Genomic DNA, 144,179 nt, shown 5'->3' with positions numbered 1-144,179 from the left:
TAAAGCAATAATCCAAGCAAGAGGAAGTAAAGGCCTAGATCTGATTGGTAGCCAAAGAAAACAAACTGTAAGAGAAAGATTTGAGAAATGTTACAAAAGAAATAAGAGAAATTGATTTCTGATTGACTTGTTAAGTGGAAATACTAAGAGAAAGGAAAGGAAGCAGGCAGAAATAATTAAAGTGCAATTTATTATATTTAAAAAAATAAAGACACATGCCAAATTGTAAAGACCATCGAGGCCAGGAAGAAACTGCATCAACTAATGACAAAAATAACAAGCTAATATCATAATGACAGGATCAAATTCACACATAACAATATTAACCTTAAATGTTAATGGGCTAAATGCTCCAAGTAAAAGACACAGACTGGCAAATTGGATAAAGAGTCAAGACCCATCAGTGTGCTGTATTCAGGAAACCCATCTCAAGTGCAGAGACACACATATGCTCAAAATAAAGGGATGGAGGAAGATCTACCAAGCAAAGGGGAAAAAAAAAAAAAGACAGGGGGTTGCAATCCTGGTCTCTGATAAAACAGACTTTATACCAACAAAGATCAAAAGAGACAAAAAAGGCCATTACATAATGGTAAAGGGATCAATTCAACAAGAAGAGCTAACTATCCTAAACATATATGCACCCAATACAGGAGCACCCAGATTCATAAAGCAAGTCCTTAGAGACCTACAAAGAGACTTATATTCCCACACACTAATAACGGGAGACTTTAACACCCCACTGTCAATGTTAGACAGATCAACAAGACAGAAAGTTAACAAGGATATCCAGGAACTGAACTCAGCTCTGCACCAAGCAGACCTAATAGACATCTACAGAACTCTCCACCCGAAATCAACAGAATATACATTCTTTTCAGCACCACACCACACCTATTCCAAAATTGACCACATAGTTGGAAGTAAAGCACTCCTCAGCAAATGTAAAAGAACAGAAATTATAATAAACTGTCTCTCAGACCACAGTGCAATCAAACTAGAACTCAGGATTAAGAAACTCACTCAAAACCGCTCAACTACATGGAAACTGAACAACCTAGTCCTGAATGACTACTGGGTACATAACGAAATGAAGGCAGAAATAAAGATGTTCTTCAAAACCAATGAGAACAAAGATACAATATACCAGAATCTCTGGGACACATTCAAAGCAGTGTGTAGAGGGAAATTTATAGCACTAAACGCCCACAAGAGAAAGCAGGAAAGACCTAAAATTGACACCTTAACATCACAATTAAAAGAACTAGAAAAGCAAGAGCAAAGACATTCAAAAGCTAGCAGAAGGCAAGAAATAACAAAGATCAGAGCAGAACTGAAGGAAATAGAGACACAAAAAACCCTTCAAAAAATCAATGAATCCAGGAGCTGGTTTTTTGAAAAGATCAACAAAACTGATAGACCACTAGCAAGACCAATAAAGAAGAAAAGAGAGAAGAATCAAATAGATGCAATAAAAAATTATAAAGGGGATATCACCACCGATCCCACAGAAATACAAACTACCATCACAGAATACTATAAACACCTCTATGCAAATCAACTACAAAATCTAGAAGAAACGGATAAATTCCTCAACACATACACCCTCCCAAGACTAAACCAGGAAGAAGTTGAATCTCTGAATAAACCAATAGCAGGCTCTGAAATTGAGGCAATAATTAAGAGCTTACCAACCGAAAAAAGTCCAGGACCAGATGGATTCATAGCCAAATTCTACCAGAGGTACAAGGAAGAGCTGGTACCATTCCTTCTGAAACTATTCCAATCAACAGAAAAAGACGGAATCCTCCCTAACTCATTTTATGAGGCCAGCATCATCCTGATACCAAAGCCTGGCAGAGACACAACCAAAAAAGAGAATTTTAGACCAATATTCCTGATGAACATCGATGCAAAAATCCTCAATAAAATACTGGCAAACCGAATCCAGCAGCACATCAAAAAGCTTATCCACCATGATCAAGTGGGCTTCATCCCTGGGATGCAAGGCTGGTTCAACATACGCAAATCAATAAATGTAATCCAGAATATAAACAGAACCAAAGACAAAAACCACATGATTATCTCAATAGATGCAGAAAAGGCCTTTGACAAAATTCAACAACTCTTCATGCTAAAAACTCTCAATAAACTAAATATTGATGGGACCTATCTCAAAATAATAAGAGCTATCTATGACAAACCCACAGCCAATATCATACTGAATGGGCAAAAACTGGAGCGTTCCCTTCGAAAACTGGCACAAGACAGGGATGCCCTTTCTCACCACTCCTATTCAACATAGTGTTGGAAGTTCTGACCAGGGCAATCGAGCAGGAGAAGAAAATAAAGGGTATTCAATTAGGAAAAGAGGAAGTCAAATTGTCCCTGTTTGCAGATGACGTGATTGTATATCTAGAACACCCCATCGTCTCAGCCCAAAATCTCCTTAAGCTGATAAGTAACTCCAGCAAAGTCTCAGGATACAAAATCAATGTGCAAAAATCACAAGCACTCTTATACACCAATAACAGACAGAGAGCCAAATCATGAGTGAACTCCCATTCACAATTGCTTCAAAGAGAACAAAATACCTAGGAATCCAACTTACAAGGGATGTGAAGGACCTCTTCAAGGAGAACTACTAACCACTGCTCAATGAAATAAAAGAGAACACAAACAAATGGAAGAACATTCCATGCTCATGGGTAGGAAGAATCAATATCATGAAAATGGCCATACAGCCCAAGGTAATTTATAGATTCAATGTCATCCCCATCAAGCTACCAATGACTTTCTTTACAGAATTGGAAAAAACTACTTTAAAGTTCATATGGAACCAAAAAAGAGCCCGCATTGCCAAGTCAATCCTAAGCCAAAAGAACAAAGCTGGAGGCATCACGCTACCTGACTTCAAACTATACTACAAGGCTACAGTAACCAAAACAGTATGGCACTGGTACCAAAACAGAGATATAGACCCATGGAGCAGAACAGAGCCCTCAGAAATAATGCCACATATCTACAACCATCTGATCTTTGACAAACCTGACAAAAACAAGAAATAGGGAAAGGATTCCTTATTTAATAAATGGTGCTGGGAAAACTGGCTAGCTGTATGTAGAAAGCTGAAACTGGATCCCTTCCTTATACCTTATACAAAAATTAATTCAAGATGGATTAAAGACTTAAATGTTAGACCTAAAACCATAAAAACCCTAGAAGAAAACATAGGCAATACCATTCAGGACATAGGCATGGGCAAGGACTTCATGTCTAAAACACCAAAAGCAATGGCAACAAAAGCCAAAATTGACAAATGGGATCTAATTAAACTAAAGAGCTTCTGCACAGCAAAAGAAACTACCATCAGAATGAACAGGCAACCTACAGAATGGGAGAAAATTTTTGCAATCTACTCGTCTGACAAAGGGCTAATATCCAGAATCTACAATGAACTCAAACAAATTTACAAGAAAAAAACAAACAACCCCATCAAAAAGTGGGCGAAGGATATGAACAGACACTTCTCGAAAGAAGACGTTTATGCAGCCAAAAGACACATGAAAAAATGCTCATCATCACTGGCCATCAGAGCAATGCAAATCAAAACCACAATGAGATACCATCTCACTCCAGTTAGAATGGTGATCATTAAAAAGTCAGGAAACAACAGGTGCTGGAGAGGATGTAGAGAAATAGGAACACTTTTAAACTGTCGGTGGGACTGTAAACTAGTTCAACCATTGTGGAAGTCAGTGTGGCGATTCCTCAGGGATCTAGAACTAGAAATACCATTTGACCCAGCAATCCCATTACTGTATATACCCAAAGGATTATAAATCATGTGTCTATAAAGACACATGCACATGTATGTTTACTGCGGCACTATTCACAATAGCAAAGACTTGGAACCAAGCCAAATGTCCAACAATGATAGACTGGATTAAGAAAATGTGGCAGATATACACCATGGAATACTATGCAGCCATAAAAAATGATGAGTTCATGTCCTTTGTAGGGACATGGATGAAGCTGGAAACCATCATTCTCAGCAAACTATCGCAAGGACAAAAAATGATGCTGGAAACCATCATTCTCAGCAAACTATCGCAAGGACAAAAAACAAAACACTGCATGTTCTCACTCATAGGTGGGAACTGAACAATGAGAACACATGGACACTGGAAGGGGAACATCACACACCAGGGCCTGTTGTGGGGTGGGGGGCGGGGGGGAGGGATAGCATTAGGAGATATACCTAACGTTAAATGATGAGTTAATGGGTGCAGCACACCAACATGGCACATGTATACATATGTAACTAACCTGAACGTTGTGCACATGTACCCTAAAGCTTAAAGTATAATAAAAATAAATAAATAAAAAAATAAAGACAGAAGTGGGATTAGAAAAAAATGATTAACAAATTTAGTTTAACTACCTACATCAAAGATCATCGTAAATATTATTCCTTTCCATCATGAAAATGGATTAACTCAATTTTTCTCTAAAATTACTATTCTATAAAATACTATAATTGTTTTTTTAATATATTATAGTCTTTCTCCTATGTTTACCTAATATCCTAAAAGCTATTGACCTTTTAAGTACAAAATAAATTCCCAAATTATAACATATAACTTGGAAATTGTCATTGTCATATAACACATTTCCCTAGAAAAAATAGAAATTGGATCAGCTAAAGAAAAATGAAGTCGTTTTTGCTTTAGACTACTTAGTGTCCCCACAAATTATTAGTAATTAAAAATGAGACTGGCATATTTCACAGTTTGCCTAACAAACTGATCTTTTATGAGCACGCACGTAGCAAATCAGGAAAATGATCATCACATTTCAGGAAGAAGTATGTACCTAGTCAGCAAAAACCAAGATGTCATATGTAATGCTCTCTCTATTCCAAGGGCATGAAAAAGGTCGTTTGTTCAATTTCCTAGCACAAAGCTAACATATATGAAATAAAGTACAGTTTCATTGAGAATCAAGTCCAAGAATTTTAATTTTTTGCAAAAGCATTTCAAAGTTGCATCCAAATGCCTACCTGAACTTGCCAAGCTGAGTGGAAAATAATAATTGCTGATATATATTTCACCAATGTACGAAAACACTTTGTCTTAGTTCCTGTCTCAAGTCATGAGGGAAATGTAATGAAGACCTTATTACATTGGACAATATCAGGCTTATAAGATATTTGAAACATTTATTGATCTCATGAGACATGCCAGAATAATGGGAGTGGGCAGTGTGATGTATTAATATTAATCCCACATCAAGACTTTGTGATCCAGATATTTTTCTACATTGTAAAATAATATACAATTCTCCTCTTCATCCCATCACCATAACAACCATATGTAAATGCTTCGTCTAATATCTAGTATCAACAGATAAGACAACCACCAGGCTTAAACGGTTTTACTTAGAATTTACGTGGAAGGTGAAAAATTCAAGATCTGACTCTAATCATGACATCTAATCTACACAGTTTTAAAATTAAAGGTTAGACGTTGTCCATTTTCTGTAACAACATAATTTTGGATATTTCTTGCTTACATTTCTCCGTATACTAACCTCTAACTCTTATTTGTGTTTCCCTGATCAATATATATCACAACTACTCCCAACACACCTAAATATTTCAATATACTAAGAATGTTAAAAGGACATTTTTGACTGAAAAGGGGTTCCTATTCAAGTCTATATTTTATTGCAACACAGACTATTTGATAAGTTAATATCACACACAGAGGTGGAATCATTGTCTTTACATGATTTCTGTTTAAGGACATGAGTATGTTACTCTAATCAAATAAAAATATATTCCAACAAAATTGTCCACAAACTTGAGAGAAAATTCACTTGTGGAGTTCACTTTTGAGGTAGTCTTCTTCTTGCTGTTTAAAAATCTATTGAAATTAACAAATACTTATTTCAACAATTACTTCAACTCCAACTGGAATGTACATTTCTTGTGCTCAAGAAACATACCTCAAAGCATTTTTATATTCTCCATATTATCAAGCAGTGTTAAATATACAATGGAATTAGAGTAAATATTGATTAATTAAAAAGGGGAAATTGTTACTTCATTTTTGGATCTGTAAAAGAAGTGGCCTGGTATCGCTCAAAATCAGGAAAAACACTTCATGACCTCTAAATAAGGACATTTAGATGTTAGAATTTGAAGATAATTTCCATGTCTTCCTGAAAAACGAACCATCTTCTCTTTACTTTGTAATTTAGAAATTCACAGCAATAGTTTGATTTCAAATACCAACCTAAATGACAGCCCCATCATTCAAACTTTGAGTACAGATGGCTGACATTCCAGTCAGGCTGGGAGAGAGAGCTCTGCATTTGTTAAATTTGTAAAGGTCTTTATTAAATAGTTCCTTTATTAAAGGATCTACTGCTCTCTAAAAAAGCCCTAAATGCTGTCAAAATATTTTATGTTCCAATTATTGTTTTAATTATGAAAATATATGCATCCTACTGAATTTTAAAAATAATTACTCTTACATTCACATGCCCCACATTTCTACAAATTTATTTTAAAAAGTAGTATCTTTGAAAGCCAAACCAACATTAGGGATGTCATATCCATAAACAACCCTCATAACAAGTTCATTGCCACAATTTCCAAAACTTTTAGAACCTGTAAATTAACTTAGAATCTATTGAATAAATAATTAGGAAGCAATAAAAGAGAATGGACATGGAGTTAGACACAACTAGATTCTATTCACGGCTCTTCTGTTTACTAGTTCTAAACTTAGGCAAGTTACTCTGGACTCTGTTTTCCTCATGGGTGAAATGTGTGGTAATTGACTCTACTTCATAAGGTGGTTGTGAGAATCAGTGTAATAATACATATTCAGTGACTATTACAGGACCTGGCACATATCTACTCAATAATTGCTAACATCTACAACTTCAGGGAAGAAAGGTGAGAGAAGAGCATGAGAAAGAAAGGAAGAAGTGGGAGAAGAGATTTTCAGGAGCATAGTTTTCTTTCCTAAAGACATGGCACAGGTGTTCTGGTCACAGGCAGCTCATTGAGGGGTTCAAAACATGGTCAGTATGTGATTTGATTGATTGAGTAAGTGAATAAAAGAAGAGAAACAAAAGAACCAAAAGACAAAGAAAAGGGAGAGAAAAGAGAAAAAAAGAAAGAAGATAAAAAAGAGTTATACTCTTTAACTTAGGCACATGTGAAACAAAGAAACACAAACTACAAACCAGTAGAGCATTGTCACCCACGTCAATAAATGTTAGCAAATATAGATTGGGTTAAATATAATTTGAAAGACTACACTGAATAAATGTGATTCTAACAATGCCTGAGAACAATTTCCAAATTAAAGCAACCAGTCTACCTTTATAAAGTCACATATGAGGGAAGGTAGCTGCACATTTGAATATCAGAACTTATCATCCCTTACCATGGATGCACAATTACTTCAATCTTTGGTATTCCATGCCTAAATCCCAGATCTGGGAAAACCATGAAATAGAATGGTTTTGCCCTGCTTTGATTTGAGCTATTTTCCCCTGATTAAAAATTGTCATTTTTGAGCCTGTATATTGTTTATGTCAATCATTTAAAAATGGATTTAGCCAGACACGGTGGCTCCCACCTGTAATCTCAGCACTTTGGGAGGTGGAGGTGAGAGGATAGCTTGAGTTCAGGAGTTCAAGACCACCTTGGGCAACACAGAGAGACCCCACCTATGCAAAAAGTTTTAAAATTAGCCAGGCATGGTGGCATGCACCTGCAGTCCAAGCTACTCGGGAGGCTGAGGTGGGGGGATTGCTTGAACCTGGGAGGTAGAGGCTGCAGTGAGCCATGACTGTGCCACTGTACTCCAGCCTGGGAGACAGAGCAAGATCCTGTCTCAAAAAAAAAAAAGAAAAAAAAAAAGATTTAAAGCAAAGCAAACATCATCCATAAGTGAACTATAAGAGGGACACTCGAATCAAGAGTGGTCTGGCAAGAATCAAAGAAAGAAAAAACATTTGCAATTTCTCAGAAACCTAGGTTACGATGACCATACGTTCCCAATTACCACACTGCCCTTAAGCAATGAAGTTTATATACAAGTTGATTATGTTTTTGTTCACTGGAATCTAAGTTGCTTTTTATCTCAGAATACTGAAATACTTATGACTTAGGCAACAGCTGCAACTCTTAGATGATTTTCAAATGAGCTAAATACAGAGATTTGGGGAAAATGAATTATGAACATGCAAACACATAACAGACGATTCAGCTCACCAGGTTTGAGATGATGCTAGATTTTTCTAACATGTCTTCCTTTAATTGTATTTCATTTATTTAATGAATTATGCCTAATTTTCTAAGCTTCTTGCCATTATATTGGTTCATATTATATAATTTCATAATTAACATGAGAAAATATTATGCTTTATCACTACATTAATTAGAACCAGGCGTTTAAGGTAACATAAAAGCCTTATGTTACCTTACCCTCTTTGTTAGGAATGAACCTGTTATTTTTTGGTAAAGAATTTTCTTCTAGACCCACATTTAAGGACAGTCATATCGAAATGACAATTCATGTAGAGATACTTGGAAAGGGAACTTCAGAGTATGTTCTGTACAGTAAATATACTTACAGACTCTCCTACAGACACAGCACAATAACAAATATAACATATGGATGATCCAAACTATTCATTATTAATCTATTCTCCTAAATCATTACCAATCTGATGTCTTTTGGAGTCTTTAGATTTGAGATGTTGCTTTCATCCTCAATCTGTTAGTTGAACAAAAATTTTCTGAGACCTGACTTATGAGTCATGCACTGTTCTAGATCCTAGTATTGACAGGAGAAATAAGACCTCATTATTAAATATAAATAAATAAAGCTTATTATTCCTTATGTCATTAGTCAGGAACTTATAATCTAGTCAAAGAAGATAGACAAGTGAAAAAAGAAATAAATATTATGTTTGCAATAATAGACATCTGTGGCCAGGCACAGTGGCTCACGCCTGTAAACCCGAGGTTATGCCTATAATTGCAAGGTTTATGTGGTATTCTTAAACACTTTTCTAATCAGCAAATTTCATCATTTTTTCTTCCCTATATACAAGGAGGGAACAAATCCTATCAGGACTGTACACAGAGCTGGTCCAAACATCACTTTCGCAAAAAGTAGAAAGAGATCATTTGGAGATAAGGGGAAGAAAGAGGCTAGGACGTTCAGCAGAAATAAGCTCATCATCTAAGTACTGGTGTGTTCCACTGAGACCTCCATAAGAAAGCACAGACTTTGGCTATCAGACCTCTCCTGTTGCCCAGTCTTGATATTCTCTTCTCCAGTTGACCTATCCTTCTTGAAAAATTAACATAGAAAACACGAATTTTTATCTGCCTTTATGCTTGCCCCTAAAAAGAGGCCTGTAGCATTTGAGATGCTGCGTGGAATTCAAAGATGTCAGTTGGATCATTCTTTGTCAGTTTTTAAAGCCTTAGTTTCAACAAATCTATGTTATATTACACCACATCACTAATTTACATAGATTCTTATTTCTTTGTCATAAAATGATTGCAAATTTTACACGCTGGGTGTGGTGGCTCACACCTGTAATCCCAGCATTTTGGGAAGCCAAGCTAGAAGGATTGCTTGAGCTCAGGAGTTCAAGACAAGCATGAGCAACATACTGAGACCCCATCTCTACAAAAAAGAATAAAAATTTTAAATTACCTGGGCATGTTGGTGCACGCCTTTAGTTACAGAGCTACTTGGGAGGCTGATGTGGGAGGATTGCTTGAGCCCAGGAGGTAGAGACTGCAGTGAGCTATGATTGCACCACTGCACTCCAACCTAGGTGATAGTGTGAGACCTGATTTCAGTAAACAAAGAAATAGGCCAGGCATGGTGGCTCAAGCCTAAAATCCCAGCACTTTGGAAGGCCAATGTAGGCAGATCAGTTGAGGTCAGGAGTTCGAGACAAGCCTGGTCAACATGGTGAAACCCCATCTCTACTAAAATACAAAAATTAGCCGGGTGTGGTGGCACATGCCTATAATCCCAGCTACTCGAACGGCTGAGGAAGAAGAATCACTTGAACCCAGAAGGCAGAGGTTGCAGTGAGCCAAGATCACGCCACTGCACTCCAGCCTGGGTGACAGAGTGAAACTCCATCTCAAAAAATAAGAATAAATAAAATAAAATAAAATAAAATAAATGTGTTAGGATAAAATATGTGAATCATATTAAGACCAAAATACTGAAAAATTAGGGCAATGTCTACTTTATAAATCCCTTACTATTATCGTGGTCAAATGGTAAACTATAAATTTAGTCTGTGGTCTTTTTAAAAGAGTGATTTTATAAGTGTTTTCATGTTCTAGAACACACTTTCTGGAGTTCTTACAAACCAATCCACACCTCTTGACTCTCAATTGCAGGAACTCTTAGAGGAGACACTTCTGAAGTTTAGACATTTTCCAAATGGCTATCTATTATTCACTTATAAGAAATATCAGTTTTGAGGATAATGAAAGAGGTTCCAGAGAAAGCATATGGACATCAGGAAATTATGTTGCATTTTGATCTTAAACAAGTCATCTGCAAGTGTCCCTTGAGAGATGAGATTGGCCTAGGACTTCATTTTCAAAGAGAATTGATGGAGCATTAAAGCCAAAAATGTTTGGGACCAACTATACAGTCCAATCAGCTTATCTTTGAATGAACTATGACAGACACCAAATGTAATGCCAAAAAACATCAAAGCAATTGCCTGTGGATTCTGCCAATAGAGGAAAATTCTGCCAGTAAAAAAGAGCATTCCTGGCCTAGTAGCTGGAGTCTCAAACTGCTTTTTAAACATACGCAAAAAAAATAGAAATACAAAGAAACAGTGATCAAGAATAGTTTGGAGAGTATAACATGGGAATATTCAATACAAATGTCTTTGTTAGTCATTCTGTAAATCTTTCTTTGCCAAGGTGGATCACTAGATATTTCTCATCCAACAGAAATGCTTCAATACTATATTAGGTAGCACATCCTATTTAATTATTCAACTTTTTCCAATGTGCTTTCCTTAAAAGTCAAGGGAAGACAGTGACAAGAGAAAGGGAATATATGCTAGATGCTTCAGAGACATTAATTTCTTTATTGCCTGTGTTTCTTCTCAAGAAGAAAACTCACGGATCTCTTAAAAAAAAAAAAGCTTGGAACTAAAACAATTGAAAAGATTAAAGCCACTCAGAACCTCAGAGAGTCACAGGAAGGACCTCAGAAACTCCCTGATTGCTTTTCCCATTCCAGGAAGTTTCCACCAGCCTCTTCTTGTGCACTTGTGGAAATGGGAACTCCCCTGGTTATAAGCATGCTCATATCGTCACTGCGGAGCCTCAGTGTTCTATGTGCCCCTTCTAACTCTGCCGTCTGATGTAACGAAGACCAAGCCTACTGTTTCTTTCATGTATGCCCCTTCCTTCAATTATTAGGTAGCATCAATGGCCTCCCAATTTTCCTGTTTTTCTAAGACAAACCTCCAATTTATGCAATGATATCTTGGATACCTTTTGACTCTTTATCATCCTGTTCAACTTCCTCTCTGTGTTTGATCAGTTACTAAGGATCACGTATAGGACAGGTTCAGATGACTGAATATGATAAATATAGTAAAAAAGTTCAGTTTCAGTCTGCTATAATTAACTGTGTCTGTTGTTAGGTTAACTATGTCTTGAGGTGGCTTGTTAAACTGACTAGCATGACCTGTGCCCTATACTCACTAAAATATATAAATCTATGCAATCTTCAGAGTGTTTCTTGGTCCTCTCCAGACTAATTTATAGCTTCTTCCCATCCCAATAACATCCTAAACTTGCTCCAAGCTCAGCCTATCTCATCTCAAGATCACCTGCAGCACACCCCAAGCTCACTCCAACTTATTCTCACCTCCTTCTAAGGCCAACTCAACCTCATTTCAACCTCACTCTTACTGCATCAGAAAACCTTCTTCTCTAGGTATCTTTTGATCCCTTTTAGTAAACTCTACAACATCCTTAAAGTTAAGCAAACAATAAGTCTTTTTATATAAATATGTGTATAAATTTGATCTTTTGTAAGCCAACTGAAATAGGTCCAAGGCAGACTCTTAAAGACAGTGTCTACAAGTAAACTCAATACTCCAGGTGTAGTACAATCAGCACAGAGAACAGAGGTAACTTTACTATGTTTGATCAAGACAATACTTTTATGAGTGTAACCTAGATTTGCATTAGCATTTTGAGTAATGATGACACAACGATGTTGAACTTGTAAACTACTTAAGTGATAAAGTCTTTTTCACAATAGCATGTTAAAACGCATTCAACCAGTAAGGGTGTGATAAAGCATATTAAATGATGGCAATGTCAATACTTTAGAGTAGTGTTATAGACCAGGGCTAAAATTTACATGAGAATAGAAGAGGCAATTTGATCACATTTATACTTTGAGAGTTAACCAATTCAGTCTATTGTTTTTTTCAATATATCCCTCACTTAGCCAATGATCATTACTTCATTTCTGAGTTTAAGATTTTGATTCCTACTAAATCACTTGAGAAGAATAGTACATTAAACCGTCAAGTATGGCTAGGAGAGGAAATTTTGACAGAGAATAAGAGAGAAGCATAAAGAAGAGAACTAAACACCTACAGTAAAATGAGCAGAAAGGCTACTGAACCAGGAGGACGAGATCACTAAAGAAAGCTTCACTAGATCCAAAGTGTTCATTAAAGTTAATTCTGTTGATGACAGCACTAAAATCTCCATCCAACCCTCCTTGCACTTCCCAAGAAGGCACATAGATGATGACTTCCACATTCTTGAAAGACAACATGCCTCTCCAATGGTAAAAACTTCAGAGTCATGACAGAAGAGGAAACATGCCCATCTCTCATTATTGTGAGTGGAGGTTTCCTGGATATTACTGGGGTACAACAAAAGGAACTATTTGAATAATGAACTATGTTCATTAATTTTCAAGGATCTTAATTTCTTCAAATTAGTTTTCCTATTTACTAGCTTCTGATGTGGAAAAGAGTTAAGAATGCAGGAGAAAAAGTAGAGAGAGTTCAAAGATTTATTTTCAGGATCCAAGAGTTCAGAATCAACCCAAGATTAAAGTTGGAAGTATTTAGTGCTACCAAATACTTACGTGCATATGGATTTATATGCCAGATTTATCAGGCAACAGAAGCCTAAGGTAGCAGCTTGGATTGATTTTATGGTGAGGAGACTACAAAAACAATCACTCAACAGCTCAGTCCAACTCTCCTTGAATTGCCTTAGTTTCATTGTCACATTGGAAAGTCCTAATCGCTATCATGTAGCTCATTCCATTAGTACTTTCCTTTAGATTAATACCTGGTTGCAAGAATTAGATTTTACCAACAACAGTAATAAACACAGAGGGGCACTGCCTCACCATAGTCAGGGAAATGCAGAAAAATAAATGCCCATCTTGTACACATGCTTTGCTTTTCATTAAGATATAAATATATCTATATGTACAACATCCAACGGGGTCATTCTATCTTCAGTGGTAGACAACAAAATATGGAAAGGTCAATCTTCTCTATTTCCTTTTTCTGTAAGCACTGCTAAGACTGCTGTGAAGGCTTACTTCCTAATTACTTCCAGATACTCGAATTAAGTTGTGTGTCTATGTCAATCATGATGTGATATGACATGATAAGAGAGGATGACCCTGTGATGTGACATAATGCCCTGACCATCACTCATAGATGCACTTAATGATGCACAAATGTATACCATAATCCAGCTAGCAAAAGAGCAGAGTCAAATGTCAGTTAGCTTTTCAATCTCTGTGCTAAATTAATAAAAGGAGTAGTGTAGTGTAATAATAAGTCACTCAAAGCTTAACACATATAAAATCACTACCTCTAAGAAGCAACCATGCATATTAGCAGGAAAGGAAACTGGCTGGACCTGAAGCTTTGCAGAATGGCTAGTGAGAATGACAATAACATGACACTGCCATTCTATGTCTCCCTGCTGTTCTTACAGCACTTGTCAGTAAAACTATGTTTACATATACGGAGAATATTTGTAGAGTCCTTGGGTACTACACCTGGGGATTTCCTAGGCTTTAGGTTTCTAGGGAATTTAGGGTGCCTTATGCTATGGTTTGAATGTGTCTCCTCCAAAAATTCATATGTTGGAACTTTAATGCAATTCAGTGGAATAGTGTTGGCAGGTGGAGCCTGACAGAAGGTGTTTAGGTCATGAGGCCTATGCCCTCATGAATGGATTAATGTTATTATAAAAACATTTGCAAGACAGGGTTTGTTGTCTTTTGCTCTTCTGCCATGTGAGGACACAACAGTTGTCCCCTCTTGCCTTTCTACCTTCTGCTATGTGAGGATGCAGCAAGAAGGCCCTCACCAGACAGCAGATGTTGGCATTTTGATCTTGGACCTCCCACCCTCCAGAACTGTGAAAAATAAATTTCTATTCTTTATAAATTACCCAGTCTATGGTATTCTTTATAGCAGCACAAACAGACTAAGGCAACGGAAATAATATATTTCAAGAGTTTTCATTTCAGATCCCCTTTCAGATTGATTTCAGTTAATGGCCATGTCTTGATTATCATCGCTTGCCCTCATGGTACACATTGATGGAGGAGAGCCCTAAATATGTTGGATGGTGTACCTTTCTGCCTTAGTGACACAAATTTCCTCCTCACGGCCAAGAAATTTTCATGGGAATCAGAATAATAAGCTGGGTGTTAAAGAGTTCCATATTTTGAGAGCTACTGAGCTGATTCAATTTTCCCAGTGTGATTTACCTCCAAGAACTGTAGAAATGACCAATCAAAACAATCACAGATAGAAGTGATGACTGCTTTTTCCTTTTTCTGCCAAGTCTGCTTGGAAACGCTGAGAAGACTGATCCACACACACCAATTTAAAAAATAGCACATTGTTTCCTCCACTTAAATTTAGCTTTTGCATCACATCCTTACAGCTGTTTATTCTCCTTGCACTTTGAGTTTCTAGACTGTTCTATTTGTCATTGATTTTGATGCTTCTTACTGTCCAATAGTTTGAAAGGACATTTTCTTTCCTTGAGTCATATTCTCATGGGATTAGGTCAGTTGGTCAGGTCAGTTGGTGTTTTTTCAAGCTGTAGTTTGTACCTTGAAGATTTTAGGTACATGGTGGCTCACATCTGTAATCTCAGCACTTTGGAGGTCTAGGCAGGTGGATCAGCTGAGGTCAGGAGTTCCAGACCAGCCTGGCCAACATGGCAAAACCCCATCTCTACTAAAAATACAAAAGAATTAGCCAGGCATGGAGGCATGTGCCTGTAATCCCAGCTACTTGGGAGGCTGAGGCAAGGGAACAGCTTGAACCGGGGAGACGGAAGTTGTAGTGAGCTGAGATAGCACCACTGCACTCCAGCCTGGGCAACAGAGTGAGACTTCATCTCGAAAAAAAAAAAAGATTTTAGATACAAACAACTGGGCTATTGATGGCGGCTTCCTATCATTTCAGGCAAGCCAATGAAAACTTCACCTGGGTCTTTATTAAACAGAAATACTTTCAGTGGTCTATTCAGATTATCATTAACTTTATACAGTTCAGAAGTCAATCTGTGATATCAAAAAGGGTAGGATTGTGCATCTGAGGATCATAAATTTCATATCATTTTTCTCTGGTTGAAAAATCCTGCTCTAACGTGCTTGCAGGGTATCTCAGGAGTGTGACATTAACAGTGACTACCAGAGACAAGTTTAATTATACCACAGTGTAGTAGAGAGATCCTGCTATATGAATTGATATCAAAGAAACTTATTTTTTACTTTCAAGGCCAAATAAATTCTTACAGTAAGAAGAGAAGAATAAATAGACCCAACTGATTTCTTATTAACTATGTGTGACTATTTCTTTTGAAAAAGTACTTTAGTGTGTTTCATTGATGAAGACTATCACCAAAAAGCATACACAATATAGTCTTTTTTGTGTGATGCCCAATATAATAGGAAATTCACTGTAGAGAAATAATTATTTTTTCAAATACTTTGAAATAAGAATAAAAATTTCTTCTCTCTTGCATCACAAATTGTAACATAGACCATTTCTCCATAGGAATCAAACACAGTCCAATCAGCACCGTTGGTAAATGGTTCCAAAACAGGAAAGCAAATGAAAGGTGACAACAAATTTAAAATCAGAGGTGTCCTGTTGAATCATGAAAGTGTTTATTTTAGCTTAAGAATTACTGACATCCCAAACTACGGCAGTGCCAAACCACTGCAGTTTACCTTGATCATGCTCTTCAAATTCTATTTCTATTTTAAAAGTTATGTATGTACAGCAAGCCCATGGAAAACTTAGCAATGTACATGGTTTAAAAGGAAAATGACAAATTTCTTCTCAGTGGTTACATTGCAAATAAATTATGTTGAATGATTCAGTGTATTTTTAAAATTTCAGTTGGAGGGTCAGCCTGTGCCAAACCTGATGAAGTACACCTTCTATTAATTACCACAGAACTTTGGAAGAAATGAAGGTGAAATTCAGTTCTGAAAAAAAAAAAAGAAAAAAAAAACACCTGTTTATATTTCACTAGCTAACCAGGGTAGGATGACTCCACAGGACCTTGGGAATCTCCAGATGCCTGCGGAACACTTTTTCTAAGAAGATGTTAACTGTGATGACATAATACCCATAATTGAGACCAAGGGAGTGGGTGAAAGCAGTTAATATTTTACTTTATTGAGCATTTACATGTCCCAGACACTATGCTAGGCACTTAAAACATAATTACTCACTTTTCTCTATCAATGATATGAAGTAGTTAGCATAATGTGTATATTATAAATATAAAAATTAACATTCTTGGAATAAAAGTAGTTTATATAATAAGTAGCAGAGCTGGCAGGAATTTGTTTGCAAAGCCATTTCTTTAGATTAAAACATTTTTCCTCCAAGGAATCGAAATGTTCAACATTACTCAAGTGGGTATCATGAGACCTGAGTCTAATCCATGCTTTACTCATAGCTTACAGACTTTGGGTAACTGCGCCTCAGCCCTCATTCCCCTCTGTGTAAAACAGAAAATATAATAATACCTATTTCATAAAGGTGATGATCAAAATATTAAATATATATAAAAACCTGTGACAACCAGAAACAGCTATTATTTTTTATGGACCCTCAATGTGTTACTTGCAAACTGAGACAACCAAGAGTGTTTCTACTCTAATTCTATGATATTCTACCTTGTGATTTAGCAATTTCTATATGTCTGTCCTCATAGCTCATAGCTCCCACGACTAATCCAGGAGTGACCCAAAGAAGAGCCTGACTTTTTAACAAGTCATTAATGTCAGGTCAAGTTCAGCAAAGAGAAAGGCTATAGTCTCAGGTAATGAGAAGTATGATGAACAAAGCAGCAAGGTAAAGAGAAAGAGAATAACTGGGCCGGTATTCAAAAGTGTGAATAAGCAAGCAAGGGTTATTAGAGAAGGTAAAATTCGAGCAGAGAACTAAATGAAATGAGCGATCAAGTCATTTGAAAATCTAGAGGGAAAGCATTTGGAGCAGAGGAAATAGCAAACACAGAAGTCTTAGTGTGTGAATAAGATTGGTGTGCTCAAGAAGAGCAGTAGGGCTGAAGTGGAAGGGGCAGGGATGGAGGAGATGGGAGGCCACAAGGCTGCCACCAGTTCACACAGGGCCTTGCAGACCAAGTTTCATTCTTAGGAGTCTGGAACCTTATTTTACCTGTCACCTTCAGCCAAAAGAAAATTTCATGCACATAAGTGACATAAATGTTTTACATTTTTAAAAGCCCACTGGCTGCTGTGTACAGAAAAGCCTGAAGAGGAAGAAGGAACAGAGGTAAGAACTACAGTGAGGACATGTTACAAAAGTCCAGAGAAGAATGGTGGTTTGAACTAGAATGTCAGTGTTCAAGGGTTGGTTAGGGGATAGAGCATGAGTGTCACGTTGACACGACTTGGCTAAAGCGCTGGCAACAGAGTGACAGTGAATGAGAAAAATCAGTGATTCCAGGTTTGCTACATATTGGAATGGGGCATGGAGGAAGACCTTTGGCAGAAGCTAATGCTGTCCACTTGTCTAGGCTCCCCACAACAGTGCCCATTTTCTCCTGATGTCAACTCAGATCTGCCCAGTTCTTCACTAACCTATCTGCTGGGCTTTCTCAAAATTCCCAATTCTCCAGGTAGGTCACATTTGACCTCTGTCCCCTGTAACTCCATGATCAGAACTCAGGCTTATAGTCAAGAGATAGTAAAGAAAAAAATAGCCCGGAAGCCCCAAAATGGTCATCACAGCTCGGCATGTAGGGAGTACTCCCAAAGTTGACCAAAGGGAACAATCAATCAAAACACATTAACTATCTACTATGTGTCTTACCCTGGTTTTGATACCATAGAAAATTTAACATAAGTTTTAAAACTTAACCACCTAGAAATTAAAATGTAGTTGAAAAACACAACAGTATGTATAGCACAATTACAAACAAAATCTCATAATGATACGACTATGGCTGTATCTTAAAAATACAAGAATTCAGTATAGAAAAAGGTATATGAGTTTCTGTCTGACAGTACCCAACACAGCGACTGGCATACGGTACCTTCCATGACTTAAAAACAATTTATCAATGAATTACTTAATTTATTAATAGCACCGAAGTACTTGGGATTGGCATTATATAAAAGAGGAACTTGAGAAAAAAAACCATCACATTCCACAAGTTATTTGTGCAAAAAAATATACAAAATAGGCCAACTATTGGAACAGTGATGAGGCCCAGAAAAGACCAACATGCTATTTAAGAAATAATACATAAGAAAACATTCTTGCCCTTTCTTTTTATATGCTGTCTCATCAATACACAAAGTTTTATGTTTTCTATGCTATCTTGAGATAAATTTTCCATGAAAGGAGAACAAGGCCTCTCTGAATTTCTATAAGCCACATCACTGTCCTCTCTCCGCATACTGAGCCTTGCTGCCACCCAGCCAAGAGAAGCATGTGTTTGCCCACTGATACTCTTGGGCAGAGAGAGGTCAGTCCTCCCTGAATCTCCCTGTGAGCCTGTAAAGCTGGTTGGCAATTCTAGCTGGTTGGCAATTTTGAATATTCGAAAGCATCTGAGATAATAGGCAACCTATTTCCTGGAGAAGTATTTACTCTCTGCTTTGACCCTTGGTATCTCTTCTATTGCCTAAAACAGAAAAGCCACAGCAATTTACCAGATTGTCAATTTCCTCTCTAAGCTGATTTTATCTTTGCCCTTAACTTAAAACCAAATAACAGAGGAAATGGACCACAAATGGATTGGTTTAAAGGTGAACCCCAGATACAAAATGGCTTAGCCGACAGGAAGAATTCACCCACATCATCTCTGCCGCATTACACATTACAATTTTGAAGCAGATCCATTGTCACTTATGCAAATAGTAGTTTCTTTTTGACAGTTTCCACCAAAAGGCAGGGTATTCTCCACATTTCTTTGCCTTTCTCCTATTATACATTAGGAAGGCTGCCAATATTCATTTGATTAAGAAAAAAGACTGGCTTTCTTGCCTGTCTGCTTTCATTCCTTCAAAAGGAGTGCCTTACCTACAATTTTTCGGAATAAGGAGAGACCCAAAATAGTGTGTCATTGCCAGAGACTCATTAGCCAGCCTCACTTTCTACCCCACTCACAAGGATAGAATCAAAATTTAATCCCCGCAGTACATCTGAGCAGTTTGGAGAAATTCACTGGTTTATCATAAGGAATGCAAACAGCTGAAAAAATACTTTTCACACATCAGATGGACAACTTCAAATTTCTCTGGATGACCACCAAAGGAAAACTTATCTTTCAGATGGTTGAAGAAGACCTTATTCTGCCTTCTTTATTTGCTAGGACAGACACTTTAGTCAGACATCTTCTCTCTAATCAACCCCTCCCCAAAACTATCATTAGGAAATACATCAGAGAGCTCCCCTTCAATCATGAGAAAATCCGGCTGCAATCTCCTCAGGCATTTTAAGGTATGGGTCTTCAGTGAGATATTTTTCTTCCTTCTTTATGGTTGAAAGTTAGAAAACCTGTTGCCTACATACACAGAGGCCTCTCCAAGCAGTCAGATCATATTCCAGTTTGGTGAGAAAGCCTTTGATTAAGCCAGCTTTCTCTTCACCTGCTGTGACAGGCCCAGGAAGAAGATATCTGCCTTGCTAGAATGATTAACTGGCTGTGAGAGGGAGCTCTAGTATTAGCGCAGAGCTGGCTTCTCTGTACTAGGTTCTCAGATCAGAGCAAGAAAAGATATGGGAAACTGACCCCAAAGAGAAAAAAGTCAGAAAGTTCATACGTTTTTGCAGTGATCTTTCTAGCACTCAGAAACACACATTCACTTACACAATACTCCCACACTCCCCACCTACATACAGGTTTGATATTAAATGCAATACAAAGGTTGCAAGTTCTCCAAAATGAGATATGCTTTTAAAAACTGGTTGCAAAAAAACTGCACCTATTTTTTCCATGATACAAAAATCACCCTAAGACATGTAAGTTGGCAGATGGTACGCTTACTGTTAAAGGAAAATTACACAGGACAAGATAAGCAAACAGAAGTTTATTTTATTCTGATATTATCACTAGCAATATGAGAGAAAGCACAGACCACTTCTGAGTGCTCAACTCCACTGAAACAAATGGTAGAGTAGTTTTTAAGGACGGGGTGAACTAGAAGAAAAGTACTGGAAAATATTCACGGGGAGGCCAATCAGTGGAATGTGTTCAGTACATTGAATTATTCCTGAGTTTGCAAATGTTTTTCTCTGTGACTAGGTTATCTGCGTTTGCTAATTGTTACCTATAGAAGTTAGGGTCCTACCCTCCCACAAAGACTGGGAAAAAGGAACACCATCCCCAGTTATTTCTAACAGATCATTCCCAGGTTCTTGACAAAGACCTTTCCTGGATTGTAAACTTGCAAGAGGCTAGGAGAAGATTTACATATCAATGGGACACAGAAAGTATTTATAATTGCATGTTTTCTAAAATATGGAATTTCTGCTCTAGGAAATAGAAGTCAAAGACCTACAGTGAGGAGAAAACCTTTCTGAAGTTTAGTCAAGCAGAAGGGAATTTTAAAGCAGTAGTGCTCATTACCCATTCCCAGCTGTTCCTCAAGGAGCCCTCTCTCTGCCATTGTGTCCACTTTTTCCAACAAGATAGAAAACATTTAGAGGTTCCAGTTTAGGTCACACTCCCTTACTATTTTCCCACTGTCCCACAAGTTGTGTCAGCTTACCTTAACACCCTTTACCTCTCTACATTCTGAAACCTTTTATCTTTCTTTTGTGAATATCATCTTCAGTTTAGTATTACGATATTTAGCACAATTTATAAACATTTTTTCTAGCCTACTAAAAAAACAAAAAACAAAACCTGTGGATGCCAGACTACATCTGGCCACATGGATAAGACCTGGAAATCTCTGTAGCATCAGAAATAAAATTATCTAATTTTTACAGGGCATATTTTAAGAATCATTGTTTGTAACTTTAAATATAATTAGTGGCCGGGCGTGGTGGCTCATGCCTGTAATCCCAGCACTTTGAAAGACCGAGGGGGGCGAATCACAAGGTCAGGAGATCGAGACCATCCTGGCCAACATGGTGAAACCCCATCTCTACTAAAAATACAAAAATTAGCTGGGCATGGTGGTGAATGCCTGTAATCCCAGCTACCCAGGAGGCTGAGGCAGGAGAATCGCTTGAACCAGGGAGTCGGTGGTTGCAGTGAGCAGAGATCATGCCACTGCACTCCAGCCTGGTGACAGAGTGAGACTCCGTCTCACACACACACAAAAAATATATACATATATATATACACACACACACACACATATATACATAAATATATAAATATAAATATATGTATAAATATATGTATAATTAGTTAGCCAAGGTAGTAGTTAGTTTGCCAAATGCAAAAACAAAATCATTGACACCAGCAATTAAGTTTTAGATTTGAATTTGGTTTTACTGGGAAAACAGATATTTCAGGTTTCAGGTTCAATCAATCAATCTATAGATAGATTGCTATAGGTCTATATCTATATATATACATAGAGGGATAGGGAGAGAGAGAATTGCTGCATGTGTCAGGCACAATGGTAGATTCTTTCACACAGAATCACATATATTTCATGATTTCTTTTGTTCCCTTTTCCCTTCCTCACCTTCTCTGGTCCCTTTCAGAGTATTCAAGTCTTTCTCCACTCCAGGTTTTGATGGTTTATATATATTTAGGGGTAAATTTAAGTTAAATGCATGCTTTTATTAGAGGCACTTTCATAAAATCCTTTTGTCTGAGCACTAGAAAACAATACCCACTATTCAACCAAGAATAGTTTAAAATAAATCAATAATGGTCCTCCCAGAGCACACCCCGTGAGTACCTTCTCCTCACTCCCCTATACTCCCAACTTTAGCTTAACTTTCTTAGCTTAGCTTCAGGGACATTTCTAGAGGTTAGTTTCTTTTGATTCCTTAAGGTTACATTGATATCATAACCCAGCCCTAGACAGTTGACTTCCTGAGAGCTCGGGGTCTTGAGGGGGACTGAAATCCATTCATGGGCCGACAGCTCTTTCTGTTCCACACCATGTTGGCCATCTGAGTGCTAATCTTCATTGAATCCCAGCCCTTTGTTGCAAAACCTCTGTGTTGCTGAGGGCAGCCTGGTGAAGGTGTGGCCACCTAGGACAAAACTGAAGCAAACTTCTCTCGGGGAGTGGAGGAGTTATGATCATTCAAGGGCCAGTGGAAAGTTTGGGCCATCCTGATATTCATTTGAAAGAGTTTCAAGGGGCTACAAATCAGGAGACATTTTAAGAGAACTTCAAAACTCTGTTAAGTCATTTTTTGACACTGTTTGACTAAAAATAACTAGTGAAAACTTAAGTGTTAGACTTTGGGAATTTATCGTTGACTCAAAAATAGTTAAATGTCTCAAAATTGACAAGACTGTCAAGGGAACAGACACAGAAAAATACATTGTGAGGAAGCCATTTCTCCATAGGCCCTGTTTGAATGAAAATAGCTTTCACTAAATCATTTATCAGTACTGTTCTTTCCTCTTAAAGAGCTAGCAGGAGGCTCAGGAAAAAAAAAAAAAATCTGTTAATTGGGTATCACTAGGTTTTAGATTTTGAATTCAGTTTAGTGTTTTTTTTTTTTTTGAGACACAGTCTCACTCTGTCACCCAGACTGCAGTGCAGTGTTGTGATCTCGGCCCACTGCAACCTCTGCCTCCCAGGTTCACATGGTTCTCCTGACTCAGCCTCCTGAGTAGCTGGGATTACAGGCACCTGCCACTATACCCAGCTAATTTTTTGTATTTTTAGTAGAGACAGGGTTTCACCATGTTGGCCAGGCTGGCCTTGAACTCCTCATGATTCGCCTGCCTCAGCTTCCCAAAGTGCTGAGATTACAGGCGTGAGCCACTGCGCCCGGCCTCAGTTCAGTGTTTTTTGAACGCCTACCATGCGAGAGCATTGTGCTAAGGAATACATGAGGAACAAAACACAATCCTTCCTGCATAAGCTCTAACACAATGAATAAAAACAGGATTCTAATATACATAGTGAAAAACAGAAAGGATTAAAAGGCATGAACGTGGCAATCAGGTGGCATGGGGCTCAGAAAATTAAGAGACCTTGGGAGTAAGAAAAGCCTTATGAAGAAACAGGACATTTAAATTAGACTTTAAGGAAAATCCTGGATTTTTGATTAAGGAATCAGAATTCATAGAGAGCACACCTGGAATTTCCTCAGGGAGTCAGAAGTGTCCCTAAAGCCATGTCAAGCGTCCACCTTGAACACTTAGTCCAAACACAGTTAACCTAAGGAGACATACAGACTAACTGGGGAGGCATTCATGAATTAGCCATCTGTCACAAATTGTTATGGTCAACAGAATTGTTGTTAAAACAGCAATGACAGAAACAGAATTTGGGTATTGAAGGAACACTCACCAAGATCTTTTTGGGCCATACATCATTTTTGCAGCTATTCTTCAAAAATTTCCAAAAGGAAAATTCACTGTTTAAAAATTGCATAGAGTACAGTACTTGGAATGCACTGGAAGGTCTGTTCAATGGAGCCATAAAAAACTAATGGACCATGATCTAGATGGCGAGGTCATGGGTCACAGACCACAGCCTGTGGGTCAAATCTGTCTAAGACTTCTTTTGGTAGAGTAAGCTAAAAATGGTTTAGACATTGTTCAAATGTTGTTAAAAATTAAAATTAAAACTAAAACAAACAAAAACAAACCAGAGAATGCATGATTAACATTATTTGTGGCCATCAAAGGCTAAAATATTTACTGTCTGACCCTGGTCCTTGACAGAAAACATATGCTGACCCTGGTCTGGACGATGAATACCTGAGGTTTGATACTGGAGAGATCTCCAGTGATTTTGTGTTCACATATTAGTATTAAGACATTTAAAACAAGTAGTGCTAAATGCCCTCAAATGCATTTCTGTGTGGTCATAACTGAACAAACACATCCAAATGGGACAGATGGAAACAAGGAGGCAGAGAAAGAAAAGGATAAGAATGTGCAATAAAAGCCAGATCTCCAAACCTAAATTATTTTCTTCTAACATCTAGATGAGGCATACTGATGATAGGTAGTTCGTTTAACAAGCATTTATTATGACCATATATGTTTGTGTATTTGGAGAGAGACTCAGTATTGTCTTAAGGGACATAATACAGAGAACAGCAGCCCCTTTGAAACCTGTAATCTATATGAACAAACCCCAGAAAACTACAAGCACAGGACAACAACAGAGAACTGGTTTGAAAGGGAAAAGGGAACAAAAAGTCAGAGAGTGGTTACTGCCAGAGGGACCACACAGTGCCAGCTCACTGAAGGGCAACGAACTTGAGCTATGTTAAGCAAAATCATGTTACATATTAGGAGAAGAAAAAGATTTCCAAAATGAGGAAACAAGGACAAGAGGCAGATATTAAGTGGGGAAAAGCCAAAAACCAATTTTGGAAGTAGCAAGAGGTAAACTGAAATTGTAGGAAGTCAAGCGGCCCTATACAGAGCAGGTCAAAAGGAAACTTTTGGGGAAGCTTTTTAAACAGTTTGAAAAGTTTTTTTTTTGTTTAATTCAAACTTGATTTCTAGTTCTTAATACTGCTAATAACAGTAGTAGTAATGTGAGGTGAAGTATAGTACTAAGGATGTCTATGAACTCATATAATCTCATAGTATTCCTGTGAGGTACAAAATATGAAGTGTTAACAACATCTCTTTACAGACGAGACCCTGATGATCAGATAGGGGAAGTAAATTCAAGGGACAAATGCAGATCTCCTTACCTCTAAAGTGAGTGCTCTTAGCTACTCTGCTATAATATCTCCTGTTCAAAGGGGATCTGGAAGTATATGACAAAAATAGAGTAGAAACAGCAAGTCTTACAAGGAAAAAAATATTGCCAACAGAAGTTTTTGGGCCTTTTATTCAAGCTCACAGTGCATGCCTGGAAAGGGAGTTGGTGATAAGCATCCATTTTGAGGGTCAGTCTAGATGCCTACGAGGAAATTGAATTGTAATCCTTACCAAGTAATAGAAGCAAAAAGTTAATAAACCTCTTATCACAAAATTAGACACTTGTAAAGGCCACAGACATTTTGTTTCCCCGAATAAAAAAAGGCAGAAAGCGATGCGTGTGTGGAATTCTGTATTTCAGCGTGTCAGTCATCATTCTCATCCCTGCCATATTTGTATCCTTTGCCTTTATTTCTGACACATAAAAGGAATATTTGATGAAACATATAAAATGCAACTATCAGTCAAGCCTTTAGACAAATATTTTAGTACCAGAATGTTTAGAGCATGTGTTTTGATGTTTCTAAATTACCATATGCTTTTATTGTAAACAGGGACTGCTTCATTTGTAGAATAGCAATGATACATTATGTTGACTGTTTCTGACATTGTACTGAGTGTGAAACTTAAAGAGAAAACGTAACCCCTGTAATATTCCCAACCTTGACTACCCTGTTTCAAAGACATAACCTGTTTGCATTTTACCACCTTCTGTTACTGTACAGTCTTTCTCAAATACATTTCAATTACCATTGGTAAAAATCAAAAAAGTAAATAATTTGTCCCCATCTATGAATACTGAGTAAAAAAGTAAAAAAAAAAATCTTCCCCATTTTGCTAAATGGCACAGAAAAATATTGCTGGGATCATAAATGCATAACATTCCTAGTTTTTCTCTGAGAGTGCAAACCATTTTACTTTAAAAGCTTGAAAACAATCCTTCACGCGACTGAATCTTGGCTGGGGTTGTGTGGGATGATGCAGCAAAGGCTGTAATGAACGACTCCGACATCCCAGAACTGTGTATGCCTGACAGAGCAATGTATACAAACCCGCTCTTGGCTTTTATTGGGCTGCACCAAGTGTACAATTCTCCAGTGAGCCCAGGAGTTAGAAACTGTCAATTACAAAGAAATGGCTGGCGGATTGAATGAATATTTGTGTGTAATTATAACAGCATCCACAAGCAGCAAAGACTCCAGAATAGTGCACACAAATGTTAGTTTCCTTTCCCTGAATAAAACACCCATCTTCACACTGTGTGATATCAATGCCTAACAGAGGTGATGAGGCAGGGTGCAGGCAATTTATTTTGCCAGCCACATGTGACCCAAGATGTTACTCATCACTGAGCAACAACCGCTTTTGCCAAAAGCATTATTTTCAAAAATTTAAGAGAATCCCAGCTTTCTTTTGGCCATCCTAGGGCCCCTTTCTCCTCTAGCTTTACAGTCCAAAAGAAATATAGTCAGGGCATGCTTTTAAACAGTTGTGAGCTGTCAAGCCATGAGCTTTCCTAGTGTCACTTTTCCTCATGGACAAAAATGGAGAAGCTGATAGATATCCTGGCTCAGATATTTATAATGTTGTTACACTGATATTTTCTTTCAGTAAAACCTTCAGAGTGTAAGCTCCCAAACTTGATCACTTTGTGACTGCATTGCAGGTGGCACCAGCAATTCAACTGTTTTGCATCAACTCCTTCCGTTGTTGAAAGAAGAGAGCAAAAAGAGTATTATCACCTTTCTTGCACAGTGATGAGGTTCTTTGCTGAGCTACAATCCTTCTAAAACAGCATCTTTTCACCTTTTTATGAAGTCAGGCACTCCTTTGAAAATCTGAAAAAGAGCTATATGCTCTTGCGAGAAAAAAAAAGTTTAAGAAATGTAATAATATGCATGTGTGCACACACACATAGCCCTACCTAAATAAGCCAACTTCATTGGCATGTGACTTATGCAGTTGCAGGGTCTCTTGCTCTGACAGTTGCCATACTTGTTTTAATACTCTGCTGTTGCTATCTTGAAATTCTTAATAATTTTAACTTTGAACTTGTGTTTTGTAAGAGAAATCAGTGGAATAGTGGAGCATGAGCAGAGGAAAAATGTGAAATATGCATGTCCCTAGTCCTTGCCACTCCATTCACATACAGTATTCACAATGTTTCAGGATCACAGAATTCCAGTGGACCCACAATGTATGAGAGTTCAGCAAGTCTGAAACCAAGGACAAGGTAAACTTTCTTTTTCAGAAAAGTCTGTAAGTTTGTAAACTAAAGTTTTACCCTGGTAAGATGAGATTCTGATTTGGAAACTAAACCCAAAGGCAAGCTCTCTATTGTGTTCATCTCTTCTGACCCTGGACATGGAGTAGGAGAGGCAGGGTTCCTGTTGGACAGCGAGGGACAAGATAGTCTAGTGGGGGCACTGGGCAGAGTCTGGCCCTTGACCCAAGCCAGCTTTTCACTCCCATAATCCCTGCGTACCCAGCTGGAGACAGTAGTGACAACAGCAGAGGTGACAGGGCAGCTGTTACATCAATTCATCAATTACACAGTAAGCAGGGCACCAACAGCCCTAACAGCGCATGCTTTCAATTCAAACTAGAACTTTCTTCAAACTCAGGAAAAAAATAGTGTTCTAAGAAACACAGCCAAAGATCTCTATCGTATCCTCTCGTTACTGTTACTTCCCCATATTAGCTGACCACCTACATCGAAAATGATGGCATAAAACAAAAAGCAAAGATAGGGAATTCCACAGGTTTTTGGCCTTGAAATCCCCTTTACATATCAGAAAGCCACAGGTAGTGAGTGTTCATAGGACCAAGAAGTGATATGACCAAGTGTGTTCATAGGACCAAGAAGTGATAGGACCAAGAAGTGTACCAAGAAGTGATATGAAACCAGCTGAGTTAGTTTTATGCAGTGCTTCCATTGTTCTGGTGAGAACAAAATACATATGCACAAAAGAAACAGAAATTGTGTAAATTTGGTGATTCCACCTACAGGCTAAATGCATTTATATTTGCATTTTAAATGGCATCACAGAATATAAATATGAATAGCAAAATCCATACTATTAATTTTAAATGTTTTCATTTTATACTTAGAAATTTAAAATGGCAGTCAAAAGATAAACCATGGAAGAAAGGAAAAAACTTTGTATTTTAGCACCTTAAAGATACTACACATTATAAGACAGCACCCTTTCCCTGTTTGAACAAAAGACCCCATATTTTCACTTTGCCCCAAAATCTAGAAATCATGTAGCCAGCCCTGTTCCTACAAATATTTTGCATACAATTTCATGAGAATCCCAGATCCTTATAAGGTGACAAGTTAAAAGGATATGCGCGTGTGTGTGCGTGCGCTCGTGTGTGTGTGCGTGTAATTTTTTTATAATTAAATCTGAATACTTTAGATATGATCAAATGTTTATATTTCACATATATTTTATAAATAATAATATATTTTTCATATATATTTTCTAAATAAAAGAGACTCGTGGGTCAGCCAGGTATTCTTAATAGGGGAATACCTAGCTATAGAGCAATTATTGATAATGTCAAAATTCAAAAGATTCTGCTACTGAGTTCTCTCCTTTCACTAATTCTCTTATTGTATCAACACCTGAAAGATCTCTTAAAGCAACCTGTGACAAGACAGCTTTACTCATTTTTTGAAAGAATAATTTTATAAGATAATCAGTAACAAAGAGAAAATGAATTTAAAGACTTATATGCTAATAAACTGAGACTGTTCTTTAATTACCCAGAGATGTCAAAACAATAATTGTCTATGCTCCAGTGTTCTACATTGTTTTTTAATGAATACACATCAAGAAAACATTATATGTATCTAGCTGATTCCATAAAGTAAATTCCATTTATGTGTCTAAATACTTGCTGGCGCTTATCTAAAATTAATCTCTAATAGAATTTAGAGCCTTTAAATTATTTTTGTTCTCAGAAACCTATAAAATACTCATCAATCATGTTCCGAGAAATTGACCAAAGAAGAGGGAAGGGAACTAAGGCTGCAATTTCGAGAAGTAACACACACACCAGGCAGAATCACACCATTTTTTCTTGCCCGATGTTAATTTTTGGATAGCGTAAATCCAACCAGGGAAGGTAGAAAAATTATTTGGCTCTTGATGCCTATAAGATCCTACATATTTAAACTCACTTTTATGCCATGTAACAATGGCATTCTTTTGATATATGGATGGCCTAAATTTTATGCCCAAGCCAACCTGACTAAGTGAAAAATGAACTAAGATCAAAAGACCTGGGTTTCAGTATAATTTCTGACACTAAGTTCATGGCCCATTTTAGGTTAGCCAGCCCACCTTCATTGCTTCCTCTCTAAAGGGAGAAGAATGACATGTGTCCTAGCCAGCTTTTATATTGCTGGTAAGAATTAACAGAATGTATGAAGACCTCTGAAGGTACAGCCATAAGTCATACAACAATTTGTAACAGCTTTTTAAAATATTATTTCACAGACTTATTTTTCAACTGATATTTGGCTTCTTTCAGTCAACTTCAAAATATTTCCCCAGGCACATGTTTCAAGTGTTGAACTAAGCACTAATATCCCTAACACATAGGTTAATTGGTATATGCTTGGGCACACTGTTGACAAATAATTTGCTATTTCCAATAAACAGATATGAATGGGATTGGGCATAAACATGATATTATGTATTTGAATAGGTGAAAGCTTACCGTGTTTAAAATCCACTTCTCTGGAATTGAATAAAGGCTGTTAAGACTATTTCACTAAATATGTTTTGTCTTCAGAGAGGTTTATGATAGGTTTGGCATTCAGATACCTTCTCAAACACTAGGATTAAAGAGAGCAGTAAAGAAAAGCCATCAGATTTCAGGAAAAAAAGGCATTCAGACAGAACTGCTAGGCTCTGTAGGGGTCTCATGTTTTCAACTGTACATCCTGAGTCAAGATAAAAAGTAGCTTCATTCCAAATAGATATACGCAATCCAATGTTGCACAAAAAGACGCCAGGACTACAGTGAGCTGTGTCTTTTTTTGAACCTATATTTTGTGTTTCAAGACTAATGTCACATTACCAATCCAACACTGATATTAGTACATCAGAAGTAGAAGTTTGCTATGTGAAGAAATTGTGAATTTTGTTGACTTTACAACCACTTAAGGGTTTTACCATAATTCAATGGCCTGCCCCTAAATTTCTCTATCATTTGAGCATTTGAGAAATAGGTTTCCTAACTTTGCCATAGACCTACTGAATCAAAGTCTTCAGAAGCAAGGTCCAGGAATCTACATATTGAAAGCTCCCATGAATTTCTAAAATCCTGCCAGTTTGAGAACCACTAAGTTCACAGTTCTGAATGTAAAGCATGAAGATGGTAAAGTCGATGTACACCCATGGCCTTCCTGCTGTTGGTGGGTAGTTGCTTATTTTCACTGGTTGCTTGTTTTTGTTGAAAACTAACACCTCTTGGTGAACTAGAGGGTTAGATGTTACCGATGGATGTTTTGATTCATTTTGATTCAACGAGCTTTAATACAGTACATTGGTTCTCAGATTTTAATATGCATTAGAATCATCTGGGGTTTTATTAAAATGCAGATTCCTGGGCCCCATCTGTTACTATAACTCAGTAAGTCATATGTAGGAAGATGAAATTAACATTTTTAATAGCACCATAGATGCTTTGAAGTGCCTGTTGAAGTAATGCTGCTGTAGTAAGTGCAGTGTGTTCTAAGCTCCTACCTTGCATTTGTGCTTTATGAAGAACCCTAATATTCACGCTCTTATTTAATCTTTACATGTTGGGAGGTAAGATAGGTATCAGTACCCCTACATGGCAGATGAAGTTCAAAAATGTGGCAAATATTAAACACCAGATCGAGTAATCAAAACTAATACCATATCCACTGCTCCTCCCAGAAATGAAAATAAAGAAAAAAATACTGAAAAATTATAATGTGCTGACCAAATCTTAAATCAGACATTTACCTGTCTAATGATCTTCAGAAATTACTTTCAAGGAAAATCTAGAGTAAAGTTGAATAGGTTGAGTGTCTGAAACAAAATCCAAATCTAAATTCTCTCTCTCAATTCAACAAATAATTTTAGGGAATCTATTTTATACTAGATACCATCTAAGTATTAATAAAATTCCAAAATGGAATTTATCAAAAAAAATTGTTAACCAATTATTAAAAGTATGAGGAGTATTGAAAAATATTGGGAGAGGTGTTATGGGCTGAATATTTATGTCTCCCAAAAAGTCAAAAGTTGAAACCTGTATTAGTCCATTTTCATGTTTCTGATAAAGACATACACAAGACTGGGCAATTTACAAAAAAAAAAAAAAAAAAAAAGATTTATTGGACTTATAGTTCCACATGGCTGGGGAGGCCTCACAATCATGGTGGAAGGCAAGGAGGAGAAAGTCACGTCTTACATGGATGGCGGCAGAGAAAAAGAGAGCTTGTGCAGGGAAACTCCTGTTTTTAAAAACCATCAGATCTCGTGAAACCCATTCACTATCATGAGAACAGCATGGGAAAGACCTGCCCCCATGATTCACTCATCTCCCACTGGGTCCATTCCCACAACACGTGGGAATTATGGGAGCTACAAAATGAGATTTGGGTAGGGACACAGAGTCAGCCAAACCATATAAAAACCTAATTTTCATGATGGCACTATTTGGAAGTGGCACCTCTAAGAAAATAAGTAAAGTTAAATTAGGTCATAAGGATGAGGGTCTCATCCAGTAGGATTAGTGACCTTAGAAGAGATGCCAGAGTTCTCTCCCTCCTATGCATGCAATAAGAAAAAGCCACATGAGGACATACAAAGATAGTGACTATCTACAAGCCAGAAGTGAGGCCTGTTCAGAAAATGAATTTGCCAGCACCTTGATCATGGACTTCTACTGTCCAGAACAATGAAAAAATTAATTTCTGTTGTTTAAACCATCCAGTTTGTGGTGTTTTCTTATACAGAGGATATGAATAATATAGGAGGGAAGGCCTAGACACTAGGGGCTATGGTTGAATTTAGAAGTGTGTGGTATTGGGCCTAAAAGTACAACCCAATATTACATGCTGCCTTGACATCTGGAATAACCAGAAAGACCTCAAACAGCCTAACTGCAAGTTCCTTTCCCCACTCTATTCCCACAGATAAGATCCTGCAGCAAAACAGCCTGACTTATCAAGAAACTAGGTATAAATCCTACTTATTCCACAGGAGTGGCCTTCAGTTCCCTTCCAGCCCATGGAATTATTCAAACAAGCCAATCACACCCTCCCATGGGAACTAGGGGTCACTCCAACCTCTTGATACTACAAATCCTGCTTCCTGTAGCCCACACTTATTCACTTTGTTCCCAAGCACAACCCCATGTGGCCCTGCAAGGCCTGTGACATTCTCCTCCCTCAAGTTGTGAGTATGTGGAATTAATAAACTGTTGGCATGTCACCTCTCCAGTATCGGGTACTGCACGATCAGCTATCTCCATAGTTACAGAATAGGAATTCCTCCCTCACCAATAGGGTGAAGAGGAAAAGATTAAAACACATTGATAGGGCTGGATCTACCTCCAATATCAAAAGATTCAAATTAATAGAATAATCTTTTATCATTGTTTAATTACAATATTTTTTGAAAATGCCATTGAAAATCATATTCTCCAGCCAGATTTTTAGAGCAGGGGTCCTGAACCAGTAGAGGTGGACCTCTTTTCACATATTAAAGGAGGTCTTCCAAATAAGTTACGTTAAAAGTGGGCAATGTCACGCTTTACTTTCATTTCCAAGTGATTTTAGCTAACCCATTTGCCATATATTTCTCTGTCAATTTTTAATCCATTTCACTCTAAAAAAAAATCTCATAATCTGTAAACAAGGATAGATAAATACCAGAAAATCTCTGTAAGGAAGAAAACTGTGTAGCAAATAATTTAAAACAAAGACATCATTTAAAATGCATAGAGACCCCTACTACATCATGCTTCGAAGGACAGTGCTTTTGTATTTTTAATTTCCTTAAAGCAAAGCACATCTTTGCAGCATTTCTCTTATTTCCCCACCTATGTAGCACATGAACTGCTCAAAACTGACACATTCAAGTGCCACCAGCAAGGCGTGAATGAGAAAGGCTTTGTAATTCAGCCTCTGTGATCTTTTATATAAATATTGCTTTGAGTTGGACAGTAGAAAAGCCCAGGGTAGCAATATAATGCCAACTTGACAGACACTTTACAACCACTGCCAATATCATACTATATCAGAATCTTGCCTAAGCATGAAAGAAGAATGTTCCAGAAATCACTTAAGGTGATAAACTCGTCCCCAAAGAGATTTAGAATTGATTCCTCAGCTAAGTATTTCTCCACCTTTTTCATTATGCCTCCTGAAAATAAGAATGCAGATAAGGGACCATTCTACACAGAAATGCTCCTCAGCAGAAAGTTGTGGTTTGGGCTCTAGGCTCTTGATATCTCACTGGCTTGAGATTTCTGCTGCACCCCTTACTAGCTGCAAGACCTTCAGCAAGTTTATCTTTGTCTCTGTACCTCAGCTTCTCCATGTTTAAATAGAAACAATTTCAGTACCTCGGTATGGAAAAGGAATGAATCAGTGAATATATGCTAGGCCCATAGAACTGTACTTGGTTTACAGTAAATGTTCAATAAATGTTAGCCACTTTTATTACAATCTTTTTAGATTTTACTCCCCTCCAAACTGTGAGACATTTTTGCTTACAATAAAATCATCCATTTATTGCTGAACAGGATCTTCAAGATGATTTAATTCACTTCTTCTTTCCTTCTATTTTATGGTTGAGCAAACTGAAACTCAGATAGTATCACCTGCCCAAAGTCTTGGTAGAGTCAAAAACAGAACTCAGGACTCTGGAATCCCAGAATTTTAAGAGCAGAAATGTCCTTTCAAAAAGAACTCTCAGAGGTCTCATTTAACTGTGACCCAGGTATCAGCCTTATGCAACCTGTCTTAAAGGAAAACTCAAGCTCAAATTTATTTTCTACTTCAATTTTCCTTTAAGTCAGATGGATTCTTTTTTTTCCCCACTAATCCTTTAATGAGAAAAACCTGAGTTGTACATACCACAAAGAGCTTCAAGTTTCTATACCAACTCCAATGACCAATTTACCATAACCTGAAGCATCATTTTTAATGTGGAAAGTTTCAAAAACTTAACTCACAAAAACATCCCTATAGAGGTGTCATGAACATATGATGGAGAAAAGACAATCTCTTCAATAAATGGTGCTGAAAAAACTGAGTATCCATATGCAGAAGAATAAAACTAGATCCCTATCTCTCAACATATAGAAAAATCAAATCAAAATGGATTAAAAACTCAAATCTAAGACCTCAAACTATGAAACAACTAAAAAAATACTGAGAAATTTCTCCAGAACATTGGTCTAGGCAAAGATTTCTTGCGCAATATTTGAAAGCACAGGCAACCAAAGCAAAAATGGACAAATTGGATCACATCAAGTTAAAAACATTATGCATAGTAAAGGAAACATAGTGAAAAGACAACCCACAGAATGGAAGAAGATATTTGCAAACTATTCATCTGGACAAAGGATGAATAACCAGAATATTTAGGAAGCTCAAACAATTCTATAGGAAAAAAATCTAATAATCCAGTTAAAAAAAAATGGGCAAAAGATCTGAATAGACATTTCTCAAAAAAAAAGACATACAAATGGCAAACAGGTATATGAAAAGGTGCTCAATATCATTGATCATCAGGGAAACGCAAATCAAAACTACAATGAGATATAATCTCACCCCAGTTAAAATGGCCTCCATCCAAAAGACAGGCAATAATGAATGCTAGTGAGGATGCGGAGAGAGAGGAACTCTCATACACCACTGGTAGTGATGTAAATTTTATAGCTGCTGCAGAGAATAGTATGGAGGTTCTACAAAATATCTGATAGAATTACCATATGATCCAACAATTCCACTACTAGGTATTTATGCAATGGAAATGAAATCAGCACGTTGAAGAGATATCTGCATCCCCATGTTTATTACAGCACTATTCACAATAGCTAATATTTGAAAACAAGTGTCCATCAGTAGACAAACAGATAAAGAAAATGTGTTACATATAGATGATAGAGTGCTATTCAGCCATACAAAAGAATGAGATCCTGTCATTTACAACAACATGGATACAACTATAAGATATGTTAAGTGAAGTAAGCCAGGCAAAGTAAGACAAACTTCACATATTCTCACGCATTTGTGGGATCTAAAAATAAAAACAATTGAACTCATGGAGATAGACAGCAGAAGGATGGTTACCAGAGGCTGGGAAGGATAATGGGCAGTGAGCAGAACAGGGATGGTTAATGGGTACTAAAATATAGTTAGGTAGAATCAGTAAGATCTAGTATTTGGTAGCACAATAGGGTGCTACAGTCAACAATAATTTATTGTACATTTCAAAATAACTAAAAGAGTGTAATTGGAATGTTTGTAACACAAAGAAATGATAACTGTTTTAGAGAGCATAGAGACCCTATTTACCCTGATATGATTATTTCACATTGCATGCCTGTATCAAAATATCTTATTACCCCATAAATATATATACTATGTACCCATAAAAATTAAAAATAAAAAACAAAACTTAAAAAAAAATTTAATAAATGAAATACCAGAACAAATATTAGTATTCTTGATAGGTGTGGCCTCACTACAGAGCATTAGGGCATTTTCAGATTGGTGCTGTCAGGGCCTCTCTTGCTTATATTATCTAGCCCTGTAGAGAAAGGTATCTAAGAAATTGATCTCTGTCTGGGAAAACTGAAATTTTGCTCTTGGGTAGTAAGGACAAAAAGTTCCCAATCTAAAGCTTTGTATAAGGAAAATCACTGCCAATATTAAATCTAGTTTAGATCTAGTTGAGACAATTTATAGGTCATTTTTCCTTCCTACATCTGTAATGTAAAATTGGAATTTTCATATACATTTACACTTGGATTTTCAAAAGCTATTTCAGATTTGAATCAGAATATAGTAGTAACATTTGTTCTCAGGTGCTACTTTTGCAGGAGGAATGTAGCGGGCGGGGAAGAAAGGGATGCCCTGACATATAAAGGTACGGAAATGGAAATTGTCCATATTCTTATAAGTGCTCGTCACAATGTTTAAATGATGAACATTCGAGCCAAAGTATTAAGTTCTGATACAAAGGAGGCAGCAGCAATGTAATTCTAATTTCTTTTAACCAAAATGTAATTTCATGCTTACCCTATTTAGTTTTAAATACTTGACAGTAGAATGGGCTATGACATTTATCCCATAAATATTTATTTACCAAGTCCTAAGTTCAATTTAGTTTGACTCTGTCTGTAACAGGAAGGTGAAAAAATATGGTCTCTGTTCTTATATTTTAGGTGGCTCATACTACTTACCATAAAAAGTACAAAGTGTTATAAGACTAAGAGAAAAGACCACTTTCATAAAATGATAAGGTCTGTGAAAAAGGTAATCATATTTCCCTAATATTGGAAGGTAAGTCATTTTGCAACTTCCTATTCTAACCAAGTAAATACTTTAAAAGGCAGCATTAAAAGATACTGCCCATATGCCCTAATTTAAATGACATCATGGAATACTTACAGCAAAGTTTCTAAAGGTTCACAGCAATTTTTTCAAGTCATCTAAGTCCATAACAAATGAGTATGGAATCTCTATAGATTTTTCTCCACACAATGAATTTTGATAATATGGTAAAGGTCAGAAACTCAAATAAGGTGATCATGAGTCTCATTAATTCCAAACAATATGAAATATGCTATTTAATATCCTTTTTCTCTTCTGTGTGCCCTTTCCTTAATTTTTAAAGCAAACAATTAATCCTCTGCTTTGCACCAGCATGTTTTGATTAATAAGGATTTTATAACTTATGAAACAATCCAATAGCTCAATGTATTATATAATGGAATAGTCAGCATAGAGATTCCGGAAGATTTCATTTGAAACTTTTCACATAATGAAAAGTCATTCTTTACTTTCCCTAAAGATCTAGCTTATAGATTATTCTGTGCATATTTCCCAAGTAAATAAATATATTAATTTCTGAGAATAAATCATATAAATTTTAAAAGAAAGCCCCTGGAAGCAGACCTATTCTTATTTTGTAAAATGCTGAGGTCATCTTAACATGGGAAAACAAAAAGGTGTCCTTAACAACTGAAAAAAATAGCAGTATTAAGATGAGATTTCGAAAATACAGGTGTTAGGGAGAAAATAATTTCTAGTATTGCAAGGTCTTCATTTATTCAATACAATGTCATTTGAAAAGACTTCACACCTATATAATCTTTCAAGAAGGAAATTACATTGAATATACGACGAAAACCTTAATTAAAGCAACATTTTCTGTGTCTCTTTCTTCTCCAGCTCCATAAGAGGATTACATCTTTAGCTAAGGGCCTTTTGCTTTCAGTTCTATTATCTTGCTTTTTATAACAGATTTTGAGCTAACGCTACACCAAGTAACAGTCTTAGTCTCCCAAACCTTGAAAAAATACACATAAAAGCCCCCAACTACTATCTTTTATTTTTTCTTCTTCTTATTAAATGTGCGTCTTCGTGTTGATTCATCTTCAAGAAGATATGAGAACTCAACAGCTAGTGGTAAAGTGGATAAACGGGAAAGAAATCAAAGCAGTGGCTAAACAGTAGGAAAGGACTATAAAGAAAGTATAGAAGATGTGCTAGATGGAGGATCACAGCCAATACAGAGAAGGGGCAAAGTCACATGCAATCAGGAAAACAGTTATTATAACTCCTTCCATCATCAGTCTCAGCAGAGAAAAAGAATGAGGGTAAGAAGTCTTATTACAAGTATCTCTAATAACTCCCAGTCATCAGTACAGGGTTCTAGCCAAGTTGGCCTCACTACCACCTGTCCCCACTTGTGCTGTGTTCACCTCTGTTTTTCTTTGTCTTCTCTCTTTCTAGAGGGCCTTCCTCCTCACTCTTCACTGGCTAGCCACATCTTACCCTTCAAGTAATCAAGTGTCAATTCTACCTCCTCAAGAAAACATGCTTCATCACAGCTGCTGGAAGTGATCTTTCCTCCGATGAGCCCCTGAAGCTCTTAAATCTAGCCCCCAAATCTGTCACATGCTTACCTCCCAAAGAAAAGCTCTTTCTTCCTGCATGCACCATCTTGTTCCTCCTTTTCTTTGTAATTCCTATCACTTACCAAGATTCCCTTATCGGGGGAGATGGAATTTGAGATGGGCCCCAAGTGTTGGCTGGATTTTATACATATGATTGAAGACGTGGAAGAAAATTCCAAGTCAAACATAAAAAGTTCAACCAAGAACTGTGACCTAAGACTGGGCAGGCCTTGCATGGGGTAAAATGAGTATCTAAGATGTTGTTCATGCAGAGCATGAGTCCTCACTCTTGTTCGGGTTGATGGAATATAATAAACTGGTGCGTACAATATCACATAAACTATCCATAACGCAAACAATTCTAAAAGAAAATGTGATTAAATAAAATTGCATACAACATTAAAACCACAAACATATTTCTTCAAAAAATACAAATCTGTCCAATTAGACTGTTTTTTTTTCCTCAACATTTTCTGTTTGCCACTTGCTCACTGATCATGTAACGGGCTGAAGCAAATTCCAAAGGTTTGTGGATAGGAGATACAATATGGAAAGAAAAAAAATAATCAGAGAAAAGTTGATTCACTAACCATATTGCTTTCTGAGAACTTCAGGAAAACTCCTCTTTTTTAATCTATTCTAGAAGCTTGGTTGAGCGTCACTGATTTAGGGCAATAGGAGAAAATGAAGTTATACAGGTAGAGAGAGGTCAGCTCACTTGTACTAGTTTGGGTTCAGCCACAAATACTCAAGAGAGCATTTATTGCTTCCCCTCTGTGTGAAGTCTCAGAAGAATTTAATGTGCCTAAACACCCCATTCAGATATGCTGCTTTAAAATATATATTTCCTCCACTTTTCCCTAAACTATTTTCTTATTGCCTAGTTGATTGGTGTAACTGTGTAAACATTTGGCATTCGAGCTGAATGAGAATGAGATGAAATGGCAGCTCTCCCAGCCCTCTTATTTCACAACATAGAAGTAAAACTGGCATTGCAGAGAATGTCATAATTCATGTGTGTCAGTCCTGAGGTGTGTAAAAGTGGTTGGGAGCAGGAATGCCACAGCCTATTCAAAACCACAGATAAGAACGGATATTCTATCCTGTTGCCCAGAGTGACATCTACTGGATCAGCAAGTTCAAGACATAAATGCAAAACATTTCTCCCTTCCTTAAACAAAAGCAGAGAGGTGGACGTGCAAAGATATGTAAAAGATGGAAAGGCCAGTGGATCCTAGAAGTCTATTTGGGCCCAGAGTCTACCCAGTAACTGGAATGCTGATGTACCAGCTTCTCAGGAGAAAAGTCTTTGGCCACTGGAAGAGAAAAAGTTTCAGAACAGGTAAAAAGGAGAGAAACTGGGATAATGTCATACTTCTTTTTTTTTTCCTTTTGAAGGCAGAACACTGTCTCCCAATCTAAACAGTAAAGTTACCAACTTCCTAATCTTACCAAAAAGAGAGCCAATTTTCCTGTTGAGAGAGAGGTAGCAATGTTCAATCTGCCAAAACTAAATGAACCAATTAAAGTGTACAACTACATACCACCTACATAGCAAGAGGTCCGCGCTGTCTACTAAGAGAACTGTGGCCTTGCTTCAACATTGAGTCTACTTTAAAAACAACAAATGAGGAGAGTATCCAGAGAGTTGCATATTTCCTTTTACAGTAATATTAAATGGCTATAATCAAGTAACAATAATCATATACATGTCACATGTTTTAAATAGGCTGAGGAGGATAGAGGTACAAACTGTGATTTCTGCCTCTTAACAGCTTATGACCTTCTTGGGGATTCACATCCTCACACAAAAGTAACCAACACCGGGTAATGAGTGTTCAATATCATGTGAGAGATCACAGTTACTTTTCCTTCCATCTGTTCTTCATTCTGTAGGGTCTTTTCTTTCTTAATCTTCTCCATCCCCCCAAAAAACTTTCAAATATGAATGCTTATTGAAAAATAATATTTTTACCCTTTCCTTATAAATACTACCTTCTTCCTTTTACACTCCACTTTCTTTAAAGACTAACATACCTTACTGTCTTCTCCTCGTCTAGCACAAGCCCCTCAACCCACTACAATACGACTCTGGCTCCACCATCTCACTGAAACACAAACTCTTGCTAAAGTAGAAAATGACTTCCTAGTTGTCAAATCCAAAGGATACAGTTCACCGAAGTTTAATTTAATGTCTCCTTGCTTATGATTTTCTCTGTCTTGGCTTCTAAGTCACTAGTTCTGATTTCACTACCTCATTGCTAAATTCTCCTTCTAAGCTCAAGTAGTCCATCCACAAGCATTTCTGTGAAAGACTGTGTTAGACACTGGGGACATGGAACTGAACAGGTTGCTTTTCCTACCACTGATTTCTCTTCCTCCCGATCATCTCTTAAACACTTGTGGTCCATGGGTTTTTCTGTCCTCAGAACTCTTATGCAATAGTCTCTCTAAAAGGAGCTTATCCAATTTCACTGGCTGCAGCCTCTACATAGATTTTTCTTAGACCTGTGTATCCAGGTCTCCTTTCTGCTGCCCTCCAGTCCTTGGTTTCCAACTACCAACTAAACATCTCTATCTGAAAATCCCAAAGGCATATAAATGCCAACATTAAAAGCTGGATTCATTATCTTCTTTGCTAAAAACTTCTCTTATGCTCACACTAGAACCTTTTCCTCAACTCACCCTCTTTTTTCTGTCACATCCAACTGAATAGTGTGTTCCATTAATTCTATTAAAAATTGTTTTGGCAAGGCATGGTGGCTCATGCCTGTAATCCTACTGCTTTGGGAGACTGAGGTGGGAGGATCTTTTGAGCCCAGGAGTTCAAAGCTTCAAAGAGCTACGACTGCATGACTGCACTCCAGCCTGCATGACAGAGCAAGACCTAGTCTCTAAAAAAAAAAAAAAAAAAAAAAAAAAAAAATATATATATATATATATATATATATAGTTTTGCCCCTCCATTAAAAAGTGGGCAAAGGACATTAAACACACATTCCTCAAAAGAAGACACACAAGCAGATGACAAATATAAAAGAATGCTCAACATCACTAATCATCAGAGAAATGCAAATTAAAACCACTATGAGATATCATTTTACACCAGTCAGAATCGCTAGAAAAGTCAAAAAACAACAGATGTTGGTGAGGGTGCAGAGAAAAGGGAATGCTTATACATTGTTGGTGGGAATGTAAATTGGAACAACCTCTGTGGAAAAGAGTATGGAGATTTCTCAAAGGATTAAAAATAGAGCTACCCTTTGACTCAACAATCCCACTATTGGGTATCTACCCAAAGGAAAAGAAATCTTTATATAAAAAAGACACCTGCAGTTGTAGGTTTATAGCAGCACTATTCACAATAACAAAGTAACCTAACTATCCATCAACCATTGATTGGATAAAGAAAATGCAGTGTATATACACCATAGAATATTATGCAGTCATAAAAAAGAATGAAATCATGTCCTTTGCAACAACATGGAGGCCAATATCCTAAGCGAAATAACTCAGAAGCAGAAAATCAAATACTGTGTGTTCCCACTTATAAGTGGAAGCTAAAGAATGGATACATATGGACACAAAGACAGGAATAATAAACACTGGGGACTCCAAAAGGGGGAAGAGGTAGGAAAGGAGTGAGGGTTAAAAATTGACCTTTTGGGTACAACGTTCACTATTTTGCTGACAGGTACATTAGAATCCCTACCATTACAAAATATATCCATGTCACAAGCCAGCACATGTACCTCCAAACCTAAAACAAAATAAAATTTTAAGAAATGTTTTGATGTTAAATTTCTACTATTAAAAATTTTAAATTAAACAGCCTTCATCAGTTCTCTTCCTCTCCAGTCTCTTCTTGTAATCTTCTTCAAAACTTCCACCAAAGATTTTTTTTCTGAAATGCAAATCTGATCATGGAACTCTTTTTACCAAAATTACCTCAATGATTTCCTATAGCACAGAATGAATATTAAATTCCTTGGTAAATTGTTCTATATGCTCCATGAGCCCCCTGTCCTCTACAATCTACCCATCCAGAATCATCTTTCATTTCTCCCTCAGACACTCCACAAACTGCAGATATGCTGAAGTGTTTAGTGTGGATGCCTCTGAATAAGGCACTCCTGCACAGCTCTTTTCAGAGAAGAAGGTCACTAAGGCTATTTGAACAACTCCAAAATTAAGTCCAGGAGCCTAGGCTTGAATAAAGTGCTAGAGAGTAAGAAACTGAAGGTGCAAAAGGCCACTCAGTTTATTTCTCCGAGAAGTTTTCCACAGTAAGAAAACTCTTGAGAAGTCAGGGTCACAGCCAGCCAGTTCTATGCATTAAACCAGAATAATGAAAGTGAGAAAATGTACCATAGAAAAAAACAGCCAATATTCCTTGTGATTGCCACGTTGAGCTGCTCTTTGAAGCCAGGCAGAGAATCAAATCTGATTCTTAAAAGGCTCATGGGAGTCTCAAAATATACATCAAATCACATTCAATAATCAACAAAAAGAAAGCCTTTCTTAGTTGCTGCTGTATTTTCAAATCTCTATTTAAATTAATAAACATACTTCTGGAGGAGGTTAACCATATGAGGCAATTTCTCTCTTTTGCTAATAGCCAAGATGAAAAAAAAATTATAAATTGCAGGCAAAACAAAAAGTTGCACCAAAAAACTCACAATCCACACTTCAAGTAAACCAGTATCTAATATATGGCATGATTTTGAATAATTGGTGGCATGCATAGAAGAAAAACTATTTGAATTTGATTCCTACAGCATTCTCCCTTTAGCAGCACAAGTTTAGTGATACACATTTATTCACAGTACTGGGCTCTCCAAGAAATAATATTACTGAGCACTTACTAAGTGCCATGCATTGCTCTGAAGACATTACAAGTACTCACATATTTAATGCTCATAACAACACTATCAGGTAGGCATTATTTTATGGGCATTTTACATATAGAGAAATTGAGGCACAGAGAAGTTAAGTCATTTATCCAAAATTACAAAAGCCCAGCCAGAAAGTAGTGTAGTACAACTATCTGATCTTTGACAAACCTGACAAAAACAAACAATGGGGAATGGACTCCCTATGCAATAAATGGTGCTAGGATAACTGGCTAGCCATATGCAGAAAATTGAAACTGGACTCCTGCCTTACACAATATACAAAAATTAACTCAAGATGGGTTAAAGACTTAAATGTAAAACCCAAAACTATAAAATCCCTGGAAGACAACCTAGACAATACCATTCAGGACGTGGGCACAGGAAAAGATTTCACGACAAAGATGCCAAAAGCAATTGCAACAAAAACAAAAATTGACAAATGGCCTCAAATTAAACTAAAAAGCTTCTGCACAGCAAAAGAAACTATCAACAGAGTAAATAGACAACTTACAGAATAGGAGAAAAATTTGGCAAACTATGCATCTGACAAAGGTCTAATATCCAGCATCCATAAGGAACTTAATTTACAAGAAAAAAACAAGCCCATTAAAAAGTGGCAAAGGACATGAACAGACACTTCTCAAGACATACATGCAGCCAATAATCCTATGAAAAATAGCTCAATATCATCCATCATTAGAGAAATGCAAATCAAAACCACAATGAGATAACATCTCACGCCAGTCAGAATGGCGATTATTAAAAAGTCAAAAAATAACAGACGCTGGCAAGGTTGTGGAGAAAAAGGAATGCTTATACACTGTAGGTGGGAGTGTAAATTAGTTCAACCATTGTGGAAGACAGTATGGTGATTCCTCAAATACCTAAAGAAAGAAATACCACTTGACCAAGAAATCTCATTACTGGGTACATACCCAAAGGAACATAAACTGTTCTATTATAAAGACACATGCATATGTATGTTCATTGCAGCAGTATTCACAATAGCAAAGACATGGAATCAACCTAAATGCCCATCAGTGGTAGACTTGATAAAGAAAATGTAGTACACACATAACATGGGATACTATGCAGCAATAAAATAGAATGAAATCATGTCCTTATGAGGGACATGGATGGAGCTTGAGGCCATTATCCTTAACAAACTAACACAGGAACAGAAAACCAAATACCACATGTTCTCACTTATAAGTGGAAGCTAAATGATGAAAACAAACGCACACATAGATGGAAACAACACACACTGGGGCTTATTGGAGGGTGGGGAGTGGAAGGAGGGAGAGGATAAGGAAAAATAACTAATGGGTGCTAGGGTTAATACCTAGGTGATGAAATAATGTGTACAACAAACCTCCATGATACACATTTACCTATGTAACAAACCTGCACATGTACACCTGAACTTAAAAGTTTTTTAAAAACATAAAAAAAGATCCTCAAGTACATTAATTAGAGTACCTAAAACTAAAATTGTTGAAAGCAGTTATCCATGGAGAGTAGAACTCTGAATGAGAAAGGTAACGTAAAGGATGATTTTAGTTTTTCCGTATGCTCTTTCCTTATGTTATTTTCTTTGTTGTTTGCATTTTTCCCTTAAGGTTGAAAGCAATTTGAATGACTCTGAAATGATAAACTATTAAATAATAAAGCAAGTTATAAAATGATACACATACTCATATATGTATACATGTGTGTGCAGACATATATATATGTATGTGATCCCATACACATGCACACACAAGACACAGAGAAAAAAATAGATATAGCTAGATATATTGAAAGAGAGATGTTAATATTCACAATGATTATTGCTGGAGAGTGACATTAATTATTCTTCGTTAGACTTTTATTTTCATTTTTCTTACAATAAGTATGTACACTATTTTATAATTAGAAATATATATATATTTTTAAACAGCATGGTTGTGTTTATTCATTGCTCGGAGGATGGAAATGGAAAGGATTATTTACCTTTTTAAAAGGAATTTTTTTCTGCTGAAAAAATAGTTGTTTTTTAAACGTTTTATTTAACCTTCTAGATGCTCTAATTCTTCAGAAATCTAGACCTTTCTTTGACAAGCTCATCAGTGCCAAGACCTCTTAAAGAAAATTTTACTTGTCTGACAATTCCATTGCTACATAATATTCAAGTATCATTCAGCCCTATACAACTCAGATCTTATGGAAAAAGCTACTTTTAACATTTGACCCTCTTATTAAAATATAAAGCCTATCTGGCTTAAATGCAGATTTTCAATACTACAACAAAAAGTCTTTTCCAAGGTGGGCATGCTTACAGTCACAGGGCCTATCTGGCCTATGTGACAACTATCTATCATGAACCTTGACAATAAAATAAACATAGACGTTTAAGAAAATCCACATCAGCTGACACAATGTAAAGTTTCCAGGGAAATAGAATGGATTTTACAGTAGCTAAAGAGCTCAATAAATCATTCAGCACAATCCTTCACCTTCAGGTGGATAAAACGCCATTATTACCATATTATAGATAAATCAACTGAGACCCAGGGGGGGTTAGTGCCTTCCCCCAGGTCATAGAGATAATGTGTGAGAAAAGAGGAATTAAAACTCAAGCCACCTGCTTTCCCCTGAAAAAGCTTCTCCTGACGCAATACACGGTGTCATCGGATAATGGTGAGAGAGACATGCCCATGTCACTAACTCAGAAATGATCTTCTTCTTTTTTCCAGGAGAGTGTTAACAACAAGATCTATGCACAGTTCATCTCTCACCTGGATTTCCTGCAGCTTCTTCCTGAGACTTCAGATAGTCCCAGTGCTAGTCGCTGCTTCTCCAGATGTTTTTTATTTCCCCTGAGTGGCTTTCTACATTCTCATTCACACCTCCTTTCTATTTATAGACCAGTGGCAGTGTCTTCACCCCTGCTTCTAAACCTTTCACCAGAAAAGCCTGCACTCTCGTTACCTTCTCAGAATATCTACTTGTTCACATAGGTGTATCATGTTACCCTCCAAATACATTTTCTCCTGTGTCCTCAGCTGTAAAACCTTAGCATTCTCTTTTTTGTGAATCTCAAGATATTATATAACTCCTTACACTGAACTCCAAAGCAGACAGCTAGTCACCCTTTCCTTACTCTCTCAACACTTTTCTTTTTCCTTCAACCTTTGGTCCTGTGTAAATACTTGCATCTAATAGTGTAATATTTGAAGGCAGCATGAACTGTGAGACCTATGTGCAAAAACCCTAGTTGCCTTTCCTCATTCATTTAATAAATGTCTATTAAGTGACCACTATATGTCAAACCCTGGTATACATGTTCAGTATTTGATAATGAATAAGGTCAGAGACACCATCCCTAACCTTAAGCATCTCAGAGTCTTGGGTGAAGAGAATGGGAATGCTAAGCTGTAAGGCACATGTACAATTAGTCATACTACCATGCTCTATTACACTGCAGTACTATACTCAATATATGTGAGAAGTGCTAAGGCAAAAGAGAGGAAAGCAATATTAATTCCACATGACATTTGAGCCAGGTTTAGAAGGGTTACTACAAAATCATCCGGAGGCAGGGCAAGAACCTTCTAAAGAGAAGGAACGTAAGTTTGGGATGAAAGAAGCCCAGTGAGAGGGAGTATTATTATTAATATTTAGTTCAATTTGCCAAGGTAGCATATGACATCATGTACTAGATGGCAGTAAAGAAATGCTGCTGTCTACAATGGAGACACACCCCCAAGTTAAACCTGAGTAAACTTGGCTCCCTCTGTGAACTGTCACCCTTGAATAAACGAATACTGCCTGGCTCCTGTGGCATCTTTTCTGGGCACAAAATTTTATTTTAAAGGACATTGGGAAGCTAATCATGAAGCAGCAGAAACAAAAGCTGTCTACATTCCCCTGCTGCAAAAAAAAAAAGGGGGGGGGGCTCCGTTAGAGGAGATGTTGAGTCTAAGAAAACAAATAAAAGTTGTTCTGAAAGGAGAGGCAATTAAATTTTTGCCAAACATGACAGAAAGCTGAGAACTGAAGCAGACAGAGTAATGTCTATCTTTGGCACACCAGACAGGCAGGAAAAGAGTGTGTGTCTTTGATGGCAGACTTTATTTTAAAGGTGCTAACTGACATTTTGAAAGGACATGAAAACATGGAAACGAGAGAGCTCTTCAGGGCCCTGCTGTCTGGGCTGCAGAAGCTCCCAAATGCCCCTAGGGTTTTCATTCTCCCAGACTAAGGCTAGCACAAGATAAGGTGCAGAAAAGAAAAGAAGAAAAATAAAACAAGTCTCTATCTTAAAGCAGCTACATGAATTCATATGATGCATTTAAGTCGAAAGTATAAAGAGAAAGACAGTTCCTGGCTCCTGAAAGAATCTTGCAGAGGGATGCTCATTTGTTACAGAAGGGCAGAGTTATGTCCATCATCTGACCAGTCAACAAAGTGCATATATGTTTTTATAAAGAAGCCTGTGACAATAGCAGAACAGGAACAAAAGCTTATTTCTAAGGCAACTGGTTACTCGAGTATTGGAGAAAGCCCCCTTGTGGCTTTCCCAAAGGCACTCTTACAACAGTACACTCAGTAGTCAGGAACTGAGTGTACTGAGGCATCTCAATCTACAGCTCATTTCCCTTACCTCTCTCATTGCTTCCCTATCAGTCCTGCTGACTGAAGGCACAACCTATGTTTATTATCTCTTGATCCCACTAAATCATTTTATCCCACCAAAGAAGCTTAGATTTATTTGAATATTTCATACGTCTTCATTGTGCTTTGTACTTCTCATAACCCAAATTTCTCCTTCTATCCCAGGATCAGTAGATATTTTCCTAGATCTTTAAAGTGAGGGGAATAAGAGTCTCCTCCACATTTAGGATTCATATCATTAAGAAAGGAGAATAAAGGATAGAAACTGGAAAGATTGGATAGTCAATAAGAGTGTGATTCAGAGGAATGATCTATTTCCAGTTCTACACTGACCAACACTCACTTAAGCTCAATGTAAGTAAATACAGAAGAGGAAGAAGAGATGAAACATACAGGAAAATATCACGGGTACCCACTTCACCCTTTTTGGCTTCTCACATTAGAATTCTTTACAAAATCTCAACAACCTAGCCTTTCCAACTCACCTCAATAGCAACTCACTGTGTTCTGCAGCCAATGCTATCATTCAGGAACATTTACCAAGTCCCCAGTCTAGGTGAGATCTTATGTTAGAGGATACAGAAATGAAGATACTGTGCTGGCTTAGCAAAAACAAACATAGGAAGTACAAGGATGGGGTAGCAGAAGGGGTTTTGGCAGGGAGTTCAGTTAGGTAAGACATCCAACAGAGCCAATTGATTCAAATTGGTAAGTTCTGAGGTCTCAGAGGTCAGTCAGGGAATCAGAAATAAATGTCTTTGCAAACATGTGTGCAAATCCCAGGACAAAGGTTATTACTTCTCTAAGCCATTTTAGACTTCTTGCTGTCTGTAAAGACCCAGGACCTGGGGAAATAAATATAACCAGAAAGTGGTTCAAGGCTTCCAGGTAAAGCCTGCTGCTGTGAGAATCAAGGAAAAAACTACTAAATTACTCCAGAAACTTAGAAGCATGTGTTGTTATTTAAATAGCTAAAACAGAAGTATACTTGGCTATACACCAAAAGAGCTCATGTTTGCCCTGACAACATTTCAAAAGGACAATAAAGGTTAAGAAAAGAGAAGGAAAAAGGGAAAATTGAAAATTTTTAATTATTAAATGATTAATGTATACACAAAAGCTCAAGGAAAAACAAGTTTTGCAAAGATTACCAAAAAAGCTGCCTCAATTGTTTTCAGAAATGCAATTTAACCATGAGAAAAATCTCTAATTTTCTGAGATGATTAAAGACAAGGCCTGTTTCTTAATTGCCTGGTTGCTAAACACATTAGGAAATGGATAGAGTTTCAAGATTGAGATGCTGGCCAAATATTATCTTTTGTATTTCCATTTTGTTTAAAAAAAAATAGAGTAATTCAGGAAAATAAGGAGCTGTTTGTTAGGAAGTAGAGTGGGAAAGAAATTACAGCAGAGAAAAAAGTGAATTTTTTTTAATGACAGATAAGGAATAATAGTTAAAAACCTAAATACCTGAAGATGGTTCTCCAAAACTAAACTGAAATAAAATTAAAACACATTTTGAATTTATTATTGAGGGATTGCTGCAAGAAGCAGATAGGAAATACTCTTTCCATTATTTTGCAAAACACAGAGAGTAGTTTTCTAGGCAATTTTGGCACTTTACAAAATGCCCAGAAGCCACAGATCTCTGCAGAAGAGGTCACACGCTCCTAGGTTCAAGATAGAAAGCAGAAAGATTCAAGTCAATAGAAACATCAAATTAGTTTGCTGGTTATTGAGTGGAGAGGGCACTTTTATGCCCTGGTCTCCGAACTACTGCCTCAGCTACTCAGAGCAAGTCTGACATTAATCTAGAGGAAACATCAATTCAGAAAAAAAAAAAAGAAAGAAAAAGACAAAATTCATAATGATCCATACTGGCCATCTGTGAGTCTTAATTTTCTGAAGCTTAAAAACAAATAACTGAAAGAAGTGCCAGATATTTTGCAACATAAGCTGAACTTTCATATATTAGAATAATTGTTTAGCTTTTTAGATGTTTGTGAATTTTTCTTTCCTTAGCTACTGATGGGCCAAAAAGCATTCATGTTATAAATGTGTATGAAGTGATTCCTATTTATAAAATGAGATGGCACACAGAGAAGGGAGTCAACCAAATGACTTCTTTGGGTCCTTCCAGTTCTGAATTATGATTTAAAGGCATTCATAACTCTTACTTAAAATGATCTAGCTTGAGAAAATAATACAAATATTAAACATTCAGCATTTATGAAACACACATATTAAGTCCTTAAATGACTGTTAAATGAAAGAATGCTTTCTTGCAGTAACTATATACAAAAGGATTATATATGAAGGAATTATATATATTTACTATACATATATGAATTTCCTATATATAGGAATATAAAGGAAATTTTATATATATTTATATATTTCCTATATTTTTCTAACAATAGGAAATATACACAGGCACAAATACATATAAATAATTAGATTGTATTTGTGTGTATTTTTAAAATTCTATCATTTCTCTGTATTTATTAGCTAACATTCATATGTAGAGAAAACTTTCCCTCATGAATTGGGCTATTTGGTTTGCCAGAACTATTTTTCCTACTAACAAGCAGACTATATGTATAATTCTTTCTCTTCGACTGCCAATTTTTAGGGTAACTTGACTTAATAGTCATTTTCAATGGTGGCAAACAATTTTAAAATTTTTATTTTACTTGAAGTTCTGTGGTGCACGTGTACAACATGCAAGTTTGCTATATAGGTATGTGTGTGCCATGTTGGTTTGCTGTACCTATCAACCTGTCACCTAGGTTTTAAGCCCCGCATGCATTACCTATTTGTCCTGATGCACTCCTTCCCCTTGCACCCCCCAAGAGGCCCCAGTGTCTGTTGTTCCCCTCCCTGTGTCCATGTATTCTCATTGTTCAACTCACACTTATGAGTGAGAACATATGGTGTATGGTTTTCTGTTCCTGTGTTAGTTCGCTGAGGATGATGGCATCCAGTTTCGTCCATGTCCCTGCAAAGGACATGATCTCATTCCTTTTCATGGCTGCATAGTATTCCATGGCATATCTGTACCACATTTTCTTTACCCAGTCTATCATTGATGGGAATTTGGATTGGTTCCATGTCTTTGCTATTGTAAATAGTGCTACAATAAACATACGTGTGCATGTATCTTTATAGTAGAATGATTTATATTCCTTTGGGTATATACCCAGTAACAGGATTGCTGGATCAAATGGTATTTCTGGTTCTAGACCCCTGGGGAATCGCCACACTGTCTTCCACAATGGTTGAACTAATTTACATTCCCACCAATAGTGTTAATGTGTTCCTATTTCTCCACAGTCTCACCAGCATCTATTGTTTCTTGACTTTTTGATAATCACCATTCTGACTGGTGTGAGAAGGTATCTCATTGTGGTTTTGATTTGCATTCCTCTAATGATCAGTGATGTTGAGATTTTTTTCATGTTTGTTGACTACATAAATGTCTTCTTTTGAGAAGTGTCCACTTTATCATTTTTTATTGTGTCTATTTGATTCTTCTCTCTTTTCTTCTTAGCTAGTGGTCTATTTTGTTAATTTTTTCAAACAAACAGATCCTGGATTCACTGATTTTTTGAAGAGGTTTTGTGTCTCTATCTCCTTCAGCTCTGCTCTGATCTTAGTTATTTCTTGTATTCTGCTAGCTTTCAGATTTGTTTGCTCTTGCTTCTCTCGTTCTTTTAATTGTGATGTTAGGGTGTCAATTTTAGATCTTTCTAGCTTTCTGATGTGGGCATCAGTGCTATATACTTCCCTCTTAACACTGCTTTAGCTGCATCCCAGAGATTCTGGTACATTGTGTCTTTGTTCTCATTGGTTTGAAAGAACTTCTTGATTTCTGCCTTAACTTCATTATTTACCCAGAAGTCCTTTAGGAGCAGATTGTTCAATTTTCCACGTAGTTGTGTGGTTTTGACTGAGCTTCTTAATCCTGAGTTCTAATTTGATTGCACTGTGGTCTGAGAGACTGTTTGTTATGATTTCCATTCTTTTGCATTTGATGAAGAGTGTTTTACTTCCAATTATGTGGTCAATTTTAGAATAAGTGCCATGTGGCACTGAGAAGAATGTATATTTTGTGTTTTGGGGTGGGGAGTTTTGTAGGTATCTATTAGGTGTACTTGATCCAGAGCTGAGTTCAAGTTCTGAATATCCTTGTTAATTTTCTCTCTCATTGATCTGTCTAATATTGACAATGGGGTGTTAAAGTCTCCCATTACTACTGTGTGGGAGTCCCACTACTATTGTGTGGGAGTCTAAGTCTCTTTGTAGGTCTTTAAGAACTTGTTTTATGAATCTGAGTGCTCCTGTATTGGGTGCATATCTATTTAGGATAGTTAGTTCTTGTTGAATTGATCCCTTTACCATTGTGTAATGCTCTTCTTTGTCTTTTTTTATCTTTGTTGGTTTAAAGTCTGTTTTATCAGAGACTGGGATTGCAACCCCTGCTTTTTTTTGCTTTCCATTTTCTTGGTAAATTTTCTTCCATCCCTTTATTTTGAGCCTATATCTTTGCACGTGAGATGGGTCTCTTGAATACAGCACACCAGTGGGTCTTGACTCTATCCTATTTGCCAGTCTGTGTCTTTTAATTGGGGCATTTAGCCTATTTACATTTAAGGTTAATATTGTTATGTGTGAATTTGATCCTCTCATCATGATGCTAGCTGGTTATTTTGCATGTTAGTTGATGCAGTTTCTTCACAGTGTCACTGGTCTTTATATTCCAGTGTGTTTTTTGCAGTGGCTGGTACCAGTTTTTCCTTTCCATATTTAGTGCTTCTTGCAGTAGCTCTTGCAAGGCAGGCCTGGTGGTGATGACATCCCTCAGCATTTGCTCTTCTGGAAAGGATTTTATTTCTCCTTCACTTATGAAGCTTAGTTTGGCTGGATATGAAATACTGGGTTGAAAATTCTTTTCTTTAAGAATGTTGAATATTGGCCCCCAGTCTCTTCTGGCTTGTAGGGTTTCTGCTGAGTGATCTGCTGTTAGTCTGATGGGCTACCCTTTGTAGGTGATGTGGCCTTACTCTCTGGCTGCCCTTAACATTTTTTCCTTCATACTGACCTTGGAGAATCTGATGATCATGTGTCTTGGGGTTGACCTTCTTGTGGAGTATCTTACTGGTGTTCTCTGTGTTTCCTGAATTTGAATGTTGGCCTGTCTTTCTAGGTTGGGGTAGTTCTCCTGGATAATATCCTTAAGTGTGTTTTCCAGCTTGGTTTCATTCTCCCCATCTCTTTCAGGTACTCTAATCAATCATAAGTTCAATATTTTTACACAGTCCCATATTTCTCAGAGGTTTTGTCCATTCTTTTTCATTCCCTTTAATCTTATCTGCATACCTTATTTTAGCAAGATGGTCTTCAATCTCTGATATTCTTTCTTCCACTTGATCTATTTGGCTATTGATACTTGTGCATGCTTCATGAAGTTCTTGTGCTGTGTTTTTCAGCTCCATAAGGTCATTTATGTTCCTCTCTAAACTGGTTATTCTAGTTAGCAGCTCTTGTAACCTTTTATCAAGGTTCTTAGCTTCTTTGCATTGGGTCAGAACATGCTTCTTTACCTCGGTGGAGTTTGTTATTACCCACCTTCTGAAGCCTATTTCTGTCAATTCATCCATCTCACCCTCCATCCAATTCTGCACCCTTGCTGGAAAAGTGTTGCAATGATTTGGAGAAGAAGAGGCATTCTGGCCTTTTGGAGTTTCAGTGGATTTTGTTGATTCTTTCTCATCTTCATGAGTTTGTCTACTTTCAATCTGACCCTTCAGTGAGGTTTTTGTGGGGACTTTTTTTGATGCTGATTTTGTTGCTGTTTGTTCGTTTGTTTTTTGAATAGTCAGGTCTGTCTTCTGTAGGGCTGCTGTGGTTTGCTGGGGGTTCACTTCAGACCCTATTCATCTGGTTCACCCCCATGCCTGGAGATGCCACTTGAGGAGGCTGGAGAACAGCAAAGATGGGTGCCTGTTCCTTCTTCTGGGATCTCTGACCTCGAGGGGCACTGACCTGATGCCAGTAGGAATGCTCCGTATAAGGTGTCTGACAACCCCTGTTGGGGAGGTCTCACCCAGTTGGGTGACACAGGAAGCAGGACCAGTTTAATGAAGCTCTTTGGCTGTCCCTTGGTGAAGGGGGTGTGCTGCACTGGGGGGAAAACCCACTTGTCTGGGCTGCATGAATTCTTCAGAGCTAGCAAGAGGAAAGACTAAGTCTGCAGTCAGTGGAGTCTACAGGCACCCCTCCCCTTAGGGGCCCAGGCCCAGGGAGATCAGAGTTCTATCCCTAAGCCCCTGGCTGGAGTTGTTGGAATTCCTACAGGGAAGCCCCACCCAGTGAGAAGGAATTGGTCAGGGTTCAGCTTGAAGAGGTACCCTGGCTGCAGTCTGCCACAGCCAGTGTTGGACTGTGTGGAATACCTCTTGGGACTAAGCCATTTAGTCTCCCTGGCTTCAGCAGGGGAAAGCATGGCCTAGAGGTATAGAGATGGATGCTGCCCTCCTCCCCACCTGGTAGCTTAGTGTGTTAGGCAGCTAGCAACCCTAGTGTTTGCTGCCGCCACTCCCCTAAGGAGCTCAGATGGCTTAGACAGTAGGCAGCTGCAGCTGTGGTGATTGGCTGCCCCTCCTCCCAGGAACTTGGCAGGGTTAGGCAGATTCTAGCCAAGTGGCTGTTGAGAACCTGCATAGCTCCACAATTGGGACCCTAGGCCCTGGTGATGTGGGCCCACTAGTGGGATCTTTCGATTCATGGGTTACACAGTTCCATGGAAAAAAGCACCATTTCCCAGGCTGGGTAGCACACTCACTGACCACCTCCCTTGGTTGTGGGGTGAGGGCTCCACTGCCCCATGTGGCTCTCAGGTGGGCCCCTGCCCTATACTGCTCTTCCTTCCTTTCTGTGGGTCACGCCAGCTGCCTACTCAGTCCTGATGACAGAACCCAGATACTTGATTGCCAGTGCAGGATTCACATGCTGTTTTGGTTCTTTTCAATGGGAGCCTCCAATCACCACTGCTTCTAGATGGCCATCTTGAACCTGCCCCCAAATAATTTATTTTTTAAACTTTCTCTATTTTTATATTACTGTGGACTCTTGGATATTTATATACTACATAGGTTACAATCAATTTTAGTCATTATTCTTTTGGATGCTCAAAATGTCCCAAGTCTGACCAATGAGAACGTCTTAAAGCTTGCCCGACTGTTCAACTCGACCCCATTAGTCTATGAGTGTTTCCTTACTTTCTAGCACAACAAGGCAACCTAAGTTCACCTGGTATTTTCATTGCCCCAAACCTGCAATCAGCCATTTCCCCAAGTACTCTTGATTCCTTTTGGTGAAGAATGGTACTCAGAAGGCAAAATGTGGGCATTGGAAGGGTGATTCCTAAGAAAGTGCTATATCTTCTGTGTCTTTCCTTTGAAAAATAATAAGACATATAGAATCATGAATATTTAGATTTCCAAAGCAAATTTAACATTTCAGGATTTTCATTTATTTAATATTTGCATTCTTTTCCCCATACACTGATAATCTGTTTATTAGATTTTTCTACAGTATACAAAAAACACAAATTAGCAATGCCAATATTATTACTACTAACATTACTGCATGATGTTTAAGAGTTCTTTCTAGCTCTTTGGACCCTTCAACTATATGCTACTACATATATAGAGAATACTGTTTAAAAGTCACTTGAAATCATTCTTTTCTCTGCATAGCTATATTATCAATACATTCTTATTCGTTTGTAGTCTAGGGTTTGTTTTATTTACTTTTACTTTTGAACATGTAAAACATGTTTCAAAAGTCAAAACTATAATAAAAACATAATTAGAGAAGTTACAATTCCAACCCTATTACTTCAACTCCATTCCTACTATTCTTTATAAGTAATCATGTCTATTAATTTCTAGTTTATTTTTCTAGTTCTTGTTATATAAAATGCAAATAATTATGCATATTTTATTTCTTATACATATTCATGTAGTCTTTCACTCAGTGGTCTGTTTTCTTTATTCTTTTTTGTTTTGTTTTTGTGTTCTTTTGGTATCAAAGAGGTTGAAGTTTTGTTCTGTTCATTGCTTTTTCATTAATACTTTTGGTAACAACCTTTAGTTTTCCCTTTTCTTTTAGACAATGCATATTGTGTCACCATTGTAAGCTGCAACAAAATCTATTTTAAATGGATTATAATAATATCCAATGACACCATTTACCTCCATTCTTTCCCACTTCCCCCACCATGATTTAGTTTTGTTATTTTTACCTTGGTATAGCATAAAACAACAAACTCTCCTTTTCCCTTGTCCGCAAATTTGTTTTACATCTGCAATTTAGGATTAAATGTATAAAATATGCACTACCAATACCTCTGTCTAAGTATCCACTATCTTTATTTTTTATAAAGCTCATATTCTAGTAGTTTCCTTAAGAAGGGCTTCTAGGTACAAGATTCCCTAAGTTTTTGCATGTTCCATGGTTATTTGATAGACTTGGACTTGAGTGACAATTTGAATAGAATGACATTCTTCACTCCCATTCTGTTCCTGAGTATCTTAAAAAATGGCACTCCTTTATTTTCTTATGTTGAATGTTTCTGTTAAGAAAACTAATGTCAACCCATCTGCTTTTTTTTTTTTTTTTTTTGTAAATAACTTAGTCTCTCTTTGCTATGTTTTAGAGATTATAATCCTGGGTCAATTTTTATAGGTGAAAAATGAACCTTATAATGTATAGTTTCAGGCCTTCATTTCAATAGATTTTTTTGAGAATAGTTCTAAGCTTTACTTAATTTTGTCTCATTTTTTGCTTTTCTTCTGGGACACCAAAATATGTATTTGTATCTTCTGTGTTTATCTTCTATAATTTTCTCTTCATTTATTTTTACTCTCATCATTTGTTTTCTTCTCTTGGCTTTTCCCATTTCTATCCTCCATGGCCCCTGCAGCAACTTATGCTTATGTATAGTTTCCTCTGGCCACTGCTATGGACTAAATTATGTATCTCTCTCTCCCCTAAAATTTATACGTTGAAGCCCCCAATGTAGACTGCATTTGAAGATTGGGTCTTTAAGAAGTAACAAACACTAAATGAAGTCACAAGGGTGGGGTCCTGATCCCACAGGACTAGTGACCTTATAAGAAGAGAAAATTAAGGAGAGAGTTTCTTCAAATGCATGCACTGAGCAAAGGCCATATGAGTACACAATGTCTGCAAGCCAGGAAAAGAGCCCTCATCAGAAACCAGACCCTGCTAGCCCCTGACCCTGGATTTTCCAGCCTCTAGAATGGTGATAAAACATATTTTTGTTGTTTAAACCATAGTCTCTGGTACACTGTTATGCCACCTGGGAAGCCTGAGCAGCTAAAACAACCAAATACATAAATGTATATTTATTTGTACCATGACAATGTACCAGATACATAAATTTGTAATTTATTTCAAATTTCTCAGATGATTTTAACATGTTCTTCATTTCCTTCCTGCATTCTGTTAATTACCTAGTTTTATATTGCTTTTCTTTTTGTATCCTTTGTCTTAAATTTCTAATTCATGATACTCTTTTGTAATTGTGATTTCTCTTTACACTGTTTTAAATTCATTTTGAAGTATCATTTTACAGTTTTATGGCTGTAATTTTTACATTAAATGTTTTAATATGCCAGATAGCTTTTATTCTTATTCATCTGTTATTTCTTTGGGTATTTTTGTATGGATACTGGGTCCCTAATTTTTTCCCCAGACTTCAATCAACATTTTAATTACCAAGTCTATATTTAGCAAGACAATGTGGGAGAGATAAAGAGGAAGAAGGGGGTAGGTGGTAAACAGGTCTCAGAGAAGCTGATCCAGTTTCTGCACTTGCTGCAGAGGCTTGCAGTCCTTGCCAGGAGGAGTTCCTGGCCTTGTGCCTTTCAGAAGTCCCAAAAGGCATCAAGGAGGTGCGTAAGCAGCTACACCTCAGTGACAGTTGCAGACCCCATCTAAGAGACATGTCATTAGTACTGTCCTTTTGTCTTCCTCCTCTCTGCAGCTGGGGGAGTAAGGATGGGTTCCTATCTTTATTTTTCATATTTATTTGTGTTGGATTTTCCTGGTCCAACAAGAAGAGATCCTACAGCGAGGGAAGATAATAAGTGGATAGGTCTCCCACTTTTTCAAATCAATATATCTCTTTTCATTGCCACAATAAAGAGCAGTTTTAAAAAATAACTTCCCCTCCTCCTCCTTCTTCTTCTTCCTCTTCTTCTTTTTCATACTACATTATTTCAGCAATACTCATCTCTTCCGCCTCTGCCTTCTTTCCTTAACCACTAAGGCTACAAGGAGACACTCCTCCTTCCAATGTATCTTCCTCTTTCCCAGAAGTGGCATCTTCTCTATTTTGCCAATTCTTGTCTTGATCACTTTTCAAGCTTCTTTTTACTGACTCCTCATTAGCCAGTGCCCCGACCCACAAGACCTTACACATATTCTTGATATTTCCACTCAAGGTACAGCCCTCTTGTTCTGGGGTTAACATTGTATGATCTCTGTGTTCCACCACCTATTATACTCTCCGTATTTAACTCTTTTTCACACAACCTCCCCCTGACTCTGCTTGGGTGTGGGCTCCAAAGATGACTCTGCTTGTTTATAGTGTTTATTTCCCTTGCTCACTGTAAATTAAAGCAATTTCTCCTAGTTATAATACAACCAAAGGCCAAGGTGTTCTGATTGAATATTTCTGTTGATATATGATTCTTAGGAATGTGGAGGTAGCTTAGTAGATAGGGATCTATCATTATTACACAGAAACCCAGAAGTATAACATAAATTAAAATTAAACTTTGAATAACTTTCAGATGGCCTTTAATTACAGAATGAAAACATACCTGCCTAAATCTTCTGTTGAATGATATGAAAAATGAGAGCTGCGTTTTTGAATTATGTCATTTCTGGATACCTGAATTGGGTGTGCCCTTGATTTGTGACCTCGCTATTCTTCCTGATTGGTACCAGAACCACATATTGACACCTATCTTTGAAAAATGAAAGCCGCCTTTTTGAATTACGTCATTTCTGGATACCAGAATTGGGTGTTCCTTTGATTTCTGACCTCACCGTTCTTCCTGATTGGTACCAGAACCACATACTGACATCTATCACAAGCTGTTACTCTTTTCCTCTTTTGAACGTGAAGCACAGTATTTTAATTGCACCACATCTTAATTAATTTTTTAGGGTTGCCAATTGTCTCCGCACAAACTATTTCCATGGCCTCTCTATTTCCTTGTGAGAAGTTCTGACTGGTGTAGACAGGAAAATAGCTACCACATACCCCCTTCTGTAGTTCTGACATGATATAGAGGCACTTTAGTTATTCTTCACAGTAAAATTATTTATGTTGAGAGTACCTTTTCTCCTGCATCTCCATAATTCTACATTTTTGGCCATGGATAACAGACAAGCCTCAGACCAAATTCTGTATTAGAAATGATTATTAGGTGTCTATTGTATGAAAGGCAGAACACAAACAAGAGGTACAATGAAGATTACATTGTTATTCTCTTCTAGGAGATTCAAGTCATTCTCTTACAGATAGAGGGAAAGAGAGACAGAGAGAGATTACATATGTATACATATATCTATAAGGTACATTGGGAGTTTGGGAAAGAGAAAAATATCTTATGATAGTGAAGATTCTGGAAAAACCTTGTAAAAATAGTGGTCTTTCAGTCTTTCAGTAGAAAGCCTTTAGATGTAAGAAGAGCAGAGGGAGCTCATCTAATAAAACAGAGAGTACACTTAAAGAAAGGGCTTGGAAAGGGGAAAGTTTGTGTTTGGTATGGCAAATTGCAGTAGTTTCATTTGGTTGAAACAGAACCAATAAAATAAAATAATAAATAATATTATTAAGGTAAAATTAACATTTTCAAATAACAGAAAAAACATTTGACTCTTGTTATAGAAACAATGTGAGCTTATTCCAAGTTTTCAGCAGATGAGTGTATCAGAGTTTCCCAAAGATTAATCAAATAGCAGATTGCAAAACTGACTTGAACAGGGAGAAACTGGAGTCACTGAAACAAGTTAGAGGCAATTCTAATTGCTCAGACAAGAATAAAATATACCACTGTATATAAACACAGAACATAACAACCAATCTTTATGCAAGTATATCTCTTTTTGATAGGAGAAATATTTGATGGGAAAGCTTTGTGTTCCATGTTCACAGTATGTAAAAAAGAAAAAGAAAGAAAGCTTTATGGAATATATGTTATTTAGGCATTTATAAGAAAGAAAATTTATTTCTGACTCAGTCATAAAACCCGAGACTTTTGATTTGCCCAAATCCATTCACCTGCTCAGTCATCTATAGAATAAATAATACATTCTGCATCATGCCAAAGCATTCTGACACACTGAATTCTCATTTAGAAATCTTAATTTAGCATCTCCAGTAGGGAAAGTACAACTAAAAACTATTCTAAAATTCTCTCTTTCTCCCTTCGTCCCTCACTTAATTCAGCTAATTGTATCTTTTTCCCCACCAAAACCAATTTCAAGAGGTTAAAATTGCCATATAATTATATTTCATCTTATGCAAGTTTGGTCACTGACAAATCTAAGCTAATCCAGGATTTTTTTTAATAAAAACTCCAAATAGGGTCACTTAGGTTGAATAGAGTGATTTTATCCTTTCATCAAATCAAATATGAGGAATTCACTTTTGCTAAAATTACCTCTGTGGGTCTTTGCCTATAGTGTGATGAAGGTCACTGAGTTGATTAAATAGTTTGTGGCAATAATGGGGTCTTCTGCAGATGCAATCTGAAATGATAAAAAAATTGAGAGCAAAAAGGGGCTTAAATGGTTCAATGGAGATAATATACCTGAAAAAATCTAGCCCCTTTGTTGAATAATCATTGTTCCAAGCAGAAGGGAGTCTGTGAGAATAGAAAGACTAGGTTTTTTTCTCCCTTTGAAACTATGAGAGAATATGAGAAAGAAGATTAAAAATGAGAGACGAAAGAGGAAAGTAAGACAGAGAGCAAGTCTAACTGTGGAAACCTAAGTCACTCGAAGAATTAGGAAGTTTCATCCATGGGGTGTATGGGACAGACATGCATTTTTCTGGAACACAGAGGAAAGGACAAGATGATTGATATTCATTTATCACCCTACCAGGCCTTACCTTGCTGGGTCTTGTATGTAGGTCTTGCCCACTAATTAATCTGTGAGTTAACTGAAGGCAGGAGTGCTTCATTAATTTTCTTTGTATCTCCAGCTACATGCATAGGGCCATGCTTTGGAGATGCTTAATATAACATATATGACGACTAAGAGTGGTCTTAGAAGTTTCCTTTTCATCCTATGACAATTGAGTTCCTTGAGGGCAAAGACTACCTCTTGTTCACCATTATATCCCCCAAAACCTAAAGCATAATAGACTGATAAGAAGTATTTGTCACATCCTATAGGTAGGTATATTTGGATAATTAAATGCAAACAAATGAATGAAAAGAAATTTACAATATCCATGGTCAACTCATCCGTACCTATTCATTCAGTGTTTGCTAGGTAGGCAGCACTGTGCTAGCTGAATATGTTGAAGAATACTACTGCTAGGATTCTCTATTTGATTTTATATCATTTAACTAAAGAAGTCATAATTAGTGTATTTAAAATGATTAAGTATTTTAAAAAAATTCACCTAGGGGTAGTGAAGTAAAAAAGTATCTCAAATAGTTCTGCTATTTGAGTTAGTCTCTAAAATAATGATTCCTGTAAGGGGAATTAAACGTTTAAGTTTTTGATTTTTTTTTTTTAGTCACTAAGTAAAGTCCTGGGATAGCAATGGAAGATGAGACAGCTCTAGAAACAATCAAAAGTGGAAAGGAAATAGTAAAGAATCACACACTACTCAAACAGGCACACAAACTTGCATGCACATGAACACAAACACACATATACACAAAACGCAGCTCTTTTCTCAGACAAGGTAATGTCCTTCCATGAATCACAGCATATAATCTCTTCTAATTTCTATGATTCTGATATTGCAAGCATCCTGATAATTTTTTACTGTGACTGGCAGAAAACAGTCTCTAAAGATCCCCTTTATGATTACAAATTGTAAAAATGATCTCTATAATGCCATGTGCATGCAAGAGAGGTGAAGCAACTTTTTGCATTAACAAAAGCTTACTTTATACACAATTAACCTGCTCACCAAATCAAAATGCTACTAATCCCGACCCCAGTGCCTATGGCACCATGAAATTATTTGTACAAAAGACTAAAAATTCAAATTTACTAACCAGAAATTTTAGGTGGGATATTTTGCATTAAATAGAAGAGCTTCCATAGCGCCTTATGCTTAAAACAGGTCCTTGATGACATACATGTGTACAACTTCATTAACCCACAAATGTCTTTTGTGGAGCAGAACATACTAGGTATGAATGATGCACAAAGTATTAAATAATCACTGCAGCTGAATCCAAAACAGTAGCTCAGAGAGAACCAGCTGTTCTGTCTCTTTAAAGAAAAAAAAAAAACGAAGCAAAACAAAAAATTTTTAAACAAATTTTTTGAAAAGAAATGAGAGACTCAGAGCTTCTATTATGGGGATTTTGTGATACCGTCATGTTTTAAGAAATCAGTGCCATTCCAAAGTTTATTACTTTTAAAAAACAGTAATGACAGAGAAGGAAAATGAGCAGAGAATAGGACTTTTTTTATTTCCCAGCCACATCTTATTAAATGAGTTTAAAATAGGTCTCTAATGACTACCACTGCAATGGTGGTACCTAAAGGAAGTAAGGTATTATGAAAAAACACTCTATTGGGAAAAGATATATGTGGGTTTCGTGTTAGGTCATCATAATATTATTTTGGTCAGTTCAACTTAGCAAACATTTTGGGGGCTATCACTTTTCTCTACTATACAGTGGGAGTTGAACCAGATTGTTTCTATGGTCATTCCAACGTCGACATCAATTGCTAGGGTACCAGTTACCTAAGTCAAACACACTGAAGTCCCTGGACAAGAAGCACTCACTTGCTTCACTGGCTCAAGACTTCCTAAGAAGGCCTCACCATGCTTGAGTTGCCACCCCTAACTAGGCCAACAACAGAGTAAAGAAAGCAGCAGTTCCAATTTACATGTACATAGGGAATGTTGCTCCTTCACTAGCCTTCACTTTAAACAGCAAGTTATTAACCTTCTTCATACACCAGGTTTTTACTTAAGAATATTCTCCTTGATGGGTAACTTTCCTAGCCAAGCTAAAATTACAGTCTCTAGGATGAAAGTTGTATCCCCTTTTCTCCTTTCTTCTTAGCACTTATCACCCTGTATTTAATCTGATTTATTGTCGAGAAGAATATGAGTTCATCGAGGAGCAGAACTGAGGTCAAGAATTTATGCCTCTATTTTTTCACTGCTGTATCCTCAGTATCTAAAACAAAGCTTAAGCCAGGTGCGGTACCTTATGCCCGTAATTACAGCACTTTGGGAGGCCGAAGTGAGTGGATCACCTGAGGTCAGGGGTTGGAGACCAGCCTGGGGTGAAATCCCATCTCTACTAAAAATATGAATATTAGCCAGGAGTGGTGGCAGGCACCTGTAATCCCAACTACTTGGGAGGCTGAGGCCCAAGAATGACTGAAACCTGGGAGGTGGAGGTTGCAGCGAGGCAAGATTGGGTCACTGCATTGGTGACAGAGAAAGACTGCATTTAAAAAACTAAATTAAAATAAAATAAAGCTTGGCACATAGTAGATGTTCAATAAATATTTTTAGAATTAATGATTCTATATTTTGCTGCTAGAACAATTGAGAACTAAATTCTCAGTTAATACCACTAAGATTTCACTCCAAAGTCTTCTTTCCAATTGTATATCTTCAGTGTTTTACCTGCTATATGGATTATAAAAGAACTTCTAAAAATCTGACTTTAAATCAGGATACTTCTAGTTTGCAACGTTACATATATCTTCAAGCAAATTACAAATCAGCACATACAACACCCAATGGCTCCTTTACAATCTACCTAAAAATTTAAATCAAAATTTAAAACTCAGACACGTAAAAAGTGTGTTAAAATATTTCATAGTTATCACTGCTCAATATACTTATACAACTGAGACTAAACAAGTTTGTTATAGATATTCCCTCTTATATTGATCCATCAAAGCATCAACTATAGTTGAAGAGCCCTAAAATCTGCTTTGGATGACAATCAATTAGAAATGTTTCAAAATCATGATGATGTTACAACATTGTGGTTTACCTTGAAAGATAAAAGAAATTAGATACAGAAGGAAACTGAGGGAGTCAAATGTTTCAAAGATGGTTTCAAAATCTCCTCAGGTAAGGAGTGCTGGGCAAGGCCACTTAAGGGATGATAGGGAGGGTAAAGGCTGGATATGTGTGGGAAGGGTTTTGAACAAAGACAGCAGAAAATGCATTAGACAGTTAAGGAGATGAGTGACAGTCACTCTAGAGCCATGCCAAGAGCTTTGCAATGGGCCAACTCAGAATTATTTTATTACTCACACACATACAACCTTCAGAGGTCTTTCCGCCCAACCACTTTATCTATTTCACAAACAAACAACAAACATTAAGGAAAAGAAATTAGTTACATCTGGACATCAAGAGTAAGAGTCAGAGTTCTGAGAATTCATTTACGATCTTCACAACTTGGTAGAACATTGAAAATACATACCTGTTTCACTTTAACAGAAAATTCAGACAAATGCGGACTTTCACACCTTATTTCTGAATATAGAAAGGAAATCTACTAAATGATAAATGAGAATATGGGGGAAAAAATACCCAACTCCCCAAAAAGATCTCTGATGTATTATCGCTGATGCGGGGCTTTAAGGATCAGATATATTATCTTTTAAAAGTCCATCTAGAAAAGTTTCTTTGCTTGCAAAATTAATGTTTGGATGATAAAAAGTAAATCAACCAACTAAATTTAGTCCTTTTGACAGAAAAGAAATGAAAGCACAGACCCTCATCTTTGGCATTTGTGAAAATGAAGAGATTGCAATCTTAAATTTATAATGTAGAATCTGTAAAGGTTCTACCTATTCTCAGGCTTTGTGGATTGACTATATACAGCAATTATTTTCAAGAACAGCAGCAGGAAGTAAAAAGAGGAGATGGGAAGCAAGGTTCTGCATTTTAAGCAGCTTTTCTAAACAGGAGAAAATCTTACACAAACTGTGAGCATAAAGAGACTCAATGAAGGAAATAGACAACATGATGGAAAACCAGGGAGAATTTTAAATGTCACTGCAAATGACAGCAGCCACAAGGGGCCCAAGAGCACCAGTGGGGTAAACAGGAGCTCCCCCCACCCGTCCACCCTTCTCTACTCACATTCATTAATGGTGATCTTCCCTGAAGCTGTAGGCAGATGCTGCTGCCTGGTTGCTTCCCCAGGGAGCAATCCCAGATGAAAACTCTAGTCCTTCCAGTAAAACTGACTTAATAATCTTAATTCCAGAGAAAATGCTTTTTGACATTCATGCGCCAAAATGCCCAAGTAAAAGAGGCTGATGGTATGATGAACACACAAGCTTTCATAAGCAATAGTCAGAATGGAGAGATAGGATTCTGGATGGGTGGGGGTGTTCATAATGACTAAAAAGTCATTATGTAGGAGGGACAATATTCTTGGGTGTTTGGGTGTTATCTACACTGATCTTGGCGCTTTAAGTAAGTAAATCTGGACAACCTCTGTCACACCACAGGGACCTCTCCAAAGCCTGAACGATCTCCTGCATTCCTGTTCTACCCTCCCATCTCCATATAACCTTTAAATGGCCGGATTCCCAGATGCTCCTTTGCTCTATCCCTGGCCCTCTGATCCCTCAGCTATATGCCTCACATATTGCCCAGCACTGCCTCATTGTCATGATCCAATTGTACTCAATTTTCTAGTTTATTGACTCAGCTGATCCCATTCAAATACCATTTTTTATACCCTCTCGGTTTCGATGTCCCTTAAGCTCCAGATAAAGAATAGTCTCACTGGATCAACTTGGACCAGGATGTTTCAGCTTTCCAGTGAGGGCAAGGGGAACAGACAGGAGCACCCATCTGCTAAGGAGTGAATGCTTTATATTTATCTAAATATTGTTGCAGTCATTTACAGAATCCCTGGAACATGCCCCTGATTCCTTGAGGAATTTAACATTTTCTTCACTGTAATTCTAACACCACTCCTTTCATAATTTTTGGTGACTTCAGTATTGACTAGATATCTATGCAATAATACTCTGGTTCCACCATCCTTGAATTTCTCTGCCCCAGTGGCCTTGTCCTTGACCTAAACTGTAGCACCTACTCTCATGATCAAATCTTGGCATTACCTTCAGATTCAAAGGAAGTAAATGCATGTATTAACTTGTAATTAAAAGTAAATGTTAAAAAAATAATACTAGCAATCATGATAAGGTTGGTAAGTCCTGGTTAGTGTGTAAGGTTTGACTGGGGCCTAGATGATGGAAAGGACTCAATTAATAACTGACGAGTGAATAAATAAATGGATCTTTCATGAAAGGCTAAGACATCTTAATGAGTTCCTCCCCAGTGATAACCATTAGGGAGCAAAGCTGTTCCCTCTTACATTTCTACTTCTACAGTATCTTCAGATGTCTTGATTAAGGTCATTTTTTTCATTTTTCTTTTAGCTGTTTTTGTAGCATGGCAGATTCAAAAAACAATTTTTTTGGACCCCCAGTTCTTCTAAATATCATTCATAATGCATTTCTCTCTTTTGGCTCAACATTCACACCGTCCATTTTTCCCTGTTTTGTTGCACATCTGAAGCCCACATTCACATTATAGCATTGTCTTAGTCTGTTCAGATTGCTGTAATAGAATACTATAGATTGGGTGGGTTGTAAACAACAGAAACTTATTTCTTACAAATCTGGGGGCTGGACAATCCAATATCAAAGTGCCAGCAGAGTCAGCGTCTGATGAGGGCCCACTTCCTGGTTTATAGTCTGCTGTCTTTTCTGGGTCCTCACATGGTGGAAAGGAGAAAGGAGCTCTCTGAGACCTCTTCTATAACAGCACAAATGCTATTCATGAGGACTCTAATGAACTAATCACCTCTCAGAGGCCCCACCTCCAAATACCATCACAGTGCGGATTAGGTTTCAACATATGAATTTTGGGAAGACACAAACATTCAATCTGTAGCAGGCTATTTGTGCTTCAGTCAGATTCACATAATAACACATCCATAGACAATATCAAAAATCATCCCAATCATGCTATTCAACAATGAAAATCCAACATATCCAAGTAGATAAGGAGGCAGTGAGGGGATAGTGTGATGCAGAGGTTGCTTATTAGAGCATTTCCATCTATGTCTACAAGTATAATGACTTCAAGTCTATTTAAATATACATAAACTGCAAAATCTAGATCAATCTTCTGATAACCAGATCTTGTATGACAAACTGACAGTATTTCAGATTGCTAGGGTGCTGGATGGATTGAAAAGGGACCACTGATAATGTTAATTAGGACTGTAGAGAAGCCTAACTAGTATAGAATAAAATGCACAGAAGCCTAACTAGTATAGAATAAAATGCACATAATCTACCTGATATGGTTAGGCTCTGTGTCCCCACCCAAATCTCACCTTGAATTGTAATCCCCATAATCCCTACATATCAAGGGCAGGACCAGGTGGAGGTAATTGAATCATGGGGACAATTTACCCCATGCTGTTCTCCTAATAATCAGTGAGTCTCATGAGATCTGATGGTTTTTTAAGTGTCTGGCATTTTCCCTGCTTGCACCCAATCTCTGACACCCTGTGAAGAGTTGCCTTCCAGCATGATTATAAGTTTCCTGAGGCCTCTCCAGCCACGCAGAACTGTAAGTCAATTAAACTTCTTTCCTTTATAAATTGCCCAGTCTCGGGTATTTCTTTATAGCAGCTTGAGAACGGACTAAACACAACCTAAACTGTGTGGATCTTTTTCCAAAACATCCCACACCATCTATTATTCAATTATGGTAAATGAGTAAACATTAAATCTTAGGCATTGTTCTATAGTAACTTGTCTCTGTTACCAGGCAAGCACTTCAAGCTATTTTGTTACTCTATGACAATAAAACAAATAATATGGTAATTGATACTATTTTTTATCTATCTTACTTCTCCTGAGAAGTATAATAGAAATAATATTCTTCGTACTAAAGGTATTTATTCAAACACTGCTGGTATGAAGTTAACGCCATTTTTCTTGATAAAATCCTTGATTTGGAAGGTGAAAAGTGACACAAATATTTAGTGTGATTATTTATACACAATTCCAATCATCCTAAAACATATTTCTGTGAAAACCAGCAGCAAGAAGAGTCACATTGGTAGCTTCAAGATGGCAATATTCAATACTCATTGTTTTACTGCATCTAATGTTAGACATGAATCATTGGAAAGCCTGATTAAAACTATAAATAGAAAGCAGCTACTTAGTATTTTAATCAAAATAACCTCTTAAATGTTACCTTATAGCCTCTGAAATAAAAAGGCAACTAATAAGAAAAAAAGAAATCTTGTGAGGATGACTTATTAAAACCAAAACAAACCACTTAGCCTCAATTCTGCCCAAAAACTGTTAACCCCTTAAACAGTGCTTCTGCTAATGTGTTTCCATTACAATTGTAAATTCAAGAATACTGAAGTGTCGTGTCACCCTCTCTCTCCATCAGACTGTGAGAACATTTACAAGTTTTTGTCAATTTGTTGTTGCACCAAACATCATATAGTCAATACATTTTTCTCCTAAATGTATATGCTCAAAAATATTCATGATATAGTCCCAAGCACTCCATTAGCCTATGGGGCTAGATAACGGGGGTGGTGATGTGCTATTTACAGACCACAGGTCGCTATGACAGAAAACCTCCTTAAAGTAACCAGAGATATAGCTTCATTTCCTTTAATGTTAAAAATACAAGGATGCAGAATAATTCTTCACCATGCCTTTTTTGATTTGATAAGTAGCAACAGAATTAGAGGAATGATATTGACCCAAGGCCAAATGTAAGAAACTTAAAGGATTCAAGTGAACCAGTTACCTAGGGATAGATGGACATCAACACCTTTCATCATAAGCCCAAATCCAATCATACTGTTCCCTTCATCCACAATGTAGTACTGATGGTTTATATTTCAAAATATCTGCTTTCTGATCTTTATAATATTTAGGACAAACCACAAACCACTCTGCATCCTCTAACAGGAAGTTCACACTCTCTTGTTCTACATTTGGTTTGTGTGATTCCCACCTTCTGAAATGTCCTGTACCTACACCCTTACAATAAAATCTTAACTTCCTTAAAGTTTGGTTTAATTCTTCCTTCTTTTGTGACCGAGAAACCATAAAATGTAGAACAATAAGGTAATTCTAGAACCATCCGTGACCCAACTCCTATTTTAACAGATAAGGACTCAGGAGTTTCAGAAAGATTACATGATTTAAGCCTGAGTGGCAGGAGTAGTCTGGATCCCAGGTTCACATCTTCGTAACTCCCAGTCCTTAGCACCCTAAGATTTCTCCAGCTTTTTTTCTCTGATATCCTTCAGTCTTGAACGTCCACTGCACTTACTTGGGCATCACTAGGTACTGCCAGTGGCCTCTCATCCTGTGGTCATGTGTATGTGCCCAGTATCTCCACCTGGATCCTAAGGTTTTCCCCAGAGCATCCAGCACATCTAGCAGCCCTCATTAAACACTTTTCCTACCTTCCCACAATAGTTAAAACAATCAACGTCCTGACTCTTGCATCAATTTGATAAAAGCCATGAATTCAACTGAAATTATATCAGCAACCTGCAGATGAAACTTATTTTATTTTCTCTTGGTCTTAAAGCTCTAAAATATAGAAAATTTTTTAAAAAGTTGTATAGAAGGTCCCTGTGAATGATCCATCTTTTGTGCCAAAAATTTAAAAATTTTTTATTATCATTCTTTCTTCAAGTTGTCCAGCCCCATTATAAGTGACCACAACTCCCCAAAACAGGCAACCTTAAAATATTCATGCTATTCACACACTTCAAAGGCAGCAAACAGTAAGCATTCCCAAGACATGTCTTCAGTGGACACTGCATTCTAGGTGGCCTAAGTATATTTTGAAATGTACTGGGAGATTATTTGAGAACACCTAACTATAGATAGACCTATATACAGGTAAGCATGTACAAAAAAATATGAATATAAATGTAAATATAAACTATACATGTATACTAATTTATGTACCCAAACTGCCTGTCTTTGTTCCAGAGTAGGTGTCAGTACATTTATCTGTAAAAGAAGAGACAGTAAATGTTTTAGGTTTTCTGGGCCACATGGTCTCTGTCACAACTACATAAAAGTATCCATAGCCCATATGTAAATGAATACATATGGCTGTGGTCCAATAAAACTTTATTTAAAAAAAGCAGATTTGGCCCCAGCTATAATTTGTTCACCCTTGTTCTTGACTAGCATTTTTTAAAATGCAGATTGTTCCATATTGTCTGCTACAAAATAAGTTTTGTGAAGTACAAAAAGCATTTTCGAAAGCAAAATAGAATAAAACCAGAAAATTATACTATATAGCACATTGCTGCAGTATTATTTTATTAAACTTTCTAGCTTTTCTACATGCATAGGTTTGTCTACTGGGTCCTGATGTAAAACAAATTTATTCCTATGAGTCATGGTAGTCAAAAAAGTTTGAAAGTCACTATTCTAGTCACAGTATAGTACCTGTTCGTGGAAAATAAACCCTTGGCTCAGCCAATAATTTAAAGCAAGAAATTTAACACTTGCAAAAATGATCCCCTTTACACTGTTTTGTGCATGGAACAAAGATCCTATGTAGCTTCCAGGACAGTAAACACCCAAAGCTAGGGAACCCAATCAAAGGGAACAAAAAAATTTGGAGTCAGGTTGTTAAACTGAGTGATGTGAAGAACAAAGTGACATGCCATGTGGCACAGAAAATATGGGCTGTTCATTAAGCATTTATCATGATTTCCTAGGAAGTTCCCAGACTTCTAGTGTGCTGATGTTGCAGAATCTGGCAACTCTGACCCTTCAGTTTCTCTGGCTCAGACAGCAGGACGAAGACTTCTGGGTGCTCAGGTGTATTTTCCTCTACCTCCTAAATGCATGTCTCTGCCATTGTCAGCTGTCTATCTCTGCAGGCCCAGGAGATCTTGTCTCCAATTGAAGTAACAGGTGCCACCCTCGCTGCCACAGCAACCACCTGTTCCTAGAGTAATATCCCACATGCAGAGGGTTTGAGCAAAAAGTAGAACAATTAAGATCTTGTGTGGCAGGTGGCCAATGCCACCTGCTCTTGTCTCCACTGTTCCCGCCAGTCAAAGCCACCTCAAGAAGCTTTTCAACAGAGTATTTCCCTACCCTTGTGCTAGATACTTGAAACTCTCACAGATTCATTTCTCTCCATTCCCACCTCCCATCCTACCACACACCTGAAGTTTCAGGAATCCCTGGGTCCCAAGTGTCAGGCAGATTTACCCTCCCTATACACTAAGTAGAGGCTATTTCCTTGTGAACTAACTTTCTCCATCTCCCAAACACATCTAATCTTTCCCTTTTTCTAACAACTGAGTTTCTGCCCTTTATTTTCGTGAGCTAGGATAAAGTATTCGCTGTATCATTATTGTCAAAAAGCTTCTTGATCTTAGGCTCTTGCTGAAAATTCCTTTTAAGGTAAGAATCTTCATCATAAGTACTGTTAAGGAGCTTTCCCTTCTCTCCAGGAAGCTTTGCAGGGCGCATATTGTTGGCTTTGCTTCCTCCTCTAGCAATGACCACCTGGTGTTGCAACACTGCTGTCTCTCCAATGTAATTTGAAGCCTCTGTCCTGCATCTTCAGATTTTGCTTCTTTCTGTGAATTCTCAGGCATTTTCTGAAGCTCTATTTATCCTGTACCTCTTTGTCAAAAAGAATTGCTTGGCATTCAAGCTGAAAATTTTATTATTGTATGGAGACTCACTAAGACATTTCCAGAGTCACATTCAAACCCAAAATCAGCCAGCTCCAAATCAGGTCCATTATGCTAATACTGAAGACAAATGGATATAGGAGTAACCACCACTATTAACTTCAAGCATTATTTATTATACAACTAACTTGCTTAAAGATGGCACAAACAACCACCACGAATACTATTCTCTTGAAAATCACAACCAAAGACAGATAAACCACAAAATGCATTCAGGAAATATTAAAAAATGCTTAAGCCAATATACAAATATAATAGTTGAATAAATTCATACTAGACAGATGAACGTTTTATTCTTATTGTTACCCTTATGCCCTGAGTTCCTACAATTATCTAAGAAAAGCCAGAAGACAAAGTTTTTTAATTAATAAGCAGCAAATATCAAACTTTTCTTCAGAAATTATCACGAACCAGAAGTTAAGATCTCTCCAACTCATTTCTATATGATATAAAATATAGAGACAAGTTAGAATAATTTAGGGTTTCTATAGAGTGTTATTTCATTTGTCCTGAAACCACGCAAATAGCCTAGTGGTACAAATGGGCAGAAACAAATAGTCTTGGAAATGTCCCACAGGGTACAAAACGGGCTTCCCCACGGAGATAAACGGGCAATAGATCAAGATGCAAAGCTTTGCTAAAACTGCTTATAGGTTACTATCTGCTTCTTGTTCCTCACATCTTGTTTAGTGTCTAGACTATGCTAACTCCTGACAATGGCTGGCCTTAACCTCCAATTGAGGGACAACAGTAGTTGTTGTTATTTTTAGCTGTTTGATTATTAGTCCATAGACAGACTCAAAAATGATGACAAGAGACCACACTGGTGTCTGTGATAAAACGCTGCTCTTTAGGATTTGTTTTATGAATAGAGATTTTAACTGCTGTCTCAGGGTAACTTTTAGTCAAAATGCTAAAGTTTTCCTACAACTTGGCTGATTCTGAATGATAACATAAGCATGGCCTATATTTAAGCAGATTTGGGAGAAAGAAGAAGAGCATATTTAGAGCAAAATCTCCAGCTTCTCTACTTGTAAAGGCAACCTTCTACTTACCTACATTTACAATCTCTGAAAGCACATTATTAATGCTGCCTTTCAGTGGTGATCAGTCAGCCACATCTGTCATAACCCAGGCTGCCCTGCCAACCACCATCTGAATCAGACGGTCTAGTTACAGTAGTAAATCATGGCTTCTGACATGTTTGCCATAGAAGTATATTCTTTGCAATTAATTTTCCCTTAATTTCTGACCAGCATTCATGACAGAACATGACATATATTAATGACTCTACTCACCCACAACTTTATGAATAACAGGAAGAAGTTAAAAGATAGAATTTTTTTATCTCTATAACTGAGGGCAATTATCATTTGAAAAGGAACAAAAATACAGTGTTTGAATGGGTAGGTAGTACAGGCAGACCTCATTTTATTGCACTTTGCTTTATTGTGCTTTATGTATATTGTGTTTTTGCAAATTGAAGGTTGGTGGCAACCCTGTGTGAAGGAAGTTTATCAGTTTCCTTTTTCCCAAACACATTTGCTCACTTCCTGTCTGTTACCTTTTGATAATTCTTGCAATATTTCAAACTTTCTCATTATTATTGTATCTATTACAGTTGTCTGTGATCTGTGATCTTTGATGTTACTATTGTAATTGTTTTGGGATGCCACAAACCACACCCACATATGATGGCAAATATAATTAATAAGCATTGTGTGTGTTCTAACTGCTATGCCAACTGGGCATTCCTCCATCTCTCTCCCTCTCCTCAGGTCTCTATATTCCCTGAAAAAAAAAATATTAAAATTGGGTCAATTAGTAATCCTACAATGGCCTCTAAAGTGTTTAAGTAAAAAGAAGAGTTGCATATCTCCCACTTTAAATCACCCACTTTAAATCAAAAGCTTAAAAATGATTAAGCTTAGTGAGGAAGCCATGTTGAAAGCTGAGATAGGACAAACGTTAGGCCTCTCATGCCAACAGGTTGGCCAAGTTGTGAATACCAAGGAAAAGTTCTTGAAGGAAATTGAACATGATACTCCAGTGAATACACAAATGATAAGAATGAAACAGGCTTCTTGTTCTTATTGCTAATACAGAGAAAGTTTTAGTAGTCTGAATAGAAGCTCAAACCAGCCACAACATTCCCTTAAGTCAAAGTCTAACCTAGAGCAGGACCCTAACTGTCTTCAATTCTATGAAGGCTGAGAGAGGTGAGGAAACTTCAGAAGGAAAGTCTGAAGCCAGCAGAGGTTTGTTCATGAGGCTTAAGCAAAGAAGCCTTCTCCATAACATAAAAATGCAAAGTGAAACAGCAAGTGCTGATGTAGAAGCTACAACAAATTATCCAGAAGATACACGTAATTGATGAAGATGGCTACACTAAACAACAGATTGTCAATATTGACCCCCCACAAAAAAAAGCCTTATATTGGAAGGAAAATGCCATCTAGGACTTCTGTAGCTTGAGAGGAGAAGTTAATGCTTGGCTTCAAAGCTTCAAAGGATAGGCTGACTGTCTTGTTAGGGGCTAATGCACCTGATGAACTTTACATTGAAGTCAGTGCTCACTGACCATTCTGAAAATCCTAGGGCCCTAATGAACTATGCTAAATCTACTCTGACTGTGCTCTATAAATGCAAGAGCAAAGTCTGAATGACAGCACATCTGCTGACAGCACATCTGCTTACAGCACAGTTTGTTGAATATTTTAAGTCCACTATTGCGACCTACTTCTCACACAAAGGATTTCTTTCAAAATGTTACTGCTCATTGACAATGCTCCCATGAATACTTACCCAAAAGCTCTGGTGGAGATTAATGTTGTTTTCATGCCTGCTAACATGACATCCATTCTGCAGCCCATGGATCAAGGAATAATTTTGACTTTCAAGTTTTATTATTTAAGAAATACATTTCATAGAGCTATAGCTGCTATATGTAGTGACTCCTCTGACGAATCTGGGCAAAGTAAATTAAAAACCTTCTGAAAGGATTCACCATTCCAGATGCCATTAAGAACATTCGTGATTTATGGGAGGAGGTCAAAACAGCAACATTAACAAGAGTTTGGAAGAAATTGATTCCAATCCTCATGGATGACTTTGATGGGTTAAAGACTTCAGTGGAGGAAGTAACTGAGTATGTAACAGCAAGAGAACTAGAATTAGAAATAGAGCCTGGTGTTGTGACTGAATTGCTGTAATATTATTACAAAACTTTAACAAATGACAAATTGCTACTTATGGATGAGTAAAGAAACTAGTTTCTTGAGATGGAATCCACTCCTGCTGAAGATGCTGAGAACACTGCTGAAATGACAACAAAAAATTTAGAATATTACATAAACTTAGTTGGCAAAGCAGCAGCAGAGTTTGAAAGGATTGACTTGAATTTTGCAAGAAGTTCTACTCTGGGTAAAATGCTATCAAAAAGCATCACATGCTACAGAGAAATCATTCATAAAAGGGAAAGTCAATTGATGCAGCCAACTTTATTGTCTTATTTTAAGAAATTGCCACAGATATTCCAACCTTCAGCAACTAACACTTTGATCAGTCGGCAGCCATCAACATCAAGGCAAGGCCTTCCAGTAGCAAAAAGATGAGGACTCATTGAAGGCCCAGATGATCACTAGCTTTTTTTTAGCAATGAAGTATTTTTAATGAAAGTACATACATTGTGTTTTTAGACATAATGTTATTGAACACCTAATAAATTACAATATGGTGTAAACATAACTTTTAGATGCACTAGAAAATAAAAAAAATTCATGTAACTCCCTTCAATGCAATAAACACTTTACTCTGGTGGTCTAGAACTGAACCTGCAATATCTCCAAGGTATGCCTGTAAATGTAGAGAAAAAGAGAGATAATAGGTAGCCAACAAATAAATAAGGTACCCGGGATATCAAGAGATATACGATATATTTTTGAGAAATTTAAAAGTATTTAAATACATTGAAAAAGACAATTTAAAAAATAGAGGCATCATTTTTAAGTGGAGAAAGACTCCATGTCACTAAAGTACCAATTCTCCCTAAATTGTCAAAGCAATAGAATCAATGTAATTCCAAACAAAATATCAATTCATTTTAAATTTGACGAACTCCTTTTATATTGTATTTGAAAGAATAAAAGACCAGGAATACACAAAATATTACCTAAGAAAATCAAAGTAGAAAGATACCCACACAAATCAGGATTTGCTATAAAACAATATTAATTAGGGTAGTGGAGTCTTGATATAGTGATAAATAGGTCAAAAAAGAAAATAGAGAGTTTCCATGTTTTTAATTTACAGCAGTGGTGTCATGGTATATGTAACATTTGATAATTTTCATTTTTATTAAACATTATGATTTGGAGACTTATCCATGTTAACTCATAGTTAATTCATTTAAATCTAAATAATATGCCATCACATAAACAGAACTTAACTTTTCCAGTCATCTTATGATGTTTCTTTAGGTGGTTCTCAGTTTTCCACTTACACAATAGCATGATGAATCTTCTTATTCTTTCTGCCCCTACATGAAGGCATGTCTAAGATAATATTGTTTGTACATAGATAAATTCATCTTCGAAAGTTATACAGTACCAAGTCATTTTACGAAGGAATAGCACTCCCATCAGAGGTCATCTTAACCTACACCTTCACCAATTTTGTATTTTCAAGATTTTTCATTTTGCCTATTTCACAGAATGAACTGATATTTTATTTTTGCTTTAATCTTATTTGCCTGGTTACAACTGCAATTGTGTCTTATCTATCGATTATTCAGAATTCCTCTTTAGTGAATTACTTTGTTAGTACATTTTGCCCCATTTTTTCTATCTTCCGTGAATGTATATCCTTCTTGTCTCCCTGTTTTTTATTATAAAATATTCAGACTGTTTAAATAATAAAGCCAATATATGCATCATGTATCTACTACTCACCTTTAATACATGTTCTCTTTTGGCAAATTTGTTTCACATATTTTGAGTAAAAACACTCCAAGTAAACTTCATATTCATGCATGCTTTCCTCATTCCATTTTAGTAGTGGATTACATGCTTTTAAACTTTATAAAAATGTCATCATGCTATTGATATCACTTTGCAAATTTCTTTTTTTAACTCAACATTATGTTTAGCAACACTTCATGCTGATATATATATAATGCAAGATCATTTTTATTTTTATAGTACTCTACTATATGAGTATATAATTTGTTTATTAATTTTCCCCTAACATTCATATTCTTTTCATTTTCATCATTAAGCAATTAAGCATTGAACATTCTTGCTCATTTCTTTGTGAAAGTATACACCTAGCCTAAGCAAACTTCAGATTTACTAGATTGCCAAATGGTTCTCAAAGAAGTTTTAATTTCCATTAACATCCCCAGTTGTGATACATCAAGTCTTCATGAATATACATGTATGTCAATATAGCAACTACCATAAATTTTACTTCTGCAATAATATTAACATAAAATTGCACTTTCTTGTTTTGACTGCATTTCCTGATTACTACTTAAGTTGAACATTATTGACCTATGGAGGCCATTTAGGGCTCCTCTTCTGAGAATTGCCTGTTCATATCTTTCACATATTTGTCCATGGAATTATTCAACTTTTTATGTTCTCAAGCTACTAAATCTTTCACAGCTATATGTTCTCCAAACATCATCTTTCATACTGACTTCTATTTTAATCTTTCCCATGTAAATAGATAGATGCTATACATAAGTTTTAATTTTTAATCTGTGAAAATTCGTAATTTATGTCTTGTGCTTTTTATGAATTGTTTAAAATTTTCTCTCTACTCTGAGATGGTACAATATTTTCTCTTTACCTGTTTTTTAGTTTGATATGTTTCTGTTTGGTATTTTGCAATTCCATCTGGAATAGGTTTTTGTGTATGATGTGAGATAGGGATCTAATTTATCTTAATTTTTCTATTTAGACAGCCAATTGTGCCAGCTCTACTTACTAAATAATCATCCCCACTGTTTTTTATTATGCTCACCATATATCAAGTTTTTATATATGTGGGTGTGTATTTCTGAGCTTTCTGTTCTATTCTGATGCAGACAGAGGAAACCCTTTCTTTCATAACCCTTTCTTCTTGACAATTTGTATTATGATTACTGTAACATTTACAGTTATTCCTACCATATTATTTTATAGTTTCTATTTACCATTCTTTTCTTTGCTTCTTTTGACCCCTTTTCCTGCCTTTGGATAGACTAATAAAAACTTTTTTTCTCTTTTTGTTATATGAACATTGTTATTTGAAAGCTAAAGACAACTTGTTTCTTTTAATGCTCTCTTAAAAAATTAAAATATACTCTTACGCTTGCATATGCCTTGTGAAAACACGATTTAATCATCATTGAACTTCACAGTGTATCTTGTTATTTGTGTTAAAAATTAGTTTCACTTTATTTGTATTGGAGGGAAGCACCATCACAATGGTTAACTTTTCTGACTTTTTAAGTTTCTGTCCATTATAGTTATATTTACAAATCATGACTTCCTTCTGGGTTCACTTTCTTCTTGGTGAACTTTATCTACTTCCTTTATAAAGCACGGTGGATAGTAAACTCTCCTAATCTTTGTCTATTTTTTTTTTTTTTTTTACTTTTGCCTTTGTTCTTGAAAGAGTGTTTGACTAGGTATGAAATTCTATTTTTCCTTAGCTCTTTGAAGGGATTGTCTTCCAGCGATGAGAAAGTTGTAGGAGCAAGGAGCAGAGGCTGCCAGAGTTGCCTCCAAACAAGAAATGGAGGAGGCTTGCTATTTCCTAAATCCTTTTGCTTTCTAGAAAGTTTTCCTATGTTCAGCCTGCTGGACACTTGTTGGGCTGCATAGACATCCATCCTTTCCTCTCCCCACACCAACATACACAGAACTCCTTTTCTGCGCCAGGCTATGAGCTTATTATTTCAAACACAGTTTGACAATCACCTGACAATCCTATGATAACCCCACTAACAGTGACAACCACTGGGGGAATTTAACTCTTAAAACCTTACTGTAGACTTCAAGTTACATCAACATAGCAGACTAAGCTGAGCTAAAAGACACCATAATCTTACCAAAAATACTAACAAAGGCTAGACAAACTATAACAACATTTAAATGCACAACCCAAACAAGTTATAACATAAAGAGGGACTCCCAAAGAACTAAGCAGGCTGAGCAAGGTGGTCCACGGGTGTGAGGTCTCTGCAAAGGTCTCCAGGAAGCTGATCCCATGAGGCCTGGTTAGCCAGCTGCCTCCTTTTCCTGAAATTGCCCAACCCAAGGCTTACATGCAGACCTCCACGTCTCCACAAATTTGAGCATCTTCTCTGGCCAAGCTGGCCCAACGCCAAGTTTATGGTGTGCATACAGCTACAGCCAGCCCACATCCATGCCTTCAAGTCTGGGTAGTCAGGGCCAGCCTCCAGGCTGCTCTCTGCTGCCCCAGGCATTGGGCACAGCAAGGGTGGATGCTGTCACATTCTCCTAGGACTGTTGAAAAATTGAAACTTAGATTTGTCTTCACTTCAGAGAACAATAAGGAAAAAGATCATTTATCTCAGAAAACATAAAACAATTTCAATTACTTTGTCAGGATTTTTATGTCAAAACTGCCAGATTGATTCTTTGTACGTGCCTAGATCTAGGCATCAGTTTTAGCAATCTTATTTGGAAAGAAATGATATGTAGAGAGAAAAAAAAAAAGTCCCTTCCTCTGAAATTGGCTATAGGAATGAAGCTGTACTTCATTTTAAACCCTGCCACTCCTATAACTCATTGATTTCCAACTCAAAAATTGTGTGCATATTTTGGTTAGGATTCTTTCTGTTGCAAGTGACAGAAAACTCAACTTAAACTGGCATAAATGAACAGGGTAACTTAACGGGAGAAATAACTAAAAATCTGGGACTTTTTTTCCAGAGGTTCAAAAATTCACTGGGACGTGGTCTATTCCCTGATTTTTACTCCACTCTCCTCCATATTAACTTCATTCTCATGGTCCTTACAGCAACAAAATAGCTGTGTGCACGTACTCATTCCTGAGCCAAACACTGTGTGGCTATGAGAATATAAAATCCTGATTGGCTAGATCTGGGTCACCAATGGAGAATAGGGGACAGATGGTTCCCCAGAGGAAAAATGGGGTGATTTTATCCAAAGAATAGTAAGTGCTATGTGACCAAAATAATAGATGCTCACTGTAACCCTAAAGGAAGCTAAATAATAATAGCAATTAACATACTTGGGTGTCATAAACAAATTTAGGAGTACCTGACATCATTTTTTAGTTTAAGGGTTTTTTTAACTAACATTAAAATTTTCTTTAAAGACCTATATTGACAGAAAGCTTTCTAGGCATTCCCAAATCTATTTTAGTAAAATGAATAGGACAAAAAAATGAAATCTCACAGGCCTGATGAACAATTTGTTGTTGATATTCTAGTGATGATAGAGGAGGCACTAGAATCAATACCCAAATTTAGCCTGATCCCAGAATTTCAGTCTTGAAAAACAAAAAGTGAGTAAGCCGGCACTAGTGTAATACTTGTCTCCAGTGTTTGTTGTCTTTATTTTTTACATTAAACATTTATATGTGGTTCCTAAGAGAGTTAAAGTAATTAGAGATGAAAAATCTTTAATTCTCAATGATTTATGCTCCCTCCCATCTCTCTAGGATTTCATAGGAAACTGCTTTGACATATCATCAGCTGTAAATTACTTTAATGACTTCTCTACCACATTTAACTCCCACCTATGAAAGTGATTTAGTTCCTTAATTTGTACAACACCTGAACACATAAACATCAATACCATTCAGAGATCTAGAAGAATGTCATTTGCTATAGTACTTAAAAGCAAATTAAATTTGTCTCCAGAAAATATTAGTCATTTTAACATTCATCTCCATGTAATCAAGTAACTTCAATTAGATTAATAGCATTGAAATCTCTGAAAACATGTTCATACAAATGAATTTTATTAAACATGAGACTAAGCACTGCTAAAATAATACTATTTCAAGTATACCGATTTTTAATATATCTGAAAATTATGGCTAACACTTGCTAATTTTTTTTGTGCAGTGTCATATTTTCTCTAAAAGCATTTGAATACACTGACAATATGAGTTGATTTTGAAAATATTAACTGATGAGGATTTTATTATAAATTCTAAGTCTAACCACAATGTATAATCTTCTCAAAGTCACGGAAACTGTTATCTGCTGTATTGGATATGCCACCTTAATCAATCCAAATTTCAAATATCCTAGGCTTAAGACCTCGAATAGTTTGGGCTAGAAAGAGGGTCACAGGCAAATATACTTTAATTAAAATGATAGCATATATTTGTGGATTGAAGAACTAGGGCATTTTTTCTTATGAATCATGTTTACTAGTTAGTCATTGCCATATTGCTATTTCTGTATCCTGCTTTTCTCAATATCTCACAAAGTATTCAGGAAATTAGGAAAATGTTTTTTACTTAAAACTGTCTTAGATTTACAAAAAATACATGTGAGTGTGCGTGTGTGTATGCACACACACACGCACACTCATATAAAAGCCACAAGCTCATTGCTTTAAAGCAGTATAGTGATAGGCACTATTCAATCAATTAGCAAACAAAAAGTAAAATTTAGCAGCAAATTACATATGAAACAACACCATACAAAATTTTTAAATGCTCAATAAAAGGTGGCTAACAGAAAGTATATTTTGGAAATACTTACTATGAAATAAAGCTGAACAAAAAATAGAAAACCTTGGTCTTGAACATAATTATTAAAAAATACTGAATTGGAATATACTTCTAATTGAAAATCTATGTTAGTTAAATTATGACATTAAATCCACTTTGGGACACTAGCTAGTTGGAAGAAAAGAGGAACAAGATAGTCAAATAACAGTTACTCAGTTATTCATTAAACTTACACATTTTTATGCCAAGAAAACAAAGTTTTTTTGTTTGTTTGTTTTTGAGATGGAGTCTTGCCCTGCCGCCGAGGCTGGAGTGCAATGGCATGATCTCGGCTCACTGCAACCTCCACCTCCTCCTGGGTTCAAATGATTCTCCTGCCTCAGCCTCCTGAGTAGCTGGGATTACAGGCACCCACCACCACGCCCAGGTAATTTTTGTATTTTTAGTAGAGATGGCATTTCACCATGTTGGCCAGGCTGGTCTCAAATTCCTGACCTCGTGATCCACCCACCTCAGCCTCCCAAAGTGCTGGGATTACAGGTGTGAGCCACCGTGCCTGGCCAAGAAAACAAAGTTTTTAAACGAAAACTCTAGTTCTAGAGGAGAGAGAAACACTAAATTGAACATGAAGGAAAACAATATAAGCACTGTAGAGAGCCTCTCTCTGAACATTCTTCATCCCCGCCCTAAGCACCTCTGCATTTATATGCCTTCTGTTTTCCTCTGAAGACCTTTCTTACCCCAACCCCACTTAGCACAAAGAGTACATTTTCTGCATTATCTTTCCAGAAACTTTCTAGTCATTGTTCATAGTTCCCTTCTCTATTCTCCCTAATACTTTTTTTCAAACTATGTTTTTAATACTAAAATTAGTCATAACAATTTACATTTATGCAGCATTTAATGGCATCCTACTAAGTTCTTTACATGCTTATGACAATTCCATGAGGTGATACAAATTAATTTAAAAATAGAATCTGATGCTGGTAACATTGTGGAGAAAAGGGAACACTTATACATTGCTGGTGGAAGTGTAAATTAGTTCAGCCACTGTAGAGGCAGTTTGGAGATTTCTCAAAGAACTTAAAACAGAACTACACTTGACCCAGCAATCCCATTACTGGGTATATGCCCAAAGGAACACAAACCATCCACCCATAAAGACACATGCACACATGTTTATCATAGTACTATTCACAATAGCAAAGATGTGGAATCAACCTAGGTGCCCATCCGTGGTGGACTGGATACAGAAAATGTGGAAATGTGGCACATATATGGCATGGAATATACTATGCGGCCACAAAAAAAGAATGAAATCATGTCCTTCGCAGCAACATGGATGGAGCTGGAGGACATTATCCTAAGCAAATTAACACAGAAAAAGAAAAGCAAATACCACGTTCTCACTTATAAGTGGGAGCTAAACATTGGATACTCATGGACACAAAGAAGGGAATAATAGATACCAAGGCCTACTTGATGGTGGAGAGTGGAAGGAGGGTGAGGATCAAAAATCTACCCATTAAGTACTGTTTATTACCTGGGGGGCAAAATAATCTGTACACCGAATCCCTGCAACATGCAATTTACCCATGTAACAAACTGGCATGTATACTCCCTGAACCTAAAATAAAAGTTGGAAAGTAAAAAAAAAAAAAAAAAAAAAAAAAAGAATCTGAGGCCTATAGTGGCATACGAACTGATTACAGTCGCAGGGCTAATGTTCGATGGGCACGAAGTTTACACCCGGTGGGAGGGGCGGGGTCTCCCTTCAGATCCAGCGCTATTATCCTGCTTCTGCTGACAATACTGACCCTGAGCATGGTGGGTTGTGTTTAGCCTTTTTACTGTGCTTAAAGGCAGCCTTTTTACTGTGCTTAAAGGCAGCCTTTTGAGGAGAGAACACTTTTCACTCAAATTTTTACATCAGAAACTAATAAAGGCCTTAGCACATTGTAGATACTCAAATGTCTACTGAATAAATGAATTAATGAATGCGAAACTACTTACTGATTAAACCATCTCAGTAAAAACAAGACAAAACTTCCTATGTTCTAGACACCAAATAGGTGGCCTGACATTGTTCTCTTTTTTGCTATTTTGTGTGTGTATATGTGTGTGTGTACATACACATATATAAAAAATATATACATATATGTGTATATATATAACATATATATACACATCAGAGCTTATTAAAAATAAATGGAAATTTATCCAACTTGCAATCAAGTAAATTTTGTCAGTTTTTCTTAGTTCTCCAAATTCAACCTGTAAGGCACTTTTTTAAGCACCTTTCTATTTAACTTTTCAAAAGAAGGATATCCCTTTTAATGGGAAATCTGTATTTATCATAAAGATAAAACACAATGTGCTCAACTTAATTTGCCTTCTAAGAGGTCCATTTTGTCATCAATATTGGCCAGTAGACAAGATAGACTCCAAAAAATATATGTATTTCAAGCATGAGAGACCAGAGTTATACTAGACTAAAAAGAATGAAAAATGAAACCTCCATTCCCACTGTACTGAAAGACTTAATTTATAAATGCTCCATTATCACTGAACCCTCTACTTCTGTTCAAGAATCCATGAGAGCAGAACAAGTAAAGAACTTTTATATCTGAAAGAAAATCAGTCAGCTCCAAGTTTAAGTGAAAATTTAAACCACAAGGCATGCCACAAAGTTTTGATTATTTGGAAAACATAACTTTTTACTCTAATAGCATCTGGTGTGTCTAATAGCAAAGTTATTTCTAATTAACCACTTTCATAATTGCATTTTTTAAAACCCAAGTACCTAGGGTACTGGTTAGTTACTAGTTTAATTACAAAGCATATAATTATTGCTGGCAACATCTATGGCAGTGGTTCTTGACAGTTTGAAAACACAAACCTCTTTGAGCATCTGCTTAAAGCCTGGATCCTCTTCCTTAAAAAAATACATGTATATGGATAAATACTCCAAATTTACATAACATCTTGCTGTGTGAGGTGGGGGGTTGGGGGGGCCGTTATAGATGCCTAAAGCCTACTGACTGGCCCCACATGATTCATAGCCCACTGCCTTCCTTAAATCCCATGCTCTGAGAAAAGCTGAAGACTTTCTCCCTCCTTAGTCCTTTCCTATGGAGGAACAAGTTTGACAGACAAGGACACAATGGAGATCTCAGGAAGATACAAAAATGCCACATCACTAAGTAATAAAATCTTTAGCAGAAAGCAGTATCAACAAAATTTGACTTGGCCAAATGTTAACTTTTCTGTTTTGAACTTTCTTCTGCAAGATTCAGTGCTTTATTCAACAAATACGAACTGAGCTCCTACTCTGGGCCTGCATGTCCTGCTACCCATCACAAACCCAGGGGGAATCCAGCTTAAGGGCTGGAGGAGACTGCTAGGACCCGAAGAAAGGGTCTTTATGACCGTCACATGGTCCAGGACATGTTGCCAGGGTGAGCAACCAAATAGGCTGTAAAGCCCAAGTCCTTATGAGCAACAGTGTGCATGTGCCTATACATTTATGGTGCATAAATTCCAGTGAATTCTAATAGAGCAGCAGATATCAAGACCCTCAGTGAGAACCTATCCAGACCAAATCAATGATGACAGTAATCGCCTTTTCCAATTTTCAGTTCAAACAGTTCCAAGACAGCTCAACACAGTTCCAAATGTGCTTATTCATAAATAATAAAATCCCTAAGGCTACTGAATACCTATCTGGTTGGTATTTGTGAGGAAATCTATGCTATTTTGCTGTGTATATTTTGAAATAATACTACTTCTTTAAATATTTTTGAAGGATATCCCACTTAGGGAACAACAAAAATTAAAGGTGGCTCATTAGATTTGCATAGTGATTAAAAACTGAATGATCTAACCGGTAATTATGTGCATGTTATTTAGGAGTACGCCCTTCTTTTAAGACAATGAATAAATGTTTAGTATGCAGATAACAGAACTGTAGAACAATGCCTTCACTGGGGAGAAACGAGCTAGTCCACAGAGGAAGCCTTGAGAAGACTAATCAGGTTTCCCAGTTGCTCATTTGCCTTGGCTCATGTAGAAATTAATGTTAGGAAAATCTAAAAGGTACAGCCCAGCTGGAATCTGGTAGTTTAATTGCCCTGCACTAGAGACAGCGGTCCTGCCGGGTCTTGGGTGTGCAAAGTCCTTACAAAGCTCTGTACCTTGACTGCTGTGAATAGTCAACCAGGAGAATTCTGTCTAAGAGGAAGGAGTATAGATTTTTCTAAATAGGATTCTATTTTTAGATCTATTCATTTACCTTTTTTTAAATTCATTGCAACGTTAACTCATATACCAGAACATTATTTCTAAGAAAACACTGACTAATGTCCTCCATGGCCAAATAGAACTGAAACAAGTCACATTCTGGATGATTAACACTATTTTTAGCCATGCTCAGGATGGGAGGTAGCCCCTGCATATAAACTGCAGTCCTGTGAATAAATGTATACCACTTTATACACACTTCAGCAGAGGTGCTGCAAAGATAGACTGAAGCAAATTCAGGAGGTTCAAATGAAAGTGATTTTTCTGGAGTCTGTTTCATTTCCACAGCATGGCCAACTCTCAAACATATTCTGAATACTTTTGCCAAATTGTGTGACAATACGTGTGGTCCAAGATAAGAAAATCCCATTCACTTTTAGCCAAAATGTTATTTTAAGTAAAATGGATTTTATTAAATAATAATCAAATGACTTTTCCAAATTGTTTTGCACTGGCTGAAATCTGTACTCACTATCTCAGTGAATAATGAGCCCCAGTTCTGAAACTTCATGGGAACTCTCTATCTTGGGCCATATTAACTATATGAAAGTCATTCATTGCATATATAAGAAACTGAATTCAATTCAACTAATTGGCTGTCTAATCTTCTGGGTGAAAAAAAAAGGCCTGAAAGTAAGGTGGGAAATGCGGATTCTAGTCATTAATGCTTCTATCCAGCTGGAGAGCTTTGGACAAATCACAGAACGTTTACCTTCTCACTCTTATATTAGAAAACATTACCTAAGCCTCTGACATAACGAAAGCAAAACTTTGTTTACCATGCTTTATGAAGGAAGTTGTATTAGTAAGACCTTCCATTTAAATAGAACATTAAAATGTACACCGGGGTCCAGTTGCATCAAGAAGAGTTCCCTACTCAGCTCTTGTGTATTAGAAAAGAAGAAAGTGAAACTGATTCTGTCCTGTGATTCTTTGCAGCATCTTATGGCAAAATTTAAGGCAGAATATCTGGCTCCTGAAAGATGTTCTCTGTTCATTATCCTAATACTAATGGGAGAAAGTAGAATATATGGAGAGAAAAAACTAACTTCAGACCAGCACATTTGGAAGCAGATTCTATCTTAATCCATACCTTACTTCCTGATATGATTTGGCTGTGTCCCCGCCCAAATCTCATCTTGAAATGTTGCTCCCATAATTCTCACATCATGGGAGGGACCCAGGGGGAGGTGATTGAATCATGAGGATCGGTTTTTCTGTGCTGTTCTCATGAGAGTAAGTTTGATGAGATCTGATGGTTTGATAAAGGGGAGTTCCCCTGTACACCCTCTCTCTTGCCTGCTGCCATGTAAGAGGTGTCTTGCTTCCCCTTCACTTTCCCCCATGATTGTGAGGCACCCCCGGCCATGTGGAAATGTAAATCAATTAAACCTCTTTCCTTAATAAATTACCCAGTCCCCGGTAAATTTTTATTAGCATCATGAGAACAGATTAATATACTTTTCAACAGAGGAAATGCCTCTTTGAATCCCCGAAGAAAGTGGAGATGGTGTAGAGGAGTGGAGAAGGAGTTGTCTAGATGATAATTAATAATGATCATTACTACAAGATTTGTTGGAGGAAATTCTTTTCACACTAAACATTGGGAGCAATCTCATCTCTTCAATCACCAGTCCAAGATACTGTCAAATGGGTTTCAACATTCACAGAGAATCTAATTTCCTTTGCCATACCAGTTGATAAGTATATTTATTACAGTGGAGCAGAGGAAAAAAAATTAAGTAGAAAGAAAAGTCAGGTATCTCCAGATGTCCAAGAAAACTCAATGATTAATTTTCTGATGTTGGAGAGAAAAGGTTTATGCTTATTCTATCTCATCTGTATTAGCCATCTATTGCTGCCACAAATTACTCCCCAAAATTATCAGACTAAAACAAGCATTTATCGTCTCCAGCAGTTTCTGATGGTCAAGAATCTAGGAAGAATTTATCTGGGTGGTTCTGCCTCAGCTTTTCTCACTAGTTTGCAGACAAGTTGTCAGCTGGGGCAGTAGTCATTTCGAGACTGGACTAATGCTACGGAACCTGCTTCCAAGCTCATCTGTGTGGTTGCTGGCAGGCCTCACTTTCTTTTTTTTTAATTATACTTTAAGTTTTAGTTTACATGTGTAGAACGTGCAGTTTTGTTACACAGGTATACACGTGCCATGGTTTGCTGCACCCATCAACCCATCACCTACATTAGGTATTTCTCCTACTGTTATCCATCCCCTAGCCCCCCACCCCACGACAGGCCCTGGTGTATCATGTTCCCCTCTCTGGGTCCGTGTGTTCTCATTGTTCAACTCCCACTTATGAGTGAGAACATGCGGTGTTTGGTTTTCTGATCTTGTGATAGACTGCTGATAATGATGGTTTCCAGCTTCATCCATGTCCCTGCAAAGGACATGAACTCATCCTTTTTTATCGGGCAGGCCTCACTTTCTTACTGACTGTTGGCCAGAGGTTTCAATTCCTTACTGCATGGATTCCTGGATAGGGCTGCTCACAGGATGGTAGCCTACTTTCTCCAGAGCAAGAGATTTGAGACAGAGAGACAGACAGACAGACAGACAGACAGACAGACAGAGAATGAGAGAGAATGAGAATGTATTCAAGATGAAAACTACCATCTTTTATAACCTGACCTCAGAAGTGAGTTAGCTTCACTTCTGCTTTATGCTATGGACTAACCCTGGTAAAATGTGGAAGACTATACAGGCGTATGATTACGAGATGGTGGGGACCACTGGGGCTCATCTTAGAGGTTAGCCATAGCACTATCTAACCTACAAGAGGGCTGCAAGAAATCAGTTCTGGCCACCACAAAAATGACTAGTGATTCAGCGAGTAGGATCTGGGCACAAGGAAACTAATCACTAATACTCTATCTTTCATATCAAATAAAAATAAAAATATCTTTATTTTCCCCATAAAGTATATATGTTTCTTCTCTCCTTGTAAAGTCTACATAACTTCATTGGCTAAGCTAGTCAGTCTTACCCAATTTCTAACTCACATTCACCAAACATGTAGTGTGGTGAGAAAGACAAGACCTCATTTCTGTAAAAGTGCTTGCCTTTCACAGAATATTCTCTCTATAGCATTCTGCCTTGCCCACAATATTTGAAGCTATTTTCCTGGAAAAAGCAGGCAAACAAAGGAAAATAAAACCTTCTTAGGATAACTAGAAGCAGTGTTAGGAAAATAATAATCCAATTAATGCTTTTCCCAGAAGAAAAGAGACACCTCCCATAGCAGGCTTGCACCTGGCTTCTCTCTGGCCACATACTCACCTCAGCCTAACAGAAAATTGTCAGATCAACATTTGAAACTTGAGCTGCAGTAAGGTAACCTGATATTCTGAGAAAAGGAGGCTCTTCCTTTACTAAATATTTACATTAGATAAATATAAAACATTCCATGAGAGTGGGAAGGAAAAATAGAGCTATGATAATACTGCAGTGGAGGGGTGTATTGCTATTCAAATGCCTTATGTGCCAGTGACACTGGAGGAAGCTGTAGGGGGTGGGAGTATATAGAGGTGGGTCCCGTCTTCCTCCCTCCCTCCCTTCCTGAACATTGTGATAACCCTTCCTATGGGCTTGTCCCTTCCTTCTGAGTTGAGAATGACTACCAAACTGAGCCATTTTTAATGACGGGTGTTTTATCTCTCAAGGGGTATAAGGAAGAGTGTCTTTATCAATTAATAGACTCAGTGACAACTATTTCCATGAGATATACCTCTACATAAAGGAATTTGTTTACTTACTTACCAATGTTCAATCTAGTTCCAAAAAAAATTATTGTGATTTATAAGGATTTTTATAATATAACAAAAATAACATGTACTAGTTGTAAAAGAAACAATACAGGGAAACAAACCATGGAGAATAAGTTTGTGAGCAAGGAATGTAGTTGCTACTGAGGGCAACAAATTTAGCTCTAAATGTTCCAGCAGACTGCCAACCTGAGAAAAGGGAAATTTGTTCTAAATTCAGTTTTCATTTCAAGAAAATACTAACAAAGTCCTAAAAGAGTCACAACTACCTTTTTTTTTTTGAGATCGGGGTCTCAATTCTGTCACCCAGGCTGGGTGCAGTGGTACAATCATGGCTCACTGCACTATAGCTTCAAACTCCTGGGCTCAAGTGATCCACCCATCTCAGCCTCTTGAGTAGCTGGGACTATAGGCATGCATCACCATTTCAGGCTAATTATTATTTTTTTTAATTTTTGCAGAGGCACAGTCTCACTATGGTATCCAGTCTAGTCTCAAACTCCTACCCACAAGTGATCCTCCCACCTCAGCCTCCCAAAGTGCTGGGATTACAACTATTCTTAAATTAAGATCAGACCCAGAGCTCCACTGGGGATTCCTATGCAATGGTATTTATACAATAAAAATAAGAGAATGTGGCACTGACCTCTTTCTCACACTGACTTCATCAGCAACCTGTAAACATGGGTCTGCAGGACCACATGTAGCAGAGACTATGTTAACCTCATTTCCTCTTCGTGCATACACAGAAACTCTACATTTCCCACCCTCCCTTGAGACTAGGTTGGGGCCATGTGACTGGGTTCTGGCCTATGCAAAGCAATGTACCCTCCATCTGGGTCTGGACATAACTCCTCCCTGTTCTCTTCATCCACAGTACTTTGCAGGCCCACGTTTAAGATGGCAGTTTCACACAAGGGAAGGAGAGAATATATCCTTAGCTCAGAAGAGTATCTCCAAGGAGAGCCATTCAACCTGCACTAGATTGTGACATGAGCAAAAATTAACCTTGGTGCATTAATTTTCCTGACTAAAATAATGAACTCCATCAATACAGAGTTCACAATTCCAGCTCTCTGTAGATACAAGTTAACAGTTTAGAATATCTAGAAGAAGAGATAGATTATAAATATTTCACACAGCCCTCCCTCAACATTGTTTTGATAATGATGCTGATGCTGATGTAATAATAATAATAACAACAACGATAATAATAGCCAACACTTGGATCTCACTATGTGCCAGGCTCTATTGCAAGCTCTTTCAATATGTTAACACATTGAATCCTCAAAATATATTAATTCCTTTAATCCTCTCCAGTATCTTTAATTTTCACATGAGGAAACCATAGAAGAGAGTAGCTAAGTGCTTTGTCCAAGGTCATGGAGTAAAACATGGCACCAAAATTAGATTCCAGGAGTATAATTCCAGAGTGTGTGTTTCTAACTTCTATATTACACTTTATTTTATAAAATAATAAGATTGGTATTGTGCTTGCTGAAGAGCTATTAAATACTTCCAGTTGTCTAAAGGTACAGAGAATTCACAATACCTAGCAGCTGAAGTATGGCTGGCATCACTTGAAATAGCTGAGGAGCCTAATGAGTCACTAATCTTAAGAGCTGCCCATGCCTTCTCAAACGAATTTATCCTGGCTGGGCATGGTGGCTCACGCCTCTAATCCCAGCACTTTGGGAGGCCAAGATGGGCGGATCACAATGTCAGGAGTTCGAGACCAGCCTGGCCAACACAGTGAAACCCTATCTCTACTAAAAACACAAAAAATTAGCTGGGTGTGGTGGTGAGCACCTGTAATCCCAGCTACTTGGGAGGATGAGGAAGGAGAATCGCTTTAACCTGGGAGGCAGAAGTTGCAGTGAGCCGAGATCGTGCCACTGCACTCCAGCCCAGGTGACAGTCCGAGACTCCAGCTCAAAAAAAAAAAAAAAAAAAAAAAAGAACAAAAAGAATTTATCCTCCTGGATGCAGTAGCTCACACATGTAATCCCAACACTTTGGGAGGCTGAGGTGGGTGAATCGCTTGAGGCCAGGAGTTCAAGACAAGCCTGGGCAACATGGTGAGATCCTGCTTCTCCACCCCATCTCTACAAAAAATAGAAAAATTACCTTTGCATGGTGGTGCATGCCTGTAGACCCAGGTACCCATGAGGCTGAGGTGATAAGATCCCCTGAGACCAGGAGGTGGAGCCTGCACTGAGCTATGACTGCACCACTGCACTCTAGCCCAGGTGACAGAATTGAGACCCTATCTCAAAAAAAAAAAAAAAAAAAAAAAAAGAATTATCCTAGATAGAACCAAGATTATCTTTTGAAATGAGTTTTCAATATTATCCTGCTGTATGATACCTTATTGGGTTGATGTAACAATCTCTACAATTTACTTTTAAATAACTTTACATAGTGTAATATTAAGTATATGCTAGTCAGCTTAAGGTTTAACTCTAGGGGCATATGGTTGCCCTAATTTAACAATAAAATGTGACAAAATCCTACTTTCTCAGTGCAGACAAAATATAAATTTGTTATTTCTAGGTCATACTAATTCCATCATATACTTTTTTTTTGCGATTTGGTCATTGACCATATGTGGCATCCCAGAAGACAATCAAACACACTAGGTCTCCATGGTTAGTTCTCCTTGCTATAATTAATCATGTGGAAAACAAATTTAACCTTTCTGTTAACTCACATATCACTTCTATTAGCTTCTTGCAGTTTGTGCTAAAGTGCGTAATAATTAATTTTGTAATGTCATGTAAAATTCTATATACCTTCCTCAAATATATACGTATCATAAAAACTGTAGATCAAGAAGGCAATGTTTAATGTCATCTAATCCAACTCCTCTTTCCAGAGAGGAAAACATGAAGGCCCAGACAGGCTAAATGATTTGTGCCAGGTCCGGCATTTGGCTGCCCCTGCAAGCCCTTCCACAGCTTCATACGGTCCCGTAAGTAGTCCCATGACATTAATTTTTAAGTATCTAGCATAGTAAAAAAAAAAAAACAGAAGCATTCTCAGTTGAGGTGGGGAATGTCTGCTACTGAAATAAATGCAACAATTTAATCCTGAGAGGAAAAATGCAGCTCAAAGTCTTCTTCCAACATGGCCTTTCCTATCAAACAGCACAATCAAATTTTTGGATGCCATCCTTGTCAGCTGGAGGGCTGGGTTTACTCATCACTGAGAACCCAGACATTATGGATTTGCTAGAAACTTGGAAAATATCTGAGTTAGGAGCCACCCTGTCTGTCACTAGGTAACCTGAGGCACTGCTCTCCCAAATGACCAGTCTTTCTGGGAGCCCTTTACCAGCTCCCTGGTTGCCCCCAAACGTTTCAATAATTCAGCTCTGTAGAAGGCTGTTTTTGGCACCAAAAGCAGAGTGAAAAACAGCTTTGCAAAGAAATAACAGGCAACCAGTATCCAATAAAACTTTTAGAAAATTTCACCGAAGGAAAAAAAATCCCAGAGTTCACGGCAAAAATTTTAAGAAAACAACAAAATTATCACAAAAATAGGAGGCAGACTCAGAAGCCTTAGGGGTTAAAAACAAACATGCATGGCCGGGCACGGTGGCTCATGCCTGTAATCCAGAGGCCGAGGCGGGTGGATCATGAGGTCAGGAGATCGAGACCATCCTGGCCAACATGGTGAAATCTCATCTCTACTAAAATACAAAAAATTAGCCAGGCATGTGGTGCGTGCCTGTAGTCCCAGCTACTCAGGAGGCTGAGGCAGTTAAATTGCTTGAACCCAGGAGGCAGAGGTTGCAGTGAGCTGAGATAGCACCACTGCACTCCAGCCTGGCAAGACAGCAAGACTCCATTTCAAAAAAAAAAAGGAAAAAAACACTAATTCATTATTGTCATACACACGAGTTTGTATTTTATGATGCCTTTTTTAAAGTCAGAGAAAAGAGGTTTGGTGATTTTAAAAGACAAATAGAGTTACATGGATTTGACAAATAAAGAATATTTTTTAAAGTATAAAACCACCTGAACTCTTTTGAGTAAATACAGATCACCAAGGTTCTGATTTAACTGGACAGTATAAACACAGGAAGGAACAGGAGGTTAACCCAAGAGAAATAAGTCATCCATAGAGTGTTTTAGACAGAGAGGTTGTGTCCTCCCAAAATTATTATGTTGAACTCCAAACCTCCAATATGTTGGTCTTTGGAAGTGGGGCCTTTGGGATATAATTAGGTTGAGATGAGGTCATGAAGGTAGGGTCCTCATGAACGGATTAGTGCCCTTAAGAAAGGGACATCTTGGCCGGGTGCGGTGGCTCACACCTGTAATCCCAGCACTTTGGGAGGCTGAGGCAGGCAGATCACCTGACGTCAAGAATTTGAAACCACCATGGCCAATACGGCAAAACCCCATTTCTACTAAAAGTACAAAAACTAGCCGGGCATGGTGGCAGGCGCCTGTAATCCCAGCTACTCGGGAGGCAGAGGCAGGAGAATTGCTTGAACCCAGGAGGCAGAGGTTGCAGTGAGCTGATATTATGCACTGCACTCCAGCCTGGCAACAGAGTGAGACTCTGTCTCAAAAAAAAAAAAAAAGGGACATCTCCCTCTCCCTCTCTGCCGTGTGATGACACAGCAAGAAGGCAGCCATCTGCTAGCCAGGAAGTGGACCCTCACCAGAAGCTGACCTTGTTGATGCCCTCACCTTGGACTTCCCAGCCTCAAGAGCCATGAGAAATAAATCCCTGCTGTTTAAGTTCCCCAGTCTGTGGTGTTTTGTTACAGCAGCGTGAGCTGACTGAAACAGGGTTTTCTGTATCAGTGATCGGGTCAATATAAAAGGGTCCAGGACAGACAGAGGGAGGGACACGAGGACTTCCCTTTCCAGAGGAACTCTACAGTACCTGCTTCTTGAGGCGTCTGTTGATTTTATTGACATCTTTGGCATAAATAGCCAATGCAATTCCTCTTGATGATAAACAAGTTTACATTCAAATGACTGTTCCCTAGCCACAGACCTGAAACCCTGGTATAGACTGAAAAAAAATATCTAGAAATCCTTCCTAGACACAAAAGTTGCATAAATTTTTAAGATTTGCTTGTTTTTACTCTTCTGACATATTGAATAACTTTTTAAAATATATTATCAATCTTTAAAAGGTTTAATTTGCATATACACCGTACTTGCCTCTCTCAGTGTTTTCATGTCTGTGGGAGAAATACCTCAACTTTTTCTTCTTCTCCTACAAACTTGCCTGACTCTGAATCTTTCCAATTATTTTCCTCTTTTCTCAGAAGTGCCCTCTCTTCTACCCATGGCTGACTTTCTACCTGTTCCCAGATCCATACCCCCATTTCAGTCATCTGTCTCCTTTCTCTTTACCCTACCGATTCTGTTCAACTAGCCTCTAAACACGATCACATCTTTTCCATTAAAAATTAAAACTACACAAAACTCTCCCTCCCCCTCCACACACACACTCAAGCCTCAAGTCATCCCTGGCCACACGTCTTCTGTATCTCTCCCTTCTTTCAAGACTAAGCTTCTAGAAAGTAGTTTACAGTCACCATCTTCAGTCTGTTTAGTTTCTCCTTAACTCACTGAAAATTGGCTTCCACTCTTGTCATGTTCACTAATATTACCTCAGCCTTCAAAAACATTCGGGCGCTTTATCCTCCTTAATGTGTCCACAGCACTTACAACCTTTTACCACATAATCCTTCACTCACCGAGTTTCTTTGAAAGTGTTTCTGCCCTTGGCTTCTGGTATACCCCTCTCCTCCAGGTTACCTCCTACTCCTAGGTCACACCTCCCTAGTTGTTATCATGGCTCTCTCTCTCCAAATGCAGGGATTAAGCTTTCTGACTCTGTACAATCAGGTCACCTGAATTTGAATATTAACTTTACCACTTCCCAGCTCCTTGACCTTAGGCAAGTCACTTCTCTGAGGTTCAGTCTTCTACTCTACAAGACAAGGATAATGTCTTATAGGATGTAGTTGAAGTTAAATTAAAAAATGCATGTACGTCTCTTGGCACTGTGCCTGGTAGTACATGATAGTGTATCCAGAATTGGTGGGTTCTTGGTCTCACTGACTTCAAGAATGAAGCCACGGACCCTCGCAGTGAGTGTTACAGTTCTTAAAGATGGTGTGTCTGGAGTTTGTTCCTTCTGATGTTCAGACGTGTCTGGAGTTGTTTATTTCTCCCAGTGGGTTCGTGGTCTCGCTGATTTCAGGAGTGAAGCTGCAGACCTTCGCAGTGAGTGTTACAACTTTTAAAGGCGGTACGTCTGGAGTTGTTCCTTCCTTCCAGTGGGTTTGTGGTCTCGCTGGACTTTGGAGTGAAGCTGCAGACCTTCACGGTGAGTGTTACAGTTCATAAAGGTGGCACGTCCAGAGTTGTTCCTTCCTCCCAGTGGGTTCGTGGTCTCGCTGGCTTCAGGAGTGAAGCTGCAGACCTTCACAATGAGTGTTACAGCTCACAAAGGTGGCGCAGACCCAAAGAGTGAGCAGTAGCAAGATTTATTGTGAACCGCAAAAGAACACAGCTTCCACAGCATGGAAAGGGACCGGAGCAGATTGCTGCTGCTGGCTCTGGTGGCCTGCTTTTATTCCCTTATCTGGACCCACCCACATCCTACAGATTGGTCCATTTTACCGAGAGTTGATTGGTCCATTTTACAGAGAGCTGATTGTTCCGTTTTACAGAGAGCTGATTGGTCCGTTTTGACAGAGAGCTGATTGGTGCATTTACAATCCTTTAGCTAGACACAAAAGTTCTCCAAGTCCCCACTAGATCAGCTAGACACAGAGCACTGACTAGTGCATTTACAAACCTTGAGCTAGACACAGAGTGCTGATTGGTGCATTTACAAACCTTGAGCTAAACACAAAGTGCTGACTGGTGCATTTAAAATCCTTTAGGTAGACAAAAAAGTTCTCCAAGTCCCCACCCATTCAGAAGCCCAGCCGGCTTCACCTCTCACTGGCACTCCCTGCAGGACTTTGCGGCACCTAGCCCAGGAACTCTGGCAGCCCAGAGGGAGCTGGTCGCCTGATGAAGCCCAGCAGGTGCCGGCCTCAGAGACTGCAGGGCCCGCTGAGAACGCACCCACCGGGAACCCGCGCTGGCCGGCGAGCGCTGCACGCAGCCTGGGCTCCTGCCTGCGCCTCGCCCTCCACACCTCCCCATGAGCAGAAGGAGCCGGAGACGGCTCCGGCCTCGGCCAGCCCCAGACAGGGGCCACCACAGTGCAGCGGCGGGCTGAAGGGCTCCTCGAGCACGGCCAGAGCGTGTGCCAAGGCCAAGGAGGCGCCAAGAGCGAGCGAGGGCTGTTAGCACGTTGTCACCTCTCAGTAGGTACTCAATAAAAGTCAGGTGTTAGATGGATTAAACATTTATGTTCCCCATGGCTTCACTCCGATTCCTCTACTTTAATTCCTCTCTCTAGATAACGTCAAGAAAACCCTGACTCCATCTATTTCTTAGTCATTAGATAATAAGGACTCCAATATTTATGTTTCCAGGTTTTATAAAGCCAGTCGTTCATTGACCTTGATTCTTATATGACACACAGGCAAATAGCAAACCTCACATGGACAACACAGAAGATACTATCTTTCCCTCAAAATCTTCCCCTTCCTATATTCTAACCTCAGTTTTTTATTACCTTAGATTAGATTAGAATCACCACCTCTCATCCACCTCACCTACACCAGAGATCTCAGATTCAATCAGTCCCCAAATCCTGGTGATTCTTTTCCTAAATATTTCATAAATACCTCTCAAACATTTTCTCTTCTCCCCATTACCATTGCCACCTTATTTCCCCTATATTACCTCAATAAACTTTTACCCAGTAATATCTGCCCCCTCTAAATCACCCTCTGTCATTATAGTGGTATTTCTAAAAAGGCAAATTTCTCTCCACATTGAATATTATTTGATGATTCATGATTTGATTTAGAAAAGGTCTAAGTCCTTGACAGAAGAGATCTGTCTCTCGCCGCCACCCTCCCAATGTTATCCACCATTACTATCCCATGAGCACTAATTGATTTGCTATTTTATTACTGTCTCCATCGTTCTTGCTATGGCTTCTGCCTAGACATAATTCTCAGGACTTCAAAGTTCAACACACGTTACCTCCTCTAGCAATTATTCTTTGACAGCTTCCCTTACAATGCTGAGAGATCTAATCTTTTGTAAGCCAAAAGCCCACTATGCTTAATGATCACACAGTATTTTCAGTTTTCTTATTCTACGAAAAAAATTCGGGTTTGATTTCCTAAAGCCTAGGACAAGCTGAGCACATGAATGATGTTCAATAAATGAATGCTATAATGGATTTGTAATTTATGCTAATGGATTTCATGCTACAAATCCATGATTTTCAAAATTATCTTATAGAATACACTGGACAAGTATAATTAATCCCATTTTATAGAAAAATAAATAGACAAGAGGTTAAAGTCAATATACATGCCTTGGAAGCCCAAGAACTCCCTGGCTAAGGAAAAAAATAATAATGTGTATTTCTTGTTCTGACTATCCGTGTAATGGAGGTTAGCAAAAAACTCTGTTCACATTAGTATTTTATTCCTGAGGTATTTTGTCCAACTGAAATGATTTACTTGGTTTCATACCTTTAGTTAGACATTAAAAGAGATACTTTTATCTGGAAGACTTAACAATAAATGTAATAGCCATATTTGAGTTTAATCAGCCTTTCTTGACCAAAAGCCTTCTCAATTTTTTTAATCTTTCTTTGATATTGGAAGTTGCCTCTTCCAACCATACAATTCTTTGAATCTAGGAACTCTCTCTATTCCTTTTATTTGTGCTTACAAAGTGTCCAATTCATCTTTTTTGAAGTATCTTATCAAAGTAAATAGCAACCAATACACATTACTAACATTTTATTTTCTACCTCTTTCTCTAGAGATACAAATTAAATAGGTACATTAACTCCAAATTATCATGGGAGAAGTTTATCATTTGTCTAGCCTCTAATATGTTTTCTACTGACCAGCATCCAACCAATAACCCAATGCCATATGTTACAGGCTTTAGTGTAGCAACCCCCATTTCAATATACAATTTGTTTCTCTCAGTGTGGGCTACGTTATGCTGCAGTAACAAATAAGCTGAAATTTGCTGTTTTAACTTTTATTTTTCATTTACACTATATATTCAACGTGGGTCTAGTCATCATACTCATTCAGGGACCCCAGCTGTCTAAATTCCATCTTAACACAAGTTTCCAAGGTTACTGTGGCCAGTATAAGGCCATAGCAAATGGAACTTTAGTTCTTAAGTTTCCACTCATGTTTTATTAGCGAAAGCAAGTTATGAGTCTTTAGTACTGCACACTGCAATCCTATCATATGCCTGAAACAAGAAGAACCAACGTATTTGTGAACAGTCTTAATTTAATGACCATCATAGTCACATAGTTCTTTAGTGACTGAGGTAATATTAAAATTCCTTTCTCTAACTCTTTGTTTTTTTTTATCACGTTAATTATCTGTATTAAAGACTATAATGAAACAAATCCAAAAATGTAATACAAAAAGTAGCAGAAATCCTAAAATAATTTCTGTTTAGCATTATATGAATGTTTTGCTATAGTTACTTCCCTAATAGGGGCTTAAAGAGAGATGCTGAAAAATTCATCATTTTCAACCCCGAATAAAGTATGCAAATGAAATCATCAAAACCTTTCAGTCTGAAAGTGACTTTCTTCTGTTTTCTGCTACTTCCTTTATCAAAACAGATGGCTACATTGTGTTACTGTTGGTGTCTACACACCACAACATCTATATCTTCTTATAATGCCTTCCCGGATAGGGTCACCAGATATAGCAAAGAAAAACATAAGATACCTAGTTAACTTTAAATCTAGATAAACAACAAATAATTTTTTGTGTATGTTTGTATTAGTCCATTTACATGCTGCTGATAGACATACCTGAGACTGGGAAGAAAAAGAGGTTTAACTGGACTTACAGTTCCAAATGGCTGGGGAGGCCTCAGAATCATGGCAGGACGCAAAAGGCACTTCTTACATGGCGGCAGCAAGAGAAAAATAAAAAAGATGCAAAAGCAGAAACCCCTGATAAAACCATCAGATCTCACGAAACTTACTCACTACCATGAGAACAGTATGGGGGAACTGCCCCCATGATTCAAATTATCTCCCACTAGGGGCCTCCCACAACACATGGGAATTATGGAAGTACAATTCAAGATGAGATCTGGGTGGGGACACAGAGCCAAACCATATCATTCCACCCCTCCAAATCTCATGTCCTCACATTTCAAAACAAATCATGCCTTCCCAACAGTCTCCCAAAGTCTTAACTCATTTCACCATTAACCCAAATATCCACAGTCCAAAGTCTTATCTGAGACAAGGCAAGTCCCTTCTGCCTATGAGCCTGTAAAGTCAAAAGCAAGCTAGTTACTTCCTAGATACAATGGGGTACAGGCATTGGGTAAATACAGCCATTCCAAATGGGAGAAATTGGCCAAAACAAAGGGATTACAGAGCCCATGCAAGTCCAAAATCCAGCAGGGCAGTCAAATTCTAAAGCTCCAAAATGATCTCCCTTGACTCCATGTCTCACATCCAGGTCATCCTGATGCAAGAGGTAGGTTCCCATAGTCTTGGACAGCTCCACCCTTGTGGCTTTGCAGGGTAAAGCCCCCGTCCTGGCTGCTTTCCCAGGCTGGCATTGAGTGTCTGCAGATTTTCCAGGTGAATGGTGCAAGCTGTCGGTGGATCTACCACTCTGGGGTCTGGAGGATGGTGACCCTCTTCTCACAGCTCCACTAGGCAGTGCCCCAGTAGGGACTCAGTGCCTGGGGGCTGTGACCCCACATTTCCCTTCCATGCTACCCTAGCAGAGGTTCTCCATGAGGGCACTGCCCCTGTAGCAAACTTTCACCTGAGCATCCAGGCATTTCCGTACATCTTCTGAAATCTACGGGGAGGTTCCCAAACCTCAATTCTTGACTTCTGTGTACCTGCAGGCTCAACACCATGTGGAAGCTGCCAAAGTGAGGCTTGCACCCTCTGAAACTATGGGCCAAGCTGTACCAAGGCCCTTTTTAGCAAAGGCTGGAGTGGCTGGGACTCACGACACAAAGTTCCTAGGCTGCACACAGCATGGAGACCCTGGGCCTAGCCCATGAAACCATTTTTTAATCCTAAACTTCCAGGTCTGTGATGGGAGGGGCTGCCATGAAGACCTATGACATGCCCTGGAGACATTTACCTCATTGTTTTGGGGATTAATATTCGGCTCCTTGTTACTTACACAGATTTCTGTAGCCAGCTTGAATTTCTCCTCAAAAAATGGGATTTTCTTTTCTATCACATTGTCAGGCTGCAAATTTTCCGAGCTTTTATGCTTTTAACAGCACCCAAGTCACCTCTTGAATGCTTTGCTGGTTAGAAATTTCTTCTGCCAGATACCCTAACTTAACTCCCTCAAGTTCCAAGTTCCACAAATCTCTAGGGCAGGGGCAAAATGCTCCAGTCACTTTGCTAAAACATAGCAAGAGTCACTTTTGATCCATTTCCCCAGTTCCTCATCTCTATTTGAGACCACCTCAGTATGGACCTTATTGTTCATATCACTATCAGCATTTTTGTCAAAGCCATTCAACAAATCTCTAGGAGTTTTCAAACTTTCCCACATTTTCCCTATCTTCTTCTGAGCCCTCCAAACTGTTCCAGCCTCTGCCTGTTACCCAGTTCCAAAGTGGCTTCTACATTTTCGGGTATCTTCTCAGCAACGCCCCACTCTACCAGTACCAAATTACTGTATTAGTCCATTTTCACCCTGCTGATGAAGACCTACCCAAGACTGGGAAGAAAAAGAGGTTTAATTGGACTTACAGTTCCACATGGCTGGGGAGGCCTCAGAATCACGACAGGAGGCAAAAGGCACTTCTTATATGGCGGCGACAAGAGAAAAATGAGGAAGATGCAAAAGCAGAAACCCTAATAAAACCATCAGATCTCATGAGACTTATTCACTATCACAAGACTAGCAGGGGGGAAACCGCCTCTGTGATTCATATTATTTCCCACTGGGTCCCTCCCACAACATGTGGGAATTGTGATAGTATGATTCAAGATGAGATTCAGGTGGGGACACACAACAAAACCATATCAATGTTCCAAATACTGTGTGGAATAAATACGTCCTAAATATTGCATGGCACATAGTTTCACTAAAAGTTATTTTTTCTATACTCAGATTTAACTAGGTATCCTGTAATTCATCTGGCCACCCCATCCCCAGAGCCAAGTCATCAATGCCACTAACGTAAATTAATTTCATATAAATATTTATACCAAATGCACCAAATTTAAACAAAAATATTTGGTCAATGTAACTTGTCAAGAGCCATAGAAAAACATCTATTTCAAATATCTTTTGACAGGATGGATGGACTGAGTATTTCAAAATGTAATTTAGGGATTGAATTATTCTCACCATATCAATGCACTGACAAAACTTATCCGCCAGGTAAGTACTTTTGGAACTGACCTGGGAGTGAGGGCAGGCATGTTAATCATGATGTCCTTGATAGGGAATTCTAGTCACAGTAAAGTTCAAAAGGGTTTGCTACCTCTTAATGGAAATGACAAGCAAATTGTTAAAAAAAAAAAAAAAGAAGATCTGGGTAGCTACACTAGTTGAAGACCTATCAGCAAGAGAATCAGCTTAAAAAGTAGTTGAAGAACAAAAACAAAGTTGCCAGATACAAGATCAGAAAGGAAAAATCCATGGTTTTCCAAAAACCATGAATTAGAAAATGTAATAGGAAAAAAATGTCATTTATAATAGCAACTACTATAAAATAGGTAGGAATAAAACTACACAAATATGAGCAAGATACTCATGTACAAAAAACTCTCAGAAATATGTTTTTTAAATGTTAAAACAAAGACCTGAATAGAGAGATATACCATGCTCATTAAAATAAAGATGTCAACAGTCTCCAGATATGTTAATTTCAGTGCTTCTAGTGCTTCCAGTGGAAGCACTGATATTAACATATTATTTAGAGACTGTCAAGTCCACAGGGAAAATGGAGCCTGCCCAAGGCTTGTAACTTCAACAAAAAGGGTCTTGCATATTCTTGTGCATTTAGTTTTCTCCATGAAGTTTCGAATCAGTTCATCAAGTTTTGTGAAAAATCATGTTAACATGCTCCATTGTCCCCTTGGACTTGACTTACAAAAAAAAAAAAATTTAAGTTAAAATGATTAGTAATTTCGAGACTGAGAACACAGAGCATTAAACCAAAGGCAGGGCCCTCCCAAGTAAGCGGTCCTGTGAGGACATACTGCTAAATACCTACCAGCCTTGCTGCACAAAGAGCAGCTTGTCATCTGTCTCCTCATGGGATGTCCACAAAGAAAACACATTCACATCCTGGCATTGAAAGTTGTCAGCAATTGTCCTAAAGTGGCGGCCTCCAAGGGACAAGCTTCTGCCTATATACACAGAGCTCCCCAAACAGCCTTTTATACTCTCATTCTGAAAGGATAAGAGGATACCTAAAGATTACCTGGTATCTGAAGAAAATTTCCAAAGAAAAGACAAAGATTAAAAAAAAGAAAAGAAAAGAAATATGATGCCAGAGGAAAAGAATAATTTAAGGGAATGAAACAATTTTTTTAAATCTCTGATTATTATCCTCAGAAATCTCAAGATGTTATTTTATCTGTAAAATAGTAAAACATTACTTAAAAAAGAAAAGTCAGTAGAAAGCTAGAAATTCTTATATGTTGAAAATATATTGTCAAGTTAGAAAAAAATGAGTGGACAGTTTGAAAATAAAGTCAAGATATATCCCAAGAAGGAGAATTAAAGGCAGACAAATGGAAAAAAAAAAAAGGAACACTTAATTCATATATCTCAAACATCAGACATTCCAATCTAACAGCAATTTTAGAAAAAAAAGATAACAGAGACAAATGAAAGAAAAATTATCTAGGAAATAATACAAGAAAATCTCCATGAGACTCCAAATTTGAAAGGCCCATATTAAATGAAAAAGACCTGTAGTCAGGAAAATCTCTGTAAAGTTTTACAATACAAAGAATAAAGATGCTAAAAGCTTTCATGTAGGGTTTTTCTCTTTTAAAAAAAAAAGGTCACTGACATTGAAATAAGCTGATTGTCTTTAGATTGCTTGGAACAGAATACAACATGCCTTCATTAATACAAGGGAAAATAATTTTCAAACTTGAATTTTTATGCAAACACATTAACAATTAAATTTGAGGATAAATATATTTTTGTGCGTGTCCAGAAAATTTACCCTACACATACCATTTCTTAGTAAGTTACTTGAACATATCCTGGAGCAAAAGTATATGGGAATAAGAAATAAGAGGAAGATACTACAGAAGCAGTAAAGTGTCCCAGGATAAAAGCTGGGTGACAGGCCTGGAGAACAATAGTTCTTACTGGAACAACAGAATGGATGGCCCTGAGCAGAAAATTTCTGGGAAAGAAGAATCCAAAAATATTTTATTGAAAGGAGTTTTTTAAAAAATATAGAGAGAGAATATAAAGGCAAATAATGTAAGAAAACAAGAACAATAAGAAACAAAAACTGAAAGTTATATTTTAAAAGTATAGATAATATACTTTGTATACAGAATGTCTGTGTAGCCATAATAATGTAAATGCCATGTGTTGATTTTTCCATGTTTAGATTCAGCTTGTAAATGAAGCACATATTCCAACTTGACATTTTAAAGGGTATGGATTATAATAAAATAAATTGGAAGAGCAGAAAGGCCACTGGTGTTCTCCAGCTGACAGATATTTGAATTCTCCCCGGGACAGAGTTCCCAGGGGGAGGTGTGGACCACCATCTTTGCTGTTTGGGCAACTCAGATGCTTCAGCCTACAGGCTTTGGAGAGTCCAAACCAACCAGGAGTGAAAGGGATGCCCCAGCACAGCACAACTGCTCTACCAAAACATAGCCAGACTGCTTCTTTAAGTGGGTCCCCAATCCATTCCTCCTCACTGGGCAGGACCTCCCAACTGGGGCCTCCAGCCACCCCTGCAGGTATTCTCTGACCAACAGAGATTTGAAAACTTCCTAAGACAGAGCTCCCAGATGGAGGGGCAGGCCACCATATTTGCCATTAGGGTGACGTAGTCGTTCCAGCCTTTGGGCTTTGGAGAGCCCAAGCCAACCGGGGGTAAAAGCAGTACCCCAGCACAGCACAGCTGCTCTACAAAAGCGTTGCCAGACTGCGTTTTTAAAGGGTCCCCAATCCCACTCCTCCTGACTGGGTGAGACATCCCAAGCAGGGTCTCCAGGCACTTCATACAGTTGCCTTCAGGCTGACAACAGATCATTACCTCCTGGGATGGAGCTCTCAGAGGAAGAGGCAGGCTGTTTCACAGACCTCACTGTGATACCTCCAGGTACTGGAAAATCTGAGGCAACTAGAGACTGCAATGGGCCCCCAGCAAACCACAGTAGCCCTACACAAAAGTGGCCAGCATTTTAAAAGGAAACAAGAAAGAAATTCAAAGGTCAGCAGCCTCAAAGATTGAAGGTAGATAAGCCCACAAAGATGCGAAAGTGAGAAAGAATCTGCACAAGAATGCTGAAAACTCAAAAAGCGAGAGTGCCCTCTTTCTTCCAAACACTGCATCACCTCTCTATCAAGTGTTCAGCACTAGGCTGAGGCCGAAATGGCTGAAATGACAGAAATAGAATTCAGAATATGGACAAGAACAAACTTCACTGAGCTAAAGGAGTACATCGTAACCCAATGCAAGGAAGATAAAAATTATGATAGAACATTACAGGAGCTGAGAGACAAAATAGCCACTATAGGGAAGAATGTAAGTGACCTGATAGAGCTGAAAAACACACTACAAGAACTTCACAATGCAATCACAAGTATTAGCAGCAGAACAAACCAAGCAGAGAAAAGAATCTCAGAGCTTAAAGGTTGTCTTTCTGAAATAAGACAGGCAGACCAGAAGAGAGAAAAAGGAACACAAAGGAAAGAACAAAATCACTGAGAAATATGGGATTATGTAAAGAAACTGAATCTATGACTCATCGGTGTACCTGAAAGAGATGGGGAGAGTGGAAACAATTTGGAAAACACGTTTCAGGATGTTATTCATCAGAACTTCCCTAACCTAGCTAAACAGGACAACATTCAGGAAATGCAGGGAACCCCAGTAAGATATTCCATGAGAAGATCATCATCCCTACACAAGAAGATCATCCCCAAGACACATAACCATAAGATTCGCCAAGGTCAAAATGGAAGAAACAATGTCAAGGGCAGCTAGAGAGAAAGGCCAGGTCACCTACAAAGGAAAGCCTATCAGACTAACACTGGACCTTGCAGCAGAAACCCTGCAAGCCAGAAGAGACTGGAGATCAATATTCAACATTCTTAAAGAAAAAAAATTCCGACCTAGAATTTCATATCTGGCCAAACTAAGCCTCATAAGTGAAGGAAAAATATGATCCTTTTCAAAGAAGTAAATGCTGAGGGAATTCATTACCACCAGATATGCCTTACAAGAGTTCCTGATAGAAGCACTAAATATGGAAAGAAAAGATGATTGCTGCCACTACAAAAACACACTGAAGTATACAGACCAGTGACACTGTGAAGCAACCACATAAACAAGTCTGCAAAATAACCAGCTAATATCATGATGACAGGATCAAATCCACACATATCAATACTAACCTTAAATGTACATGGGATAAATGCCCCCAATTACAAGATACAGAATGGCAAGTTGGATACAGAACCAAGACCCATTGGTAGGCTGGCTTCAAAAGACCCACCTCACATGCAATGACACACATAAACTCAAAATAAAGCAGTGAAGAAAAATCTACCAAGCAAATGGAAAACAGAAAAAGGCAAGGGTTGCAACACATCTGACAGAACAGATTTCAAACCAACAAAGATGAAAAAAGACAGAGAAGGGCACTGCATAATAATAAAGGGTTCAGTTCAACAAGAAGATCTAATGATCCTAAATATATATGCAACCAACACAGGAGCACCCGGATTCATAAAGCAAGTTCTTAGAGACCCTCAAACAGACTTAGACTCCCACACAATAAGAGTGGGAGACTTTCACACCCCACTGACAATATTGGATAGATCATCAAGACAGAAAATTAGCAAAGATATTCAGGACGTGAACTCAGCACTGGATCAATTAACCTGATACATATCTACAGAACTCTCGACCCAAAACCAACAGAATATACATTCTTCTCATTGCCACATGGCACTTACTCTAAAATTGATCACAAAATCAGAAGTAAAACACTCCTCAGCAAATGCAAAAGAACTGGAATTATAAAAAACAGTCTCTCAGACCACAGCCCAAATTAGAAATCATGACTAAGAAATCCACTCAAAACCATACAATTACATGGAAATCAAATAACCTTCTCCTGAATGACTTTTGGGTAAATGATGAAATTAAGGCAGAACTCAAGAAGTTCTTTGAAACTAGTAAGAACAAAGATACAATGTACCATCATCTCTGAAACACAGGGAAGGCAGTATTAAGAGGGAAATTTATAGCACTAAATGCCCACATCAAAAAGTTAGAAAGATCTCAAGTAAACAACCTAACATTGCTACTAGAAGAACCAAGAGCAAATAAATCCCAAAGCTTGGCAGAAGAAAAGAAATAACCAAGATCAGATCTGAACTGGAGGAGATAAGAGAAATGAAAATCATTCAAAAGATCGATAATGACAGAAGCTCATTTGCTGACAACATTAATAAAATAGACCACTAGCTAAAGTAACAAAGAAATGAGAGAAGATTCAAATAAACACCATCAGAAATGATAAGGGGGACATTACCACTTACCCCACAGAAATACAAACAACCATCAGAATATTATGAACACCTCTATACACATAAACTAGAAAATCTAGAAGAAATAGATCAATTCTTGGGCACATATATCCTCCCAAGACTGAACTAGAAAGAAATTGAGCAGTCCAATAACGAGTTCTGAAATTAAGGCAATAAATAGCCTACCAACGAAAAAATGCCCAGGACCAGATGAATTCACAACTGAATTCTACCAGATGTACAAAGAAGAGCTGGTACCAATTCCTGCTAAGACTATTCCAAAAAATTGAAAAGAAGGAATGCTCCCTAACTCATTCTATGAGGCCAGCATCATCCTGATACCAAAACCTGGCAGAGATACAACATAAAAAGAAAACTTCATGCCAATATCCTTGATGAACATCGGTGCAAAAATCCTCAGCAAATATTGGCAAACTGAATCCAGCAGCACATCACAAAGCTTATCCCCCCACAATCAAGTAGGCTTCATCCTGAGGATGCAAGGTTGGTTCAACATACACAAATCAATAAATGTGATTCATCATGTAAACAGAACTAAAGACAAACATCACATGATTATCTCAATAGAAGCAGAAAAAGGCTTTTGATAAAATTCAACATCCATCCATGTTAAAAACTCTGAATAAACTAGGTATGGAAGGAACATACCTCAAAATAATGAGTCATCTATGACAAACCCACAGTCAACATCATAATGAATGAGCAAAAGCTGGAAGCATTCCCCTTGAAAACTGGCACAAGACAAGAATGCCCTCTCTCTCCACTCCTATTCAACATTTTATTGGAAGTTCTGGCCTGGGCAATCAGGCAAGAGAAAGAAATAATGCATATTCAAATAGGTAGAGAGGAAGTCAGGCTATCCCTGTATGCAGATGACATGATCCTATGTCTAGAAAACCCTACCGACCCAGCCCAAAAGCTTCTTAAGCTGATAACTTCAGCAAAGGCTCAAGATACAAAATCAGTGTGCAAAAATTACTAGCATTCCTACATACCAACAGTCAAGCCAAGAGCCAAATCATGAACAAAACTTCCATTTACAACAACCAAAAAAAGAATAAAGTATCTAGGAATATAGTTAACTAGGGAGGTGAAAGGTTTGTACAAGGAGAACACAAAACACTGCTCAAAGAAATTAGAGATGACACAAATAGAAAACTATTTCATGCTCATGGATAGGAAGAATCAATATTGTGAAAATGGCCATACCTCCCAAAGCAATTTATAGATTCATGGTATTCCCATTATACTACCATTAACATTCTTCACAGGTCTAGAAAAAAAAAACTGTTTTAAAATTCATATGGAACCAAAAAAAGAGCACAAATAGCCAGGGCAATCCTAAGCAAAAAGGACAAAACCGTAGGCATCACGCTACCTGACTTCAAACTATACTACAGGGCAACAGTAGCCAAAACAGTGTGGTACTGGTATAAGAACACACACACAGAACAATAGAACAGAACAGAGAACCTAGAACTAAGACTGCACACCTATAACTATCTGATCTTCAACAAACCTGAGAAAAACAAGCAATGGGGAAAGTACTCCCTATTCAATAAATGGTACTGAAAGAACTAGCTAACCATATGCAGAAAATTGAAACTGGACACCTTCCTTACACCATATGCAAAAATTAACTCAAGATGGATTAAAGACTTAAATGTAAAACCCAAAACCATAAAAACTCTGGAAGAAAACCTAGGCAATACCATTCTGGACATAGGCACAGGCAAAGAGTTCATGATGAAGACACCAATAGCAGTTGCAACAAAAGCAAAAATTGACAAATGGCATCTAATTAAAGAGCTTCTGCACAACAAAAGAAACTATCAACAGAGTAAACAGACAACGTACAGCGTGGGAGAAACTTTTGCAAACCATGCAGCTGACAAAGGTCTGAGATCCAGCATCTATAAGGAACTTAAATTTACAAAGAAAAAAACAAATGATCCCATAAAGAAGTGGGCAAAGGACATTAACGCTTTTCAAAAGAAGACATACATGTGGCCAACAATCACATGGAAAAAAGCTGAACATCACTGATCATTAGAGAAATGCAAATCAAAACCACAATGAGGTACGATCTAACACCAGTCAGAATGGCTACTATTGAAAAGTCAAAAAATAACAGATGCTGGCGTGGTTGTGAAGAAAAGAAATGTTTATACACTGTTGGTGTGAGTGTAAATCAGTTCAACCATTGTGAAAGACAGTGTGGTGATTCCTCAAAGACCTAAAGACATAAATTCCATTAGTGGGTATGTATCTAAAGGAATACAAATCATTCTATTATAAACACACATGCATGCATATGTTTATTGCATCACTGTTCACAATAGGAAAGAATCAACCTAAATGTGCATGCTAATGGCTTAAATGTGCATGCTAACAGAATCAACCTAAATGTCTATCAATAATAGACTAGATTAAGAAAATGTGGTACATATATACCACAGAATACTATGCAGCCACAAAAAAAGAACAAGATCATCCCTTCTGCAGAGACATGGATGGAGTGAAGCCACTATCCTTAGCAAACTAATGCAGGAATAGAAAACCAAATACCAGATGTTCTCACTTATAAGTGGGAGTTAAATGATTAGAACACATGGACACATGGAGGGGAACAACACACACTAGGGCCTTTTGGAGAGTGTTATGTCAGAGGAGGGAGAGAGGATCAGGAAAAACAACTAATGGGTACCAGGCTTAATACCTGGGTGATAAAATAATCTGTACAACAAACCTCCATGCTGTAAGTTTACCAATGTAACAAACCTGCACATGGACCCCTGAACTTAAAATAAAAGTTAAAAAGAAGAATGGAAAGGAAAGCTAAAAAGAGGGGCACATCACCATCATACAAAGTTTACAAAGAGTCCAGAAATAATATATATAGTTGATGAGACAAGAAGTTTAATTACTTAAATTATATTTACAAACACAGCCAAGAGAGAAACTTAATGGAATGTTAGGATCATATTGGGGAAAGATTGGGAGGAAAGGCAGCAATGGTGTCAGCAAGGGTAATCATGTTCCATCAAGCAGGAAGTCAATATAGTATCTGACATTAATAACTCATTAATAATTATATGGGTATATATATTATTTAAATATCTGGAGATAATAACCACAGGCAACTACTCAGAGGGGTTGCCTTTGAGTCATGGGAATGGAGCTGGTAGCCATGGTGCAGAAAACTCCATGGCATTTTGTTATAAGATTTTATTTTTTCTGGAATTTTAATCAAGGAAATTTGTTGCTTTAATACAAATATACTAAGAGAAAAAGAAAATGAAATGGGGGAAATATTGAAGTAGATTTGAAAGTGCCAGTATCAGAAATATGTAAGACATAGTATTGAATAATAAATGCATGTTAGAGGCAGGCACTTGTGAAATGATTCCATTTATGTTGAAATCCCCCCAAAAAATAAGCAAACAAAAACCCCACAATATAACACGGTAAAACATGTATGGGTGTGTATATGTATGTGTGTGTGTATATATGTATATCTACATATATACACATAGATACATACATATTATATATGTATTTAAAATGCATTAAAAACCATCTGGAAGTGTCCACGTCAAACCACTAACGAGTGTTACCTTTGAAGAAGAGATGGATACTTGAGGTTCATCAGAAATGTTGTAATATTTTACAAAGGAAGTAAACGCATGTATTAACTTGTAATTAAAAGTAAATGTTAAAAAAATAATACCAGCAATCGTGATAAGGTTGGTAAGTCCTGGTTAGTGTGTAAGGTTTGACTAGCTTTGATCCAATTTCCTTTTTCATCTCTGCAGTATTACAAAAACATTAGATGATAAACAAATACTACCTATTGATACTGAAGACAATTTCTTATCTTAAAAAAAATCAATAGCTCCTTCAATAGCTCTTGCAATATCTTTGAATGATTCGGGTTTCTCTGTCTGATCATGTGAGTGCTGTTTGGGGAAGCATGCACACAATTTGCTCTGCTTTAATTTGTTTATCTATTGAATGTGGTTTAATTATAATTATCCAGCGGCCATTAGCATGCACTTTTATGTAGAGAGGAAAGGCAAACTTAAATGTGCACTATCTGAATATCACTGTTTATTACATTTACCAGTGGGTAAAATAACTTTACAACCTTTGCAAGAGTTTAGAGATGCAAATGAAAACATTCAAGCTCCCTTTGTACTAGCATTGTGGATAGAGATGAGTATCATGAGCATTTTGGAAACTTAAATCAATGAAGCAAAGTATTCAGAAGACACACTTGCAAGGAGGGGAAGCAGGTGGTTGCCTTTAGGGCTCCATTTTCCTGGGTATCCCAGTATGACACCTATTTCAAATGTTTCCTCCTGTTGTCTCTATGGGCCATGAAAGTACTCATTGAAATTCAAACAAGGTAGGATGCAAACAAGATCACGTGTAGTAATCATACTTTCTGAATCACTGACACAACAGATACTGTTTGCCAGGGTCCAATTCCTAGACATGAAATGGGTTTTCTGCTAAGGTACCAGTTATGGGAGGGCAGCAGGGCAAATTCACATCATATATGAGAGTTGTTTAGTTTCTGGACAAACATCAGACTCCCCAGATTATATATCCAGAAATTTGGTCATGGGAGGCAAAGAAGAAGCAGGAATGTGACAGTATTGTCATCCTATCCCATTAGTCTCCCCCTGCCCTGACAACCAGGAGTACAATTCCTGGGGGCAACAGAATGTGACAGCCTGGAATGTATAGCTTGAGTTTGTTGTAAAATAGAAGTGAGTAGATTCACCTCCCTTCCAACCTCTGAACTACAGTTTAAAAAAAAAAAAAAAAAGCTGATGCAACGGCCTCTAGTTGGTTCCTTCTCCCACTTGATTTCCATTTGAAATTTTTACTATCCCCTTTGGGCTCCCTACTGTACCACTTCTCTCTGAAGTCTCAGAAAATGGCACCATCTTTCAGTTCAGCAAAGAAGAAAAGAGACCATCAAGGAAGACTTGCTCCATCTCCCTCCTCCCCTGACCACAACCAAGCCCATGTTTTACAAACTTACTTCCACTTTTTATTTTCTCCCACATCATCATAGTCATAATCACTTCTTCTGAACAAAGAAGATTCTTCTAAGCGTGTTCTGAATTTCATCTTTCTCTGACCTTCTCAGCAACTTCACACCAGACGATTTCTCTTTTTTATCTGGTCTTCAAATACTCCTTCTCTATTAGCCTCTCTATTTATTACACAAACATGTTTAATGTTGTCAGTTCCTGTGTTTCCCTCTAGTTGTCATCCTTTCTCTTGCTTCCCCTCAACAGCCAGAGAGAGAATCCAGCACTGACTATCTCCATCTCCTTACCACTCACTCACTCCTCAAGGCAATCTGCTCCATTCTGTCATCCAAGTACCTCTGATAAAAGAGATCATTGAAGTCATGATGTTGAGTCCTAAATACACATTTAAGTTCCTCCCCACCTCTCTGAAGCAGGTGACTCTGATGGCTTCACCCTCTTTAGAACACGATATTCCTCGTTTTCATGGTGTCCTCTGCTTTCTCTCCTGTCTTCTGCCCACTCCTTCTTGATGGACTTTTAGGGGGCCCAATACATAGTGCCATTCTCTTCCCCACCTAAATCTGTTGCTAACCAGAGACAAACTCAGGAGCCAAACAACTAGAGATAGAAATGTTACCTTTTTATGAATGTACAGGAAGAATAGGGTTTAGATCAGGGTTTCTCCACCTTGGTACTATTAACATATTAGGCAGAAAAAATTCTTTGTTAAGGGAGTAGTGGCCATCCTGTGTACTGTAGGATGTTTAGCAGCATTCCTGGCCTCTACCCACTAGTTGCCAATAGCACCCTCTCCTACCGTCAAATGTAATAATAAAAATATCTCCAGGCATTGCCAAATGTACCCCTAGGGAGAAATGGGTGGCCAAAATATCTCCAAGCTGAGAATCACTGATGAGATATGCAGAGTCATATAGGTCTATTAATATCCTACATGGAAAGAATATATTTACTCATAAGGCTCTGGCACAGCTGTACAGCATCAAGGTATCCCACAGAGATAGGCTTCTCACCACAAGGCATATAAAAGACAGAAACATTGACTCTGCAAAGAAGCAGATTTTGAAAGTAGAGAAAGAGGATAGTAACTAGGTCATTCCTCTGATACGAATAAATGAGGGAGCAAGGGGAAATGATGGAGCATGGGGATAAGGGTCTCTCACTACACTGATACTTCATGTGATCCAGTAAGCCAGCATTTAGCCAAATGTTGTCTGTAGGTCACCTACATCATAGTCATGTGGGATATATTTGCTAAAATGTAGACCCTGGACTCACTGAATCCAAATCCTTGCAGGTAATCTGAGATACTACATTTCCAACAGGCAGTCCAAGGAATTATCATCAACAGCAAGGTTTGGGATCCACTACCATAAACTAAAATCCTCATGTGTCAGGACCACTGTTTACTTATGTCTGCATCCACCAGTCCTGGTCCATTAATAACTAGGAGTATCTGTTGTTCAATAGTAAAAACATTAAACACTGGAGAGTCACTCGATACCAGTGGCCTTTAGTTTTCTTAAGGAGCCTTCAACTTGTGACTTAAAAGTGATGGATAGAAACCTTTGAAAGGTAGTAATTATGAATTAATAATTATTCCACAATCTGAAGAATGAATTAATCACAGCAGTAATGGCCAGTGCCTGTATGGATAAAATTATACACTAATACTTGAAGTGGGTGATTTAAACTTAAAGAAATAAGATGGACAGAAGTATTAATGAGATCTTAACACTCATTTACATTATGAGTGGGTCAAAATAAAATACATACAAAGTCTCACCCAAAGACAAGAAAAATGCAAGGGTATTAATATAAAAGATGATACATCTTTTCCCTAGTGTTTTATAACAACTCAATTTCTAGGCATTTATGTTAGGCCATTCTTGCATTACTACAGAGAAATACCTAAGGCTGGATTATTTATAACAAAAGGAAGTTTAATTGGCTTGTGGTACTGCAGGCTGTAAAGGAAGCATGGTACAGGCATCTGCTTGGCTTCAGGGTGCCCTCAGAGATCTTACTCATGGCAGAAGGCAAAGAGGGAGTAGGCACATCACATGGTTTGAGCAGGAGCAAGACTGTGGGGGGAGGTACCACACTTGTAGACAACCAGATCTCCCAAGAACTTACTCACTATCATTAGGACAGCACTTAGACATGAGGCATCACACCCATGACCAAAACACCTCCCACCAGGCCCCACCTCTAACATCAGTGATTATATTTCAGCACGAGATCTGGGGGGACAAATATCCAAACTATATCAGAATTTAAATCTGAAAGCTCACAATCGATCTTCTACATCTTTAACAAAATCTCCAAATGTTATAAAAGCATAATGTCCCCATTTAGCGTTGAACTTAGTTATGCTCCAGTTTCTACCTATATCACCATCTACTTCAGCCATATCCTTAAAAACATTCCTTTGCTGTTGATGGTTAGGAATTTTCTTTGCTGCTGATGGTTAGGAAGAGAACTTCATGGCAGACATACTTACCAAATAATCCATTTGATCTCCATTGTCCCCTGTTATTTCCTAGTCTCCTTGCAATTAGGTGAAGTTCTGCAATCATTTCTTACCAGTGAAGTGGAAGTGACATTGATATATGCTGCTTCTAGTCTAAGGCAATAAAAAACCCATATGAAATCCCACAGCCCTCTCCTTCCTCCATCATGGTAACTGAAAAACTAAGGAGGCTGAGTGTTTCAGATGGGGAGCAGAATGTGGTGATGGCTGGGTCCCTAAGGGACAATGCAGGACTCAGTGCCCTAACAACCCTGTGGAAACATGGATTGCAAATGAAAAATAAACCTTTATTAGATCAACCACTGAGCATTTAGATTATTTGTTTCTGCATCATAACTAAAGTAATATAAATATTTTTTAATATAAATATAAATATTTTTTAATATAAACATTTTCTAATATAAACATTTTCTCCATTCTGCATTGGAAGGAGAGGTAAGAATCGGCACACACAAATATGAGCACTATCTACTCTGCAAACATGTACAGATTTCTGGATATTGGAAACTAAAACCATCCAGGAACTAATTTAATAGTGATATTTAGAAAAGCTCCATGACACTGATTAAGGCAATGATTTTATTTTTTTAGATATGACCCCAAAAAGAAAAAGGACAAAAACAAAAGTAGACAAATGGAATTACGTCAAACTAAAAAGCTTCTGCACAGCTAAAGAAACCATTAACAGAGTGAACAGAGAAGCTACAAAATGGGAGAAAATACTTGCGAACCATATATTTGATAGGGGGTTTAATATCTCAAATATAAAAGAAACTCAATAGCAATAAAACAAATAATATCTTTTTTTAAATGGGTAAAGTATTTGAATAGCCATTTCTCAAAATAAGACATACAGGCCAGGCACGGTGGCTCACACCTGTAATCCCAGCAATTTCGGAGGCGGAGGTGGATGGATCACCTGAGGTGAGGAGTTCGAGATCAGCCTGACCAACATGATGAAACTCCTTCTCTACTAAAAATACAAAATTAGCCGGACGTGGTGCCGCACACCTATAATTCCAGCTACTTGGGAGGCTGAGAATGGAGAATCTCTTGAACCCGGGAGGCGAAGGTTGCAGTGAACCAAGATCATGCCAATGCACTCCAGCCTGGGCAACACGAGCAAAACTCTGTCTCAAAAAAAGAGGACGTACAAATGGCCAACAGGCACATAAAAAATGCTCAACATCACTAATCATTGGAGAAATAAAATTTAAAACCACAATGAGATATCACCTCACACCTGTTAGAATGGCTACTACCAAAAAGTTAAAATATAACAAATGTTGGAGAGGATGTGGAGAAAAGAGAACTCTTGTACATACACTGTGGGCAGAAATGTAGAGTGGTGCAGGTATTACTGAAAACAGAATGGACGTTCTTCAGAAAGTTAAAAATAAAACAACTCTATGACCCAGCAATGCCACTACTGGATATACATACAAAGAAAATGAAATCAGCCTATCAAAGAGATATCTCCACTCCCATGTTCACTGCAACAGATTTACAGTAGCCAAGATATGGAATCAAGCTAAATGCCCATTGGCAGATGAATGGGTAAAGAAAATGTGGTATACATACACAACGGAAAACTATTTACCCCTTAAAAAAATCCTGTCAATTGCAGTGACATGGATGAACTTGGAAGACATTGTGTTAAGCGAAATAAGCCAGGAACAGAAAGACAAATACCACATGATCTTATATATGGAATCTAAAAACATGGAACTCATATAAGTAGAGAGTAAAATGGTGGTTACCAGGGGCTGGGGAGTGGAAATGGTTTGAGGAGATGTTGGGCAAAGGTTATAAAATTTAAGTTAGATAGGAGGAATAAGTTCAACAGACTCTATCATCCAACACCGTGACTACAGTTAATAATGTATTGTATTCTTGAAAATTGCCAGGAGTATATTTTAAGTATTCACACAACAAAAAATAATAAGTACATGAGGCAATGCATGTATTAATTAGTTTGATTTAGCCATTCCACAATATATACATATTGCAAAAATTTTGTTGTACATGATAAACATATATAATTTTTATCAATTAAAAATAATTAACTGATTTTTAAAACAAAACTAAATGAATAATGATTCCTGATAAAATATTTTAGCAGAGGAAGTCTAGGGAATGGTCTATGTTTCCTCTTGGAAAGATCCATGTTCTTCAACATGGTAAAACCAAAATGTTGGCCTCATTATGCCTGATTTCAGTTCTATTGTTTAAAAACCCACGTGAGGACAAAAAGTTCTTGTGGAAAAATTATAAACATCTTATTGACTAACCCAAATTCACCCAGAATACATTTTATCTGGGGTTTTATATATCCATAAAGGTTTTATAAAATATACAGAATCAACTGTTTTCTCTGCTGAAAGTGACCAGTTATCTAGAGGGTTATAGGATATAGGTATTGTGAAGGAAACAGACTTTTTAATTACACAAATATAAAATTGCCATTGTTCTAAGTACTAAATGCTATGAAGGAAAAACATGTTGTCATGTAACAGTATAAAAATCAAGGAATTTGACCTCGTCAAGGAGATCAGGGAGGGCTTCCCAGGAGTGGTGATGATTGGCCTGAGATCTCAAGAAAAAACATCAGTTGCACAGATGACCAAAAACTGAGGTATGGGTGAACATGTTCCAGTCAGAGGATATGGCTTATAGCAAAAAAAATATGGAATGTTTGAGAATTTAGAGAAGACTAGTGTATGAATAATCACAGAGAAAAGTAAACGCTCATTCCCTCCATGTACCAAAAGTTAATAAGATTCTTGTCCAGAAATATTCAGAAGAACAGGAAAACAGAGTATTTCCTATGAACTTTTTTGCTCTTTCCTTCTCTTTAAGTTAAAATAAATCTCTTCAAAGAGAAAAAAAGGCAAATTGCCAAAGAGTATATATAATGTGATTCCATTTGTGAATATTCCTGGAAGGACACATGTATTAGTTATTTTCTGCTGTCTAACAGTATTAGCACAAGCTTACTAGTTCTAAATTACACTCATTTGTTAGTTCACAATTTCTGTGAGTCAGGAATCCTGAATTGGCTGAGCTGGGTCCTTTGCTTCAGTGTCTCTCACAAGGCTACAATCATGCTGTCAGTCAGAGCTGGGATCTCATCTACAGCTCCATTGGGCAAGGTTCCATTCCCAAGTTCAAACAGATGTTGGCAGGATTCAATTCTTTACAGGTCTTTGGAATCAGGGCCACCGTTCCTTGATGACTTTTGGCAAGAGGTCACTCTCAATTTCTTCCACATGGACCTCTCCACATCTGTATGGCAGCTTACTTCATCAAAGCCAGCAAGGGGAGTTCTACTGAGAAAGCCTAGCAGCAAGACCAAAGTTACAATCTTACATAACGTTACCACCGAAGTGGCATTCCCTCACCTTGACCATATCTTATTGCTTAGAAGCAAGTCAAAGATGCTGCTCACACTCAGAGAAGAGGATTACACTAGGCTTGCATGAAGGAGGTGGAAATCACCAGGGCCATCACAGAGTCTGTCTGCCATAATACACAAAACATTAGTAATAGGGCATATTTCAGGTTGAGGGCTACAGGGTCTAGGAAGGAAGACTGTCCCTATTACTTTACATCTTTTCAAGTAATTTGCATTTTGATCCCTCACATGCATTAATTTTTATTTTTAGTAAATATTTTCACACTGTTCCTGCTTTGATGGGAGAAGATGGAATTAGCACTTTCCCAAATAGATAGAAGGTTATATCTCTCTTGGCATAAGGTAAAGCCATACGTGAGGCATCTGTTTCTCCACCATCAAAACGACATGCTAGGATGTAATGGAGAACACAGGAGTGTGTTTGTTTGTTTTAACTCAGTTATTTGTACAATGGCTCCAATTCTCTGGGATGTTCTAACTAAATAAGTCAGTCTAATAACAACTGAAAAGAGTTTGAAAATTTGGAATATTCTGTGATTAAATATAATTCACACAGTTTTGTTCATTAATTCCACAAATATTTGGAATTCCTATTATGTGTTCAACATTGCATCACTCTTCATAATGAACAATATTTAAATAAATTTTTCATATAATTTACCAATTTTGTCTTTGACAAGAATATTAAAATGAATGCTGTAATTTTATGAGGAAAAAATGATGCCAAAAATAGTCAATAAAAAGTCATGCCTCAAAACCATTTTGATTTCACCTACCACTACATTGTTGGCATAGATCAAAGGACCCTAAACTTATTGGTTCAGCACCCTTCATGTCTCAGTAATTATTTCATATGCCAAAAGAAATATCTAACCTTTTCATTAAGATTAGGTCCAAACAACAAGTATTTTTGTCCTAAAAGCTAAGTAAATATTTGAAAAATAACACATATAACTTGAAAGAAAAATTGTATTTTCACACTGACCAATGTGAGGTATGCACTTCATGGGCATTAGAGCTTCTCAAATTTTGGAATTAAATGAGACTCTGCCACCTTCATTTGCTGTTCCACCTTGATTTTTCTGAGGTGCTTGTGCTTTTTTTTTATCACTGGAACCTCTGATCTTCAGTGATATAACATAATTAAGAAGAATGTAGTGCAATCTAAAGTTGGAAATGTGAACTACCTTTAGTAGTCGATACAATATCCAAAAGATGTTGAATATTGTGGTTTCCTTCAACGATTCAAAATATCCTGAGGTGCCCCTTTACTTCAGTGTCTTGGGGCACCTAGGCACCCAGTTAGGGAATTTGAGGCAAGAATGTAATACATATTTAGGAAAAAGAAAAATCTACAATCAAAATCCACATATCCATTTGCTATTTTCTACAGGAATCCTTCTAGTAAAGTAAAAGTTCAATTAAATCCAATTTGACTGCTGATATATTAAGACCCTAAACCAGGGTGAAGCAGACAAATAAAGAAATTAAAGTTAAAGGTTTTATCAAATTTATTTTTTATTAGTGGCAAACACTAATAATATACAGGAAACTGCGTGCGCTTCTAATAGTTGTGTTGCATTAACAAAAGCAATTTATTCTTCTGGTTCCAATCTTTTATTATTTGAAATAAAACTAAAACTATAAGCATTCTGGGCAGGTAGGTTCTAAGTTAATCAATACTCACAGAGAATTTCAATGAGTTACTTGAAAATCTATCTTTATTGAAGAAGAGACATGATGTCTAAATTCTTACTCCAGGTATACAGAGAAAAAGACAGGCTCTGCTCTCCCTCTAATCTTGCTATGCACTCTGATGGAATTTGTTCCCCAGGAAAGCAAGTACATAGCCATTAATCTCTTCTGAACATAACTGACCTTTGTCCTGTTGACCTTTTTCCTCAGTCTATGGATGGAAATTTCTCCTGCCAAACATCTTGGAGAAGCTGCAAAAGTATCCCTACCAGAAGTCTCTCCTTGTGGAGAATGAAATTAGGTAAAGCTTGCAGAGTGAATAACAAATTGAATTCATTTAACTGAATTGCTGTCTCACCAATAAGGCTCATCTCAAAGCACAAGCACAAGTTTAAGAGCAGGAATAGCATCAACAAGATGAATTGTGTTCTCAGACTGCATGGCAGAGCTAGATGCTGACGATGCGACTACTGGAAGGTGAACCAGTGAGTCAACTTCTTTTTTGAACTGTCTTGGTCTACATCGCACAATTTTAGAAAAATAGCTTGTCTTTGTCTAAACAGTTCTTTCCATCTCTGTAGCAGATTTTTCTTTTTCTTTTTTTTTTTTCTTTTTTTTTTTTTTTGAGACGGAGTCTCGCTCTGTCACCCAGGCTGGAGGGCAGTGGTGCGATCTCGACTCACTGCAAGCTCCGCCTCCCGGGTTCACGCCATGGTCCTGTAGCAGATTTTTCTATTGTGCAATTGCATGATTAGAAGAGTAAATCTTCTGGTAGATGAAAAGTCTGAAGAAAACAGTTCTTCACAGTGACATTTTCAAGGCACTGGTGCCTGTATTATCTGTCAAGTCTAAAGACACTTTACAAAAATGAGTTAGGAAGTATTTTCACACAAAATTCACAACAAATTAGGACACATTTCTATTGTGTAACACAATCTGGGTGTCAATCTGTCACATTATGGTATCTGTCCCTGCCTCAGAATGGAGTCATCATTGACTCATGAACCAGGTCTTAGGTTTCTAAAGGTCATCTTCACACATAAATACAAACCCATGCTTTTATCTAACAATACCTATGATGGTGCAAGCACATTCAGTCAGCCTAGCTTCCAAAGAGGAAGCCTGTTTTACTGTGATAATATGCATCCTTATCTCCCAGGCATTTACTATTCCAATTTGCATACTTCCTCACTCCACAAATGGCAAGTAGCATGGAAGCGCACACAATCTTTGGACTCAGTTCAACCTAAGTTTGATTCCAGTTCTGCCACTCTCTAGCTGTGAAACCATTAACAGTACACCTTACCACTCTGAGCGTCAGTCTCCTCTTTAATGAAATGCTTTTACCTCGGCTGGGCGCAGTGGCTCACGCCTGTAATCCCAGCACTTTGGGAGGCCGAAGCGGGCGGATCATGAGCTCAGAAGATCGAGACCATCCTGGCTAACACAGTGAAACCCTATCTGTACTAAAAATACAAAAAGTTAGCTGGGCGTGGTGCCAGGTGCCTGCAGTCCCAGGTACTCGGGAGGCTGAGGCAGGAGAATGGCATGAACCTGGGAGGCGGAGATTGCAGTGAGCCGAGATCACACCACTGCACTCCAGCCTGGGCAACAGAGTGACACTCTGTCTCAGAGGGAAAAAAAAAAAAAAAAATGCTTACCTCAGTTATTTGCAGAACTAAACATATAGTATGCCCAGTAAATAACATCTATTAATGATTATCTTCTCAAATAGGTCTTACCTATCTTGTCTACAAGTTTAAAGACTATGGGACTTTTCTGGCCCAATTCTAACTTTAAGAAGTCCTCTTCTTCTAGACATCTTTCAAGATTACAAGGAACAATCATCTAACCTGAAGCATTCATACCTACTTTATTTAAGGCAAGGCTTGAGGATGTGAAATCTGCACTGAGTTGATGACTACAAAGTACTCAGGAAATATTCGGGACAGAAGCACAGAGGTGAATATAAATTCAACAACCTTAAAGAGTGAGCAAGTGAGTGAGCGAGCGAGCAAGCAAGCGAACGAATGAGTGATCATAAATTCCACAACTATTCCTATTTGAGTTTCCTATAGACCTCAATAATTAGCACTCTCTCAAAAACTGAAACTCCATTCATCTTAAAACTGCACACCTATCTTAATGACAAAGTCAGATTTTTCCTTGCGCGTATTAAAACAAAGTAGGCAACATTTCCTGACTATACAATATCAAAACAGGTAAAGAAATTGTTAATTTCATATTTCAGGAAAATCATTTTGTCTAAAAAAATTTATAATTCCACTACTGATATTGTTTGGCTGTGTCCCCACCCAAATCTCACCATGAATTGTAATAATCTCCATGTGTCGAGGGTGAGGCCAGGTGGAGATCATTGAATCATGGGGACAGACGCCCCCTTACTGATCTCATGGTAGTTAATAAGTCTCACAAGATCTGATGATTTTATAAATGGGAATTCTCCTGAACATGCTCTCTTGCCTGCTGCCATGTAAGTCATAACTTTGCTTCTCTGCCTTTTGCCATGATTGTGAGGCCTCCACAGCCATGTGGAACGCTGAGTCAATTAAACCTTTTTCCTTTATAAATTACCAAGTCTTGGGTAGGTCTTTATTAGGAGCATGAGAACAGACTAATGCAACTATTAATCTGATACATTTCTAATATATTAGAAAGTAATATAAACTTCCTAATTTTATGCTTAATCTCTTATGATACTTTCTCAGTTTCCAAATATTTCAGAAACATTTCAACAAATTCCAGTAGCTAATCTACATTGAGCAATGCACTGTCTCTCAGAAACTCTGTTGTTAGTGAAGAATATTATAATGAAATATTAAACAATTAGAAGGTAAATGCCAAGTAGAAATTAAGTTTATTTTAGTCAGTCACTATCCTAGGGTAATATCTGTAATGTTATGAGATATTTAATCACAACTATGTAAAATCATATGCAGCTAGAATTTTAAAAACCAGATTTCACCTGTTAGTCCTATTCTCAGCTAGTAAAAGAACTAGCTAACTTAGCTAAGTAGAGAAAAGTTTTCATACAGCATTTAAAAACTTATAAAATTAATTCATGGTGACATCACCATGAATTTACTCAGATGACATAATAAGCATGAGACTTGACCACTATAAAAACATAATTACAAATACAGTCATGCATCACTTCACAACAGAGATATGTTCTGAGAGATGTGTCATTAGGGATTGCATCATTGAGTGAACATCATAGAGGGTACGTACACACACCTACATGATAACAGCCTACTGCAAACCCAGGCTATATAGTAGAGCATATTACACACCTAAGCTACTTCACTCCGAGACTAAAAACCTGTACAGCATGTTATTGTGCTGAACACTGTAGGCAATTGTAACACAATGGCAAATATTTTTGTATCTAAACATATCTACAGTAGAAAAGCTACAGTAAACATATGGTATTACAATGTTATGTGAAGACCATCATGTATGTGGCTCATCATTGACTGAAATTCCATGTCGCACATGACTATGGTTATTCATCTTCTTAAAGAAAAATTATTTACAGGCAGGAGATATGCTTGATCATGTTCATTTCCTCTGCTCTCCATATAATCCATCTTTAATGGAGATACACAGAATCCTCATCTTTTATGAAGTTGCACAGTTTCCTTAATCAGTAGAATCTAAGAAAATGATAAAAATCACTTTACACTGCAATAGAGAATGCTGTCTGTGAACGAAGTGCTCTTCAGGAACTAAGAAATTTCAATATTAATAAGAGAAATGCATATGACTGTTTACACTGCCTAGAGGAGGTTAGTGAGCAAGTTCTGCTAAATAAAGTGAGACTTAACAAATACTTTAATTCAATACATTGCCCTAATAATTCTTCAGTGATATTATTACCAACATAGGGCACTAAGGACCCTGTAGATGGAATGCCTTCTTTTTTGACACCATGGAGCACAATGGAGTTTTAATAGGTTTTAACCTCACATTAACACTATACACTTAGTCTCTAAATGAGTTCCTAATTGACACCTTTGATGTGATCCTTATTTTAGAAATGTAGGAAACATTCCATGCTACAAATTCAAATAGTGATACACTTCTGAATTAAAGAATACTGCTCTTTATAATATTATCATTTTCTAAATAAAAATATTTATATGTCCCCATAAATATTTGAAAGATTACACTGCAACACCTTAATAACTATTACCTATTTGGAAAGAAAACTGGTACTTTTCTCAGTTTTGTTTTTCTCTCTTTTCTACTTTTACTATAATGAACATAAACTGATAGCTATTTAAAAAACATTTCAGAAAAATAAGATTCTTGTTCAGAAATTAATGTCGCTTATACAATACCAAAAAAAGTAGGTTCTCCCATTTTTACCATCAACACCAAAGTGCATAAACAAGATACCAATCTGCTAAACAACATTCTAAATATAACCAGATTAACTTCCAGATGTTCATTATAAATGTTATCAGTGATCACCCAGCATTCTGGAAAGTGCTCTTTTTTAAAGTCTACAAAAAATTATTATGTGACTTGGAGCTATCTCTTTATTAATGAGAAAAAAACAAAGTAAAGCAGTTTTATCAAACTAATATAAGATTTCTCCTCACACAGAATGTTGAAGAGTCAGAAGGTCAGACACAATTATAATAAGAAATGGACCAGATGTGATATCTAAGTTGGAGAGCTAAGACAGCCAAAATTCATAATATTGCTGCTTTCAAATATTGATGAGTGTCTGCAGAAAGAGTATAGCATGAGAAATGATGGACTTTGGGGGAAGGGTTTTTGAAGGCATGAAATTTCTAATAGAAAATTGAATGAGGCTTAATAGAATAGCCAAACTTGCAATGGGCAATTGAGAGGGGCTAAATGAAGTAGAAAAATTAAAACTGTTTCCTATAAAACTGAATATACAAGTGTACTCTGATTTGTATAATGTGGAGTACACATAAATATTGAATTGTGCTACTTATTAATAATACATTTAAAGGATCTTAAGATCCATAAAAGAAACTTGGAAGAAAGAAAATGCAACTTATCCAGAAACACTGCAGTATCCTCTAAAGAAATCAAAAGGTAGAATCATGACCAAAAAAAATCCCTGACACTTCCTATACAGTGCATATCTAAAAACATAAATATTACTGCTTCTCCTCAATTCACATTTTTTTTTCCTAAGTTGGGTCTACATTTACATATTATACTCTGCCTGGGTATTCAGAGATTTTAAAATAGGTATATGAAAACAAAGCCTTCAAAACAAAAAATACAGGACATTTCCAAATCATGTATAACTCATAAAAATGCCTCCTTCCATTTCCACTTCAGCCTATCAAAGATCACCAAAGAGTGTGGAATTTAAAAGTGTATAGGTTCCAATGAGGAAGGGAAGAAATTTAAAAGCTTGTAGTAAACTTCAAGGTAAAAGTAAAATATTGAAGAATACCAGGATTCTGGAATTCCTAACTAATGTTCTAGCAGAATGTATAAAAGTGACAGAAAAATAAACATTCTCTCAGGATCATAAAAACAGCTGGTTCTATCACTTCAAGAAATAAATAAGAAAGAAACAAAGTTCTATTTCTTCAAGGGAAATAAGAAACAAAGATTATGAGTGCTGCCTTGTTGAGAAATCTGCCACTGCTATATTCAAATTACCTGAGCTCCACCTTCTCCAGTAGTCATTTTTTCACAGTGATTCTGTGTTATTCACACAATCTAAAATATAACACCTCCTATGTACCATCATATCTTTCTCTCGTTTTAATTATTTTTTAAATTTTCACTGTTACATTAAGAACAGGATGAGAATGAACATTTAGGAAGTTCTTGGCACCGTATTCAATGTTTTATGTATATTCTCTCATTTAATTTATTGATCTAGACTTCCACTACATAGACATGCATTTGAGTTATCAGACATCTTCTTTCAAAAATGTAAACCCTTCTGAAAGAGTTGAGCCTTTATTTTCTACTCACATTGACTTGCAAATGTAAGGTAAGTTTTGTGAAGGGAGAATAAAGGGGGAATAGGAAATGAGGGAGGCACTTCTGGACCACCATTTATGACTCCCTGTGGTGCAGTGAGGCATCCCCCAGTAAAATTCCCCAGTGAGGAACACAGAGGCAGCACCAGGGTGCCTGAGCAGAACACTATTAGGAGATGAGAGGGGGGTGCAGAAGGAAAGTGGGAGGATATTTGAAAGAACTTCAGTTTCAAAATTGTCTTAGGAGACTGTGACAGAATCAGGAAAATAAACCATTTGTCTCTTCTTCCTTTCTTCTCTTGTTACAAATTAAGAAAAAAAAAACTGATACTATTTACTCAGTGGATAATGTATGGGCAGTTTAAGGCTGGCTAGGAATGTGACTTGCCATTATATATACAGCTATGCTTCTTAATTCCATGTATCTATCTGGCTTTCAGCTAATTTTTAGAATATGAGTCATGTCTAATTTTGTAACTACTTTAATAAACTCTATAGATTAGCAGGTATTCAAAACCTAAGAGTTATGGTCCTGAGAATTTCTGTGGTTAAAAAAAATTGGAAGTTGAAAAATATAAGATGTTTGGGGGACTATAAAGGTGAGGAATGAACTCACATATGAAATTATGAAAGCCTTTGTATATATTTTTTAATCTTCTGAAATAAATCATCACCACCATCCAACAAAGTAACTGTGTATGCAGCATAAAAGAGGAAGAATGGACACTTCATAAACTTTCACTTACTCTTTGTACACCTAGAAATTATCAGAATTTCCTTTTGCTATATTTTAATTATATTTTTGCAATTAATTTAGCTTCATTAAATATAATAACCCCTTCTTTCTCTTCCTACTTCTTTATGCAAAGTCTGACGCTTTTTCGATGCGATGATTTCAAATAGTTGACTCTGCCTGTCATCTGTTCTCAGTGAAGCCCTCAAAACACAGCTTCACACCCTGTCTTCAGGCAGCTGCAAAATCACAGCTTTGAGGCCTATAACTTTGTTCCCTCCTTTCAGCATTTTTATGTCTTCTAAGGTTTCATTAAGAAACCTTACATTTGCTCTCCCAGACGCTTACTTCTTTTTTTTACTTTCCAACTTCAATAGCCCCCTTTTTTCAATTATCATTAGTACATATAAAAACTGAAAATCTTAGAGCTGCCAAAAGATATTCAGAAATAAAGCCACAAACGTGTGCCACAAAATGACATTTCAGTCAATGCCAGCCTGCGTACATGATGGTGGTCCCATAAGAATATAATATCGTATTTTTACTATGTCTTTTCTATGTTTAGATACACAAATACTTACCATTGTATTACTATTGCCTACGTCATTCAGTACGGTAACATACTGTACAGGTTTGTAGCCTAGGAGCAATAGGTGAGATCATATAGCCTAGGTGCGTAATACTCTATATCATCCAGGTGTGTGTAAGTACACTGTATCATGTTCACACAAAGACGAAATCTCCTGATGACACATTTCTCAGAATATATCCTCATATCCTCATTGTTGAGTGATGCGTGACTGTATATTTAAAAGACAATGAAAGAAAACCAGAGATTGGAGAACAATACGTGTAAAAACTTACCAATACATAAATATTCATCAAAATCATTCATTAAATTTAGATGGAATTTTAAGTATTGATTGAGAACATGTAATTTTATTATAATAATAACTGCATTGCTTGTCCTCTCCATAAACACACGCACACAGGAGGAACACTGTCCTTGGTAGTGTAAGAAATGCCTTTGGAGAAAGTAGGGCATTTGGGGAGCTCTCCGTGTCCTAAGTCTGAAGGCGAGTCTCAAGAGAAGAGCTACAGAGCATTTCCCTGGAGAATGATCTGAGTGCCCAGAGCCTCAGCATCCTGGACAAAAGAATTCTGAAAAATGGCAGAAGATAGAGAAAAGGACAACATGAATTAAAAAGTTGTCTTTTCCGCAACATGATATTTTTAAGACAGGTACTGTCTAAATAGAAATAAGTTTCCGAAACTATCTTTCTAGTACAAATGAGCATTTATGAATACACATACAGATGCTTCTCAACTCACAAATGGGTTACATCCCAATAAACCCGTCATTATCATTAAGTCAAAAATGCATTTTTACACCTAACCTACCGAACATCACAGCTTAGCCTAGCGTACCTTAAACATTCTCAGAACACTTACATTAGCCTACAGTTGGGCAAAATCATCTGGCAACACAGTCCATTGTAGAATATTGGCTGTTTACCCTTGTAATCACATGGCTACCTGGGAGCTGTAGCTCACTGCCCCTGCCTAGTGTCACAAGACGGCATCATACAGCATATCAGTAACTCTGGAAAGAAATCAAAATTCAAAATTTCTACTGAATGTGTATCACTTTCACACCATAAAGCTGAAAATCATATCTTGAAGCATCATAAGTCAGAGACCATCTATATGCTACAGAAGTCTGTACCAAAGACACTATACCCATAAAATGAAATTAAACTTTTGTAAATGGATGCACAGATATAGTAATATGAAAATCTAAATATGGACACACAATATATATTTTACCCTACTCACTATCAGTCTATCTTCCTTTATTCTGTTTTTCTTCTACTTCATGAGAGTTGCTATCTAAAATTGTGTGTTTATATGTGTTTAGTTTTCTTTGTTTGTATTTTTTTATCTCTATCATAAAGTACAAGCTCCATGAGGGCAGAAATTTTGTCTTCTACTGTGTTGCCAGCACCTGGAAGAATGTTTAGTCCACATAAGGAGTTCAATAAATATTTTTTCAATGAACAAATAACCCAAACATTTATACCATCTTGTGTGGACTATTGCGACAGCCTCCTAGCTTTTTTTCCTGTGTGGCAGAGAGGAGTAAAATTCCATTTTCCAATTCCCTTGAAGTTAGATTCAAGCCACGTGACTGAATTATGGCCAGTGGTATATGCTCATTTACCATGCACTTCCAGACTCCCTGCTAATCCTCCATTCACTCTTTTTCCTTCTGCAACAATCTTGCAAGCCATGTGTTGAATTGAGACAGCAGCATCACATGCTGAAAGAAGTTTGAGTCCCTAAAACATAGCGCAGGGTAAAGCCTTGCCCTACCAACTGTACTGGCCCGTGAAGTAAATTGTTTTGTTGTGTTAAGCCACTGTGATGTGGGCTGCTTGTTAAAACACTTAGCTTCTTATCAATACAATTTTCTTGGTACCCTACAAGCCATCCCTAAAGAGCAACCAAAATGAACATGTTCAAACAGAAATCAGACTATGTCACTTCCCAATAGCTTACTATCACAATTAAAATTGGATTTCCTTCTAGGCCTATAAAATCCTGTAGGCAGTCTGATTCCTGTCTACAATGTCAACCTTATTTCATGCCTTTCTCCATTTTATTCTCTGTAATATACCCAAACAGGTCTTTCTTCTAGTCCTCAAACATGCCAAACCAATTTATTCCCACATCAGTACTTCTGTACAAGCTGTTTCCTCTTCAGGCCTCAGATTAAATGTCACCCCCTCACAGAGGCCTATCTTCCCTCCTTTAACCTATACTGGTCCTTATTCCTGCCTACTATCTGTAGCTGTCTGTCATATTACCGCATTTTATGTTTTATTTTTCTCATAACATTAATCCCACATGCAATTATCATATTTATTGGATTATTTATTGCTTGTTCTTTAACTCAGCATTAAGCCTCTGACAGGAATAACCTTTATCATCTTACTGCAACACCTAGAATAGTGCCTGAAATGTCATGAATGAATGAATGAGCAAATAAATATGCTCATCTAAATATTAATAGGGGCCTAATCTGCACTAGAGAAAAAACACACCTAGTAGATATTTACAGAACATTTCATCCAAAGGCTACAGAATATACATTCTTCTCCTCAGCACATGGCTCATTCTCAAGGATAGATCACACGTTATGTCACAAAACAAGCCTTAACACATTCCAAAAAAACTGAAATAGTATTAAGCATCTTCACTGACCATAATGGAATAAAACTAGAAATCAGCAACAAGAGGAATTTTGGAAACTATATGAACACATGGAAAATGAACAATATGCTCCTGAATGACAGTGGGTCAATGAAGGAATTAAGAAAGAAATTGAAAAATTTCTTGAAACAAATGATAATGGAAACACAACCTGAGAAAATCTATTGAATACAGCAAAAGCAGGGAAATTTATAGTTATAAGTGCCTACATTAAAAAAAAACTTCAAATAAATAACTATTCTAGAAAAGAGCAAACCAAGCTCTAAATTAGTAGAAGAAAAGAAATAATAAAGATTAGAGCAGAAATAAATGAAATTGAAATAAAAAAATACAAAACACCAACAGGATAAAAAGTTGGATTTTTGAAGGGATAAACAAAATTGATAAGCCTTTAATTAGGTCATACTTACAAAAAAAAATGGGAGAAGACCCAAATAAATAAAATCAGAGATGAAACTGAATATATTACACTGATAGCACAGAAATTCAAAGGATCATTAGCGGCTACTATGGGCAACTATATGCCAATAAATTGGAAAATCTAGAGGAAATGGATAAATTCCTAGACACATATGACCTACCAAGATTGAACCATGAAGAAATCCAAAAGTGGAATAGAACTATAAGAAACCAGATGGAAGCCATAATAAAAAGTCTCCCAGTAAAGAAAAGCCCAGGACCCAATGGCTTCGCTGCTGAATTCTATAAAACATTTAAAGAAGAATTAATACCAATTTTGCTCAAACTATTCCAAAAAATTAAAGAGGAGGGAATACTTCCAAACTCATTCTGTAAGTCCAGTATTACCCTAATACCAAAACCAGACAAAGACACATCAAAAAAAGAAAACTGTCCAGGCATGGTGGTTCACATCTATAATCCCAGCACTTTGGGAGGCCAAAGTGGGTGGATCACGAGGTCAAGAGATCGAGACCATCCTGGCCAACATGGTGAAACCTCGTCTCTACTAAAAATACAAAAAAATTAGCTGGGTGTGGTGGTGCACACATGTAATCCCAGCTACTCGGGAGGCTAAGGCAGCAGAATTGCTTGAACCTGGGAGGTAGAGGTTGCAGTGAACCAAGATCGTGCCACTGGACTCCAGCCTGGTGACAGAGGGAGGGAGGGAGGGAAAGAAAGAAAGAAAAATAGAGAGAGAGAGAGAAAGAGAAACAGAGAGAGAGAGAGAGAAAGAAAGAAAGAATGACAAAAAGAAGAAAGAAAAGAAAAGAAAGGGAAAAAAAAGAAAAGAAAACTACAGGCCAATATTCAAAAGTCCTCAACAAAATACTATTAATAGAAAACTGAATTCACAATAAAAAACATTCATCATTACCAAGTGGGATTTATCCCAAGGATGCAAGGATTATTCAACTTAAGCAAATCAAGCAATGTGATACATAGTATCAAAAGAATTAAGACAAAAACCATGTGATCATGTCTAATGATGCTGAAAAAGCATTTGATAAAATTCAACATTTCTTCATGATAAAAACTCTCAAAAAACTGAGTATAGAACATATCTCCATACAACAAAAGGCATATACAACAGATCCGCAGCTAATATCATACTGAATGGGAAAAATTGAAAGCCTTTCCTCTAAGATCTGGAACAAGACAAGGATGCCCACTTTCACCACTGTTATTCAACATAAAGTCCTAGCCGGAGTAATTAGACAAGAAAAAGAAATAAAGGGCATCCAAATTGGAAAGAAAGAGGTCAAATTATCCTGTTTGCAGATGATATAATCTTATATTTGGAAAAATCTAAAGACTCCACAAGAAAACTATTAGAACTAATAAATTCAATAAAGTTGCAGTATACAAATTCAACATACTAATATCAGTAGCATTCTACATGCCAACAGTGAACACTATGAAAAACAAATTTAAAAGTACTCCCATTTACCACAGCCAAAAAATATTAAATACCTAGGAAATAACCAAAAAAGTGAAAGATCACTACAATAAAAACTATAAAACACTGATGAAAGAAATTCAAGAGAACACACAAAAAATAGAAAGATATTCCATATTCATGGACTGGAAGAATCATTATTGTTAAAATGTCCATACTACCCAAAGCAATCTAGAAATTCTATGCAGTCTATCAAAATACCAATGGCATTATTCACAGAAATAGAAAAAAAAATTCTTAAATTTATATGGAACAACAGAAGACCTAGAATGGCCAAAGCTATCCTAAGCAAAAAGAACAAAACCGCCTCGAATAAAGGGGAATATATAAAAAAGAAAAACCTGGAGAAATCACATTACCTGACCTTAAATAGTAACTACAGTTACCATACAGAGCTATAGTAACCAAAACAGGGTAGTACTGGCATAAAAATAGACACATAGACCAATGAAACAGAATAGAGAACCCAGAAACAAATCCACACACCTGCAATTAACTCATTTTCAACAAAGACGCCAAGAGCATACACTGAAGAAAAGGCAGTGTCTTCAATAAATGGTGCTGGGAAAACTGGATATCCTTATGTAGAAGAATGAAACTAGACCTCTATCTCTCACCATATATAAAAATCAAATCAAAATGAATAAAAGACTTAAACGTAAGACCTCAAACTATGAAACTACTATAAGACAACATTGGAGACAATCTCCAGGACACTGGTCTGGGCAAAAATTTCTTGAGTAATCCCACACAAGCACAGGTAACGAAAGCAAAAATGGACAAAAGGAATCACATTAAGGTAAGAAGCTTCTGAAGCACAGTCAACGAAGTGAAGAGACAGCCCACAGAACGTGAGAAAATTTTTGCAATCTACCCATCTAACAAGGGATTAATAACAAGAATATATAAGGAGCTCAAACAACTCTATAGGAAAAAAATTTAATAATCTGATTTTTAAAATGAGCAAGAGATTTGAGTAGACCTTTCTAAAAAGGAAGACATACAAATGGCAAACAGCCATATGAAAAGGCGCTCAACATCATTAATCATCAGAGAAATGCAAATCAAAGCTACAATGAGATATCATCTCACCCAAGTTAAAATGGCTTATATCCAGAAGATGCAATAACAAATGTTGGCAAGGATGTGGAGAAAAGGGAACCCTCCTACACTCCTACATTCTCACTCTTGGTGGGAATGTAAATTAGTACAACCACTGGGGAGAACAGTTTGGGGGTTCCTCAAAAAACTAAACATAGAGCTACCATATGATCCAGCAACCCCACGGCTGGGTAGGTACCCAAAAGAAAGGAGATCAGTATATCAAAGAGATATCTGCATATCCATTGTTTGTTGCCATACTGTTCACAAGAGCTAAGATTTGGAAGCAACCTAAATGTCCATCAACAGATGAATGGATCAAGAAAATGTTACTTATATGCAATGGAATATTATTTAGCCATTAAAAAAAAAGAATGAGATCCTGTCATTGCAACAACCTAGATTGGAAGTGAAGGTCATTATGTTAAATGAAATAAGCTAGGCACAGAAAGACAAACGTCACATGTTCTCACTTATTTGTGGGATCTAAAAATCAAAACAATTGAACTCATGGGGATGGAGAGTACAAGGATGGTTGGCAGAGGCTGGGAAGGAGAGTGGAATGTGGGGAGGAGGTGGGAATGGTTAAGGGGTACAAAAAAAATAGAAGAATGAATAATACCTAGTATTTGATAGCACAATAGAGTAAATATAGCCAAAATAATTTAATTGTGCATTTTAGAATAACTAAAAGAGTGTAATTGGACTGTTCGTAACACAAAGGATAAATGTCTGAGGGGATGGATACCCCATTTTCCAAATGCAATTAGTAGGCATTGCATGCCTGTATCAAAACATCACACGTACCGCATAAATATGTTCACCTATGTAACCACAAAGATAAAAAATAAATATTGGAAAATAAATATTGATAGGTGTGTAAGTCGAAAAAAAAGTCAAAATGTTAATAATTGGGTGTCATATTATGTTAAATCTTTTATTTATTGATATTTTCCAACTTTCTAAATTTTTGGCAATGAGCATAAAATACTTTTAAAATCAATTAAAAGAATTTATTTGTAAAAACCTTTATGTCTTATGTAATTTTCTAAACTGACACCTACAGAAAGCGGTTGTGTTTCAAGAGTAGAAAGGAAAGGGATTTTACAGTCCCACCAAGAGTGTAAAAGTGTTCCTATGTCTCCACATCCTCTCCAGCACCTGTTGTTTCCTGACATTTTAATGATCGCCATTCTAAATGGTATGAGATGGTATCTCATTGTGGTTTTGATTTGCATTTCTCTGATGGCCTGTGATGATGAGCATTTTTTCATGTGTCTATTGGCTGCACAAATGTCTTCTTTTCAGAAGTGTCTGTTCATATCCTTCGTAAACTCATTCAACCATTGTGGAAGACAGTGTGGCGATTCCTCAGGTATCTAGAGCTAGAAATACCATTTGACCCAGCCATCCCATTACTGGGTATATACCCAAAGGATTATAAATCATGCTGCTATAAAGACACATGCACACGTATGTTTACTGCGGCACTATTCACAATAGCAAAGACTTCGAACCAACCCAAATGTCCATCAGTGATAGACTAGATTAAGAAAATGTGGAAGCATTCCCTTTGAAATCTGGCACAATGTGGAAAAACTGGAAGCATTCCCTTTGAAAACTGGCACAAGACAGGGAAGCCCTCTCTCACCACTCCTATTCAACATAGTGTTGGAAGTTCTGGCCAGGGCAATCAGGCAGGAGAAGGAAATAAAGGGTATTCAATTAGGAAAAGAGGAATTTAAATTGTCCCTGTTTGCAGATGACATGATTGTATATCTAGAAAACCCCATTGTCTCAGCCCAAAATCTCCTTAAGCTGATAAGCAACTTCAGCAAAGTCTCAGGACACAAAATCAATGTACAAAAATCATAAGCATTCTTAAACACCAACAACAGACAAACAGAGAGCCAAATCATGAGTGAACTCCCATTCACAATTTCTTCAAAGACAATAAAATACCTAGGAATCCAACTTACAAGGGATGTGAAGGACCTCTTCAAGGAGAACTACAACCCACTGCTCAATGAAATAAAAGAGGATACAAAGAAATGGAAGAACATTCCATGCTCATGGGTAGGAAGAATCAATATCGTGAAAATGGCCATACTGCCCAAGGTAATTTATAGATTCAATGCCATCCCCATCAAGCTACCAATGACTTTCTTCACAGAATTGGAAAAAACTACTTTAAAGTTCATATGGAACCAAAAAAGAGCCCGCATTGCCAAGTCAATCCTAAGCCAAAAGAACAAAGCTGAAGGCATCACGCTACCTGACTTTAAACTATACTACAAGGCTACAGTAACCAAAACAGCATGGTACTGGTACCAAAATGGAGATATAGATCAATGGAACAGAACAGAGCCCTCAGAAATAACGCCACATATCTACAACCATCTGATCTTTGACAAATCTGAGAAAAACAAGCAATGGGGAAAGGATTCCCTAGTTAATAAATGGTGCTGGGAAAACTGGCTAGTCATATGTAGAAAGCTGAAACTGGATCCCTTCCTTACACCTTATACAAAAATTAATTCAAGATGGATTAAAGACGTAAACGTTAGACCTAAAACCATAAAAACCCTAAAAGAAAACCTAGGCATTACCATTCAGGACATAGGCATGGGCAAGGACTTCACGTCTAAAACACCAAAAGCAATGGCAACAAAAGACAAAATTGACAAATGGGATCTAATTAAACTAAACAGCTTCTGCACAGCAAGAGAAACTACCATCAGAGTGAACAGGCAACCTACACAATGGGAGAAAATTTTCGCAACCTACTCATCTGACAAAGGGCTAATATCCACAATCTACAATGAACTCAAACAAATTTACAAGAAAAAAACAAACAACCCCATCAAAAAGTGGGCAAAGGAAATGAACAGACACTTCTCAAAAGAAGACATTTATGCAGCCAAAAAACACATGAAAAAATGCTCACCATCACTGGCCATCAGAGAAATGCAAATCAAAACCACAATGAGATACCATCTCACACCAGTTAGAATGGCGATCATTAAAAAGTCAGGAAACAACAGGTGCTGGAGGGGATGTGGAGAAATAGGAACACTTTTACACTGTTGGTGGGACTGGAAACTAGTTCAACCCTTGTGGAAGTCAGTGTGGCGATTCCTCAGGGATCTAGAACTTGAAATACCATTTGACCCAGCCATCCCATTACTGGGTATATACCCAAAGGACTATACATCATGCTGCTATAAAGACACATACACACGTATGTTTATTGCGGCACTATTCACAATAGCAAAGACTTGGAACCAACCCAAACATCCAACAAGGATAGACTGGATTAAGAAAATGTGGCACATATACACCATGGAATACTATGCAGCCATAAAAAAATGATGAGTTCATGTCCTTTGTAGGGACATGGATGAAATTGGAAATCATCATTCTCAGCAAACTATCGCAAGGACAAAAAACCAAACACTGCATATTCTCACTCATAGGTGGGAATTGAACAATGAGAACACATGGACACAGGAAGGGGAACATCACACTCTGGGGACTGTTGTGGGGTGGGGGGACGGGGGAGGGATAGCATTAGGAGATATACCTAATGCTAAATGACAAGTTAATGGGTGCAGCACACCAGCACGGCACATGTATACATATGTAACTAACTGGCACACTGTGCACATGTACCCTAAAACTTAAAGTATAATAATAATAAAATTAAATTAAAAAAAAGAAAATGTGGCACATATACACCATGGAATACTATGCAGCCATGAAAAGGATGAGTTCATGTCCTTTGTAGGGACATGGATGAAGCTGGAAACTATCATTCTCAGCAAACTATCACAAGGACAAAAAACCAAACACTGCATGTTCTCACTCATAGGTGGGAAATGAACAATGAGAACAATTGGACACAGGAAGGGGAACATCACACAATGGGGCCTGTCGTGGGGTGGGGGGAGGGGAGAGGGATAGCATTAGGAGATAAACCTAATATAAATGACGAGTTAATGAGTGCAGCGCACCAACATGGCACATGTATACATATGTAACAAACCTGCACATTGTGTACATGTATCCTAGAACTTAGAGTATAATAAAAAATATATATATATATAAAAGAAACGAAAGGGATTTTGGAATCAGAAAAACTAGGCAATGAAGGAAATTGGTTTCCTCTTAGCAGGTTGGCCTGATATTGCAGATAGCAGAATTCCTGTTGAGTCTGGGATTGAGTTATAAGTGATGTGAAGACATAATCTTTATTTATCAATGAGATAGAGTTGAGGAGTGGGTCTCAGTTAACCTAAGATGGACAGGGGAAGCTCTGGATCTGGGAACATAACTTTTATAACTTATTGAATTGTTTGTAATAGTTGGCTTTTTAAGTTCTTTGAATCTAGAAAAGTGAAGAACTTGTTTCTGCCACTTGAGGATCCGAGTAGTCTTCACTGAGATTTCTGAGAACTTTTGGTTTACAATACCAAAATATTTAGTTATTTCTAAAATAAAATGTACATTTTATTTTTTATTTCAAAGATACATTAGTTTAAAATGTTAATATAAAGTAAAAAGGAAATTAATATGTATTTCAATATACACTAATGCCTGTGCATGTCTACTGAAAAACAGAACGAAGTACTCTCAGATGTTTAAGCTTACTGTAATTAGTAAGTTTGAATTTAAAAGATGAAAATTAAAAGTTATTCTGTACATTGAAGCATATAAAAATGAAGAGACAGAGGGACCAGAAGGGAGCATAAAATCTAGTGATAGAATAAGTTGTAACAGATCAAACTTATCTGTAAGTGAAAACAGAAAGAACAAAATAACCTTAATTGACATAGAGATAATATGCCAAACAAATTATTATAGATTGTGAGAGGAGAGAATAAGGGAGTAAGATATTCTTTCAGAAAAAAACACAGGGCCTGTATGAAAGCCTACAAAACTTTAAAAATCTGTGTGGGATGCAGAATTAGTCTTTAATGTGCAGAAGTGTCCCATGCATGGCAAGATATTCAGCATCCTTGGCTCCCACACACAAAATGTGCAAGCACCCTTTCTCATAGTGACAATCTCAAACTCTATCGGATCTAATCTTCCCTTTTTATAACAAACGTCATCTAATGCCCCCATTATTCTCCTGTAAAAAAAGTCATAGATCACATATAAGCTCTCACACATATGAATTTTTAAAATTCAATACAGTATCTACATCCAAGGTTTAATATAAAGGAGAAACAACAGGAAAGTAATTTATAATAAAGTATTACATATTTTTATATGTAAATGCCTGAGCATGGCTTTGCTGGAAGCCATCAAGATCTAATCTAATATTTACTCCTACATTAATGAGTAAATCTAAATTTAAGAGGTCACTTGTAGGGGTATAGGAAAATGAAAGAACAAGGATAAAGATGTGCACTCAAATGAAAACTTATGTCAGGATACGTCATAATTGAGTGTACTTATTTACATATGACGAAAGCAAAATGACCTTAATTTAAAAGGGAATAACAGGCCAAAACAAATGACAGATTGTCAAAGTAGAAATATAAGTAGTATAGTATTTTTGCAGAAAAGCTACACAACGTATATAAAAATGTCTAGCAGGAGTTTGAGACCAGCCTGACCAACACGGTGAAACCCCATCTTTACTAAAAATACAAAAAAATTAGCCGGGTGTGGTGGATCATGCCTGTAGTCCCAGCTACTCAGGGGGCTGGGGCAGGAAAATCGCTTGAACCTGGGAGGTGGAGGTTGTAGTGAGCTGAGATCACACCACTGCACTCCAGCATGGGCCACAGAGCAAGACTCTGTCTCAAAAACAAAACAAAACAAAACAATTCTAGCAGGACTTAAGAAATCTATAGAATTGAAGCTAATTCCTTGTCCTTTGGAATTATCTCATACACTATTGTTTTTAACAGTCCTTGGATCCACACACCAAGTGCTATATAGCAACCCACAACATTACAACAACCTAAAACACTCTCACAAATTTCCAAAACAGCCCTGGTTAGAACCACTGATCTAGTCACTTGCTATCATCCTCAGATTAAACATACATAAATACTTCCTTAAGAACAGTTATAAGGACTGGCTTAAATTCCACCCCACCCCAAAGCCCTCTCAGTTCAACTCCCTTGACATACCTGTAATTGGCTTTTCAAAGCCTCAGTCCCAATTAGGATGGAAACTCAATGAGGAAAGCAACTCACTATATTGTTCCCTGTGCCATATCCAATGCCTAGCACAGGGCATGACACGTAACATGTGTTAGATAATTTTCTTGAATTGATTAAATTCATATTATTTACCTTAACAGTACAGTTGCACTTGTTCTTCTTTAAGCCAAATTTAGACTAATTAAAATAAATATTTTTAATAATGCCAAGAAAGAGCAAAGCATAAAAAAACAGACTTTACAGCTAGAAAAAAAGTGAAACAGAACACTTAGCTGGTAACTTGCAAAACTACTGTAAAGAAGACCTAGGGTAGGTCAGTTACTAAAATGTTTACAGGTTTTTGAGGAGACTGTTTTCATCCATTTTGCAAAATAAAAAATTCATAAAAACACTGACAAGCAAAGAGATAATTATAATTTATTTAGAAATATTTAGAAGTAAACATAGTCTTTTTAAAACTTGAAAAATTCTGACTACCAACAAAATAACAAAAAAAAAAAATCTTAAAATGCCTTACATAAGTGGAAAGTCACCAGTTCCAAGCTATACCTCCATCTGGCCACCAGTTGTCTAATACGAGTAGATGGTAGTGACCTGGCTCTGTTACATTGTTATTAATTAAATTTGTATATTATCATTAACTAAAGTTCATACTTTTTTCAGATTTTAGCTTTCCTTTCCATTAGGTAAGCCACCTGGCTACGACAGTGTTTGTCATGTTTTTCCACTGGAAAGTTACTCCCTACTTCTCCACCCTTTCCTTCCTTTATTCTTGGGAAACAAGTCACCATGCACAGCCCACACTTATGGGGTGAGGTGTTATCCTTAACGACAAATTGCTTGGATTCTCTTGCCTGGGAGATTTTTCAATTATCCCTATCTGTTTAAATCAGTATAAACTTATGGATATTTATTTTATACCTTGGAGTATAACCCAATATTACTTTATTTTGTTGCTCAATTGTTTCAGCTTTGGCATTTGGGAGCTCTTTTCAGTTGCCTCTTGTGCCCCTTTGAGATGCTTTCATCAATGTGGTTTTTGTTTTTTGTTTGTTTGATTTTGTTTTGTTTTTTGAACATTTCTTACTTTCTGGTACTACAAGTTGGCCCAGGCTCATCTTATATATTCCTTTTTCAACCTGGAATCAGTCATTTCTCCAAGAAGCCCTAGTTTTTATTGGAGAATGGTATTAGAAAGCAAGATCTGGTTACTGGGTGTGCTCATTACTGTTAGGGTGTCATTGCTTCTACATTCTCCTAGCTAACAGAGCAAGGAAATATATGTGTGCCTACCAAACCATGCATATACACATATTTATAAATATGTGTCTATATGTATCTATATAAAGAAAAACAGTTTGTTCTAATGTCTCCAACTCTAATTCATTACTACCTGTTTCATTCTAGCTTTCTCCCATTGCTTGTCTGTAGCCTCCCACTCCAACAGCAAATGTCTACTAGCCACTTATGTAAGTGTTCCATTCTCTATAGTCATCCCACTGACTAAGTTTATATTAATGTGCCCCGATTTCACTTGTCAGCCAGAACCTAGAGTAAGTCAATGTTTTCATGTAAGAATGATGGTAATCACCACACAGGATCTCATTTAAATTAGCAAATTGCCATTTTCCAAAATATCTCTGAAGATAGCAAACTGACACATCAAGCTGCTAATTATTCTTCCCAGCTTTAAGTATTAGTTTCAGATACTTGGAAAGAGATAAGGAAATATGATATTTCTGTGTGCCTCCATTTTTCCTGCCACCACAGTACAATCATTTCACATTTTTTAAAAGAAATCTTTGAAAATTTTTCATCTTTTACACTATTGTAGGCTCACTGCTATTGTATAAAGTTAATCTCTTTAAAAATAGTAACATTCCTTTACTGAGGATATTCTATTGGCCAGATGCTGTTGAAATGCTTTATATTCATTATGTTACAATCCTCTCACCATACCCACAAAGTAAATTATGCCATCCCTGTCTTAGAGATGAGTGAAATGAAGCTGAGAAATTAAATAATTTATTCAAGGTCAAACAGTTAGTAAAAAGCAAAACAGGGAGCTCGTATTTTAAAGGCTACACTCTTTCCCCCACGGCAGGCAGAGCTCTACAAAGAGTGTTCTGGGAAATCAATGTCCATATATGCATACCTAATTCCTATTTGTATAAGCAAAGAGACAAATTTATTTAGTTTTATAATTTTAACTTTTATTTTAGATTCAAGGGGTACATGTGCAGGTTTGTTACCTGGGTATATTGCATGATGTTCAGGCTTGGGGTACATTTGATCCTCTCGCCCAGGTAGTGAGCATAGTACCCAGTAGTTAGCTTTTAAATCCTTGCCCTCCTTTCTCCCTAGACCCTCTACTGGTCCCCAGCGTTCACTGTTCTCATCTTTATGTCCATGAGTACCCAATGTTTAGCTCCCACTTGTAAGTAAGAACACGCAGTATTTGGTTTTCTTTTCCTGCATTAATTAGCTTAGGATAATGGCTTTCAGTTCCATCCATGTTGCTGGAAAGGACATGATTTCGTTCTTTTTTATGGCCGTATAGTATTCAGTGGTGTTCATGTACCACATCTTGCAGAGAGACAAATTTAGAATTAAAAAACAAAACAAAAAACTAACATGTTCACTTTTTCCCTAATTTTACACGGGACTTTGTGCAAGGAATAAGCTCAGGTCTCAAAAAGAGTAACCATATCAGTATTCATCTTGGTCATCTCTAATTTGAAATGGAAAATAAATCTAGCAACATAATATAAAGGTTCCTACTAAAGGTAGAGACTTCATGATATGGTTTGGCTGTGTCCCCACCCAAATCTCATCTTGAATTGTAGCTCCCATAATCTCCACGTGATGTGGGAGGGACCTAGTGGGAGGTAACTGAATCATGGGGGTGGGTCTTTCCCATGCTATTCTCATGGTAGTGAATACGTCTCATGAGATCTGATGGTTTTATAAAGGGGAGTTCCCCTTGCATGCTCTTGCCTGCCACCATGTAAGACACGACTGTGCTCCTCACTCACCTTACACCGTGATTGTAAGGCCTCCCCAGCCATGTGGAAGTGTGAGTCAATTAAACGTCTTTCCTTTATAAATTAGCCACTCTCAGGTATGGCTTTATTAGCAGCGTGAGAACAGACTAATACACTTCATAATCCATTAACAATTTTTATAGTATTCCTTCTGAAAAGATCTACAAGAGAATATGAATAGTTGAAGAATGATTTAAAAGTACAAATAATTCAGACAGAGGGTTTCTTGAAAAATTAATACTTGTGAACAGTACAAGCTAATTTTAATTTCCTTGCTTTTTTATCCCTTGACAAATGACTGTGTTTTGTTTGGGCCAAAGCAAAATATAAAGTCTTTACATCAGTTAAAATTGTTTCTCTTCATACATTTAGCTTGAACGATCTCATTCTTCTGAAAAATTGGGAGGAGGAAGGAGAAAAACCCATAAGCTATAAAACATGAATCCTTCTCTAAATTAATTCAAAAAACTTTTTAAATTTTATCTTATGAACAAAGAATTTGAAAATAAATTGGCTTTCATACTACAACTGGATTTTTCCTTGTTATGAGGAAGAAAAAGAAAGGAGATGCAACCTTAGATGAAGAAGATGCTATCTGTCTACCTGGGTGTAGTGAGAGGGCTGGTATCTATTTAGAAGCCCACTGCTTGTTCATATCTATAATTGGGAAGAAAGCCTTTGCCAAATAAACTCATACTCTTGGGTCTTTTTTCCCTATGCCAATCATGACTAAATCTCCAAATTAAAATATCTAATCTGGGGTTTTAAAAAAAGCATTTTTTAGGCATGCATAAATAAGCCACATTTAAAATTGGGTGATTCTAAAAGATCACATGAAAAGAACCTCATAATAGAAGATTCAGTGAGCCACATGAACCAAAATTCTGGGATTCCCATACCATTTAAAGAGCTCGGCCTCTTCTCTGATTGTACTAGACTCTTGAAGGGGGATGAATAGGGGCAAAATTTAAAGAGTATTCACTGCAGCCAGTAATTTACAGTAAATTAAATAAAATTCACACTGAAAAGAAGAGTCTGGCTAGATAAAAGAGAAAAATAGTAGCAAGCATAGGTGGGGATTATGTAAATTAGAAAAATTAAACAAAAGTTTTTCAGATATAAAGACAACTAATCACATGTGTAAACATCTTGAGCTGTAGCAGTACCAGCTT

This window comes from Pan paniscus, chromosome 12, assembly GCF_029289425.2.
Source record: "Pan paniscus chromosome 12, NHGRI_mPanPan1-v2.0_pri, whole genome shotgun sequence".
NCBI lineage: Eukaryota > Metazoa > Chordata > Mammalia > Primates > Hominidae > Pan > Pan paniscus.
Note: the sequence above shows the minus strand (reverse complement) of the source record.